The 144,179-nt window shown below is 43.7% G+C and overlaps 6 protein-coding genes and 1 long non-coding RNA gene across 10 annotated transcripts; 1 reads left to right on the forward strand and 6 right to left on the reverse strand.

Annotated features, from left to right (window-relative positions):
• Positions 1–8,007: 8,007 nt before the first annotated feature.
• CLCN1 (chloride voltage-gated channel 1) lies at positions 8,008–45,453 on the reverse strand. Of its 2 annotated transcripts, none has more exons than XM_053451343.1 (23): positions 45,382–45,453; positions 33,201–33,333; positions 32,873–33,004; positions 31,351–31,479; positions 29,805–29,938; positions 26,164–26,241; positions 21,066–21,144; positions 20,773–20,898; positions 19,883–19,967; positions 19,515–19,616; positions 19,219–19,303; positions 18,362–18,511; positions 17,762–17,831; positions 16,525–16,635; positions 16,009–16,222; positions 14,184–14,317; positions 13,388–13,587; positions 12,697–12,769; positions 12,105–12,187; positions 11,911–11,946; positions 11,542–11,646; positions 11,371–11,457; positions 8,008–8,669 (listed from the first exon to the last, which is right to left on the reverse strand). In XM_053451343.1, the coding sequence occupies exons 1-23, from the start codon at positions 45,424–45,426 to the stop codon at positions 8,382–8,384; spliced, it is 2,679 nt and encodes an 892-aa protein (XP_053307318.1). In that variant the 5' UTR covers positions 45,427–45,453; the 3' UTR covers positions 8,008–8,381. The 2 variants fall into 2 exon arrangements, with proteins under 2 accessions (XP_053307318.1, XP_053307317.1); XM_053451342.1 differs by lacking the exon at positions 45,382–45,453 and adding an exon at positions 38,384–39,001.
• Positions 18,850–19,208, reverse strand: LOC128469510 (uncharacterized). The gene is made up of 2 exons (XR_008345946.1): positions 18,989–19,208; positions 18,850–18,886 (listed from the first exon to the last, which is right to left on the reverse strand). It is a non-coding gene; the product is annotated as an uncharacterized LOC128469510 (long non-coding RNA).
• Positions 45,454–54,043: 8,590 nt separating the features above from the next.
• Positions 54,044–64,447, reverse strand: CASP2 (caspase 2). Of its 2 annotated transcripts, none has more exons than XM_053451345.1 (11): positions 64,183–64,447; positions 60,417–60,561; positions 59,829–59,999; positions 59,371–59,419; positions 58,505–58,632; positions 58,070–58,243; positions 57,689–57,817; positions 57,441–57,531; positions 56,515–56,661; positions 56,298–56,407; positions 54,044–55,668 (listed from the first exon to the last, which is right to left on the reverse strand). In XM_053451345.1, the coding sequence occupies exons 2-11, from the start codon at positions 60,558–60,560 to the stop codon at positions 55,540–55,542; spliced, it is 1,272 nt and encodes a 423-aa protein (XP_053307320.1). In that variant the 5' UTR covers position 60,561; positions 64,183–64,447; the 3' UTR covers positions 54,044–55,539. The 2 variants fall into 2 exon arrangements, with proteins under 2 accessions (XP_053307320.1, XP_053307319.1); XM_053451344.1 differs by having other exon boundaries at positions 59,371–59,422.
• Positions 64,448–67,214: 2,767 nt separating this feature from the next.
• Positions 67,215–72,694, reverse strand: NOBOX (NOBOX oogenesis homeobox). The gene is made up of 8 exons (XM_053450010.1): positions 72,640–72,694; positions 71,750–72,262; positions 71,485–71,591; positions 70,906–71,123; positions 70,605–70,696; positions 70,208–70,421; positions 69,470–69,750; positions 67,215–67,417 (listed from the first exon to the last, which is right to left on the reverse strand). Exons 1-8 carry the CDS (start codon positions 72,692–72,694, stop codon positions 67,215–67,217), a joined length of 1,683 nt encoding a protein of 560 aa, XP_053305985.1.
• Positions 72,695–77,863: 5,169 nt separating this feature from the next.
• LOC128468323 (microtubule-associated protein futsch-like) lies at positions 77,864–95,257 on the reverse strand. The gene is made up of 15 exons (XM_053450011.1): positions 95,000–95,257; positions 88,373–93,130; positions 87,934–87,991; positions 86,045–86,127; positions 84,801–85,045; positions 83,942–84,102; positions 83,559–83,711; positions 83,232–83,361; positions 82,880–82,954; positions 82,338–82,427; positions 81,617–81,771; positions 80,822–81,028; positions 79,173–79,243; positions 78,800–78,904; positions 77,864–78,259 (listed from the first exon to the last, which is right to left on the reverse strand). Exons 2-15 carry the CDS (start codon positions 93,117–93,119, stop codon positions 78,102–78,104), a joined length of 6,438 nt encoding a protein of 2,145 aa, XP_053305986.1. The 5' UTR covers positions 93,120–93,130; positions 95,000–95,257; the 3' UTR covers positions 77,864–78,101.
• Positions 95,258–105,735: 10,478 nt separating this feature from the next.
• On the reverse strand, positions 105,736–110,430 carry ITPRIP (inositol 1,4,5-trisphosphate receptor interacting protein). Of its 2 annotated transcripts, none has more exons than XM_053450290.1 (2): positions 110,329–110,430; positions 105,736–107,360 (listed from the first exon to the last, which is right to left on the reverse strand). In XM_053450290.1, exon 2 carries the CDS (start codon positions 107,351–107,353, stop codon positions 105,791–105,793), a length of 1,563 nt encoding a protein of 520 aa, XP_053306265.1. In that variant the 5' UTR covers positions 107,354–107,360; positions 110,329–110,430; the 3' UTR covers positions 105,736–105,790. The 2 variants fall into 2 exon arrangements, with proteins under 2 accessions (XP_053306265.1, XP_053306266.1); XM_053450291.1 differs by lacking the exon at positions 110,329–110,430 and adding an exon at positions 108,348–108,450.
• A 6,427-nt stretch (positions 110,431–116,857) lies between these two features.
• CFAP58 (cilia and flagella associated protein 58) lies at positions 116,858–140,592 on the forward strand. The gene is made up of 18 exons (XM_053450855.1): positions 116,858–116,912; positions 117,889–118,170; positions 118,670–118,818; positions 119,979–120,135; positions 120,553–120,747; positions 121,369–121,506; positions 123,011–123,170; positions 123,503–123,585; positions 125,916–126,107; positions 126,687–126,848; positions 127,174–127,320; positions 130,041–130,181; positions 130,891–131,114; positions 133,579–133,690; positions 134,257–134,361; positions 138,529–138,648; positions 139,143–139,276; positions 140,399–140,592. The coding sequence occupies exons 1-18, from the start codon at positions 116,904–116,906 to the stop codon at positions 140,514–140,516; spliced, it is 2,628 nt and encodes an 875-aa protein (XP_053306830.1). The 5' UTR covers positions 116,858–116,903; the 3' UTR covers positions 140,517–140,592.
• The last annotated feature ends 3,587 nt before the right edge of the window (positions 140,593–144,179 follow it).

The following is a 144,179-nucleotide window of genomic DNA, read 5'->3' on the forward strand; positions in this document are numbered from 1 at the left end:
ATAATAGTACTATATATATATCATTACTGTATAATATCAGCTCTGTATAATATCAGTAATGTATAATACTACTATATATATCATTACTGTATAATATCAGCTCTGTATAATATCAGTAATGTATAATACTACTATATATATCATTACTGTATAATATCAGCTCTGTATAATATCAGTAATGTATAATACTACTATATATATATCATTACTGTATAATATCAGCTCTGTATAATATCAGTAATGTATAATACTACTATATATATAATTACTGTATAATATCAGCTCTGTATAATATCAGTAATGTATAATACTGCTAAATATATCATTACTGTATAATATCAGATCTGTATAATATCAATAATGTATAATACTGCTAAATATATCATTACTGTATAATATCAGCTCTGTATAATATCAGTAATGTATAATACTGCTAAATATATCATTACTGTATAATATCAGATCTGTATAATATCAATAATGTATAATACTACTATATATATCATTACTGTATAGTATCAGCTCTGTATAATATCAGTAATGTATAAAACTGCTAAATATACCATTACTGTAAAATATCAGCTCTGTATATTAGTGTTGTGTTATATAACTATTGTATAATATCAGTAATATCAATAATGTATAATACTGCTAAATATATCATTACTGTATAGTATCAGCTCTGTATAATATCAGTAATGTATAATACTACTATAAATAACTGTATACCATCAGCTCTGTATCATATCAATAATCTATAATACTACTATATATATATATATATATATATATATCATTACTGTATAATATCAGCTCTGTATTATATCAGTAATGTATAATACTACTATATATATATCATTACTGTATACCATCAGCTCTGTATAGTATCAGCTCTGTATAGTATCAGTAACGTATAATACTACTATATATATATATATATATATATATATATATATATATATATATATATATATCATTACTGTATACCATCAGCTCTGTATAATATCAGTAATGTATAATACTGCCATATGTAATTACTGTATAATATCAGCTCTGTATAATATCAGCAATGTATCATAGTTCTATGGTGTATCTTTATAATATCAGTTCTGTATATCGGTAGTTTATAATAGTGCTATGTTATATCATTATTGCATTAGGTGTCAGTGCCTATAGTATCTGCTCTGTAATGTCAGTGATACGTAATATCAATGATATATAATAGTACTATGTAATATAATCTGCATATAATATTTGTGATGCATAAGAATGCTATTTAATTTTACTGAATAACACAAGCTGCATATAATATCAGCAACACTTATAGCTTATATCATTACTATATCATATTGGCGATATATAACAGTGCTATGCTATATTATTTGTGTATAATAACAGTGATTTAAAATAGTGCTATGTTATCTCAGCATTATATGATTTATAGTACAAGTGATTTATAACAGTGCTATGTAATAACAATACTGCTTTATATATATGTTTTAAATACTGCATATGTCAGTGCTGTATAATAGTGCTATGTAATCTCACTACTTTGTATAATATCAGTAATATCACATGGGGTGTACAAAATATTGGAAACCCGTAGCAGTGCAGTCTGGCATCATTGTCATATTATATCACTGTTGTATTACTGTATTATATAAGTGTGATATATAAACACTGCTGTATTCCAGTGCTTTATAATATCACTATAATATTATTATTTCTTGATTTATATAGCTCTATTATATTCTGCAATGCTGTACCATGCTGTAACACATCTGCTGTGTGATAGCCTTTATTGATTGCAATATTGTATCTGAGGTGTATCAGAGGTGTAGAATTGTGCATTATACATACAGTATTGTTAACCAGTACAGGGAAATATTATTAAAATGCCGTATCGGTGCTGTATTATATTTATAATGCATAATATATGTTGTAAAAGGCAATTATCTGATAGGGATTTATTTCAGTGATATATAATATCATTATTGTCTAATATCTGTGCTACGGTCAGCGCTATGTGTTAGTGCTGTATGTTTTCTGTCTAACATAATATAATTATTGTATAATATCTGCACAATATTGCTGTTATATCGCTGCGTGATATCAGCTCTGTATGGCTGTGCCGAGTATTATTATTATATAAATTCTATAATTATTTTTTCAAGAGGCGTTTTATATAAGTGCCAAGCTGTGTCATATGTGTATGTTACTGTATGAGTACAGTATATCACCGCTGTATCACAGTTCTTAATAGTCAGTACATTTGGTAAAGATAATACCAAAATGGCATTAGATTGCTAATATGCTCCAAAGAAGAGACCTAAGTCGTTTGAAAGGTTACAATCTAATGAGATTCAGATATTATCTTTTACCAAATTATCTTGTTTTCTTTCCACAGCTGGAACAACGTTTAACTAGAAATGTATGTATATATATATATATATATATATTAAATACTGTATAGCATAAGTACAGTATAATATTATTACTATATCTCACTATATATACTTTATAATATCGGAAGGGAATATTACCATACTATACCATCACTGCTATATGAATGCATGATATTTCCACGTGATATCATAACTATGTTATAAAAGCGCTATATATATTTATAAATACGTATACATATATATGTATATTCAGACATATATGTATATACAGTTCTTTTATTATATGTATATATATATAGAGAGAGAGAGAGAGAGTAGTGTTATACAGTACCAATGATCTTTAATAATAGTGCAGTATAATAAAATCTTTGTATTAACGCTAGTGCTATTTAATATTGTTTATATATTATGGTATATTATATGAATTAGCCATGCGGTATTTAAATAGTACTTTATAAAATCATTATTGTGTAATATGCATACATTATATACTATTCAGTATATAGCACTTGTGTTATACAAGATTTTTTCCCCAACCTGGACTGGCCATCGGCAGAGTCTGTGGCAGATTGGGTCTTTCAATGTTGTTGTAAAAATGGGCATTTTTTTTTATCATGCTGTATGCGGAAGCGCCCATCTTGCTGCCATATTACATTTTAAATTAGGATAATAGCTTAACAGAGGAACTATGTGGCTATAAACAATCTTTAGCGGTAGATGCTAATGGCCAGGCTGCTAAACAATGCAGGGAGAGAACAGGAAGTGGCTTATGTACAACTTCCTGTTAGGATTCTGATGTAATCTGCACTGAGGATAATGGGAAATGAGGGGAAATTTGAATGCAATGCCCTGGGTATGGTTTTCTTGCCCCCCCTTTATCCCCAAATTTTTACAAGAAGTATTTTCATAACTATCACACTGATTAAAAAGCACAAATCTGACCGACCGACCGACCGACCGACCTTGAATGGAGATTTTATTTTCCACACAAATGGTAGAATTCCAGAATTTTCATCTGCATTGGAATTATTTAATGAGAATTGGTTAACTTTATTTATTTTGGTGCAGCCGTGCGATTGGATCTTTTTATCTTTTTATTTTATCCATATTTGTAGGCCCAAATTTATATAATAATGTTATATCATATACAGAAGCCCTTCGGTGCAGTATATAGATTATGAGGTCATCAAGGCGTGCAGACTTCATAATTAAACACAATGAAATTGTTCGTTTGAATCTGAAAGGCTTCCATTTAGTGTAGCCTTGGATGTCGGCTCTACGGGGCGGCAGCGACCCCGCCACAAAACCAGGAAGATCAGGCTCCCCGGTGGGCCGGTTACAAGGGTGGTCTCCGATCTCCCTAACTGTCCCATTTAATGGAGTCTAAGACCTCCATATACTGCTTCAAACGATGGGGAGCCCATAGCTGCTGCTTTACACCTGATGCCACTGCTTCCATTTTGGTTTTAATCTCATAGATCCCACTTTAAAATGTCCAGATTAATCAAATTTTTTACAAATTCTATAATAAGTGATCATTAAAACACATTTGTTTGGAAATACATTGATATCAACAAAAATCCTTCATCGGCTTTTCCAAATCCCAGTCTTTCAGCTTCCGGCCCAGTTTACTGGCCCTTTTTACCCGGTCCTGGACTTTAAAGGCGTAATCTTCACCACACGATACATCGTAATTCAAAGTCGCCTCGGTTATGAAAGAGTTTTTTTTTAAAAAGCATTGTGAATAGCCAGAATTGTCACTTTAGCGATGCCCACTAGCTACAAAACACAGCATAAACCAGTGGAAAAAAACACCAATTTCACTTAGATAAGGAATCCCATTGAAAGCACTGGAGTTTTTCCTTTATTCACTGGTTTCACACTGTTTTAGAGTTAGATGACCAGTAAGTCTATTCTGGCTACTTCCCTCGACTTCGATCTTCGATCAGAGGTTTATGTGCAATGCTCTGCAGATGAGCGGCCGGTTGCAATGTTATCACTCCGTACCTTTGCGGGATTTGATGCAATAACGAATACTTTCTATTGCGAGACGAACTGCCAACGTTCTGCAGTTTTCTGCCCCCTCCCTGTTTCTGTAGTCGCAACAATCTGCAAATGTCTTCCTAGCTGCAATGCTCTGCGAGGTCCTTTGGCAGAGACAGGGTTAATGTGTATACTGTTTTATGTCTCTTTCTGTAATTTCCTTTTTTTTAATGTTTTTTATTCTATGTTTTTCTTTCTCTGCATCATGCTTCTTTGGATGCCCGATAAATAAATATATATATATGATATGTATGTATATACATATATAAATATATATATATATATGTACACACGCACGCAGGAGTTACTATATACTGGGTGAGTCTCAGTCAGACAGCATGCGGGACGATGCACGGAATAAAGACCGGAGAAGTGACAGACAAGGTGTCAGTGCCTTATTGCAACGTGTTCACTTGTGCAAAAGATACTATGTATTTAAGGGCACGATGGGGGGGGGCAGAGTTTTCCCTTAACGTGAACATCTGCTCTGCTTTGCAAATAACCGCGATGTGAGTTGTCGCTGAGTTGTCGTTGAGTCGTCAACTGCAGCTATTGGTCGGGTTAACAGTTGAGGTTATTGTGTTATTAGATACAAAACAAAAGGGAGAGACATCAACGGTGAGATGGGGTTAGACATGACGGGCAAGCGAAAGAGTAAGGCGAGCAAAGACAACCTAAAGCACTCTGGATTCCTTTTTTAACTGCATCTTTATCTCCTAAAAGGTGACCTCATCACCTTAAAATAACTTTGATGTCACACAACCCATAGTGTACATTTGAAGTTAATGTATATAAATTTTGGTGGACAGTGGTGGATTTATCTTGGTGCCACCTTCAACCTAACTCAGCTCCCAGCCACCCAATCTACACGGCTATCCTTACTGCTGAGCGTCAGGATATGATGTCATATCCCAACTCTCCACTTTCTAAGGACACATGGCATCCATGGAACTCTTCCTTGATCTGGGGGCATCTTGTACGGTGCGAGGCTTGATTAAACTGCATTATCCATTTCTATAGGGTAAAGGAGAAATCTGGTCCCATATATATATAACGTTTTATTAGCTTCTATGTTTCTCTGTATTCCGTTTTTAACAGGTTTGTGGCAGCGAATCAAGAGCCAATGGGGAGGAGAAAAACTTTTTTAAAGCCGTCTATACATAATTTATACATATTATGGGGCAGCCCTAGACTAAAGGGTACATTACCTAGTCCAGGCATGTGAAAAACTTCATAAAAAACAATAACTAATCCTACTCATTAACGGCAACCCTGGCACCGGCTGAAATTCTTGGCTTTTCATGGCTGCTATTACACAATCCGCTCTTGCAAAAAGTCATGGGATACATTAATAAAATATGTGTTTGAAAATAATAAAAAAAAATGGAGGCTTGAAATAAAGTTTTTGGTGCTCGGCTGGTCCTTCAAACAAAAATATATATATATATTTTTTTTTTAAACTGGATTTTATTTTAATTTTTAAAAAAATAATGGAAACTATTTTTTATTTTAATTAATTTTAAAAGATTTTTTTTTTGAGCTGGTGTATGTCCGTAGAAGAATGAGGTCATCGTTACATAAACAAAAATGGCTAATAATAATAATTATATAAATGCGGCTATGGTCAAATGGTCCATTATGAGTAATGGATAAGAAAGTTCTGTAATAAAACCCAAATTAATGGCCATTTAATAATATTATCAAACAGATTATGGTACCAACGCGTATGTCATCATGAGTATGGTCTATCCGTAATTTCTTTAGATGGCAGACTAATGGCGTTTAATCGGGTTTAGCGAGTATAATTATGGTCCTAAGTACATAGTATAATGCTAGGAATGGTTGTAACCCTTGAAACGCCATGTGACCGAGCATTTAAAGTAAGGAAGGATAAGAAATCCATAGGATGACAGAACAGCTCATTCATTCACTTCTAAACCCTATAGCACTCATTAAAAGCATTGAACACCCTTCCTTGCCAAAACAATTGAAAACAATCTTCTAAATATACAGTCTCCAAAATAAAAAAAAAAGATACCTTCAACCCCCTTCTTTAGATCATCTATTTAAATCAGCCAATCAGGACCATAGCTTTAAATTTACAAATAAAATATATTTCTTTTTTTTATCTTTCTGTTTAATAAAATCTCCCCGCCGCAGATATTTATTCACCAAATATGAACCGGCAAAAAAATGTAATTTACTTGGATCTCTGCTATGATTTTTTTTTTGTTTTGTTATATTGCGTATATGTTCAGCGATCCCGTTATTTGGAGATCTTGTTGTTCTTCCAATATACTGAAGACGCCAGGGACCTTCGAATAAATATATTACATTGTTACGCTGTCGCGTGAATTTACTGCCGGGAGAAAAACAGGAGCCAGCGACCGAGCCGCAGAAAACAAGATGACATGATTATTACGCCCCATGTGACATGATTATTACGCCCCATGTGATACACGAGTTTTAATAAAAGCAGCACAAATTAATTACTGTATTTATCATAAAGATAACACCTTTTATTCTACACCGGGTTGGAAATCTGTTTTTACGTACAGAAAGCTGGGAAAAAGGGTTGACCCTTATTTTGGTAAATATGATACCTATATTGTCTAACTGAAATCTAGTGTTCTTCTTCGGGTATAGTATACTGAAGAAGAGATCTAGATATTCCCAAAAGCTTGCAATCTATCATACTTCCGCTGCTATTGGTTACCAAAATATATGTGAACCGTTTCTCCTGCTGTAAAGACTCAAACCTTAATCAGTCGTTGGTCTCGTCTTAGATTCAGGAGCCGTATGTCTATCCCATGCATGTTTAATACCCTCACTGTATTACCCTCTACCACCTCTGCTGGGAGACTGTTCCACTTATCCACCCTCTCAGTAAACTACCCCTCTAGTTTAGACTTCTTGTTCTAAGAAAAGAAGGAAGAAGGATTTTCTTTTAGAAAAAAAAAAGATTGTTTCAGGCGTATAGACAGTAATAATTTATTACAAATTTTAATTAGCACAATTGGTGTTTAATCCACTTAATTATAAGAGGAATTATGTAATTTACCCAGTAATGTGATTACGCTCCCCAAATGTCCGCTGAGACCATCATGCCGTGTCCGTTTTAATTACTTTCTTGGAAAACACAGATTTCAGTATCTCTGGAGTGTCAGCGGCAGCATCTGTATCAAAGTAATTTTGGAGTAGTTTGAACTTCACTTTAAGTCAGTTGCTTCAGACCGGGCAGTGTTTCCAGGAATTATTCTCTATCGGTCTGACTGATGGACAAAACCTTATATTACACCCTACAGGGTAACCGAACAATTCTATAAATACAAAATACTGAATTATTACCCTGACCCAGGAATTTCTGCTTTGATTAAGCCTTCCTCCGAAAATAAGACACGCGGAAGAACGGTGACAAATGTCTGTAGGACGTCGTTACCAGAATGGTTACCGGTTGGACTTATTATTGATATGAAGATCACGTCTTGAATCATTAGACACAACGAGAGTCATTACAACGTGAGATTCTTGGGGGTTGCTCCATCTCGGTGCTTTGCTAAGATGAATGGTTGGAGATCATCGGTGATGTAAAAGCACCAGAGAATGGTGAGTAAAGCCTCAGCTTCTAGGTAGGTTGCTTGCACCGTGTGCTCTGGCATCATGGTAGACATATTGAAAGTGATACAAAGTAACAAGATTCTTCAAGCTTCTGAGTAGCAGGATACAGGGTAAGCATGTACTTAATGTAAGTATATGAATGGGCCAAAAACACCCTGTGTAGAAGCTTGTGGCATCCGCTGACATCTATTGACATCTGTCCAGTAAGTAGTGTCCAAAGCAGTGCTAGTACCAATAAATGAAATGTATCCTGACCATCTCTGACTGATACCAGGAATCACATTCTGTCGCACTGCAGCTGTCTCGCTCAACAGGTTACAGTGGAACATCATCGTCGCTTTGATCGGACGTCGCTCGGAAGTCTCTGAGGATCTGGGATACGTTCTCTGACCCCTGACCCGACAGGTCGTCCAGCTCAGAGTCTGGAGTTGCGAGGGTGGTGGGGTCATCAAGGAGCATGGAGGGGTCTGGGGATGGAGGAGCCCTTGCTGGTTGTCTCTGGGATTTCTTCAGAGATAAACTACGGCTGGCATCACGAAAACTGGCGAAGGGAGGGCGCAGGCGGACTCCAGATTGGGCCGTGCCTTCTATCGCTTTCTGAAGCTGCAAAAGACGATCAACAGCATAGCGGGGCATCAATATACAGAGTGCGTCTGACATGTCATTATTATTACACCATTTCAAAAAGAACGTAATCTGCGGAGGCTGTTTCTATGGAGAACACCGTGATGTAACCATTCATTCAGGTCCTTTGTTTCTGTCTCATTTCCCTTTTCATCATCTCTTCACTACCCCACTAACCCATCTGTAATAACCTTCCACGGTCATCTCTCGTCCCACTCTGAGGTCTAGTCACTAAAGCTTGAGTCACCAATGGAGTGGTAACTAAACCAGACAAGTGCCGCGTTGGGTTTCACTTTGCAGCTGTGGAGCTGAGTCCGTCAGTTGAGTTGACCACGTGAGTCGGTGGTTGAGAATGTCACGGGATTCTGTCCATCGAGTCTTGGTCATCAGGTCAATTAGTCTTACTGAGTTCCATAAAGGTATGAGTCCTCCTAAGATGGCAGTCATTTAACTTCGCCTGTCGTCAACTTATCAAGTAAAAGCCAACTCAACATTTTTCCTGTTGACGAACCTGGATAAGAGTTAGACATTTTGGTCCAACTTGCTTGAGTTCCCTATACAAAACCAACTCAGACTAACTCAACATTTAGTGACTAGACCCATCTGCCGGTCTGTTGACCCATTGGCTACCCAACTCTCATTCCGCCATGTCTTCACCGCACAGAACCTATTTTCTTGGTAACTAAACATGATCAGGCACACGTTATTTAGCGACTTGGAGTCATTTGCATCTGTAGAAGCGCCCCCCCCATGTAAGGACCACTTTCTTTTGAAATCGCCTTAAAACAAATTCTACAGATACAAAGAAACATTTCGATTCCTTATCAAACAGCCCTAAAATTATCTCTCACACCCCATTTACCTGCATGGAGATTCTCAGCGGGTTTATTATAGAGTTTCAGGCAAAAAAATGCAGATTTAAAGTGCTTTACTTTAGAAATAGCACCCGCTTTTTATACAAGAACAACAAGAACAGACTGACCCAGGCAGACTAAAGAATACATTTACTTCTGTTAGGACTTGTGACCAATCGCTGCTATTTTTATACTCGTTTTGTGCGGTCAAAAAGAACGATACGGAACATTTATTACCTAATTATTAAAAAAAAAATCCATTATTATAAATAATTAAACCAGCTGCAGTATGAATCAAGATCACCCTGTATTATCCGAACCAAAGTTCTTGTTGCACCTAAACCCTGTGTTACAGGTAATTAAAACTGTACCGCTTGTTTTTAGAAGGTACGCTACCGTTCAAATGTTTGGGGTCACTTATTAATATCCTCGCTTTTGAAAGAAAATAATTTTTTCTCCATTAAAATAACATGAAATGGATCAGAAATGAAGCACAGACGGGGTTAATGTTGTAAATGACTATTGTAGCTGGAAACAGCTGTTTTTTAATGGAATCTCTTCATAGGCGTACAGAGGCCTTTATCACTCCCATCACTCCTGTGTTCCAACGGCCCTTTATCACTCCCATCACTCCTGCGTTCCAATGGCCCTTTATCACTCCCATCACTCATGTGTTCCAACGGCCCTTTATCACTCCCGTGTACCAATGGCCATTTATCACTCCCATCACTCCCGTGTTCCAATGGCCCTTTATCACTCCCATCACTCCTGGGTTCCAATGGCACGTTGTGTTCGCTGGTCCAAGTTTAAAAGGCTAATTGATGGTTAGAAAACCCTTTTGTAATGATGTTACAGACAGAAATGTCCTTGTTGTCCATGAAAACAGCTGAGTAACCCCAAACTTTGTAATTGCCACATTCAGGGCGCTCCAGGCAGAGTAAGAAGCCATCAGGTTATGGGCATACAATAAAATGACTATTCTTACTTTTATTATTGTTATCTTCAGATTTGGGATGGTATTAGTGAATGTTCTATATGGTGGATACTCGATACGGCAGCCGCGCGTAGATCTGAGGCCTCCAACCTTTAATTAACCAGATTCTAGTTCTGATTAAGGAATGAGAAATTTTGAGAGCTGCCATGAAAATGTTTATTTTTTTAATCATATTTTCGTCTGAGGGTTTATAGAAACTTCCTAAACCTCTCGTTTCCTCCAGACGCTCAAGAGCTTCTTAATTATTGCGAGATAGATACCAGCAAGCTACATGTCGGAGGCTCATCATACAGAAACGCTTTCATCTCTTGCTGGGAAAATAGAAGCGTCTGGGGTTTTTTTTTCTATTTATGAGATGGGTTGTAAATTTTGTGTATTACAAACTTCCTGTGATCTGGGTTATTAGTTTTGTTGCGCAAGTTTATTCTTGTACCATAATTGTCTCAGGTGCACAGAACAACACACGTTGCTCTTTCATGATAAATATTTTACGGTCTTTTAGATTTAGTGCTCGTAAAACAGAGACCTGTTACCATAGGGCAACATATGTACTTAAAACTCCTTTATTCCATACGTTGGGGCTTAGCTGGAGTTCACTAAGTTAGAACCGGTTTACCGGCGGCCATTACCGATCCTTATGGTGAAATGTAATGGAGATAATGGCAGGTGATGGTGAGGTGGAGCGGTGATCTGCTACTACAAGAAGGTGGTTTGTGGCACTGACTGCCAAGAGGGGTAATTCAGATCCACCACAGATGGTGTCACCAAGTCATGTAACGTTTACTCGCTCACACTTGCCTCCTTCTACACGTTACCCTACATGTGCCCTCACCTCTTTCAGAGCAATGACGCCTTTGAGTTTTCCGCCGCTGGTGATGTACGCGTGACTGATGCCAAGCAGCGAGAAGAGAGTGTGCGTCTGCAGGAGGAGAAAGACAGCGTGAGACTCGTAACGTGAAGAAACTATGAGGAACACGGGCGGGTTACGCGGTCTTGACCTCACCTTATGCAAAGATGTCCTCTCCACCAACTGGAATGGTGATGGGTCAATCAGGCAGCTGTCAAACGAAGCTGGTTTCCCGAGTTCCTGCTGCTCCCACACGGCTATCTGTAAATATTAAAACTCCCCGTCAATGTTAAGGTTTATCCGGTCTTCACCCTGCCCTCACAGCCTGTGTCTGGTGGTATCTAAATGATCTTCTACAGCTACAAATTTTATCATTGAGTCTAGTCTGGGGAATGAGGCTACGTAGTTCCAAACATTCGATTCTTAAAGTGTTTAAACACGGTTGCCCATGTTTCCTTTGGATAACCATTCTGTCTTCCCAAACCCTTCTATTCTAGGTGGCTTCTATTGCTCTTCTGTCCTCACCTCCTCTGGTGTCATGGTGTCTTCAAGTTCAGGTTCCTGGGGAGAGATAAGAAGGCAGTCATCGTATATCGGAGCAATGCTTCCCCATTCCATGTGCTCTCCACAAAGCCTCTGAGATATATAGCCCACAAGTGACATAATCCTTCCCATGGAGACTCCTAAATGACCCAAACGCAACCTCCTTCCCCCCTAACCTGTGGCGGATCTTCTGGTATGGCCTCCTCGGAGTTGCAGAATATCCTCTGAATTGCTGAGCGAAACCTGATACAAAAGCTGGCTGAAAAAGAAAAAAGTTTAATGATAGAAACATCATCTCAGGAGGAGCCAAATGGAATCATAATCACATCAATACTTTATTAATACCTTAAACATTTGTATGCTGACCCCCCCCCAATAAAACAGAAAAGAATAATTACCGATTACCGTAATATCTCTTACAAACAAACTTAGAAAGTAATAAAAAAGCAACTTTTCTGGGCTCCTGGGATTTATCCAGTAATCTGAATGTGATATTGATACTTTAATCTGATACATACATTTGTATCAGACCAGTGTGTTGGGTTCTGATGTCAGCAGAGTTACAGAATGGCAGAGCAGTGGGGGGTATTACCTGGCAGTGGGGGGTATTACCTGGCAGTGGGGGTATTACCTGGCAGTGGGGGGTATTACCTGGCAGTGGGGGGTATTACTGGCAGTGGGGGTATTACCTGGCAGTGGGGGGGGTATTACCTGGCAGTGGGGGGTATTACCTGGCAGTGGGGGTATTACTGGCAGTGGGGGTATTACCTGGCTCCGGGGGGACGTTTGTGGTCTCAGCCGAACTCTTTGGGTTGATTGATCCATTACACTCTTCTACAAGCTGTTAAAATAAGAAGTATATCAGTGTGTAATAATGATAAACTAGACTTCTTAGATATATCTTAGATAGAAAGCCTTAGAAAAGATACGCAAATAACACTACCTCACAAAAGTTTGGGGTCACTTAGAAATGTATCACTCCCATCACTCCTGTGCTCCAATGGCCCTTTATCACTCCCATCACTCCTGTGTTCCAATGGCCCTTTATCACTCCCATCACTCCTGTGTTCCAATGGCCCTTTATCACTCCCATCATTACTGTGTTCCAATGGCACGTTGTGTTCGCTGATCCAAATTTACGTTTATAAGGGTAAATGATGGTTAGAAAACCCTTTTGCGATTATGTTATGTTACAGCCGGAAATGTCCTTGTTTTCCATGAAAACAGCTGACTGACCCCAAACCTTGTAACGTTAGTGCATGTGATATTATACACACTGTATATTTATAGTTGTGCCGCTAGCCAGGAACCCGGCAGCCGTGGCTGGTAACCCAACTAAAGGGATCTGCGGGTCAAACACTGTTTAGCCTCATTGATGCCTAGAAACATATATGGGGATAGCTGCCCCTTTAAATGTGACCGTAAGCCTCTGTTATTCCTCCTTTTGTATCATTGTCACCTCTTTCTTTACTTCCTCTTCTATCACCGTCTCTTCTTCATCCACATACCGGAAGGAGTCCCTCTTGCCCGATGGGTCCGTTGACCTCTGACCTTTGTAGGGGGGAGACGCAAGACGAAGCCTCCTCTCCCGGCTTAGGATTCTCTCCAGCAGATCGACTATTTCCGATCTCTCGATGGACCCCAGCAGCACCATGCACTCTGCGGGAGAGGATTTCATTAGTTAACGATGATCACATGACATCCAGAATAGATTCGTTAGTCTGCGGATGGACAACGAGGGATAGTAAGTCTTTATGAGACCTCGGCAGTCTGTATTCCTGCAGCTGTGCAAAGTGTAAAGCACATCTATGAACGCATCTGTCAGTCTACGTATTACCGGGGTTATCGAGGTAGCGCGACGGCGACACAATAATTTGTTTCTGCTCGATAAAATAACTATAATAGCAATATTATTATTAATTATAATAATAATTAGGAAAGGTATTTTAGTGCCTGCGGCTCCAAAAATGTGATTTACAGCCGATCTGCCGCTTCAAAAACCCTACGTTCTATAATTCTTTACAAATATAGAATCTGACGGCAGATAAGAACCAGCTTTATACATGTCGACATCAGAGGGACCGCCCACTGATGTCAGAGGACCGCCCACTGATGTCAGAAGACCGCCCACCTGCATCAGCAGGACCGCCTACCTGCACCCTGAAAAGCAGAATTAGTGGAGGGGATGGGAAAACACTTTTGGGGTCAAATGTCTCAAAATAAAGGCTTTTGAACAGAAATATGAGGAGCGTTACCTGCCGACTCCACTAGGGGCAGAGTTTTGTGCGCGCAGCTCTGCAGGAGGCTCAGTAGGTCTCCGTAGGTGCAGCGGGACGACACAAAGCGGATCTCCCTCACCATGATATCTTCTACAAAAATGTTATATTTACTGCGGAAGAAAAAAAAAGATGGGTTTTCAGCTTTCGATGCATAGGATACATCAGTTATAATATATATGATATTCCAGATAGAATGCACAGAATATAACAGTTATAATGTATATGAGATTCCAGATAGAATGCACAGAATATAACAGAATGTATATGATATTCCATATAGAATGCACAGAATATAACAGAATGTATATGATATTCCATATAGAATGCACAGGGCACATCAGTTAGAATGTATATGATATTCCATATAGAATGCGCAGGGCACATCACTTAGAATGTATATGATATCCCAACTAGGATTCAGAAGGTGCATCGGCTGAAATGTGTAAGTTGACCCGGTCAAAATATACAGGAACGAGATAAATGTTAGAATTTTCCGCATTGCTAATAAATACACGCGACAGACCAGGAAATGTTTATAAAACAGGGATATTTCATATAACTGGGTTACTGCAGACGATTCATTTATCTCGGGCCGGCACTTTACACACCTGGTGTCTAAGAAACCAATAAATAAAATCACAAGGAAACGGGAGAAGTAAGAATTACTCGGGAAACCATCTGCTCTAAAAGACATTTTTTATCCTCCTTTTAATAACTGAAATTATTTTGCTGCGTCTTAGAAAACCGATCTCTTCCTGTTACAGAAACGCAGGAACGCGGTTTATATGATGTTACACCGCTCCACCTGCCAGGTTCCTTTTCTCCGCGTCGCTCCTGTCCCGGGTTTATCTCTCTTTGGGAAGCGGTTCCCGCCAGCATTAAGGAAATTTCCCAATTTGCTGGATTATAAAAATCCAAACTTTGGATATTAATGAAAGAAAAAAACTGAATAAAATCAACTCACACACTTACACTCTGCCACTCACTCATGCGCACACTTACACTCTGCCACTCACTCATGCGCACACTTACACTCTGCCACTCACTCATACACACACTTACACTCTGCCACTCACTCATACCAACACTCTGCCACTCATTCATACGCACACTCACACTCTGCCACTCACTCATGCGCACACTTACACTCTGCCACTCACTCATATGTACACTTATACTCTGCCACTCACTCATCCGCACACTTACACTCTGCCACTCACTCATGCGCGCACTTACACTCTGCCACTCACTCATGCGCACACTTACACTCTGCCACTCACTCATACCCACACTCTGCCACTCACTCATACGCACACTCACACTCTGCCACTCACTCATATGCACACTTACACTCTGCCACTCACTCATATGCACACTTACACTCTGCCACTCACTCATATGCGCACGTACACTCTGCCAATCACTCATACGCCTGCTTACACTCTGCCACTCACTCATACACACACTTACACTCTGCCACTCACTCATACGTGCACTTACACTCTGCCACTCACTCATACGCACACTTACACTCTGCCACTCACTCATACGCACACTTACACTCTGCCACTCACTCATACGCACACTTACACTCTGCCACTCACTCATACGCACACTTACACTCAAGCGAAAATGGTACATGAGGTTTCAACAGTCAAACAAAAAGCAAAAACTCTTTGTTTTACTTAAAGAGTACTTATAGCAAACAGTAAGGAGGGCGTAAAAAAAGAGCAGTTTATCTGTAACCTGGAACCTGGATTAGCCAAATATATACCAAGACGTGCGGTTGGGGTGGTCTCACCTGACGTGACATGAAGACAGATCTGGGAGGTACGGCAGTCTTTTCACCTGAATGATGGAATCGTATAAACTTGGCTGGAGGTTCTGGGCAACGACGTTCGCCATGATGACCGAAATAAGCATAGGAAGGATATGGGAGATCTGCCCCGTCAGCTCGAAGCAGATAACGGCAGTGGAGACCGTGTGAGTGACGGCCCCCGTGAGGGCAGCGGCCCCTGAAAGATTGTAATTATATTTAGCGCAGTCCATGGTGCTGCTGCAGCAATGCCAGAGAATTTAACAATGAAATTAATTACTCAATATTAACAAATGTAAGGCATGCCGGTCCACGGGGAAAAGGCTGGTGAGCTTACAATCTATTGTTATCTCAGGGAGGTCTCTCTTCCCCCAAAAGGTCCCTTTTAAAGGGACACTTCAGCTATGACAATATAACTCACCAAATATAACCAACCCGACCAATTCACTATATATTGCTTTATATATGTAAGGCAGGTAGGGCTGAACTCAGCGCTCTCACCAATAACCGCGTAGCCGCCAGGTAAGATTTTGTAGACGATTTCGTCAAACTCAATCCCGCTGGGGAACAGAAACGCCATCAACTCTCCAACTATTCTTCCAAACGCAGCCCCTAGAAAATATCCAAAGAGCAAAAACATAATAAATCCCAACAGTGATCACCAACGACCCTCTACTACTCTGATGCAATTCTGTTACATGACCCGAATCTACGCATGACATCATGAAATTACTAATGAGCGCATTAACTGGACGTTCCAGCCAGCAGCGTCTCCATTAAATTTATTACATATCGTCAAAGAACTTTCTCAGGCTAAAGGGCTCAGAAAACTCTTAACGTCTATACCCAGGTGGACAACTGGCCTTTTGCACCGTCTGCGACAGCGACTTTTTATAGACAATGAAGAAACGTTTACACACTACCGTTTGGGGTCAAATGTTCTTGAAAGAATAGCACATTTTGTCCATTAAAATAACATGATGATGACATGATTTTTAATGAAATATCTTCATAGGCGTACAGAGGCCCTTTATCACCCCCCCCCCCCCGTGTTACAGGTTATTAAAACTGTACCCCATGTTTTTAGTAGGTACGCTACCGTTCAAAAGTTTGGGGTCACTTATTAATATCCTCGCTTTTGAAAGAAAATAATTTTTTCTCCATTAAAATAACATGAAATGGATCAGAAATGAAGCACAGACGGGGTTAATGTTGTAAATGATTATTGTAGCTGGAAACAGCTGATTTTTAATGGAATCTCTTCATAGGCGCACAGAGGCCCTTTATCACTCCCATCACTCCTGTGCTCCAATGGCCCTTTATCACTCCCATCACTCCTGTGTTCCAATGGCCCTTTATCACTCCCATCACTCCTGTGTTACAATGGCCCTTTATCACTCCCATCACTCCTGTGTTCCAATGGCCCTTTATCACTCCCATCACTCCTGTGTTCCAATAGCACGTTGTGTTCGCTGATCCAAGTTTAAAGAGCAGTTGATGGTTAGAAACCCCTTTTGTAATTATGTTACAGCCATAAATGTCCCTGTTTTCAATGAAAACATCTGAGTGACCCCAAACTTTTGAAATAAACTTATTATTGGAAATAAGGCTGGAGTAGAGCTTTAATGTGCGTAGGAGGTCAACAGTCTCACTGCAATACTCTTCCTTGAAGATCTTTGGGTCTGCCATTTCTTTCACTTTTTTTTTAGTATGCTTAAAGTTCCCCCTGTTCACTCACCAAGAACAAACACCGGCATGAAGGCTCCGCATGGTATCGGCATTGTGGTAGCGACCACAGACATCAGGAACTGGAAAACATTTCAAGTCAGTTTAGTATTCCACTGAATAATCTCTGCTTCTACACCAATGAGCCAACCAACAATACACTAAATGTGTGAGTGCAGACAGATCCAGACTGGCCATCTGGCACACACTCCAGATCAGGCGCTGTAGTGTGTGACCGCCGACTGGATATGCCCAGCCACGCACTGCATGAGCATAAAAATGTAGTGTTCAGCCGCGCATATCCACATGTCAGCCACGCTTATGCCATCAGGCGGCCACTGGCCTTAAAGAGGTAGGGCAACTTCTTCATCGCCTGTCTGGCACTGCATGCCGTTGTCTTATTTTTCAGAGGGTCTGAATGTATAGTATGTATAAGTATGTTAAAACATGTTAAGGGTCCTGAGAATCTTTTCTAATACAACTGTTAGTTTATTTCCTCCAATAACATGTAACAAAAATATTACAAAAATATCAAGGTTTGATGTTCCTTATCTACCAGCTTTAGAAAACATGTTAGAAAATCAAAGAGACAATCTTTATTAGAAATGTTTACCTTCATGATGAAAAAGAGGGGAAGAGTGACAAAGACACTGATGTTTGGGTGGATGAAGGCAGCGGAACGTCCAAGGACTGAGGTGTCCCCCGTATGCTTGGTCCACGTGTGGTTATCAAACAAAACACTGATACTTTCCCGAGGCATAAGCTGGAAAAACATCCATGTGTAGCACTCACTGACAGTGAGGAAAACGGAGAGACATACAAACGGAGCAAAAACAAATAGACAGTCCAGAGACGCCAAGAAAGCAACGAGCAACGCGTGCAGACAGGAAAGACGCACAGCAGACAAAAACAGAAACAAAAATAAAGCTAGCCAGATCATCAGGTAATCGGGACTAAGCCTTGTCTGAGGTTCTGCATCCTTCACCCTTTCTGAGATCCTTCCTATCCCCTTTCTTCACCCTGTCTGAGATCCTTCCTATCCCCTTTCTTCACTCTTTCTGAGATTCTTCCTAACTCCTTTCTTTACTCTGTCTGAAATTCCACCTGTCCACATTCTCCATCTTGTCTGAGATCCTTCCTATCCCCTTTCTTCACTCTTTCTGAGATCCTTCCTATCCCCTTTCTTCGCTCTTTCTGAGATTCTTCCTAACTCCTTTCTTCACTTTTTCTGAGATCCCACCTGTCCACATTCTCCATCTTGCCTGAGATACTTTGTGTCTACATTCTCCACCCTGTCTGAGGTCCTCCCCATCCACTTTCTCCACTCTTTCTGAGATTCTCCATGTCTACTTTCTCCACTATGAGATTCCACCTGTCCTCATTCTCCACCCTATCTGAGATCCTTCCTCTGCCACCCTTTCCTCTCTGATCTCTCCAGCTTAACATACAAAACTATGACTTTTCAGTTACCTCTCCTGCCATGAACTGTCCGAATCCTGGTGGGAAGGTTAGCGTCGCAATACAGAAGGTGATAACCGCTGGGTAAATGAGACGACTTTTGGAAAAAATCAGAAGGATAAGCGATCAGACACAAGGAAATGTATAGAATAAAGTCACATTGACAATCATGGCTTTTCCGGTGAAGAAGTTACGATAATTATGTTATGTTTATATTGTGCATTCATGCGCATGTTCTATTAGTAATACATCACGAGATTCTAAGCCTCTTTTCAGTTTGTAAGACTCCCAAGGTAGGTTTTACTTACTAACGGCTCAAAAAATTGCTCAGGGTTTTGTTCCGCCGGATTCCCAACACCACTTGGCGGTTCAGATAGACGAAAAAAGCTCCAAGAAATCCACAGCAAATGCTGCACAGAAATAACTTGTGTTACGACGAGCTTAATGCCTGACAAAAGGTCACATCAGTAACTTATTTCACTTTGGATTTCATCTATAATGATATTGTACACATAATGATATCATTGATGATGATGATAATGATGATGATGATGATATAAGTTAACTTATGGTCATTTGGAAACGTAGAAGCTGGGTTGAAGTTATACTAAATGTAAGTTCTTTTGCGTGAACACCAATAGTAATAAAAGTATAAATGTATTCTGTAGATTCATACCCAATCACTGCAAATGCAGGCAGCTCCTGGAGGTCAAAGGGAAACTCCATGCGGAAGTTGGTGCGAAAGAGCGCAGTGATGGTGACTGGGGGAAAAAACAAAGCTTTGAGGACTGTTTTTACCAAATAAACACTGAAACGTAAGCAGTTTTTTTCTTATGAGCTCTATGGGGAACACAAGCAAAATAGTCGAGAAGTTCGATAGAAACCATAAGGATTATCTCTCCGCTCTTCTCCCCAATATGTCCTCAAGACCCGCAGCATGAGGTCTCTGTCCTTAGCCCGGCCGGTGAAAGTTGGACTTAATATTTTCGTTGGGTTCAGAGCAAAAAGACGTAAACTCAACAAACCGCAATCAGGGCTGGTTTATGATAATGAAGGTAGTCTTTGCCATTTAAATGGAGGGTCTAGCCCCAACAGTTATTATTTTATTAATGCATGATGGGGCCAATTTTGGAGCCTTCTTTAGTTATTGAAGTCGCCTCTCCTGGAACCAAGACGTGTAAGCTGTAAGAACACCTCCTGCACATGCTCAGTAGCCAGCATATATGTGAATGACAACGGCTACTCCCATTCACTAAACTGGGGGTTCTAAAGAGCTTGAGCGAGAAGCATTCTCAGGTATGCTCCTTGCTTTCAGTGGAGGCAGCTGGGGGAGGAGCTTAATGAGAGAGGTTTCAATGACTTCACTGATTTGTAAGCAGTAAAGGTCCACCAAGATGGACTCTAATATACAATGAACATAGAAATAGAGCTGGAGAAAGCATACCAATCCATGCAATAAGGTACTCTTCTCTAGGTCCAAGCCAGATCTGCCCCCCTTTTAAAGTAAGTTGGCATATTATTTATATAAAGAGAACACGAAAGGTTAAAGAACAAACATCCACCAACCTGCATCTTTGTTCCATACAGCAAGGACTCGAAATATAAAAGCGCTGAAGGTTGCTGCAAAGAATCCACGCCAATAGTTCCTCACCGCAAAATATGAAGATGTGACCTCAATGCTGAACAACACACCTGTCCAACAAACAAGACAACAACAACACATTACCGCGTAATAAGTATAACATCGAAGGAGCGTTCAAAAACACATAAAGGGTCAAAGAATGGAAGTTGTGATTACTTGTTAGTTGTGTAATACAGGGAGTGAAGTGCATGACACACAATGGAATTGTCACACTTGCCTCCTAATGGGGTTCCAAAGCAACACCCGACACCAACCGCACATCCCACTGTCAGAACGTCGGTGTAATAATACGCCTGCTACTGAGAGACCGCGGGGGGCACAACAGCCAGGGGAGAGTAAGACCACCAGAATGACCAGGAGACCACCAACGAATAGCACAGGGATGATAAAACCAGCCAAAGAAAGAAGAAGAAGAAAATGAAAAATATTGAGATGGAGAGACATTGAGACAGTCAAGGAAATCAGCGAGGAAGGAGAGAGGCGATCAAAATGAGAAGACCAATTAGATGTCAAGCAGTAGATGGCGGAACCATCTGGTGAAGCAATGGGCCATATTCATAAAGATCTCGTGGGGCGATCACCGTAGAATCCAATGGAAGATGTGGCACTTTGCCCAAATATATATATATTTATGGCTCATTGAGACCAGATTGGGTGTAAATCAGGAAAGAAAAGAAATGGGTAACAGATGAGCAGCCAAAAAAACACCAGAGAAACCAGTCCAGGCGTTGAAGGTTCCAACGCATTTCCCTGATAGAATCTTGTCCCGGGCAACAGAAGAGATCCACGGGCATAAGAATGAGGACTCCAAGAAGAGTAAAGAGAGGGTTAATAGAGGGGAGAGACAAGCAGCATCTCGGAAACTGAAAGGTAAGTGCAGAAAACGGTCGAAATAAAGCAAATAAGATATAAAAGCAAAGAGATAAGTTGGGGGGGAGAGAACGGTTTAGACTGGGGGGGAGAGAAGGGTTTAGACTGGGGGGGAGAGAAGGGTTTAGACTGGGAGGAAGAGCGGTCCTGCTGGCCAGAGCCAGGGCTGCTACGTGTGATCTGTCTATCGTTAACGATCTTGTATCCTCTCCTAACCTCAATGTTTCGGAAGCATTAATCCTACCAGGAACACGGGGAACATGTATTAACCCTGTGTGTGCCATGCAATGGCAGGTTGTTTATGTGATATAAAACAAGAGCAATCGGCATGGCGACCGATCGGAGCGTCCCTGGCAATTGCCGCTTTTTACACGTCCGTGTTTGCTGTGTTAGAATTGGTCTAATGAAAGTCTATGGAGGAAGGGACTTCATTAGCATTGCCATAAAGCATCAGCTCAGCGTGGCTTCATGGGTCTGCCTAAGTCTGGGTCCCTGAGCTATAGGAGAATGCTTTGCTTTATGTTGTGGCCCCCGCATTGTCTATAGACCTACTACCCCCTTTAGCTGATCATTTAGCCATGACATTGTTCTGGCTCCCCATTTGGAACCCATGACATCGTTATAAGGGGGATCCTTTCCTCCTCCTTGTATGGAGGGCATTATGGATGGCAGCACCCTGCGTCTGGCTGGAAGGACAGAATGCGAAGGGTCAGTGAAGGGCTGAAGAGTCACAATAAGAGGTGCAAAAAGGGTTAACATTCAGAGCACTTGCCTCCAAGGGGTGCAGCAAAGCAGCATCCAACCCCCACAGCGCAGGCAGCGGCCAACAGATCCAGACTCCGGTGAGGGTCCTGAGCATACAGTATATATATATATGATAAACTATGGATTTACACGTATAGGACACAAGAGGAAGCGCTAAACACAACGGACAATAACAACGGCTGACAAATAAAACGCTCATTCATAGAAAGCACCAATCCCAGCTCCTCCTAAGCAGGCATTAATCCCGTCCATAACCGTAACATACGGTATTAACCCTGGCTGAGGATTGTGGGAGTATGCAAGAGTTGGAGCGCTACAATGTATGTATCCCTAACTTCGAGTTATCACCCCTGGCTGGGTAATGTAGGATCCGTATTACACAAAGGCTGGCCAATATATCATATCATGGCCAAGTTATCTCATACTTCCCAACAGTCCCAGCTTTCAAGGGGCAGTCCAGATTTTTGCACACCAGCAGTGGGTATCATGGGCCGTTTGGGGAGATCCTCTGATCCCTGGGCGGCTGTAAAATCAATGGAGCTCCGGACTGATGCAGCACAGACCCCTCTCACACACACTCGTACACTCTCACACACACTCTTACACCCGTACACACACACACTCGTACACTCACACACACTCTCACACACACTCTTACCTCCGTGCACTCACACACACTCGTACACACACTCTCTCACACACACTCTTACACCCGTACACTCACACACACTCGTACACTCACACACACTCTCACACACAGTCGTACACCAGTACACTCACACACACTCGTACACTCACACACTCTCACACACACTCTTACACTCATACACACTCTCACACTTATACACGCTCTCACACACACTCGTACACTCACACACACTCTCACACACACACACTCTCACACTCACTCACACACTCTCACACACACTCTTACTCATACACACTCTCACACACACACACGCTCTCACACACACTCGTACACCCGTACACTCACACACTTATACACGCTCTCACACACACTTGTACACTCTCACACACTCTCTCACACACTCGTACACCCGTACACTCACACACACTCGTGCTCACACTCTATATACATATGCTAAATAGACATCACATTTCCAAAAGACATTCAAAAGAAGAATGTGTTTAAATGTATTTTTTAGATTTTTTTTTTTTATTATTTTATGTTTAAGCCAATTCCCTGCAGTTTCTTTTATATACATTATCGGGGCTTTTAGGGCTGTAGAACCTGGTGATACCCTCCTACCCATCGAACGTTCTGAGCTCCTAGAAAAGAGGGGCATAGGGAGAGGAAAAAAAGGCCCAGGGATTTGGGGCCCCACCAACTGGTCGTGTCTTAGTCCTCCCCGAATCATATTATTATTTGTGGTTAAAGTTGGCATCATTAACTCTCGTAGCATTTCTGGAGGAAGGAGGGCCGCAGGGATCGAGAGATTGAGGTCACAAGCGTGTGAGGTGATGATGTCATAACCACGGGCTCTGAGTGACTTTTAGTAACACCCGGTGACGCAGTATTCATTATAACCTGGGCTTAATAGCCATTTTTTTGTAAGTAGGGGGTGAGAAACGGAATGAAAACAAATTTTTACACGATTTTGATAAACCTTCACGCGTAAATCACGTTAAGCCTTAGATACCAGCTGTGTCCGGCGAGATGGATGACATCGTGCAATAAAGGGATAAATAAAGGGATAAATATAGTCTCCGCGCGTCCCCGGATCGAGATATATTTAGTTTTGCTTAGAAAGCCGGTTCTGGCGTCCTTCGCACGCTTCTGTCGTTAGTTCTTGTCGCTGGGTACAGGGTGATAGTCGGTGGAGACGCCATGATGGATGTGAAAAGCTCTGCATGCCCCGGAATATTCATTTTGGGGAATATATACTCAGTTTTCCCCAGCCGAGGGCCGATGGGCCGATATGTTTTATATATATTTTTTCATTTGCTTCACGTAATGGGGACGGCGGGGACGTCATTCATTAACTGATCATATATTAACTGATATAAAAGGCTAAAACGCAGAATTTAAATCGCTACAAATTATTGCCTTCCCAAATAACCCGAGCAATTGTATATTACTTTATACGCAAATTATATGCAATTTATACTTTTCTTTTATACACATTATTGGGGCTTTAGGGGCTGAATTCCATTTTTAAAAAAGAATAGTACTATAAGTACATATAACAATACTCGTGATTAATAGATCGGGTCATTATTAATTATTAGTATTATTGACATTATTATGGAAGCAGAGCTTCTGTAGTTTATCTTTTATAGGTCTTGGAGTGATATTGTGGTCTGGCTCAACTGAGGCAAGCGAATGAATGGGCCACAGGCGCACATTCCACGTAACACTTCCATTGTTCCACTGTTGGCCCTCTAGTGGTTGCATTAAGTAATTCATTTTTTAATACATTTCTGCTCATTCCTCACCTCCTTTTGCTGCTTCTGTAGCCCAAAAAAAAGGTGGGGAAAAAGCAAGTCCCTAATTTCTAGCAAACCTTAAGGCTATTTGTTACTAGACTTTTGGGAGTTCAATGAAAGGACCCTCACAATTTCTACATCTGCTTGCTTTAATAATAATATTATATATATATATAAATATTATGTATTATATATTTATAAAAATAATAATAAAAATAATAATAATTATTCAGTGCTGCAGAACCTATTGGTGAATAATAATAATAATAATAACAATAATAATAATAATTATTATTATTCAGTGCTGCAGAACCTATTGGTTAATAATAATAACAATAATAATAATAATTATCATTATTATTATTATTATTATTCAGTGCTGCAGAACCTATTGGTTAATAATAATAACAATAATAATAATAATAATTATCATTAATATTATTATTATTATTATTCAGTGCTGCAGAACCTATTGGTTAATATTAATAACAATAATAATAATAATTATCATTAATATTATTATTCAGTGCTGCAGAACCTATTGGTTAATAATAATAACAATAATAATAATAATTATCATTATTATTATTCAGTGCTGCAGAACCTATTGGTGAATAATAATAATAATAATAATAAATACATGAAATGTTTGCTACAATTCTTTTACAGACAAAATGGCTAAAATATGGCAGTCCTGTAAATTTATCATAATGCACACAAAAATTCCTAAAAAAATAAAATAAAAAATACACAGAATGGCCGAGCCTGCGCAGATTCCTTCTCTTTTTAGTTACGTTTCTGATTGTAGCTTGAACATTTTTATACATAGCCCCCAAAATAACAAACGACAACAGGACTTAAAAATCGGTGGGGAGATGGTCGGTCGCTACTAGTTCATTCAAGTGGTCTTTTTGCAACATTGTTATCCAGCCTGTAAAAGAATTATTTATTAAAAGATATCTGACTTTTTGCTGGCCCTATTTTTTTCCCCAAAGCGGGGTCATTTTATGGTAATTTTATTTATAAACCCCCTAGAGGTCCTAAAATTGTCGTCACAAGAAGGAAAGCAGGCAGTGAGATGAAAAATGATGTCATAATAAATAATATCAGATCCTTCTCAAAGAACAAACAGAGCAAGCAGCCATCTCGCAGTAACAGCCGTAGCCAAAGTAGCCGTCCAGGGGCCGATCGCAAGAAGCAAAACACTGCACAACCAAAAGACAGCTCCTTACCTGGTACACCCCGCAGAACACGGACATAAACTTGCTAAGGACAACCGCGCAGATGCTGGCAATGTGTACGAACGGGCCCTGCGGAGAGGGAGCGAGAAGAGTTAAACGCCATGTCTTCTTAATAGTGCAAGAGAGAGGGAGAGAGGGAGAGAGGGAGAGGGAGAGAGAGAGGTGGGGGAAACACAAAAGAGACAGACAAGAAGAGAGAAGGAGAAAAAAGATAGACATAGTATGAATACACAGGCAAGCAACAGGTAGCTGCTATGTGACTACAATTCCCATGATGCACAGCCAGCCTACAGAACCAATGGCCAATCTGGTCATCATGAGGACAGCTGGAGAGCTTAAAACGTGCTACCAGAATTATAATGACTTCCTGCGCGAGTGCAGACAAGATACGTACGATGTACACACAGAATGTAAAGCGCTCTTCGCCCATCGGTGGGTGATGTCACCGAATTTCCGACGCCATTGTAAGGCCACGTTGGGTCACCACAAGATGTTTGACCCACAGTAAACACCCCGTCTTCTCCCATTTTGGACACTGGGCATCTACAGTCATCAGCGGTCATGAAAACGGGCACTGGCAGATACAGCTGGCAGCCAAGACCAAGTTGGGCGCCTGTTGGCAACCATGACAGTCTAGTACGTACCGAGACACGTCATGTTCTAGTCTGCCTTCATCAGGACGCCCAACAGCCATCAGAAATCATGAAAACTGGGACAATTGGGACTGTTGGCAGCCATGACAGCCTAGTACACACACAGAGACACACGTCATCTTCTAGGATGACTTCATCAGGACACCCAACAGCTTGTGATGTCATAGCACTGTCGACACCATCCTAAGACATCACAAGACGTTTTACCCACCGAACACCCTGTCTCCTCCCTTTTTTGCCCATATACAGTCATCAGCAATCCTGAGAACTGGGACGCTTGTAGGAAGACCAAATCGGGACTGTTGGCAGCTATGACAATCTAGTATAGATAGAGAGACAGATATACAACACTTAGCTCGAAGCCGGCTCCCATTTATATGCTCTTTGCCAAATGGGATTATAGTTAAAATATATTTTTAGCTGATTGGAGAATAGAATTTCACTGAGTGCGTCCTTTGGAAATAAATCCCTTATATGTTGATCTAATAAAAAATCTTACAGCCGATCGAGTAACCAAATTACCGAGCAATATATTATTTTTAGCAATAATTATCGATGCGATTAACTCTTGTCGTGTCTCGTTTTGCAGTTCCTCGGCGTATATATATAAATATATATATATATATATATATATATATGTGTGTTCTCCCCTGTAACAGACCCGCTGAGCATTAGCGATCTGCCCCCTGGTTTTATGGCACCCTCTCTTTTTGTATCAATTACCCATTCAGTCCCTTTTAGATTGTAAGCTCATGTGCGGGGCCCTCGGAAGCCCACCAGGAACTCTGTATGAAAGTGCCGGGTGGCAGCTCACGGCAGAGTTGTATCTGTATGTGTAAATGTTATCTTTGTTATGTATTTCTTAATCACCCCAGCTTTAAATTGTACATCGCTGCGGAATATGTTGGTGCTATAAATAAAGAATAATACCGGTAATAATAATAAGGCCGAGGTATACCCATCAGAGGATGAAAAATCACATTATGTGCTAAATTTTTAAGTTAAAACCATAAAAAATCCCTAATTGGACTTTTAAGAACGGGGAGAACCCCTCGGGCCTCTCGTGGACACGCGGGGATCACCCGGATTCTGATCGATAATCAGGGGACTCCCGAGGTACACCAAGTACGTGTTATTTTGGGATACCCTTCTCGTGATCTTGTGGCTGGGATTAGAGTCCGTATCACTAACGCCCTGGCAGGGGCTGCGAATGGGGTTGGTTTTTTTTCGCGCGAACATCTGGGAATATCTAGAATGAGCTTAAAAACAAGTGATAATTATAGACTGTCAATCAAACGAACAGCGTTAAGGATTCAGGGTGATTGGATACCTAAACGTTCTGTTCCACAAGAGGTTAATTGCACTCTGTAGTATGTCATTCTTTCCTCTGAAGGGTTAATCACACAAACATGCAGAAACTTTTCTGAATCCATTTCTACGGCAGTAGCCTATCAGTGGCCTGCTTTTATGTCACATGGCAATTAAGTCTTCCCGACAAAACCCCGGACAGTATAGCGTCCCTGACGGCGCCTCTGAAAAGGATGCCCGTTAAAGTACAAGATGAGATGGATGCCTTAAGTAAAAAAAAAGGCATTGATGTTCGGTAGAAACTGCAGCTTCAGAGCTGCAGCTCCCCTCCTCCACCTCCGTGGGGCAATGATTCTTAAAGGGAGGTTCTGCAGGGGGACACCACGGAAGTTTAAAGGGACTTCTCAGCTATTAAAGGGCAAATGATGGCTGGAGTGTCCCTTTAAGAAGATTTTTCCCCGTGTCTAGGGCATTAACCTATCGGCGGCCGCTCTTGGGTCACATGACAAATACGAACGAGGCAAAGTTTTATCGATTGAAGAATTATTTCCGGGAAGAGGTTTTGGGTTTTTAGTAACGGGGGCGATGCTGCGTTTAGGTTTTACATCCTTTACAGGAGGTGGAACGGAACCTTTAAAGTTCTGCACATATTTCACAGTAAAAGAAATTCTAGGAATTGTATTTTTTTTAGATCAAACAGCATAAGGTATCTCCTAATGTGATGATTTTTTTTTACTGAGAGGGTAGTAGATAAATGGAACAGCCTCCCAGCAGAAGTGGTAGAGGCCAGTACAGCGAGGGGATTGAAACATGCAATGACTGATTAAGGTCTGAGTCTTTACAGCAGGAGAAACGGGCGACTAGCAGGGGGCCGAATGGGGCCGATCTGCTAGATTTGTCTATCATGCGTTTGTATCTTTTTCTTCCAAACAATAGTCGTAGAGGTTTTAGCTGCCCTGAGGTTAGGGACTATATTACCCCGGCGGACCTGTCCTGAGCTCACCTCCCTCCTTGGTGCTTCCAGGACGTATCGGTTTCCATCGTGGAGGAGGGTGGAGGACAAATAAATGATTGGGAAGGAAAAATCCTGCAGGTCCAATAACGAGCGTTTATTTAGGGACCCGACAGATGCAGGTTACGGATGAGATTAATGGGAGCCGGATCAGTTACTACGCACAGATAGACAGCCTTTCCTGAACTAAATGTTGTTGGGTTTTTTTTTGGAAAAAAATAACTAAAAAACAGCGAAACCACATCGGGTGAATGCTGGTTGGGCCGGTGTCCAATTACTGATGTTGCCCCCCTAGTGGCAGACTGGCCACACACTGCTGGGGTATTAAAAACGCACCGCGCAGCCGCCGGTTAATAATGTAAGTCGTTTGGCAGCCAATGGCCTAAGAGCGCCAGGTTGGCTTAGTTATCCCACATCTCCCAACTGTCCCATTGGGGGCCGCAATCCCACGATCCCGGTGTCTGGGAGACCAGAAAAGCCATACTGAGCTTGTGCAGAACTGCAGTTTGAGTGACATGCTACCTCCCAAGCTCCGCCCCCAGCGTCCCGATTCGCCGAGGCTAGAGGTTGGGAGGCCTGTTCTGCCCAGTCCAGCCCCCGTCGCACGGCAGCCACATATATAATAAGGAGATTATCGTCATTTTTGGCCCTCGGCTCACCTCCTTGCCCAGGGGCATCCCGCTCCCCAACGATGCCGTTAAGCCAATCACTTTCGCCATAAAAGCTTTCAGAGTCAAGTATTCCTTCAGCACCACTCCCCGGAGAATGACCTTCAGCTCCGGGATTCCAGAACCTGAGGAAACGATGCGTTTTTAGGAGGAAAGGGAAAATGAACATTTTTAGCGACTGTTTCCGTTTTTAACGCTATTCAGGATTATATTTCGGCTACGGCATCCGCCAAAGGGACGGCCGCCGCATTCCAGCCAAACTTAATGTCCCATCATCCCCCAGTGCGGCCCAACAGCCAAAGCGTGAGTTATGGAAGTCGAATCACAGACTATAAGTCCTATCATCCTCTACCGAGTTTTGGCTTGTTAGTAATAATGGGAATTGTAGTCTAGGTCTGCAGGATACTCATTCCTAATGTAGACTCCAACCATTAGGTGCTTGATCCTCGTAGTGAAGGATGCCCCCCCCCCCCCCCGAGGCCCAAGGCTCGGGATACCTGGGTTAATAAACAGGAGCCCCCGTGGATGGTGTTTTCCCACCAGCTGGCGTACAGAGACCTGAGAAGTCCGCGTGCGTAGGCTTCCCTGCCGCGGGTAAAAATATCCCCGTACCCGAGCAGATTTATTAGTCATGTCACTGATTCTAATTATAGAATCTCAATCAAATGTCTCGCTTAATGTCAAGGAGTCTCGGAGTACGAGGACCCACAACAGACCGTGACAATCAAACATATACAACGTGCGCTATATACGGAGACGAGATACTGTGTATAGGGAACGGATGGCGCGGGGTGTCATTTCTTTCATTAATGGATAATTAATTACTTTGGAATTCTCTGCTATCCACACAAAGGTTGGATGCATGAATCTGAAGGGCTATTGTGGTCTGGCTCATCACATACAGGATCTATTACAGATTCCCTCTTTTGGACCTAAATCCACCTGCCCCTTCTTGCTTCTCTGATACCCCTGCCCTAAATGTTACAATTATGTGAATCGAAACAAGATATTTTCTATAAACTTCATTATTCCTATTAACAGCTGTCAACTATGCGGTAAGGAGCTCTGACAAAGCCCCGCCCCTAACCACACCTCTAACACAAACGTGCCCTCCTCTTCGACGTTTTTGAATGAGCGTGTGTATCAGAGTGAGTGGGTGTTAGAGTGAGCTTGCGTGTGTTTCAGTTAAGATGGGAGGCTGAAGAAATACTGCACCCGGGTGCCACTAACCCGACCCCTTTAGGGCAGTAGAACCCTGCGATACCCTCATACCCAGCAAACATTCCGAGCTCCTGAAAAGAGGGGCATCAGGGGGAGGAAAGGGGGGCATCAGGGGAGGAAAGAGGGACACAGAAGAGATATGGCCCCATCTACAGGTCATCTCTAGTTGGGGAGGACCAACTCCACCAGAGGTCCTCACTAACGAAAGGAGACACCAGGAGCAATTTGCATTATTATGTGCAGTTAAGGCTGGCGTTATTAATTCTGGTAGTAAATCTCTATCGTTTTATATCAGATAATAAATCAGTTCTTGTACCTATTGCCTGCGGAGAGACGAGGTGGCAGAAAGCAGCAGCAAACACTATGAGGATGACGGGAAACGACACCCAGGCGAGATACTGGAGCCAGACGTTGGGTCCCAGGGTCTTATACATCCACTTGTACCCTGGAAATATGTTCCTCTAATTAGCGGCCGAGTGATTGATTTACACACACAGATAATACTCACTCACGCTGTAAAGATATGGTCTACAAGGTCATAATTCTGCTAATAAAACTCTATCCAGCCCGACACATAAACAGATAAACCGTGACCAGAAAGACCTGCAAAAATGTAGCAAAATAAACAGTGTATTCACTAATATTACCAGCAGGTAACGGCAGATACACTTCAAAAGTTTGGGGTCTGTAACATAATTACAAAAGGATTTCTAACCATCATGGGACACTGGAGTGATGGGAGTGATAAAGGGTCATTGGGACACAGGAGTGATGGGAGTGATAAAGGGCCATTGGAACACAGGAGTGATGGGAGTGATAAAGGGCCATTGGAACACAGGAGTGATGGGAGTGATGAAGGGCTATTGGAACACAGGAGTGATGGGAGTGATAAAGGGTCATTGGAACACAGGAGTGATGGGAGTGATAAAGGGCCAATGAGACACAGGAGTGATGGGAGTGATAAAGGGCCATTGGAACACAGGAGTGATGGGAGTGATAAAGGGTCATTGGAACACAGGAGTGATGGGAGTGATAAAGGGCCAATGAGACACAGGAGTGATGGGAGTGATAAAGGGCCATTGGAACACAGGAGTGATGGGAGTGATAAAGGGCCATTGCAACACAGGAGTGATGGGAGTGATAAAGGGCCATTGGAACCCAGGAGTGATGGGAGTGATAAAGGGCCATTGGAACACAGGAGTGATGGGAGTGATAAAGGGCCATTGGAGCACAGGAGTGATGGGAGTGATAAAGGGCCATTGGAACACAGGAGTGATGGGAGTGATAAAGGGCCATTGGAGCACAGGAGTGATGGGAGTGATAAAGGGCCATTGGAGCACAGGAGTGATGGGAGTGATAAAGGGCCATTGGAACACAGGAGTGATGGGAGTGATAAAGGGCCATTGGAACACAGGAGTGATGGGAGTGATAAAGGGCCTCTGTACGCCTATGAAGAGATTCCATTAAAAATCAGCCGTTTCCAGCTACAATAGTCATTTACAACATTAACCCCGTCTGAGCTGGAGTTCTGATCCATTTCATGTCATTCACTTGTGAATGTACGTGGGGATTAAATAGCAATAAATACAAGAAATATAGATATACTTTTACGAAATATTTTACTTGTATTTTAACCACTACTATTTTAACATTTTAAAAAATGTAAAGATTAAATGTTTTTGCTTTTATACCAAGATCTAAACACCAGTAATATGTTTAATATTCATTCACAAAATTATAATTTCATTTAATCTGACTTTACTGAACTAAAAAATATTACATTCCGTGATGGAAAGTATGAAAGTGTCGTTTTAAAAGCGAGGGTGTCGTCGTGTTACCTTTTAGACTTTTGGCACTGGCGTAGTCCATACCCCAACTAACGAGCGCCATGACCAGACCCAGGAGAACCAAGAAGATCCAGTCCTCCCCGAGCTTCCGGATAATGTATCGCTTCACTGCCCGCAAAAAGACTGCAACACAACAACAAGGTGTATAAAGACTTCTCGGCAGGAAAGTGCATGCAGTTGGGGGCGCTAGAGAAACCCCAGGGCAGACCCGACCACACAATCCGGCAAAAAGTGGCCCAACCGAATTCCCACCGGACCCGCTGGGTAAAAGCTTAAAAATTGTTACCCAACATGCCACATGTACAAGCTCTTCACTCACCCTGACACTTGGAGTAACACTCTGTTTTAACGTCTGGTGGTTTGGTCACACTCCCACTCGGTTTTTCTCGCAATAATTTGGCTGCTTCTTTCCGGGCAAAATTGGAGAGTTCCTCGGTGTAATGGCCATAGGTCTGCAAGAGAAACACAGTGGCAAATCCAGTGTCGAGTCACAACGCCGAGCCTCTAGGGACAACACAAAACCCAACTCCATACCTCCAAGTGCCCCTCTTTCCTCTCCTGATGCCCCTCTTTCCTCCTGTGATGCCTCTCTTTCCTCCCCTGATCCCCCTTTTTATTTTGTTATATAGACCCAATGAAAGCCATCACCTTCTACTAAAGACCCATCCTTTCAAAATATAACTGGCAGAATGCTACAAAAAAGCCCTAGTCACCAAAAAAACACTAAAAATTTAAAGAAACTATTTCAACAAATATTTATATTAAAAAAAATCCGAAACAGATGAACATTAAGGCAGTGAATGAGTTAAAGGGGTATATTATATACATATACAATATATATTATTATTATTTATTGTTTTATATAGCGCCATCAAATTCCGTATCGCTGTACAATGGGTATATATATATATATATATATATATATACATCTTTATATGCAATATATTTTTATGAAATGTTATATTTAATATATATATTTTATGATATATCACCATAGCAACTAATGCGATATTATCAATGTTTGTACCAATCCATTGGTTGCTATGGTGACCATTTTCAGACTCACTGTCCATGGATAACTCCCAATACGCGAGTATCGCCGAGTGTGTCGCCGAGTGTCGCCGAGTTTGTGTCTTGGGATGGCAACCGCGTGAAGAAGGTATAAATTTGGGGATATGACACCAAACATAACCCATTTACTAAAGATTTTGTATGAATAAAAGTCAGTAATTTGTTTTGTGCTAAATATCCACAAAATGTTCTCATAAATAAGACACATAACTGTAATTATGGACTATTTTTATGATTATATTAATGCTAGAATGGAGTTTCTACGATTCCAGAAAAAAATGTGTTAGAAACATCAGTGCTAAAAATGAGCACTTTAATCACATTACAGATATTTTACTTTATATACAATATTCTCCTATAGCACCCAGATATCTGCCGTGAAAAACTGGGACTGTACCCTTTCCTGGTCTTCCTCTACCCTGCTAACCCCCAGTATGGTTTCTAAAGTCTGGGGAGGTACAACGCTTTTCAGATTGTTGAGAGGGTACCATGGTGACAGCCCCCTGCAGAAACCGGTCCTTATCACAGCCCTTCACAGAAATCATTATCATAGTCATCTTCATAGTCCTCCACACAACCCTATCCTTCTCCCAGAACCCTTTGCTTCTCACATCCATCCTAGAACTCATTCCTTATCACACTCTATCCTAGAACTTTATCCTTATCACACTCCATCCTAGAACTCATTCCTTCTCACACTCCATCCTAGAACTTTATCCTTATCACACTCCATCCTAGAACTCATTCCTTCTCACATCCATCCTAGAACTCTATCTTTCTCACACTCTATCCTAGAACTCTATCCTTCTCACACTCCATCCTAGAACTCATTCCTTCTCACATACATCCTAGAACTCTATCCTTCTCACACTCCATCCTAGAACTCTATCCTTCTCACACTCCATCCTAGAACTCTATCCTTCTCACACTCCATCCTAGAACTCTATCCTTCTCACACTCCATCCTAGAACTCTATCCTTCTCACACTCCATCCTAGAACTTTATCCTTATCACACTCCATCCTAGAACTATATCCTTCTCACACTCCATACTAGAACTCTATCCTTCTCACACTCCACCCTAGAACTCTATCCTTCTCACACGCTATCCTAGAACTCTATCCTTCTCGAACTCCATCCTAGAACTCTATCCTTCTCGAACTCCATCCTAGAACTCTGTCCTTCTCACACACTCCACCCTAGAACTCTATCCTTGTCACACTCCATCCTAGGACTCTATCCTTCTCACACACTCCACCCTAGAACTCTATCCTTCTCACAGTCCACCCTAGAACTCTATCCTTCTCACATCCATCCTAGAACTCTATCCTTCTCACACTCCATCCTAGAACTCTATCGTTCTCATGGTCATCTACAGAACTCTATCCTTCTCACAGTTCTCAATATAGAACATTGACAGAGCTTTCCTGCTATTCTTACAACACATTATTTCCCATTATGTATCTGAACCCCACCTCCTGATTGGCTACTTATCTTATACCTATTGAAATATATGTTTGAAATGAATGTTTAGCTGTTTGCCCCAAATATTCCTATCACCGTGAGCAACAGTTTAACGTCACACCATATTTAAGTATGTGAACAGAGCGATAGTCTATGTTTCATGCCCTATTGATTGCTGTATGTTTCAGGTGACAGGTCCACTTTAATCTTCTGTTCAAGAACGTCGGAATACGGATAGAGTTTCTATTTTAAACCTGATCAATAAGGTACAAGCCGCTCCTCGGAATCAAACGGCGCAAATCAGAAAAAATGGGTAAAAAGGCTCTAGTGACAGTGCAGATTATTAGATCGCTAGAAATTTTAGCGTTAAAAATAAAAAATAAAATTATGTGGAGCCGCGTCCATGCGCAGGTTGGACAGGATCAGGATGTAAAGTGGGACTGGAGTAACACAACTTCATAAAGACTCCATACAATGTTGGTGAAGTGCAATGTAACGTCCCACCACCATCCCAAAATGTGGATATGGCCTTACGTGACATATAAAGTCCCTCCAGTGATGTCATCACTCCAAGCAGAGTGGGACAAAACACCGGTCAATGGCCAGACCATGGAATTCTTCTTCAATAACCCAGCCGCAAAGTTTATTTCATAGTGACTTCCCAATGGTGATAAGAAAACCATGACTTGTCAAGGAGGTAATGATATTCCGAATAAAGTCACCTGTATTCAAGCAGGGATTCCAGCTGTGATATAACAGTAGAAAAAGCACCAGTTGGGATGCTCAGAAATCAGAGAAGAACACGAAGACCCTGAGAATCTGCCCATTCGCCCTGGAGAACACTATCTCTCGGGGGGCAAACACCGTCTATTCTCAGTTATGGTTGAAGTTCATTGTGAGAAAATGACTTTTTTAAAACATAAAAGAATACATTTTATTCTAAATCCATATATTTAGCTACGTAGCAGCACATTCAGGAAATATCTTAAAAACATGCAATATGATTATACACAATTAAACAATTCATTGGACGGCCAGTTGTTGAGTGATATGAGCAGAGATGAGCTCGGCATGGTTTGGCAAGCTGTCCACCAGCCGGCACGGATGTGTTGTAAACAGGGGGGGGGGGTTTGTTAAGAACACTCACAAGGACCCTGATCCCAAAGAGAAGAAGGACTTGAGCTGGTTCGGCTCTAGCTTGTCTTATTTACGAGCTGATCCAGATGTAGGATCCAAGCCAACGGTGTCTCACCGTAATCATATCAATTATCATAACGAAACACCAAAAAAGTTATAAGATCAGTAAAATTGGATGCCGCTGCGGCTTTTTGGCTGAGATCAAGTGAGTACATTGGAGAGGGTGTCCTCTGGTCTTAAGCCCGGGGTATGTTTTCTCGGGCCCTCTGGTTTGGTCCTCACGTGCGTTTGTGGACCTTCACTGCACTGATTTAAGTCGATAAAGACACCAGAATTCACTTGGACCCTTCTAAACCCACACTTTGTTTTTGTTGTCTCCATCACTTAAATCTGTCCAGGTCTATGGCTGGTGTTGGTTGGAAAAAAAATTATAATTCCAGCCATGGTCTGGGGCCGGATACCATTTTTTTTTATTGATACATTTTGGCCAAAATCCCTCCTTGAAGACATCAGTGGGTCTCCTTTTTGGGGGAGACCCTACAAGATCTGGCCCTCCCTTGCCCTCAACCTGTGGGGCATGGAGCTCCAGAAGACTGGGGATCTTCTCTGTGACCTTAAACCTTTCTTCACAATGACAGAGGGTAGAGCGGTTCGCCCCGGGCTTCAAGGAAAAAAGTTGTTTTTTTTTAAATCGAAAATGGGAGCGCTGCTACGGGCAAAAAAATGTTTTAATTCTCAGTATTTTTGCTAACCCCCTCTCACTGGCTCGCAAAATTGGCTGCAGAGAGCACTTAATTTTGAGAGTTTTGGTAAATTCGGCACATTTTCTACAGCGGCTGAGACATCAAGAGTCATACAAATCACGGCGCTAATAATAGCATTGAAAGGCAATTCAGGGACCAGAGGGAAAGTGATACTAGCTATCAAAATATGAGCGTGGAGAAGCGAGGACTCACATGTACTAAGGTGAGCAGATGTCCCTGTTCCCAGGGGACAGTCCCTTCATTCAGACTTCTACACCCGGTTTCTATCTGTACCCCAAAATACTTCCTGGACCCCTCTGTAAATTATAGTTCAGTTGCACCTTTTTAATTAGATTTAAATGTCTCTTAGCTAATGGTATAATAACAATCCACCGTAGCCAATGAGCTTATTGAATTTTGTCCTTAAAAATAGTATTGATCCAAAATATTCATTTTACATTAATATCTCAGGAATAAAATAAGATTATCTCTGACCCTGGTTCCTTCATTTTTATAATAATAATAATAATAATAATATATTATTATGATTATTATTAAATCCAATTAATTACAATAAAGAAACTGCAAACATATTGTTTCTTTGTTGTCCTGGACTAAGAAGCTTACAATCTGAGCTATCTGAGCTTTGCCCAAGGCTCCGTTAGCATATATTTCCTACTTTCATGTTTTTTTTTAATGGTTTCTCCTCTTTTCTGTGTCTCTAAAAATAACAGCTGTTTTTTTTTTTTTTTTTGCCCCTGTCTTCCAGATCCCTTGTGTGATGGAGGCTGCAGTCCAGAATTACCCCCAGACTCCTAATCAAACAATTATTTTATGTACACATAGAAATATTTATGCCGGCGTAGGCCCCTATCCTCGTCTTCCAATAATTCAAACGAAAAAAAACAACACACTTGAGCTAATGAATCCCAATTCTGCCTCAAGTTACCCAAAAATTAAGCTGTAAACGCCCCGGGCGGTTAAATGCTGCATTGCGTAAATTACGTAAGCCCCCAATTAATTCCACATCTATGTAAACACATTATAGAAACCCCAAGTCTTGCCCCGAGCCGACCCCTTGACTCTACCTTTGATTGTGCCGGGGCCTGGTCTCCTGGAGTCTCCTGAGGGCCAGATGTCTGGCAGGGGATCCCATAGCTGGAGGAGTCTCTGAGTTTTATATATTGATACTGAATATCATCTCCCCACCAGCCTGATTTACAGGCATTGTTTTTGGAGTCTTTCGAGGGTTCCTTGTACCGGTTCTCCATTTGTCCCTCGCCTTCCACCAGCTGAGTCTCACCTCCCAACTGTATCTTTTACTAAAGTTCTTCTGGCTACCAGTATTTGTCGCTCATCCCTTCTCCTTTCACCCGTTCTTCACATTCCGTCTCCTACTCAAACTCCCTTCTAAATATCTCAAAGTACAATTTTGTTCTCCTTGGGTCATCTAACCATTCGTTGGGTTGGGTCTCTTCGCTACGTCCAACGTTCCTCCAAGACAGGTTCTTCACTTTCTCTCCTTCGACTCGTTAGTCTCACCGCGTACACTCACTAACCCTCCAAATGCCACCTCGCTCTATCTTGGTAAGAAGTTCTTCTGCAAATCTCTCTCTCTCTCTGCCCAGAGAAGTCTCTCCCGCGCCTTAGAACTGTCTATTCCTTAGGGACCTCATGAGGAAGGAGCTTGGTTAAGGGTGCAAGCACAGGTATACAGATATTTAGATATATTTAGAGTGTCACATGACTGCTTGCAAAACCTGAGATATTAAATATCAGTAAGATAGCCAAAGAGCAAACGTGTCAGAGACAGAGGGGGTGTGGGTAGGTAGAGTAAGACGGACTCAGATCCAGAGTAAGGCACGTTGGGACGCAGACAGAAAGGAGAAAAGTAGAGTTAAAATGATACAATTTATTGGCTAACTGAGAGTTTGATTGCAAGCTTTCAAGACCAGATTGTTAGTTCCCTTCCTCAGGCATTAATCAACTGATCGAGTAAGACAGACAGGAGGACAGAGACAGACAGGAGGACAGAGGCAGACAGGAGGACAGAGACAGACAGGAGGACATGCAGAAATACAGAATGACAGAGAGATGAAATGTTATACAGGAGATAGGAATGATGTAGAGGAAGAGAGGTGACTCTAGGAATTAAGAGTATTGACTGTGAATTCCCAGAAACATGAAAAACTATTTTTAAAAAAACCCAAAAAACTGAGAATTCGGAATAAGTGTAACTTATATTTCCCCCTGGAAATTTTGAAATAAAGCTTTGACGGAAGCAGAGACTTAGAGAACCAGAGAAGTTGGAATGGAACCAGGAACGTGGCTAGCGATGAAGACAATTGAATTATAAATAAGCTTAGTATTTATTGCAGCATTAATTGCTTTATGAGTATTAATACAATGATAAGTAATGCCATCTGATGCCAAAACAGAATGAGAGAGACAGAGAGAGACATCTATATGGTGGGATCGAAACTGGGAGACTTGGAAACATAAAGGCAGATGACGAGAGAGCAAACGTACCCTGCCGCTCAAAAGTTTGGGGTCACTTTATTAAAATAATATGAAATTTATCAGAACGCCAGCACAGAATATTGTAAATGACTATTGTAGATGGAAATGGCTGATTTTTAATTGAATATCTTTTTTATCACTCCCATCACTCCTGTGTTCCAATGGCCCTTTATCACTCCCATCACTCCTGTGTTCCAATGGCCCTTTATCACTCCCATCACTCCTGTGCTCCAATGGCCCTTTATCACTCCCATCACTCCTGTGTTCCAATGGCCCTTTATCACTCCCATCACTCCTGTGTTCCAATGGCACGTTGTGTTCGCTGATCCAGGTTTAAGTTTAAAAGGCTAATTGATGGTTAGAAAACCCTTTTGCAATTATGTTACATCTGGATGGTTATAGTTACATTCTATGCAGCCAAAGGGTTAAATCTAAGCTATTACGTAACACTTCTGTATTCTTTGGTAGATCTGTCCGTCACACTGTACTCCCCTTCACCCTTATTCCCCCTCGTCTGTACTAGTGCAACATCAGCTCCAGAAGTCATGACTCCATCACCCCCGTAGTTCCCGTCCATATCCTTTTATTGATGCTCCAGCATCCCTTTATTCCTCCTCAATCCCAGTTACTCCCATCGCTTACAATCATTACTTTCATTCTTACCCCTGGACCAGAGAAATTCTAATTGCCCTGTCCTACCCCAGCCTTACACACAATCAGATAATCTCGTCTCCATAACCACCTCTTCTAAACATCGGCAGCTATTCTAGTGCAAAGTCACGAAAGCAGTGCAATCACCATAGCAACTAAAGAAAATACCCGCAACTTCTCCACTCTTATCACTTGGTACCAGAATTCATGCTGATATATATATATATATATATCGCCAAAGATTTGAAACTTTGTTTCAATGCATTTAACCCCCTATTGGGGAGTCTTCCTACCCCCGTCTCCTGCCTCCCGGGGCAATACATTTTGGTGGAGAAAAAAAAAAGAGAGCCTTACTTGGACCTGCGAGAGTTCCAGATACTTTGACATTTTGGTCCCTTTTTCCAGACTTGAGCTGCAGTCTCTGCTCAGGTTCTGGTTAATGCGAAGTCCTCTCTCTTCTCCTGTAGACTCCCCGACTTAAGATGCCTCTCATTGTTTGTCTCGGCTGAGCTTATAAATTACCCTCACCTGCCCCCCCATCTATAGATATGAAACCGCTCCCTCTCCGGGCGAGACCGTTCCCCTTTCTCCCAGGAATTGTAGCGTGCGACCTTTACTTGATTGATAACTTTATTCTACCTGTGTCCTTGTTGATGACGGTTGTCCCTTTACACCCCTGTGCCTCTGCCTGCCCCCAGCATGGCTGTTTGTCCTGTCCGTGTGTCAGAATTGACTCACATAACAAACTCTCAGCCTAGACACCCATCATCCAGAATAAACTTAATACGGATTTTATCTAGAATCACCGTCCGCACCGTGTCATCTCCTGCCCACCTTGACCCAATCGCTGGGGTCCCCTCCAGCCCCGTCATAACATGACCACTTGGCTCAGCCACCCATTTCAACCAAGGACTGTTGGCCACCGACAAGCAGGGCTTCAGCTGATAAATTGCTAAACAAACGTGAGAAACTTCTAATAGATATTTCCAAAAGGCTGATAAGATAAATCCAGTTCACAAGAGGGACCCAGAGCCAACTCCATCCATGATTATTATCTACCCAGAGAATGAAGTTGTAAAAAAGGCAAGGGGGGGGGTCTTTATTCTAGAAAGGGCATAATGTCAGAGAATCCGGATAGAAGGACGTGAGCAGAGAATGTAGAATGTGGAATGGAGAATGTACAGAATAATGAGAAGAACTAGGACCCTCTGACATCTTGTCTGAGTGTTGGGCTTTTTAGGTGTGTTTTACTTGCAATTCTACCTTTAGCCACCATGGCTACTAGAGGAACGAGGCGTTTAAGCCACAGTTCCATCACACCTGGATCCTTCCTGTGCTCGTTGTGTTTCTGGTAATGGGCATGGTGGTAAGAGTGCCCTATATATATTTATTTCTGGAGGGCTCTCCCCTTAAAGATGAGAGTTGCCAGCTCTAGAGGCACTCCTGAGACAATCTAGAGACACAAGATGGTGAGACCTCCTTAGGAGATCAGAGGAGGCTAGAAATGCAGGCTGTGAATGGAGAGAAACACCAGGATATCTAGAGAAATGAAGAATGGAAGAGCAACAATCCTTAACCCTTTAAATTCCCATGCTGTGCATCCTATATATACAGTACATTATATCCCAGCCACATTAACACGTATTGTTCTTTATTAGAAACAATGAAACCTGTCCACCATGTCTCATTCTCCCTTATTCTACCCCATCTGGACTAGTGTAACCGCAGCTCCAGAAAACAGCCTGCTGTCAATGGAGACAAACGAAGAACCATATAAATCCCCCAAAATTCCATCTGCGTCTGTTCATCAACTACAGATTATACAAGAGGGGTTCAGAGCCGGGCTGCCTCTGTAATTATTAAAATATTATTAATAAGGAATTTCACGCTGGATTAGGCCTGACATTCAATATACCGGCGTTTAGACTGGAGTTCTTAAATTAACTCTTTCTGGAATACAAAATGTATGTTAACGTTACCAGCTCATATAAAGAAACATTAAAGAGACATTAGTGCTCTGGAATATATATATATATATATATATATATATAGTCAGCAAATCAGCACACCGGGGGCGGAGCTTAGGAGGCAGCATGTCACTCAAACTTGCAGCAATTCTGCACATGCCCTGTATGCATTCTCCAGACAATTAAATCAGGACCGTGGGATTGAGGTCCCAGATCCCACAATGTCCTGCAGAGTGCTATCTCTGAAGCAATAAGCGGGACCGAGAACTTGGTGGGACAGCAAAATCAGGACTGTTCCACGCAAATTGGGACAGTTAGGAGATATATATATATATATATTACTATATAAATAGAGAGAGAGAGAGAGAGATGCAAACACATACATGATTTACAGGATAAATAATTATCATTGGGAAAGAACAGAAGATGTTTGGGGAGAGACAAAGGGTGAGGGCACCTGATCTAGAGACCCACTGAAATGTTGCTTCACCTGGAGACTGCGGCTCAAACCCAGAGAGATTCCAGGTATGGATATGAGAGGGGCAACAATAGGTAAGAGAGAGACACAGAACAATGGCTAGAAGACTTTCCCATATCTTACCAGCAGAAAAGTAGCAAGCCGGTGGGTTGTGATCTCTCCGTCCATGGCGAGAAAGACACAAAATGATAAAATCCCCAAATAAGGGTCAGAGATATGGAGATAGAAGGAGAAGCGGGAGATATCAGGGAGACGGGGCGGTGGATGACAAGGAGTGCTGGATACAGATGAGAAGGATGAAGGAATGGTATCTCTGTCATCACCTCTTAATCGGTGGATTAACTCGATCATCTTGTCATCTGTCCGATATCTCACAACACAACCGCCAAGCAAGGAAAGTAACACAAATGGGACAAAGCAACACATTCACCAGCCACAAACTGCCACGCACTGCCCCAGCGCCACGGATGGACCCAAAGACCCAAAAACAGAACTTCTTCTGTGTTACAGAACAGATACATTGGTATAATGGAGACCCCCTTGTGCACAGGTGTGCCCACAAGACATACTGCCCCCCAAAACCACTTGAGGTACGGGGGGTGCTTTGAATCTGTAGTAATAGCAGAAGTAATAATGACTCTTTCAATTATTTACTACCAGACATGTTTGACAGCAGATTTCTGCCGTAAATTATAGTAACAGTATACAATCTAGGCACAGAGAGGAAGGGGTTAAATGCCATAATCTAGGTAGATAATTTGTGTGTCTTCTCGTATTCCCACCTTTTTCCACCTCTAGCGCCCCTGCATTGAGGAGTGCAACTCCCATCACTCTCATAAGTGTTTTACGGCTGAGAGTGATGGGACGGCAACAGCAACCCGTCTGCCGATTTTGTTTGTTTTAAAAATAAATGTCTTTTTAATGAAATAACTTTTTTTATTGCAGTAAATGAGTTTGTGGAGAGAGGCTCGTTACTCGCGAGCGGCCGTATTTGGCTACCTACTCCATGCACCAATCCCTTCCTAAAGGCAGTAATCAGTGGCTGGTCCTGCTGACATTGGGTCACAGTATTAGCCTCTCCCTCCTCAGCCAGGAGGCTGTTCCCTTTAACTACTCTCTAAAGTAAAACTTTATTACGTTCTATGTAAGTCTGTGACCCTCTAGTGTTAGATTCTGACCTCTTGTTTTGTTTCTCCTCCTTTGAAATAAACTTCCGTCCGGTACTTTATTAAATCCCTTTATGTATTGAAATGTTTCTCTCCTACCCCCTCTCTCTTCTCTCTGATCCCTCTCTCTTCTCTCCGATCCCCTCTCTTCTCTCCGATCCCCTCTCTCTTCTCTCAGATCCCCTCTCTCTTCTCTCTGATCCCCTCTCTTCTCTCCGACCCCCTCTCTCTTCTCTCCGATCCCCTCTCTCTTCTCTCCGATCCCCTCCATTATATAACAGCATTATATAACCGTGACGTTTTCCAAAACAGGATACATACATGGAGAGGGGACTTCTTTGTCCCATGTAGGCTTAAATCCCCTTATTGCATTAACCTCTATCACTTCTGCTGGAAGGCCGTCCCATGTATCCATCACATTCCTAAAACTTCTGCCCAGGCTCTCAAAAGTCGAGACTCCTGAAGACATAACAAGACTTATCTTTTATATAAGATGGTGTCGCACAACCGACCACTAAGCTTCTAGGGGTTAAACTGGAGCAGATACTGAATATACATTAAAGAACCAAGATAATGACTGCACCAGAATTTCCAAAACTGCTCAGGAGACCCAATCAGACCCTGTACAGAGTTAACCCTCTGAATGCCAGAATAGTGAGCCATCAGTAGCTTGCTGAGGAATTACGATTGACGTTGGAAACAATGGATTCTAACTAAAACACCTGATATTATGAAAGGACGCTAGCTTGTGAGGTTTTGTTCAGCAGAACTCCTCAGGCATAGATAGGACTCGGCAGACATAGACAGAACTCAGCAGAGTCTTCCAGGAGCTGTTAGTCCCAGAGAGAGTCTGGCAGGGCTCCTCAGACTTAGACAGGACTTGGCAGAATACAGAAATATATTCCCTGGTAAAATAGGACTCAGCAGAGACTTCCAGGAGTTGTTGGTCACAGAGAGAACTCAGCAGCAGAGTCTGAAAAGACTCCTCAGACTTAGACAGAACTCAGCAAAGTCTGGCACAGAGTGAAACCAGGTTTAGCAGAATATAGAAATACTGTCCCCGCTAAAATCAGCCAGGTCTGATAGAACCCCCCAGGGTCAGAAAGCCCTCCGCAGGATCTAGTAGAACTCCCAAAGTTTACTCACCGTGGTCCAGTGGGACTTACCGGAGTCTGGTAGGACTCCTCGGTGTTAGTTTGGACTCCCCAGGGTTAGAAGGAACCTAGCAGAACCAGGCAGGACCCCCAGGGTAAGAAGGAACCTAGCAGAACCAGACAGGACCCCCAGGGTTAGACAGCACTCACCAGGGTATGATGGTACGTGAGAGTTTTCCTCTGTACATCACCCATAACCAAAGCAAAGCCGAATGCAGAGGTAGGCAGAGGGAGGTAATACTGGCCCCGGCAGCTCCGTCCCCTGCCTGTCTCTAGCAGGGCTCGGACCCCCCATCCAACTCTCCCACTATGTGCCTGTCAGCAGAGGCTAACATAGCCAGTGCACAGAAACATCCGGATGTCACACGAGACTTCACCTGCTGCTTGAGACATCACCCGTCACTTGAGACACCCGTCTTGTCACATGGACCTCCAAGAATAACCGAGCGTGTCACCGTATTTTACAGTGTTACAGTGGGATAAAGCGTGTGGCGTAGAGCTTTACTAAGGGTTCTACGGTTTTGTTCCGTTTCTCTCAACAATGTTGTGTGTTTGTTGTTGCAGAGGGTGCTAGATAAGTGGAACAGCCTCTCAGCAGAAGTGGTAGAGGCCAATACAGTGAGGAGATTTAAACATGCATGGGATAGACATACGGCTCCTGAATCTAAGACGAGACCAACGACTGATTAAGGTTTGAGTCTTTACAGCAGGAGAAACGGGCGACTAGACGGGGGCCGAATGGGGCCGATCTGCCGGCAGATACTATGTTTCCATGCTGTACCGTGTTAATATTATGTTGACGTGTTTTATTATTCACAGTGTGTTTTATTATTGCAGTATGTCACAATATGTTTTGTGTAACCTGGTGTTTTTGTCATGTAACAAGTTATTAGTGTGTGTAACTATATTAAAGTACGAAGAGCATGTAGGTGCACATAGTGGTCCACTGAATCACACCAACTCCACAAACAACGGTCCCTATATATGTATGTATGGAAATATATATTTATATATCGGTATATATACACCTCTCAGAGCATTCGTCAGTCATGCAATAGTTAAAACCTCCAGATGAAATGGTGTTCCTGACGGACTCTTTGGATCCACATGCGCAAAATGTTCTACAGCGTCTTTAGTGAAGATACCCTGGCAAGGATGAGAAAAGCACAATTTTAGACATTTGTCACCAATTTTAGGTATGAACAAGAGAGTTAATCGTGTGACAACTTCACAGGACCCCAGGTACTATATGTGATGTCCCTATAGTCCTATAATGAAGTCTCTAGGCTGGTCCTGCTCATTCTGGGGCCTCTTAGCTAGCTGACCCCCCCTAGAGTCTATTGGGTGACTCTGTCGTCTTCAAGGCTGGATATATAAGATTATCAAGTTACCCTGGATCCCCTAGTTTGGCCCTTGTTTTCTTTTTGGGGCTCGATCTGCTGCATCCTGCGTCCCTAAGCTGACTCTAATCGCTCTAATAGCTCTGCGCAAGGTCCCTACACTGGTTCTCCTCTCTCTCTCTCTCTCTCTAGGAGAAAGCTCGCCAAGGAACACAACCCTATTAACCGTTTGGTCGAAGGAGAAAGTCACTGTTGAATGAGGCTTGGTCCTAAACTAGGTGGCCAAATCATAAAAATACTCTTCAACCATGACATTAGGTGGCACACCGATGGGGCAACTCAGAGGTTAGGACCATTCACCCAGTTCATTCAGGTGATCCTCCATCACAATGCCCCACTTAATGTGGAAGGAGCAGGACATGACATCATAGCCCATCTCTTGAATGATGTCCCTGCCACCAAACTGGAACAGAATGTTCCACTGGACCAAGAGTTAGCTGATATAGTGAGCCACGGTGGCCGAAACACACAGGTATCTCAACAATTTTCAATTGGCGATCATATCTAAATTTTCTACGTAGGGATTGGAGCAGAAAGGTTCGTTTCACCGTCCATCCATGAACTCGGCTTTGGTCAAAGGCACAGCTTGGTGGCTGCTTCCTGGCATTGATCACCCAAGATCACCCTCTAAGGCGCCACAATCACCAGGACGGGGCTTGGCTTTGTTTTGGGGAAAGACAGAGAAGCCTTCAAAACCATCGAAGAATACAAAGAATATACTCGTTGCTGTACACTGTAGCTCCTTTTCCATTCTATAATAAATCAGGTATGGCTCTTGCCCGTACGCATGGTGACAATGTTGCCATTATCGCAGTTCCTTGGCTCGCTTTCGGTGTACTTGGCGTTACTTTCACAATTATCAGCGTGTCGTATTAAACAGGTTTCGTTTTTTTTTTTTTGGGGGGGGCTTTAACTATTACACAGTTAGAACAAGTTAGCCTTTTGTTAATAAGGGAACACGGTAAACAAATCATTTGTCAACCAAAGTCTGGGGTTTCGGACAGGTGACGCGCGGGCGCTGCAATGAGCGAGGGCTCACGCATTCACCGCAGGGGTCTGAAATATTTATCCAGTTTGTGATTGGTGGGAAGATTAAGGTACCGGTCCCAGAACAAAACACGAAGAGTCCAACGCAGACAAGGCTACATATTGTAGTCGTTTCCAGCACACCGTGTCACCTAAAGATGAAGTGTCACCATCGAGAACGTTTCATTAATCAACGGAACACACGGAACAATCCCCGGAGCTCATTCGCCAGCGTCTGGGTTGAGAGCCTGGTTGCTCCTTCGCTGACGTCACCTCGATCTGTGAGTTTGTCAGGCAGAACGTGGTTTCGCGAGCCACTTTCCACTGAAGAAAGTCACCTCTTCCATTACCCCCCGGCCATCGCGTGCACTTTACACAGTAACGTAGTAGTAACATAGTAATTCAGGTTGGAAAAAAAGTCCATCAAGTTCAACCCGTCTACCGATCCTTCCTGCTTTTCATTCAAAAGGCAAAAAAAACAAAAAAAACCCCAATTAATCTATTATTTTTTTAATCAAGAAGCTCTAAAATATTACTAATTATTCTTTCATTTATACCCCTGTATGTTCTGCTTTTCCCCTCTTTGGTGGCATCCGGCATATATATATCTGATAGAGCCCCCTCTCTCGGCGGTGGATTCCGTACCTTTACTGCCCTCACTGTAAAGAATCCTTTGTCGTATATGAGATCTTCGCTCTTCCCGTCTCATTGAAAAAAACCTGGTTATATCTCAGTCATGTGATATTTTGGGTGACTTTCCCGGCTCAAACACCACACTGAGCTGATGCTTTATGGCAATGCTAATGAAGTCCGTTCCTCCATTGACTTTCATTAGTGAGAGGGTCCAGCTTCATGATTAAGACTGAGCCATTCTATTGTTCCCCACAGGCAGTATGATAAGGAGTCGGGGTGTTTAGTAGATTGGGGATCAGAGAATCATACAAACGGCTGATATGCAGTTGCCTGAAAACTTTATATTATGGAGCAAAAACTACAACTGGGGTGAAAAAAAGAAAACAGGGCGGTATTTTTTAAAATGTATTTATATCTAATAGCAGAAATAAAAGGTTTGGAAGGAGATCTGCTTTAAGTACGAATCTCCTACATTTTGGAAAATGTTCAATTGTGGAAATTTGTATTTTTAAGCTTAGTACGGAGGGCAGGAACTCTCACAATACATACCCACATACCGTATCAGGAAAGGACTAGAGAGTGGTAACATTACACTACTTTCAGAACCTCAGAGGCCCCTTCTTTGATGGTTTGATTTCAGATTGGCCCCCATTTGGCCCCCCGTCTAGTCGCCCGTTTCTCCTGCTGTAAAGACTCAAACCTTAATCAGTCGTTGGTCTCGTCTTAGATTCAGGAGCCGTATGCATGTTTAATACCCTCACTGTATTACCCTCCACCACTTCTGCTGGGAGGCTGTTCCATTTATCTAGCACATTCTCTTCCTTACATCTAAGCTTCTGACCATCTTACAAACCACAGCCTCAGCTCAGCTGGCTAGATAAAAGTGACACACGTCCCATTTGTAATCATTCAGTAGCCGTGAGCATGATGTCAGAGGCCGGAGACAGTGAGAAGAGCTGCTGTTAATATTTTCCAGGCAGAATAGTATCAGTGAGTGGAGCGTAGCTGTGGGAAAAGGGTTAAGGTATGTCACAGAGGAATTTGTATGCGTCTCGTATGACATCACTCATGCTTTTCCCACAATAAGCAGCTCCGCGGGAAGAAATCTGGGATAAAACATTAACAAAACACTAAAACACGCCGGGGGGGCGGGGGTGAGAGACGCACCGGAGGAGGATCTATCATACAGACAGGTTAGACATCAACTCCAATGCTATAGCGGACCCCCTCAGACAATGTGGGGGTGACACATGTCTACAGCATGCCTTCAAACTGTCCTGCTTTGCGGGGCACAGTCCCAGTTTTGTAACTCCATCCTGAGGAGTTCCCACAGTGAGCAATGCCCCTCTCCCCGCCCCTGATGCCCCTCTTTTCTAGGAGGTCAGAATGTTTGCTGGGTATGAGGGGATCGCAGGGTTCTACAGCCCTAAAAGCCCCGATAATGTGTATAGAAACAGCAGGGAATGGTGGTGGCCGGTTGGTTGTGTTGTAGGAGTGGCGGCCCTTCGGGTGCAATCTGGGAACGCGGTTATGTATAGAAGTGATTTACTGTCTGTGTAAGCGCAGCAACTAATACAATAAATCATCCTCTTAAGAAAGTTAGATAACGACTGTGATAATAGCGAATATCCGGCCCCCATCACTCCCAACCGACCTCCGGAAAAAGGGGAACAGAGATGCCCGAGATTTACAGGCTGTCATTTTACTGTCCAGCCTCAAGAAAGCAGATAAAAACACATTGCGTTAGATAAAGGTGGGAAGCACATCAGCAATGGCTCAATAAACGATCAGAATATATATATATATATACATACACACACACATACACACACATACATACACACACATATACACACACATATATACAAACATAATACACACATATATGCTACCATTCAAAGGTTTGGGGTCACTCGGCTGTTTTCATGGAAAACGAGGACATTTCTGGCTGCAACATAATTACAAAAGGGTTTTCTAACCATCAATTAGACTTTTAATCAGCCAACACAACGTGGATCAGCGAACACAACGTGCCATTGGAACACAGGAGTGATGGGAGTGATAAAGGGCCAATGGAACACAGGAGTGATGGGAGTGATAAAGGGCCATTGGAACACAGGAGTGATGGGAGTGATACAGGCTTCTGTACCTATGAAGAGATTCCATTAAAAGTCAGCCGTTTCCAGCTACAATAGTCATTTACAACATTAGCCCCGTCTGCGCTGGATTTCTGATCCATTTCATGTTATTTTAAATGCTTTTCTTTCAAAGTGATCTCACTATCTTTGAAGGTAGTGGAAATGTATCAAAGTCTGCTCTTATTTAAAGGGACAGTTTAATGCCCTCGACACCCCCACTATAGAAGAATGCATATTAAAGTAGTCTGTGAGTATATTAATATGGGGGGTTATATTACTGTATACAGCCCTGGGGGTTATATTACCGTATACAGCGCTGGGGGTTATATTACCGTATACAGCGCTGGGGGTTATATTACTGTATACAGTGCTGGGGGGGTATATTACTGTATACAGCGCTGGGGGTTATTACTGTATACAGCGCTGGGGTTATATTACTGTATAGAGCGCTGGGGGTTATTACTGTATACAGCGCTGGGGGTTATATTACCGTATACAGCGCTGGGGGTTATATTACCGTATACAGCACTGGGGGGTTATATTACTGTATACAGCGCTGGGGGTTATATTACGGTATACAGCGCTGGGGGTTATATTACTGTATACAGTGCTGGGGGGGTATATTACTGTATACAGCGCTGGGTGTTTATATTACTTATACAGCGCTGGGGGTTATATTACTGTATACAGCGCTGGGGGTTATTACTGTATACAGCGCTGGGGGTTATTACTGTATAGAGCGCTGGGGGTTATTACTGTATACAGCGCTGGGGGTTATATTACCGTATACAGCACTGGGGGGTTATATTACTGTATACAGCGCTGGGGGTTATATTACTGTATACAGTGCTGGGGGGGTATATTACTGTATACAGTGCTGGGGGGTTATATTACTGTATACAGCACTGGGGGGTTATATTACTGTATACAGTGCTGGGGGTTATATTACTGTATACAGCGCTGGGGGTTATATTACTGTATACAGCGCTGGGGTTATATTACTGTATACAGCGCTGGGGGTTATATTACTGTATACAGCGCTGGGGGTTATATTACTGTATACAGCGCTGGGGGTTATATTACTGTATACAGGCTGGGGATTATATTACTGTATACAGCGCTGGGGGTTATATTACTGTATACAGCGATGGGGGGGTTATATTACTGTATACAGCGCTGGGGGGTTATATTACTGTATATAGTGCTGGGGGGTTATATTACTGTATACAGCGATGGGGGGGTTATATTACTGTATACAGCGCTGGGGGGTTATATTACTGTATATAGTGCTGGGGGGGTTATATTACTGTATACAGCGATGGGGGGGTTATATTACTGTATACAGCGCTGGGGGGGGTTATATTACTCCATACAGCACTTAAAGGTTCTGCATAGGATATTTGTTGGATATTTGGACGGGCTGCTCTTATCTTATCTCAGCATCTAAATAACAAACAATGCAATTCAAATAACACTAAAAGGACCAGAAGAAGAAATTGCGTAAAGGGCTGCGTCGGCCCCCGGGCCGTTACGTTCCTCACTCCTGCTTTAAATAGCTTCTCTTTTTTTAAGCCTCAAACTAATTATCCCCAAACCTGTAAACGCTGCCGGATGACGGGGGGCCAGAGGCGACGTATGAAATGATTCTGTAACCCTGTGATAATTCCAGGAACTAATTACTGTCACCGAGTCAGTCCATCAAACCGAGAGAAGAGCGAGAATTCAATAACCGCGAATATGAAGAAGCGCGCGGTGCCAGGCGTCCTCCTCGTAGGATTACTAGACGCGCTTCTGTCTCACGGATAGGACCCCGGCGTCATTATTATTATTATTATTTTAATTAGAATAAAACAAATGATAACAGGAGGATTTTATAAAATGACTAATTATCTATTATATTGAAAATGGAGTCTTTAGAAAAACTTTACCTTCGGGTCGTTTCAGCTCCTCGATTTGCTATACATGACGAAGGGCCAACCCCGCTGGGCTTCTGCTGCTGGAAGAGCTTGGCCGGCCTTGTAGGTTTCTTCATTCTTCTTTCATTTTAAAGTATACATTAAAACAACCACCCTCCTTTAAGTGAATAAATCCCAGAAGCTGTACCTTTTGGGGATCTCTAGCGTTTGTTCTCTGGGGTTCCAAATATCTTATGCGACTAGCCCAACAGTACCAGCCCAACCCTGGATTTAATATTATTATTGTTTCATATAGCGCCATCATATTCCGCAGCGCTGTACAATGGGTAAACAGGATATAAAAAGTTATTATATATATATATATATATTATAGAAACAGGCTATTGTGAATCTTTCCATAATGTAAATGGGATGGATGTAATAACCTTAAAAGCACAAATACCCTGTTTGTATTTATTTATACATACTTTTTTGGGAGGGGGGTGCAGGGACACTATATAATTTACCTTGGAATAAACCGCTTTGTTCCCTCTTCTGGCAGGCGAAGAGTTGAGATTTTTTTTAAATCCTAGATTTAGTCTTGAACGGTAACACTGCTTAGTAAATAAAGCCCTGCCAGATCCTTGGCTCTGCCTACACATGATTATTTCATGAGCTGCTTTCTTAACGCGTTCCGGACAGCGGCGGCGGACGGGGCTACAGGGACCCCTGCCGGGAGCAAGGAAAATAAAACAATGATTTTAATTGCCGATGGAAATGCAGGCAAACAAATTCACAGCCAATTAATAAAGGTTTTTCTCACGTTGTTACAAAGTAATTAGTCTTTAATCAATCACGCGGACAGAAAGCCGGAGGAGCCACGGGGAAGAGCGCCGCGCTATACGCTTGGATCTATAAACAGAGTCAGACCCATTCTCTCTCGTCTGCCCGCTTATTTTTATGGAAAAAAAAGGTTAATCAGTCCTTGGTCTCGTCTTTGATGTTCTAGACCTCTTCGTTTAACTTTTTTAGTAATTTTGGGTCGACGAGCAGCAACCATTAAAAAAAATATATTTACTTCCACCTGGTAATTTTTTTTATATATACATTTTTGTTTTCTTTAATTTTTTTTTTTGTCTGCCTCTCACCAGACTAAATAAAAATTATTTTATGACCCCGTATTTTGGGTGCCTATAAATATTTTATTTTTTATTTTTATTTAATATGGAGAAAGCTTATTGCTATTAAAAAAATAATAATAATACTAATGGTTGGTGTTGCAGTTCCAATTAACCAACTTTGTTATGAATTTTAAAAGGGAAATCCTTGGAAAAAGTTTAAGAAAAAAGGTCCAAGGTGACCCTGTAAAACTAAACGATGAGTTTAGCTAAAACATTTAACTTTTTTCTTCTACCAGGGATTGGTTAAACCATGTGCAGTAATTCTGAAAAACATTCATTAATTACTTTGCTAATGAGGGCATCCTGGATTCAGACTCTATGTTTTTGGTAATGTATTTTTTTTTTTCCAATTTTTTTAAATCTTGACCTTTTGTAAAATTAAAAAAGTTAGGAAGGCTTTTTTTTTTTGTTTAAATCATTGCAACCCAATTTAGAGAACAAAAAAAGTCAGAAAACATAAAAACTCCACTCCAAATGATGTTTTGTGCTTCGGCGGGAACCGTAACATACCGACATAACCGCACAGATTTTATCTCGTATGGTTTTACAATAAAATGTTTATTTACTGAATTTATATATAAAAAGAAGCCCATTTTATATATAATACACTTTGCAATTTTATAACGGAGCGACTGGCAGGGAAACCTTGGAACGTGGCAGTGACTCGGGACGCACACACACCTGAGATAGATTAATAGAATTGTTCAGAACAAAGGGAGACATGAAAAGATTTGAGACAATTAAACAAAATGGATAAAACGAGACAGACAATATTCAAAAAATTAAAAGTCTCACCCTTCTGGGACTACAGAAAATACACCGGGAATTTGGCATTTTTCATTAACGGACTCATTATCATATTTAAAAAAATACAATAATTGTAACCCAACGTACTTATTCTTACAAGCATGTTGGTTTTTTTTACACTTCATTAATTAGCATAAAATTCTCGTAGATGCTGTGCTAACCTCTGTATCAAAATATATGGAAATAGCAACATAATCCACAGTGCTGTACAGTTAAGGAATGTTACCAGCCGGACAAAATCCATCGTTCATTGTGCAGGATGACGCCTCCGGGAATAGGGGCTCCCGCAGACCAAGCTGCTGGACCATTAATATCCTCTGACTTTTCTGACCGTCTAATTTTAGATGATGGCCTCTTGTTCTAACATTTCTCCTCCTTTGAAATACTCTTTAACCCCATGTTAAATCCCTTTAAATATTTCATATAAATCCTTTGTTGGCGGGGCAGCATGGGGTACTCACGTGTCCCGTTAAGGAGATCCGTGGTGATGGACACTTGCCTGAACCTTTCCTCCGTCCCGTTCTCATCTTCCAACAGCCTGCCTCACCTTTATAACCCCAGCTAGCGCCATCTTAACCCTCTTTGCTCTCAACTAGTCTTCTTTTAATCTCCCATCTATCCTTTTTTACCACCATGACACTCAATCTCCCTTTCAAAGGGCCAACGGGGCATGGCTTCTTGATTAGTCCTTCAGTGCAACAAGCTGTGTCCTTTCCTCTTTCTATAACCCGTTTTTCAAGTTGTTTTCTGCCCTCTCCTCCATCTTTCTATCATTTATCTTTTTTCTAACGGATACCGCACCTCGGGGGATGTGCTCTTCACCAGCAACCCCAGCTGCTGGCACCAGCCATCCCTCATGGTGCTCGTTGATATCTCGTAACCTGACAGTCAGTCCACAGCAAATGAAGGTTATGGAGATCTGGGCTCATATAGTTATTGGTATCTGCCCCCCTCATCAATCCTACAAACCAGCCCCGGTCCACGAACCCCCCCCAGAGGTCGGTCATCAGCCACGCCGGGCTCAGACTCGCTCTCACGGAGCAACCCTTTGGGGTGGTGAACTGTTTGGATCAGTTCTTAGAATACTATACAAGTTTGTAGAAAAAAACATGAGGAAATAAGACAAACAAGTGGAAGACAAATAGACGTCTACAAAAATAAAGCACTCTTCATTTTCCAAAAAGCATTTAAGAGCCGGTTCGTCGCTTGGGCAGTATTAAGTGCTTCCCTAGGGCTGGAGGCCTGGGAACAGATAGAGCTTGCGACAGAGCGTGCTGCAATACTCGGACATCTCTTTACAGCGATGGTATTCGGTGCCAGGAGCGTGGCCCTCGCGTTCCTTAATCAGAGCGTTCACCTACGGAACAGACCAGACAGACAGACAGTCAACACGAGGGACGCAGCAAATCATTATCCTCCTAAAGACATTGTTACAAAGCAGCAGCTTCAGGTATATTTAACTAAAGGCAAAAGGCCACATCATAACACTAAATCAGACACTAAGAGGCAATTCTGGAAATAGACATTTATTTTTTTTTAATTATTATTTATGGGGAGGGGATTTTTTTAGCAGAGAAAGGTATCTAAAGATCACGTGGCTGCCGGCAACGACAACCTCCAGGTCCCCACGTAAAGGAGATCTTTTCCATTAGCACTAAATAAAACTCTCTCATTGATACACATCGCAATACCCAGTAAGGAATAATATTTGGACTCCTAGGTCAGGCGTTTATTCTCTGCCTTAAATTTTCATCAAGAAAGGTCTTTAAATCAGTCAGCTAACGTCTCAGAGCCGGCATATCGCACACATTTTCAAGAATCTAAATTAATTGTCCAACTACTTACTTTATAGCCAAATAGAATAATAAATCATAAAATACTATAATTATAAAATGAATGCCCATAAACACTTTTTAAAAGCCATCAGGAAAGATGGAGGAAAAATAAAATCCATTGTTACTAAAGAACGATCCCCAATACGCCTACCTTCACCAACATGTCAGCCACATGGGTGTCCTTAGCGTGCTGAGAGAAGACGGACATAAGCGCCTCTACAAACCACGATCCGCGTTTCGTATTCCGCATGGAAACTGTACCTGATTTACAAAGACACCGCAAATATACATTTAAAAAACAGGATGGAAACGTAACACATATTAAGAGACTGCATGGAGCCGGCAGGGACCGCTATAAATTCTCTCACCTCGGAGACAGGCGTAGGCGCAGATCATGTCCGACTGTGTCGGTAGTTTAACCTTCATGAGCTCCTTCCTAGCATCCATCTCCTCGCAGCCTGGAGAGGACGACTGCTCCCTGCCATCACGCTGATCAACTCCTCTGTCTGTCTCCTCTAAAGCAGATAACAAAAAAAAAGCATTCAGATGGCAGACACTACTGTCCAAAAGTTTGGGATCACTCACGGAAAACAAGGACATTTCTACCTGTAACATAATTGTAAAAGGGGTTTCCTAACCATCAATTAGACTTTTGAACTTAAACTTGGATCAGCGAACACAACATGCCATTGGAACACAGAAGTGATGGGAGTGATAAAGGGCCGTTGGAACACAGGAGTGATGGGAGTGATAAAGGGCTGTTGGAACACAGGAGTGATGGGAGTGATAAAGGGCCGTTGGAACACAGGAGTGATGGGAGTGATAAAGGGCCATTGGAACACAGGAATGATGGGAGTGATAAAGGGCCATTGGAACACAGGAGTGATGGGAGTGATAAAGAGCCTCTGTACACCTTCGAAGAGAATCCATTACAAATCAGTAAATAAGAATGTCTCCACCAATTTGCATGCAGTAAAACACAAAAATATATATTTTTGTTTAAATAATTTCCTAAGTTCATTGTTGGTTATATTTGTGCGTAACTGTAGCTGTTTTCTAAACTAAAATATAAAAGATGTGTGCGCAGCTCCCATACATATATTTTCTATGTTGTTTTGTCTATTATAATTCTTTTATCTGTATATTAAACCTAGTTGCTATTTTTACTACTCATTTTCCTTTACAGATTTATTACTAAACCTCTCGCACAGCAGCTGTCAGAGCAGTATATATATATGTGTATGTAGGTATGTATGTATGTATGTATGTATGTATTCGTATTTGCGGGACTCACCTCCTCGGCAGGCCTGAATAAAAAACATTTTAGGCTTGTTCTGTAATTGTGGGCAGTGAGCGTTGTCAAGCATGGAAAACACCTCCTTCAGCTATTGGGAAAGAAAATAAAGTGAATTAGTAAATTTCACAAAAAAAAAATAAGAAAAAGAAAAGGCCTGGAGGTCACACCCGCTGCCAGGTTTAATACCCTCCGTACAATAACACAATATCGCGCCTGCACCCAGCAGGTTTAAGAGACTGATTTACCTGAACGAGGTGGCCGTCAGCACCGTACACCGCTCCGTCAACCCCATGGGAGAGAATGGCCACTATGCAAGAGTCGAGTCTGGCATGCTCCGACCGTCTGGAGAACTTGGCCAGCTCGCAGCGCATGTCCTGCAGCGGAATACAGAGTACAGTTAGAGGAGATTACACTATACAGAGAGTCCGCTTCTACACACAGGAGGAGACGGAACACAACCTAGGGATTTAACATTGTTATAGAGATACGTGAAAGACTCTGCCATTAAAAATGTCGTATTCTGGGGATTCTGGGGCTATTCTGTTTCGATATCAAACTGACTCTTACTGCGGCGATCCTTTCATGCAGTTTGTGTTCTGATATAGTGAGGTTTTCGACCTGTTTACCTGAGCTTTAAGGTTTTGATGGACGCTGACTTCATAGCGCAGGAGTGTAAATAGCTGCTTCAAAGACGCAGTGTCCACTTCACCCCCTTTACGAGAATCCAGTTCCGGCGTGTAGAAATCAACATTATTGATGATAATGGCGAGACCACGCGGGCAGGAGGTAAGGTTGTACGCCTTAAAAGTAAGGAAACTTAGCATTACATATAGAAATACAGGGATTACGTTATTATTATTATTAATAATAAAATAACTCAACAAATTATATGCACTACGTAATGCTAAAAAGATACTTTATACCTAGACATTCCAATTTACTAACACTGCTTCGTGCATTACACAGACCTAATGATTAGTATATAGATGTCTGCAATTACTAAAGGAACATTAACCATCTCACGTCCATGAACGTCGTTGGAAAGGGATGGAATAACTTACCTCTTTGTAGTGGGACCTGTAAAACTCAACACTGCAATAAGGCACCATGACTGGGCCATCGCCATTGTCAATACTATCTTCTGAGGATTGGGCGGGGGCGGCTCTGTTAGACAACTGCATCGAAGATTCTGCGGGGGGACAAAGGCAAACTATGTTAATCGCCCAAACGTAGAGCACATATACGGTGGTTACGATAAAATAAGCGCACCCCACCTGGACAGGTAACTTTTTATTTTTTTATTTGTGATCCCTATTCAAAGTGACGGACGCAGAGCCGGCCTTAAGTGTTCTGGCGTCCCCTTCTCACTACCCCCCTCGCCCTTAACATGAAGGATATTAAATAAAGTTTATTTTTTTAAAAAAACAACATTTTACTTTAAGTCCCTGCAAGGCGCCCCTGCTACCGTGGCGCCCTGTGCGGCTGCACAGGTCGCACACCCCTAAGGCCGGCCCTGAACAGACGGCGGGCACCCCAGGACTCCTACAGCCAGCGCATTTTGCACTACGGCATTTAACTATGGGCAGCGATGGCATGCTTACTGGGGGCGAGCACTGGTTTATTATAGCGGAAGCAAGATGGAGTCCCAAATATCCCTAGAAAGCTGCAGCTTCCTCCTTCATATTGGCTTGACGGTTAGAAGCTACGAGAAATCGGCCCTTCGTGCGGCGCTACCTCGCCAAAGTTTTATATTAATAATTCATAGCTTAGGCATCAAATTTCTTATCTCAACCGATTAGCGAAAACCTCTACGTTTCAGAATTTCCTTAAGGCTGTGGCGCATCCCCTCGCTGATAAGCTCGGCCCGAAACGGCTGCCAGACGTGAAATATTTGAAATGGCATCGGTGACTATAGAAAGAATCTCACCATAAAGCATTCTTCTGGGGCCGGTCTCCTGCACAGGGGGTGGAAATGTCTTCTAGAAAAAGAAGAGCCAATAATATAAAAATATAATAATTTTTATCATGAGTACAGGTTCCTGCGCTTTTCAGTAATATCGCTAAATACTAACTGGCAGAAAACGGTAGGTCCCAGAGCGATCGTCATTCTTACTTTATGTTATGCTACAGAAAGGCTCCCCAGAGATCAATATAAGAAAGTACAAAATGTTAGGTACAAAAGGTACACTTTTAGGACCCTTGATTAGGATAACCCTGTGATTTGGCCACCCCTGACATAAAGCAGGTTACAGACAAAGTTGAACCAAAATGTTAGACACCAAGGCCATGTGCATCTTGGTGAGAAATTGACAAGCGGGTAACCGCAATCTATCGCATATAAGGTCCCGTTTTAACCCGACTAGTCCAAAGCGTACATAAACCCACCTGTGGTGTGGCAAACACATCAACGTCCACTACCTGCTCTTCTAACTGGTTGGCTAGGTGATCTTGCTCTGTTTCTCGCAGAGCTTTGCAAAACACTTGGAACGCCTGGGGACCTCTTTTGGGAAGCAGGTTAAGTAATGCGATGTTCTGATCGTACGGGACCGACTCAGCCTGGAATACACATAAAAATGACAGTAGACGGGGTTAATGTTGTAAATGACTATTGTAGCTGGAAATTGCTGATTTTTAATGGAATCTCTTCATAGGCGTACAGAGGCCCCTTATCACTCCCATTCACTCCTGTGTCCCAATGGCCCTTTATCACTCCCATCACTCCTGTGTTCCAATGGCCCTTTATCACTCCCATCACTCCTGTGTTCCAATGGCCCTTTATCACTCCCATCACTCCTGTGTTCCAATGACCCTTTATCACTCCTGTGTTCCAATGGCACATTGTGTTCACCGATCCAAGTTTAAGTTCAAAAGTCTAATTGATGGTTAGAAAACCCTTTTGCTAGAGGGAACCGACCCCAGGCAGCTGTTGCACCGCGGGGGACGAGTTACGTCGCCGGCGTCTGTCATACTCACGGCTATCTTGTCATACATGTAGTCTGTTAAAATCCCTTCTGACATCAGATGCTGCAGCAGCTCTTTGGGCACCATTTCTTTTAACAGAAGGAGCCTCTTCCTTTTCAGAGCCTTTCTATGGTAATCCTTCATGCCTCCCGCCATCCTGCAGAGGGAGAACAAATTATTAGAAACGAGTAAGCAGGCTTTATTTTACACCAATGGGAAAATAAGGTTAAAAAAAAAAATGTATATTGCTGTAACCAAAAATTATCGTTTAATTGTCATAAATTGGGTCTGCTATAGGGGATGACGCTATAGGGGTGACATTTAAAGGGACAGGCGACAAGCTGCCACTAACTTTTTTTTACGATTACAAACCTTTATCTATAAACCGGAACGGAGAACATAGAACTATAGAAGACATCCGGCTGCCAGACGAGTGCCAAGCACATCCACAACCATCTGCAGAGTCACAACACACTTAGCGGCGAGCACTTTGCACAAGAACAATAACACAATCTTTACACTAACACTTCATAATATATATATATGTCATACGTTACTGCGACGGACTTGTGTTTATAGTGTAAAGTGGCAAGCGTGGTCTAATCGCCGTAGCAACGAATGAAACATTCCAGCACATTAACATCCAAAAAACATAAATCTATGGTTTTTGCGAACAGCAGCAACGAAAAATGTAAACATAGAATTTGCCGGCAGGTCGGCCTCATCTGGCCCCATCCGGTATTTCCTACTGTAAAGACGCAAACCCCTTGATCGGATTCGGGATTCATACGCCTATCCCATGCATGTTTAAACATCTACCATTTCTGCTGGGAGCCTGCTCCACTTATCTACCACCCTATCAATAAAGTAAAACTTCCCTACATTCCATCTGAACATCCGACCCTCTAGTGTTAGGTTATAACCTCCTTGTTCTAACATTCCTCCTTCTTTGAAACAAACTTCCCTCCTGCCTTTACGTATTTAAATGTTTCTCTCTCATCCTCTCTCTCTCTCTTCGCTCCCCAAGCCGGACATAGCGCTCTCTTAGTCTTTCCTGATCATTTTTATCCTACAAACCATTTGGCCGCCTTCCTCTGAACTCTCTCCAACGTGCCAATATCCTTCTGGAGATAGGGGATCTCTCTCCCCCTTCCCGCTACTAATGGCCCTCGCTATACACCCCAGCACCCTGCGACTCCCGGTGGCCCTCAGCATCCGCAGTATACCTTAAAGAAGTTTAAATCAGGGCAAATTATATACGACTCTTATATATGAATCTTTTACACCAACGATGGTGGCAGCTACATGTAAACCGGACTTTAGGTTGTCAAGGAGGGAGTTAAATGAAATAGGGTGGTAAGGGTTAAATAGAAGTATTTTGCAGACACTGTATGAAGAAAATGTAAAAAAAAAAAAAAATTTATTTATATTTGTATACACACACACTGGTATATATATATATGCTCCAAAAACCCTAGATTTATAGTGGGGGAAATAGTTTTTGTTGTTGATCTGGTTAACAAATTCTTTTACAGGATATCAAAAGTTTCAGCCAAACAACAAAAGCAGATGTTTAATGCGGGGGGGGGGGTTGTGTTTTTTTTATGGACAAATAACAACCGCGAGTAAACGAGGAAGTGGTGAACACAATAAAAAGCATAGCTGCCCAGTAGAAGGAGGGAGGGAGAGAGAGAAGAGAGGGAGGGAGAGAGAAAGAAGGGAGAGAGATGAGAGGGAGGGAGATGAGAGGAGAGAACACAAGTGAAAGCAGATAACTTTATACAGATGCTTCCTCTCTCTACCGGCATCATAAAATTATTAACCGTTTGTGGACTTCCGCGGCAAAACCAGAAGCGTCTTGGTGACGTACCTGCGCTAACGGGCACTCCAGCTTCCACGCGCTCACTACTGTACACAACAAACGCATGTCCCCTTTAACTATTTCATTTTTTTCCCCTTAGGGTTCAGCAGAATCACACCTCGATAAACCCACCCGCAACAAATGACAGAAAAAGGCGAGACCTTTATCCTCTTCTACACACCTGCCTTTTTTCGTTTGTTTTACTTTCCTTTTCGCATTTTTATATCTAAATAAATGATTTATCTCCTTTTTTTCTCTCTCCCGCGCGGGATTTGGCAGCTCCTATAACTCGCTTTGCCCCTTTCTGCCTAATCTTACAGATCTTCCTCACTTTGGGTATTTTTGTATTTACTAAAGGCTAACTTCTTGTTTTTTCACGTTTTTGGCCACTTCTGAGGAGTACCACAGGTGCCGAGGAGCCCCGGCGTGTGCATGCGCAAAAAAAACCACTCCCATTCGATTTTGATGGGATTGCTTCCCTGCCGCTGACCGACGCTAAAAACCTGACTGTGGAGGGGCGGCACCGGTGCTTACAAAATACGCTAAACGCAAAAGAGGTTCTCGTTTCTCTGGATGACGGGGACTTGATGACAACTTCAGTTCCAGAAGAGGACGGAACAATGCTTTGCAATGAAAGAGTTAATCAGTCACCTCTTTGCTTACGGTCTATGTACAGAGGCATGGGGAGGAGGGTGTATGTGTGTGTGCGAGTAAGCGAGTGCGTGCGAGTGTGCGCGAGTGTGCGTGCTTGCATGTATGCGAGCATGGGTTCGGAGGAATTTTTCATTTTACTTTTGGTCCATTTGTTTGGTGACAACAAATTTTGTTTCCTACCCTCTTGGTTGGGGCAAAATCGGGGGGGGGGGCTTTTTCCATTCGGAAACAAAATTCGTCACAATTCACTTGCTCAAGAGCGCCTGCGTAATTCTGGCTTCTTAAAGGGGGCGGAGACAGCCTCTCCCCCGCTCCTCCAATCGAAGCGCGGAGAAGAGGGCGAAGAAAGAAGGCACGGGGAGAAGCGGACGACAAAAGCAGGCACGTCGATCGCCGACGATAGGAGGCAGGCATTGAGAGCGTAATTAAAAGCGACTGAAAAAGCGACAACATGCAAACAAAATTCGGACCCCTTTGCGTCGAAGGAATCCCTCCTCGTTTTTCGGACATTAGTACAAATTTCCAAAATTTGGTTACATTTAAAAAAATTTTGGGAACATGAAAATAAATCGCTTTGTACACATAACACAAGTAACGCGTTGGAACCATTTTAATGCCCCGACCAGGGTCGGCGTCATTTAAAGGGACACCCCGGCTGTCATACGCACTTTAACACGCGTGACAGCTGCGAATCCATGGGGCACATTTATGAACAAAATGCTACAACTGTCCCACAACCTGACGGTCCAGTTGCACATGATCATCACAGACCCCCCTCCCCCGTGCGTAGTAGTGCACATACAAGAACACGAATTGCACACGCAAACCACATACACATGAAAGGGGTTCGAACCAGGGGCTGCGAAGCTGCACACCGGGTAGCGGTAGCCAGCTCTTACACACAGGACAGTGTGATGTCACACGGGACTGTGTCACAACGCCAAATTCAGGAAGCTGTGCTGTCACACAGAGGTGAATGTGTTAAGACAAATGATGTGGTGTTTTGTGCCGTCATTGCACACAGTTCCTGATTTTGTGGCACACAGTGGTAGGTGTGGTATTGTCACAGAGGTTGTTGTGTTATCACACACAGGTGTATCCCATTACACACATAGAGCATCCATCCACACTGTGTCACCTGGGACGACCAGTACAAGGGCTCGCACTCACGTGACGTCATGCATTAACACATTTAATGCGGGAGACCTGTAGACCACGTGTGATGCAATTAGAAGCCCTCAGAGACCCCCTCACGTCACTCACCTGGCGATCCAGCCGCTGGCAATGAAACCTGAGGAAACCACGCCCCGAAGTCACGTGATGCAATAAAACAAAACAAAGCCGCCCGGGCTGGAACCCTGCGCAATCCAGCAGGGGGTCACATTGAAACGGAGGCTGGGTCGCAGGGGGCACCAGGTTAGCAGCCTGCAGCCTCCTCACACCCCGACACCTGGGGTCGCGAACACCTTGCGCTCCCTGGGAGCCTCGCCGTACTGAGAGCGCATGCGCACGAGGCCAGCGGCGTCCCTGCCCACCGACATCACGTGGACAGAGTTTCGCGGGCTTTGTGCTTATTGGCCAATGCATGTTGGCATCCTCTCGCTGAGGTGAAGGCGCACAGCATTGTGGGTTCTGCGTAGGTTTTGCGGCAGTAGCCTGGTTACCTGCAGCGCGATAACCCCACAGAAGAAAGTGACCGGTTGTAGCGACACAAAGCGGTATAAATCCCGACAATTAGCCTTAGGAACAGAACGTTATACCGTAACAATATAAATGATTAATGGGAACAGGTGTAATCGCTTTGAGGAATCTCAAAGCGTTTCGAATAATAATTCAGTTCATTAAAACGTATGGAATCCTCACAACGGAAGTGTACGAGACACAGCCCAGTAATCACAACGCTCGTATCACCGGGCAAAAAGGGCAGCTGTCCTGGACCCCAGCCTCTCCAGTGCCCCTTAAACGGTTGCCACTTCCTCCTCTAAATGTCTTTCGATGACTTTGCTGACTGGTGTACGCAAGGAAGCTTGCAGGAAGATACTCCCCTCCTCCCTATGTTAAGTGGTTTGCCCTATGGGCGCTTCCTGTGCTGGGGTGTAGCGTCACAAGGGGGGTGTGCGCGCCATTTGTAACGCACATTGTGTGTTCAGGTGAGGGCAGTATACGGTATTTAATATTATTGTGCTTCATACTTTCCTGAATTCGTGTTGCCATTTATGGTTATTGTTTAATATAGCGCTATCATATAACGCAGCGCTGTACACTGGGCAAATAGGACATAACATGGACTTAAGAAACAATAGATGAGGAGGGCCCTGATCCCAGGAGCTTACAATCGTGAAGGAGTTAGGGTGTATTATTAAGATATGTCATTTTTAGGCATGGACCAGCCACACTAGAATAAGTATCGCAGGAGAAGTACTAGGAAATGGGAGGAAGGGAGATAAGGCGTAAGTTCGTAGCGTCCTTAAAGAATTGGGGCTTGAGGGATTTGTTTTAAGGACCAAAGGCGGGAGGAAAGTCACAGGCCGGGGAGGGCATTCCAGAGGACAGGGAGAGACAGATCATTGGATGAGCAGAGACCGGGTAGGGAGGTATTTAGAGATGAGCGGAGACCTGGTAGGGGGGTATTTAGGGATGAGCAGAGACCGGGTAGGGGGGTATTTAGGGATGAGCGGAGACCGGGTAGGGGGGTATTTAGAGATGAGCAGAGACCGGGTAGGGGGGTATTTAGAGATGAGCGGAGACCTGGTAGGGGGGTATTTAGGGATGAGCGGAGACCTGGTAGGGGGGTATTTAGGGATGAGCGGAGACCGGGTAGGGGGTATTAAGAGATGAGCAGAGAGACCGGGTAGGGGGGTATTTAGCGTTTAGTGATGAGATGTAGGTGAGGGAAGGGTTTTTAAGAGAGTCAAGATTTTGATATGAATCCTGAAGCGCAGGCAGCCGGCGACGAGACTGACAGAAGGGAGAGGTGTTGCTTTCCTGACGGTGACATTAAACACAGGGGTGGTCGCAGACCTGGTGCTGCAGCTTCTCAAGCCCAGTCATTGTTTTAAACAGGTGGAATAATTCTTATTTAAGTATTTCCCGTCCCGTTTATTTTACGTCTTCGTTATAAAAGTAACGTTTTATAGTTTTGCTTTAATAAAACCCATCTACTAGATTCAAACTAAATATCTCATACAATGTGACACTGATCAAAAAGCAAAGATGTACACAAAGCACAAGCAACAGATACTTTTTCTTCAACCTTAGACTGTAAACTCACAACAGAAGGAGCCTCTTCCCCTACTGTATGTCTGTATGTAGTGTTCACTTATCTAATTGTATAATTCCATTCTTGAATTGTTTATTTTCGCTGTCCCCCCTCCCTCTATCGTGAAAGTGACCCTTAAAAATGTAGTACACAGATTATAATAAATGATCAAAACGACATCGCTCAACAAAATGTCTTTATTGAACAATATGTTGCTTATAAATGTCATCATCTGATGCCACCTGAAATGCCCCCCCCTAAACACAAATAACTCCTATTACAGTCACCCAACAGGGGTTACAACATAAATAAATTAACATTAAGGTCTGAACATTACAATTCACAGGAACTTCAGTTCCCGACGCTCACTTGTGATTTTCTTGTCTGGAGAAAATGACCCGTTCTCTGCAGAAATTGATCCGTTCTCTGGCTTTGTGATGTCACAGCGGCTGCTTGATATCTTGAGTGTCATCTTGGTAGAATGAGAAATGAAAGAAGACATGTGTGGTGACATTAGAGGGACAATTTACCATTTAACGGATCCATGCAATTAACGTGATGTGATGGCCCAACATTTTAAATGACTAAGGGGGGGGGATTTTTTTCTGAGATTGTGGTTAATAAGAAATTCACATTTCCGGTTTCTATACACATTATTGGGGCTTTTAGGGCTTTAGAACCCTGTGATCCCCTCATACCCAGCAAACATTCTGATCTCCCAGAAAAGAGGGGCATCAATTATATATATATATATATATATATATATATATATATATATATATATATATATATATATATATATATACATATATATATATATATATATATATACATATATATATATATATACACACATACACATACACCTACACATATACACACACACACACGTCAATATTCTGTTCCCAGGACATGCATGATTGTTTCTCACCTTTTAGTTATCGCTCCCCTAATGTAGCATTTGTCGTAGTTTAATTACCCCCCATTCAAATGCTCCCTATTAGAACATAAGAAATGTAGAAATTGGTAAATGGCGTCACTCACCCTCTGTGTTTTCTCTCTCACCGGTCACCTGTGCAGGAGGCGCGTTGCTCGCATGCTGCAGAATACGCGGCGCCGCTTGAGCAAAATGCATCTGGTCCGGGATGCTGCGGCTCGCCCCAAGCTGAGGTCGGCACTGGAAGGCGGCGCTCTGGATATACAGATCATTCCACGAAGGTGCATGAAACGCTAGGCCCCCTGCTGAGATTTAACAAGTACGTAACGCAAATCTTACTAAAGCCCCAAAAGCGAAAGCATTATTTATTATATCAGCAATTCAGACAAAGTACACATTTTTCTGTGTATTGACGACCAAGCGACAATAAAAAATAAAATAGCTTAATGGAGTGGGAATGTTTCCCTTAAATATACAAGACACGGGATCTGTAGCAACTACTATTATATATAAACTAGACATGGTACCATGCTTGTTTTGCTATACAGTATAAGGTGAATGTTGAAGCGATTTAAAACAATCTAATCTTTGAAATATAAAGTCTTTGAAAAGGTGCAGCTGTCAAAAAAAAGATAAGAAGTTAATGGCAATCTCCCTCTTTCCGAAGCCATTGAAGTACAAGCATTCATAAGATGCGTTGATTTTCTTCTCCCAAATACGCCGTCATTTTCTTGTCGTAACTTCCTGCCTTTTTTTCTACTCACAAAAGATTGTTTGCGTGAGCCGTTTGCCTCTGGCGCTCGCAGACAATTAGAGAGCAAGGTAAGCCTCGAAACACATTCAATACATCATTGTTAGCAAGCCAGAGAATTAGTCATACATTACAGCTGCGCAAACAGCGAGAAAAGCACAAGCTATGTTTAAAAGGGAAATTGTATCCTTCCCCGTGGACGTTGCTTATCTAGAACCCTGCTTTAATGAGGTTATCTTAAAGCATATTGCACAATAGAGCTGCCTTACATAGCCTGTCATTTCTGAAGACAATCCTTAAAGGAAGAGTTTGATTTTTTCCCCAGAAATATATTGATACAATACATTTTTAGGTCTTTCTAGCCTCCCTGTAGCACACAAAAAAGACTCTCTACGAGGCTGCTAACCTCCTCCACCCCTTACTGAATCTAGAACCCCAAGACGCCAATACCGGGTTCATAGCTAAACCAGGCTGCATGAGGCATTCCCATGACTAGGTGCCTGGCTTTCACCATGCTGTCATGTTAGGTGAAGTGGCCGTCGGTGATATGCCCGGACGAAAGGCAGCTTCGACTTTCCTCACGTTCTCTGGAGGTGAGACTTCAAACTGAAGCCCGTCTCCCAAAACCAACTGCTCGGGAGGTATTAATTGCATTGCATCACTTTAAATAACTCACTGAAGGACTTTGATGCAAATTGCTCATCTTCATGGTGAACATGATACGTTTTCACCATTCACCATTTGTGCAGGCTAAGTGAAAAAACAAAAGCTTCAACCATGCCACCCAAAACATCACCCATATTTATTTGGGTCACTATAGCCCCAGACCACTAGGTCCCCGCACCCTAGGGGACATTTTTAATGATTTACAAAGCATGTATGGGTAACAACTAAACCACTAGTAAACTGTGGCCAAGTAAACTTACCTGGCCACAGAATTTGGTGAGTTTGACCACCTTTCAGTCATTCACAATGTAAAAAAGAGAGGTTATATAATGGGAAATGAGTTAGGAAATTTGGGGTGGTAATACGAATAACTGGGTACTTCAAAGGACTGGTCCCGGGGAGTCTGATACCCCACTGATTAGGGGCAACCAAAAGGACAAACCGGTTATGGAGGCTGGTTTGGCTGTGCGAGGGGGTGGGGGTAAGGGTAGACCCCACCCCCCCCCATCGGCTGAAAATGGGTAGAATCAGAGTGGCTTTTGCCAAATACCCATTCCCCATCTGCCAAAAGATCAAACACTGCTCTGGAGGCACTTTAATTTTAATACCCACACTTCTGGTTTGGCGATAGGGATGAAAGAAAAGGGGCCACTGACCCCCAGTCCAACCTGAAGTCTTCAGCAGCTATTGTATGCTTTACAAACACTGATCTTATTTTAAAGCCTCTCTCTGCTAAAAAAAAATATTTTGTGCCACGTGTACACAGAGAAGTTTGGCTCACCCCCTGAAATAGAACAGGAGCAGTGATGTTTTATGGGGTCAAAATAATAAGAATGTGAAGACAACATGCAGGGGAGTCTATTTGGTTTGCAAAGAATCTAACGTATCAAGATACAATAAAAGTAATATTAACACCAATAAAGGTGAAAGTGGTTACCTGAGCCGGGCTGTAGGAGGATGTGTCCCCCGGCTCGCCCTTGGAGGAAAGTCCCAGAACTCCCATAGGCCAGCAACCCACCATTATTTCCAGGCAAAGTCAGGAAATGGGTGTCCTCAGGAGAAGTCGGGGTAAGACTGTGCACCGGGAGCCGCTGGTACTGGGTATACTGGGAGTACTGTGGGATCTGGAAATGCCCCAGCTGATTATTTTGGTAATACGAGCCGCCAAACCTCATCGATGTCCCAATTGCCTCCTGCATGGTCGGGGATCTAGAATCAAAAGACAATATTGGCCAAAAAAAAATAAATTATGCCAATTTGTATGAACTGTCAACATATTTTGCCAGAAATATGGGTTTTAGGCTATCCTCCAATAAGCACATGAGGGTGAGTGAAAGAACCCAGTGACTTGTACTGTAATGATTAACTTTGGCTCCAATAATGTGCAGCTTGACAAACCAAGTCCATCCTTTAGCCCGGTCCCAGCTTGGCTTGTGTCATGCCACAGATGTCTCGCCCACGTCTATTACGTACTATTGTATCGTGAAGCTTAGTTTAGGATAGAGTGACTGAGAACATTTAAATTTGATAATTATGGCTGAATTTCTGTTTTGGGCAGTGTCTATTATTACGTGAACATTAAAAAAAGTCCAATTCCAATGAAATCTTCCAGCATGTGAACTGCAGTAAGGAACATCATGAACTTGGCCTCGTTAGCCATACGAGGCAGGTAACTTACTCTTGAATGTTATAGGTGAACACGTCCCCGTCGGACGAAGGCGGCGTGCACGTGCTCTCGGGGGTATCCAGCATCAGCGGCACCATGTGGGTGCTGGGGTTACAGGCCAAAGACATTGGCAGGCCGGCACGGCGCAGAGGAGGGGGGCTGGGGAAAGCGGGGGGATATTCCTGGGAAGGCGGGAGGCACATTTCTGCTGGTGACCCCAAACCTGAGGATGAAGACAGCATCCAAAATCCAAAACATAAATAATGAAGATAAATAACCAATGACAATGTGTTCTACAACAGACCCCCAATTAAAAAAATCTGCCATCAAATACTATGTTTCTAGCTTCTCATCCCGAAAACAGATGACAGACTACATATATATTTAATTAAAACAAAACACAAACCTGAACCGGTGCTGTTTAAGCTACAGTTGTGCTGAGAAATAACGTCGCAGGGCTGAGGAGCCGGGTGAAAGGAGCCGGGGATGACAGAAAGTCTGTTAAAAAAGAAAATGAATGTGTAAAGATGAATAGAAGGATATTCCATAATGATCTACGCTCACAAATGCCCAAAACAAGCGAGAATAGCACCATCAGGAGAATGTCATGTTACATTGTTTTTCATAAAAACTGTCCCCTAGGGTGCGGAATCAGTGGTTATCCCTGGTTCCGTGGCCCTCGCGATTAACTTTGCTCTTTCTCTCACCCGTTGCGGATGGCTGGAATGGTGGCGTATGTAGGATGGGACGAAGTGACATTAAGTGCGACGGCTTCCGGGTGCGAAAGTGCAGATGCCGTGGAGACCGCGATCGCCGCACTCTCCGAATGAGGCGCCCCAGCGTTCGATGACATGGATGACTTTCCAGCCTTGACACAGTTTTTTTCTAATTTACGCCATTTGGCTCGACGGTTTTGGAACCAAACCTAGAAGAAGAAAAAAAAAATGTTTAAAAAAAAAAAAAAAAAAAAAAACCACATTTAGCAGAGGACTACATTTAGGCAACCAAAAAAGTTCTACATAATTGTCGTCGTATCTCCCGTTTTGCGAGCACGCCAACTATTAATTAAATAATCCCACCAGGGTTTGGGTTCTAGATCATGGAATGGAAGATGAAAGCGGTGGGGGCACTAGCAGTCTAATTAAGTGTTGACATGGTTGAATAGGGACATACATCCCTTCCATCACTTTCCATACTCTCCTGGTTTCATCTAGGAAAGGGGAATGAATGACTCTCGCTGCCACCAATTTCCATCGTAGAGGCCAACACTAGAATTGGAGAATTACCATTATCCTCTGCGGAGTGACACCGATGATGTCTGCGATCTCTCGCCTTTTCTCATTGTCTGGATAATGGTCTTCCATAAACAGGCGCTCCAGTTCCTGCAGCTGATCTTAAAGGACAGACAGGCAGGTTAGAGCACGTCAAGTACAAGGGCGATACATATTGGAGCAAAACAAGAGAGAGAGCCAAATAAATGACCTTGTGTCACATGAGAATAGATGGTAATGAGACAAAGACCATGTCCTCTGCAAGAATCCCACTGCTCACCTATGCTGTAGAGAGTCCGGCTCTTCTTCCTGCAGGGCGCTGAGGTCTCCTCGACATGGTCTGACGGGCACTTACCCCTCTGCCTTTCTCCTACGGGGCCAGTGTCATAGACAAAGGTTGGGATGCGATACGTGGCTGCGCAGCGAGCGGAACGACGTGGAGGAGGAGCCGTCGACGAAAAGTTTCTCTCAACCTTTAAATCTTCAGGCTGGAACTGGCCCCTGGTAGAAAAGTATCCCGGACCTTGTGAGACCTCCCCACCGTAGGTAGAGTAACATCCACCCGTAGACTCGGGCAATGGCCCGCAAACCGTCAGGAGACTCAGCTGACAGTGACCACCCTCGCCAGCTGTAGTTTCCGGGGCATTTATATGATAGTCCCCGGCGTCAGAAGTCTCCAAGTCATCTGCCCCTCCTTGGATAATAACCGTGTTAAATCCTTCGGTATCATCTTCTACCTCCCGCTCCGTGCACAGCAGCGAAGGTTCCTCATCCTCCTCCTCCTCGTTGGAACCTACAAGAGAGAAGACACCTCGTATTCCATGATATTCCTCCCAAATGCATAGAAATGTTGGGATTTTGAGATGTTTCAAACTCACAGTTAAGGGAATAAACTTCTGCTGCACCTGCGGACGCTCACAATAAGCCCTAGGATTCTTTGTACCCCTTTTATTTTGTACCCCCTTTTAATATCCATTTTTAAGACAATAGGCTTTATTTGACAAACGATGGACTTTAGCTGATGCTACCGCTTATCACCGGCTTTGTTAGGCATGAAGGGGCAGCCCCATAATCGTGAAAGGTTGAGTTAATGCTCAGTGGCCATCGGTGGCCCCCATACTGCTCCGGCAGCAGATCGGGTGCTGCAGTGCGTGGCTTATGGCTGGATACCCCCGGCCACCAGCTCTGGCACCGTTAAATCATTCACAGATTTCTCTGTGTTCATTTAGCAGATGAGGGCCATTTACCGTACTACCAGAAAGCGCGCGCCGCCTACAGTTATCATACTGGCCATTTTTTTCCCAGGACACATCTAATTTTTACATGCTTCGGACCATAACCGACAAGGACGTATGAACTTGATGAAGTCATTAATTCACTGTGGGTTCATGCATCGCACAGGGTAGCATTAAAGGCAGCGGCCAGCAACATGTATAAATTAGATACGGGCATCTATAGTACCACCCCAGTACTCAAACAGTTAACACGCAATAAAATATCCCATTGTGCTGGACTGCGTCAGAGCCATTGATAAAAGTATGCATTTTTAATAAGATTCTTGCATTAAACATTAGATCCAGTTGCCGGATGGGGGCCAGACTTTGAGAAATTAAAGTGCCCCAGCCCACCGCAAGGTCATACGTCTGCAAGAGCGGGACCCTTGTGTCCTCCTATACCAGCAAATCTTAAAGTGTGTCAAACTTATTGTCAACTTTAAATTGTCTTTGTTGTTTTTTTTTTTCCCCTCGATTGTAACAGTGCTACAGAATATAACATAATAATATGTCAGAGCAGCCCATAGGCACCTGCCTGATAGCGGCCAGTCCGCACCATCAGCAAAGAGTAATTTGGTATGTTAGCCCAATTTATTGCGTGTTATATATATATAGATATATTAACCTAATTAACAGTAATTAAGTACTTTATCATAAATTATTCTCCACTGTGTTAAAGAAAGTATTCCCATGCCAGCTGAATAAATCACCCCGATTAAACTCACAAGTCTCTGATCCCTGAAACAGTTTAAATAACTGAAGCTGCATTAATTACAATATCATTTGTGCCTTTAATTAAAAACCTCCATCCTAAACCCGGTTCCTTGAATCTATAAACTCCCATCCCAGAAAAATGCATTAAAATTTATCATTTGGGGGTTCTTTTTGCCCTGAGCCACATTAAGTAGAACTGGCTACCAAAAGAAAGCCCCCTCTCCATGTCTAAGCAAATACCCCCTCTCATTTCTCAATATACTTAATTTACAGGAAAAAAAATATTTAAATATTATTAATAACTAAATGCCAAAAAAGAGACACCTGGGAGCCATAACTATATTATTAATAATGCAAGCCGCAGACTCCCTGTCCCTGATTAACAGTCTTATTTGAAGCACTAGATGGATCAAGCTCTGGGGTAATATCCATGATTTATTGGAGCAGCTCTGGGGTAATATTCAGGATTATTGGAGCAGCTCGGGGGATAATATGGTGGTAATTAGATATATTAGCATGTTCCCTCATTGCAGTCCTGGTTGGCTATTATTATATGATCTTTAGCATTTCTATTAACAATCCCTGATCAGGGCTAATTTTCCCCATTGCTAATCATGATATAAATAGATAATTAGGGATTTGATATATTTCTTGTTACCAAGCTGATTGCCTCCTTCCTGCTCACAGCCTTCTTCTCCATCCATTCCTTGAGGCTTCTATCTCTTTGCTTCTGGCCTCCCTTTTTTGTAAAACTTTCTTTTTCTATTTTTTTTTCTCCAGCTTTCTGGGTTTTTTTGCTCAATTTCTTAACTCCTGTGTATGGGTCTCTCCCACTCTCCCTATGGGGGGGAGGGGCGGTTGATTAAATGGTTAATTGTTCCAGTGTGATTAAGTTAATGAAAGATGAGATACAATAAAGGAAGCTATTAATGAAGAGTCTTGTGGAATGGCTATGCCAATAGTGAAAGGGCTGAGGGTTTATTAGAATTGGTTATGATAGGGCCAAGGGTCACCCCTTTTGTAGATGTTGTTGGTTTGGTCCAGGAGTTGGGTTCTCATTAGGAGCAGGTGAGACAGAAGGTTCTCCACCCTTTTGGGTTTAGTATGGAGGTTTAGGGTGTATTTGGGATATACTTATTAAGAGGATTAATAGCTGACCTACTGGTTATTTAGTTTGGCAACATATTGTAGTGAAAACCCCTGCTTGAATGCAGGTAATGAGTTTCAGGACTCATATATTTAATATATTATACTTTTCCCCGGTGTTAAAGGAGGTGGAGGTCTTCCTGAGAAGGGTTCTTATTTTAGAGAGTGGGTTTTTTTTTATTATTATTTTTTTTTGCTGATGTAGGATGCAGCTCCCTTAGCTGTTTGCTGGCTAAGTGTGATGGGAGCTGTCTCATCCAGCAGCAAAAAAGCCAGGAATAGTCTACTATTATATATATATATATATATATATGTATGTTCTTGGCTGTTGATAAGTCTCTGCATTTTGTACTACTTTACTTGGTGGGTACCTGCTCGTCTCACAAGAGGTTCTGCAGTAGCTGTGGCTAACCAGTGACGTGCTGCAAAAAAGGGAAAGGGGTGAAGTCTTTGAACTTTTGTCAAATTGTATCCATTAGTACATAAGATCAGGAGCATCATGCTGCGGTAACGTGTGTCTCTGGTCCATCACCTGGCAGACAAGAAGTTAAACAAAAGTATAGGTGTCTGTGAAAGGGTTACATTCACTCTAACATTTAATATGTGGATTCAAACTTTCAATACTGGCCTGGCCATCTACATCCTGGCGCTGACATGATTACCCCCAGTTTGGAGGGGGTTGGTAATTTCATCGCCTGGGGTTACCCTGCACTTTGGTTAGTGTCTGGCATGGGGTTCCCCTGCACTCTGCCTACGTCACTCATGTGATATTTATTACAAGATACTCTAAACTGCATTCATTAAAGTTAAACGTAACTGACGCAGCGCTCACATGCGCTTTCTTACATACATCGCAAACAGCGCTCTCCTAATGTGGACCTTCATTAGGCCTATGTGTATATATATATATATATATATATATATATATATATATATATATAGCCATTCAAAAGTTTTGAGTGAGTGAGGAAAGCAGATTTTCTCCATTAAAATAACATGAAATGGCTCAGAAATCCAGCCCACAGGGGGTTAATGTTGTAAATGACTATTGTAGCTGGAAGCTGCTGATTTTTAATGGAATTTCTTCATAGGCGTACAGAGGCCCTTTATCACTCCCATCACTCCTGTGTTCCAATGGCCCTTTATCACTCCCATCACTCCTGTGTTCCGATGGCCCTTTATCACTCCCATCACTCCTGTGTTCCGATGGCCCTTTATCACTCCCATCACTCCTGTGTTCCGATGGCCCTTTATCACTCCCATCACTCCTGTGTTCCAATGGCCCTTTATCACTCCCATCACTCCTGTGTTCCGATGGCATGTTATATTTAAAGTATAAAAGGCTAATTGACCTCTTCTGCCATTTTACATAACCCCTCATTGTGATCGTCGCTCTAATGAAGTCATCATTCCAAGCAGGCAGAGAGAATAAACCTCTGGTGATTTAGTAAACATTATCATCTGATATTTTAGGCGACTTTCCCAAACACCACACTGAGCTGATGCTTTATGGGAATGTTAATGAAGTCTGTTCCTCTATAGACTTTTCTTAGCTGGATGATTAAGACCGAGCCGTTCTATTGTTCCCCACAGGCAGTATGATAAGGAGTCGGGGGGTTTAGTAGATCGGGTATCAGATAACTGAGCGAGAATCATACAAATAGCTGATATGCAGCTGCCTGAAAACATTATATTATGGGGCAAAAACTACAACTGGTTTAAAAAAAAATAACATATAAAACAGACAGTAATTGTCAAAAATAAAATCATTGCTACTCTACTTTTATACTTTTATATTTTTAGAATATTTTTCTATCTGTTTTAAGTTTCATTTTATGCTAGTGAGAATTATAAACAACGCAGAGTTAGACAGACGGGGATTTAGCGCCGTTCGGCCCTTTTAATTGTTCTTAATCAGCGAGCAGAAAAAAATGAGATCAAATATCCCAGGAATGCGGCGGCCAGGATTTGGCCCTCGGCTGGCCCACGCAGTTAGCGAGTATAATGAGCACAGACAGGAATCAAAGCATAAACGCAGAGGTTTCGCATCCTCACTACTTCCTGTTAATGTGCGCCTGTGAAAAGAGTCCCACCAAAGTGTTAAAAACCACAGGGTCTTCATTGAGGGCTAATAACCTGGGGTTTGGGGTTTTTTTTGCATTTTCACATTGTTTCTTTAACCGTGATTCTCTTTTTTAAATATTTTTGTGCACCTGCACAAGTTATATAGTTTTTTTTTTTAAAGACAGATTTCTTTTGATAGCGTTTTGGACATATAGTCCAACATTTAGTATAATTTTTTTATATATTTGACCAAAATAGCCCTGTCCTGTTTTGAGGGACACAGCGTGCCCTTTCTATTTTCCAAATGGGATTTTTTTTCTAAAACCTATGTCCTATTTGGGACTGTTTAGCAACCCGCAGGCTCAAAATACCCCCACAAAAATATATAGTTTTGGAGTGAAGACAACCCAGCGTTTCACCAGAAGCATCCATCGTGCAGCCATTCGGTCGCCAGTCTCTGGCAAAGGCAGCCGTGACGTTAATTTCCGTCGCTTTTTTCCACGTTTCTTAGGGTTGTTTGCACAGATTACACGTAACTGCGGAGAAACCCACCACGGTATATGGAGCTGCATCTCCGGATTACGGAAATACTCCGCATGCGTGGGCTTTTCATGGGTTTTGGAAGTTAGGGAGCACACCACGTGACACGCTCGCTTTACTGCGCAACAGCACACAAAATAAGGCAGAGTAGACATATGGTGAATAAAGGGTTAAAACACAGTACTTTACACTACACAAACATTTTAGATGAAACAGTACTTTTCACAACAATGACAGCCTTTCGGTTCTCCAGTGCACCTGCTTTTGTGGGCCACAACTCCCGCAAATCCTTATCAGCCTGGCTGAGGGTGATTGGAGTTGCTATCCACGAGAGTTATCAGCCCATTTCTAACAAAAAAAATGTTTATTAAGCGTGTAATGTTTGTTGTTGATTTTATTGATTTATTTGCAGGTTGGGGGGGGGCAGCTTGCTGTGGCATAATGTCCGATCCCCTACATGACAGCAGGGATCTGACAGCTTTCCGGTGTGTCCTTAAGGGGTTAAACTTTTCTAAAGCTGCTAATCAGTCTGTGAATGGAGCATTGCGCTCAGTAAACACAAGGTTTCGGTCAATTAAGGAAGTCTCGCACGGTCACATCTTCACGGAGAACCGTCGACTGGCGGTGTGCACAGCGCTACTTTAATGATGACACAATTGTCGAACATTGGGCATTTTATTAAAAATATAAATACAACTTTTTTTTTAAATTTATAGTTAAGATTAGGTTATTACATAACAGATGAGAAATTTACATCAGACACTCTGCAGAATATCTTTAGCAATTGTCACCTTGGAAATGACCCCAAGTGACGGGAAAAGAGGCGAAAGCAATGCACGGAGGAGGCAGGTGGGTCAGCCGAGGGTTGCGTTACTCCGGGGCCCGTGGCGTTTGTCACTTGGCGCTGTACGGTTGCAGTTTTGCTCTGGCCGTCTGCAGCCTCTGCTTTTCCTCCAGGTTTCGGAGACTGGCGATGGGGCCGATGGATTGTACGTGAGACTCCGGAAACCACCCCGACTGCATATCCGAGAGACGTACGCCGTGTAACCATCCTGCGGGAAAAAGACGCATCAGAACCAGGCTTGTCACCGAACAAAACAAACACCAGAACCGGTGGCGAGAAGAGACCCGGGTGCTGGGGTAATAACTAAAACTAGACGACGAAGAGGATGGAGGCAGATATAGTCCGGTAATAAGATGCATCATTCACCCTGCTCTCCAAGGGTTAAAGGAGACCCATTGAATTTGCCTCGAAAGTTTGAGGGCCCCCCCCATAGGTCTTTAGAGGTGATGGTGAATGTCACTGGGTAATAAGACGAAACTGAGTTAACCTCACAGGGCTAAAAACATTTTCCTGAGTGCAAGAGCACCGCCTTGTGGTGAAGTTGTGGCAGTGCATTGCTTCATATATTTGCAGATAAGCCCCTTCCCCCTGCAGCGGGGAATTGGGGTATTTTCTCCATTTTTTTCAAATTGCATTCACCCAAATTTTGCATGTCCTCGGAATTAGGAATGGAACAATTAAATTTAGCAGACGGTGTTTAAAGTGTAACTTTCAGACGTGATGATTGACAGTCACACGCAGTACTCACCGTCCTCGCTGCGTTGCGTCATCATGATGATATCAGCTTTGTCCAGTGACAGCTCGTCGTTTTCTCGTGATTTGTAAGACTTCAAACACTGCATCTGAGACAGGCCTAAAAAAATGTTTTATAGGCATGAATACATTTTTTCCACCCCACTTTAAACACCCATTGCCTTAACACAACTCATTTAAAAACAGCCAATTAATGCTTGCCACTACTCTTTACTTTTTGACCCCAAGTTGGAGAACCTGAATTGTATGTTTTTCTATGAAATTCACTGCAATGCCGTAATGTAGACTTTTTATTGCATGGCCTTATACGCCACCACTGCTGAACTTCCCATCAACGCCTGCGAAACTAAAAGAATCCCCTCTCTCACCATGATATTTCAGGAAATCCGTCTCCTCCTTGGGTGGTGAGAGAGCCAGGATCCACCTGAGCTTCTGGCTCCTAAGAGAGGAACACATAAAACTGTTAAAAGGTGACAGTGAAGCATAGCATGAAAAGCGAGAGATTACTGAGCAGGACCCTAAATCCATGCCAAAGTATACCAACAATCAAAGGTTTGGGGTCACTCGGCTGTTTTTATGCAAACAAGGAAATTTCTGGCTGTAACATAATTACAAAATGGTTTCTAACCATCAATTAGCCTTTTAAACTTGGATAAGCGAACACAACGTGCCATTGGAACCCAGGAGTGATGGGAGTGATAAAGGGCCATTGGAACCCAGGAGTGATGGGAGTGATAAAGGGCCATTGGAACCCAGGGGTGATGGGAGTGATAAAGGGCCATTGGAACCCAGGAGTGATGGGAGTGATAAAGGGCCATTGGAACACAGGAGTGATGGGAGTGATAAAGGGCCATTGGAACACAGGAGTGATAAAGAGAGATTCCATTCAAAATCAGCTGTTTACAGCTACAATAGTCATTTACAACATTAACCCCGTCTGCGCTGGATTTCAGGTCAATTTCTTGTTATTTTAAGTGACCCTTAAAGTTTTGGACGGTAGTGTAAGCCACGGCGGACCTGCACGCTACAATGGGGAGTGAATGCGAGACGCCGTGCGCAGCCAAGTACCCATATTATGAATAAATTCGATGTATTACTAAAGATAAAATTAGAGGCTCCTCCACCGTCACATTATTCTTACACATTTAGTTTTGGGACACGTTATGGGATAAATCTTCACTTGCTGGAACTGAACGGTAACATGAAACTGATTCTCATGTAACACAGATAGCAGGATAACTGTAACCGGAGCCTCCGAACAGACCCACAGCTTCAGTTCTACCCGTGTATAACACGCAGGACACAGCCAAGCACTCAGGGACCCCCCGATAGGACACATTTTCTAGCAAAACCACAAACAGATAAATGTGATATTAGCTGGTGCACAGAAGCTGGTGACGTGCCAAGATCTCTTTATAACCAGGGGAGGGCTTGCAACTTCTGGCCTAGAGGGCAGGTAAAGCCAGGTGGCCCCATCGGCCCCTTGCCCCTCCCGGTAGCTCACATATTTACACACACACTCATACATACCAACACAAACTAACACACATTCATGCTAACACACACACACACGAACACTGTCATACTATCAAGGAATTCATGTTCAAGATTGGATATGTCCATTGTGAACAATTCTGTATAAAGCATAGTTAACTCAGATACGGATGGCTGTAACATTAGCCATGTCACTAAGTTAAAGGAGCGAGACGACGTTCCAGAAATCAGCCCATGTTAACTAAACACGACCAGCTCAGCCCTACCTACAGGGGAAGCTTCCCGAGGTCCTCCCTATAGAGGTTTGAAGGTTCAGCTTCCTGGCAAACTTCTACTTTACAAATAAACCCATGTCACTACCCCCCCGGGTGTAATTGGGGCCCCCAAACATTTAGCAAGTCCAGAACTCTGCATGCGCTGAAAATGGCCTTCAGTATGAATAAATTATCCCCTTATTAAAGAAATACAGAACCATCTACTCCATGCAGTCTGATTCAGAGTGAAAATCCAAGGCTGGTCTTACTGTGTCTCCGTACGAAATATGTATTCGATCTCCCTGCCTTCCTGAGCGCTCTCGCGTCCCACGCCGGAAGTTTCCCGCGCTCCAGCAGCGCTGTCTCGTAGGAAGACACGGAAAACATTTTTCTGGTTCCCGTGCAGTTTCATCTCACACCTTTCTACGCGCACGTCAGATGCATGGGCGTAGTCAAAAACCACGAAGCGACCGCCCCTGCGGAGCAGAAACACAAAGTCAGCGCTATTCTATCTGAAGAAGGGACCTGTGAGCTCCTGAAAGTCTGCGTAACTCCTACATTGACACAATACAAAAAAAAGGTATCTTTGACCAAAAAACAAAAACATACAAGATCCAAGTATCCAGTTATAAGGAAGTAGTGTAGAAATTATGTATTAACCTTTTGAGTGCCAGAGGAGGCGGCAGACGCAACATACAAAAACAGCATTTGACGTTTAACTGCTTAAATATCACGTGGAATTGGATCTCATTAACACAAATCCTGGGGGTGAAAAACAAAACCAGCAGTAGCCAAATTGCAGCTCTCCAGCTTCTCTTCTCCTTCAAACCCTAGGATTAGGAAATGTTTGATTCTGCACATTATTACTGGGGATCATGGGAGTTGTAGTTCACAACAGTTAAGGAGATAAAGACCTAGCACACCTAAAGAATCACGTTTCTAAAAAAAAAGAAAAATCTTGACAATCGAGCGCTGTAGGGCACCGATAGATCGTCCGAGGAAAGACAGACCTATTGTTTGTCCTCGGGTCTCGGGCTATTGCCAAAAGATATGTTTAGACTCACTCTCTCAAACGAGACAGCAGGAGACAGTCATTGAAGAGATGCAAGTAAACAGGCCGAGTTGTGACCTTCCACTTGGAACTGAGAGAGTTGAATTCCAGCGATGAAACCTCTCCGTGTTTAACGAGCCGGCGAGACTGCGAGATCAGGGGAAATATCTGCGAACACAGAACAGCAGACAGTGTTAATATATTATGAGTAAGGAGACTAAATACGGCATTGGGAGCATCACTCCCATTACTCCCCACTATCCAAACAGCCAACAGAAATCATTCTTATTCCACATCAAATGTTGCCTCATTCACATTTTTTAGGGGGGAATCATATAATCTGCCTTGCTGTCATGTGACAAAGAAAGACCACTAACAGGGTGTTGCCATAGCAGCAGTTTAAGACTACAAATCCATGAATAACCATTTTTCATATTTTTATGTGAAAACAACATTATGGCACTAAACATCTTCTCTGTGTTAATGTTTTTAAAAGGTATAGAACTTTCTTTTCTAGATATCTTAAAACTCTAGAAATGCCCAGCCAATGTATCTAACTGGTGCAGGAATCGGATAATAAAGGGACATGTTTGTAAATGTATCAGGGTTTAGTATGAAAGCTGACATTTTACGAGCACAGATAGTACCTTATAAATTGTGAATATCTGTCATTTTTAAGATAGGGAGGTAGATGAAGCCCCCCGTCCTCCTAGTCTGCCGATCCGGATTCTCACCTTGCATTCAAACTGGATCTTCTGATTTAGGAGAATCAGGTCCTCCGTATTTTTCATCCTGTGTACACTTTCGTTGCAATCTCTTATGAGCTGCGGAGAGTCCGGACGCATTCACAAACGCAGCGCGTGGATGGAGAAGCAGAAAGAAATTCATTAGAATCTTTGTCTAATATTTGATGCGTCTGAGAAAAGTCCTAGACTGTCACATGTAACAACTGATGGAACGTTCTAATAACAGGCAATAATAATAATAATAATTAGAACCGGGGATGCCATCAGGAATTTTCGAGACAGGTCCCAGTTACCCCGCATTATAGAGGCTGGGACCCCTGCTTGTCCGGACCTCGTACACAACACTGTCCCAGACACTGGAGAATAAAAAGGGGGGCCGCTGGATTGTGGTCTTGAACCCCAGAGTATATATATATATTCAGAATGGTCTAACTCCTGCTAAGGCACGTGGACCCTCCCCAATAAAAAGTCACGTTATCATTTGGACCCCTATGGCTTTCAAAATGTAGCAGCAAGTCCTTCCTTCTCACCTTCTCAAGAGCGTTGTGGGCCTCTGTCGCTTGTAGCTCTTCATTAGACCCAGGGGCAGAGCGCTTTAATATATTCTGTTAAAACCAAAGGCGAGAGGATTTTTGGGAGGCAGGAGCACGAGAGAAGCAGCTAAAGCAGAATAGAGAAGAAGAAGAAACCCAACGGCTTTCCAAAGGTTTTTCGCTCCAATAAGGTTAAGGAGCCTCCAGGAAAGAACTCTGGAAAGTCCTTTATCTATTATCACAAGTAACAGATTAATATCATCAAATTCTATATAAACCCATAATAACGACATTAGACAGGGATATTCAGACTCTAGCTAATTGTACACCCCGGTTACCCTCTAACTACCTGGAGGAGAAGCCGAAGTCGTGTGATTCTTTGGAAGGGGAGGATGAGGAAGGATTTTAAGCTCAGCCTCTGGCACACGGGGTCACTTTCCAGCTTCGCCAAAACTTGCTGAAATCGTGGGTTGTCAGTCCTGGTACGTGAACAAAAAATAAATAAAATGTAATAAACATCAACGCCTCATACCCAGCACTAGGAACCATCCATTAAAACTCCTTCAATTCTCTACGTTCTGCTTGTAAACCAAATTCTGAAGGCAATATTCTAGAACACAGAAGTACTACTCCCAATAAACAAAGAAGACATTTCTGTCCCTCTGTGGCTTCTTACATCAGCTTTTGGTAGGTCCTCTCCTGGTAGGTCTGGTTGGTGACATACGGCAGGTAGACTCTGCGGAAATTCGGCTCATGACTGATCACCACGTTACACACCTGGAAGTTGTACATGTTGTTCTCAAACTCTTCCTCCAAATCAAATAGGAAACTGCAAGTGAAGAAACAGAGGCTAAAATGCATCTACAGTAATGGTTTTAGATCGCTGAATGAACTAAGAGAACATGAAGACCACTTAAATCTATGATGCATGATAACACACTAACGGGGTCCACGTATCCATCTGTTGCTGTATCTACTTCTCTTATCAGTAAGGAAGAGTTTGGAGGGTAATGTTAATTGAACCAAGAACTGGGCTATTCGGGGACATGCGGTACTCACTCCGAGCTGGCGTCCCTCACTTCAGACAGACGGGAGAAGAGCCATTGTCGCTCCTGGGTGCCAAGAACCTCCTGCATCTCTGTGCTGTGCAAGAAATGATCCACCGCAATGTTTAGGCTGCGCAGGTACAGCACCTCTGACATGATCAATTCAAACTTTGCCTGAAAAACAGAAGAGGAGAGACCAAGATCAGAAAGCAGAGAGAAGCAACAAAGGTGAAAAAGGGAAAAGTGGAAGAAAAAAAAAAAAAGGGTATCAGAAACGCTGTAAGGGAGAGGCAATAAACCAACATGGGGACTGGTTCCCGATCTTAAACAATGAAAATAAAATTTGCCCCTTCACATGGAGCAGTGGGGAAAAATTTCACACAGTCTCGTCAATGGTGGAGTAACCAAAATCTGAGGAGGCGATTAGCTATTCGCTGAGCGTGATAAAGTTACAAAGTGATTTTGCTTTGATCTAAAATCATTCAGCGGCAAAAATATGCAACAATACAGAAGATCGGAGAGGGAGTAATGCTTTTACAACTGCACATGTTAGTGAAAGCGTAACTCACTGTGCGATATTTGCTGAAGAGGTCACTCGGTATCACAGAGATGGAGGCTCAATGTTTGAAAGCTGTCTGGACACTTACAAACTACTGTCAATCGACAATTATATGGGCACGAGAATTCTGTAGTGTGCCCAGAGTGCCACCTACAGGCAACATTAAGTGATGACTCCAGTCATCACTAACCTTCCAAGTTATCAATAAAAAGGTTTCATAGAAAAGCCGCCCCATAAACCGCACGGGAAATTCTCTCTGGTCCAAGCAGAATAAGACATCTTCACGTTATGTTTTTCGGAGGGAGCGTCTCACCTCCTGAAGTTTCTGCTCGTCTCGTGTCATCGACAGAAATACCGAGCTGCCCCGTATCAGCGGGATGTCCTGCCACAGCGAATCAGCCGAAGAGACAGACAGACGCTGCAGGTACGACTCCTGGGAGGACAGAGCCCGGCGCCGGAGCCTTGGTGATCCCGGATCCCTTTCCTCCGAAGGCGAATCCTGTCGTTGGATCTCCTGGTTAAGAGCAACGTCGCTGTATTCCTGGTACAGAAGGCTGGCTGGGGATTCGAAACAAAAATGTATTATTATTTAACAAAATCACACTCTTAGTATATCTGAGCCCAAAAAATTAGAAGGTTCCGTATCTGCAAGCCAAGGATCTATGTTAGAACGTTATGCAGCCATATAGGAAACAAGCAAACCAGAAGATTGAAAGTAACATTTCCTGAATGCTTAAAGCTTGCCCTAACCAGAATTATTTATTAGCGATTATTACAAAACATCTGGAAAGGCAAGGTGCGTTGTTTCTCCGACTATACAAAAGGTCTTCATCAGGGTAAATATTCATGGTGGAAACATCCAAATGGCTAATAATGGATTAAATGAGGAGAATGACCCAGAGTGCAGCAAATGCAGTTCCATGTTGATAAATGTAAAATAACGCACTTGGCACGTAAAGACTCAAAAGCATATAATACGCCAACACGGGGTCTGGTGAAGATTAGTCATTCAACATCACACACCACAGACTTTTAATCAACGATCATGCGCAATGGCTATAATTAGCAGACAAATGTAATGCACAACATCATTTCAGGGAACTAACAAGGTACAATTATGACACATAAGCCACGGCCAGGGTGGAGTGACCTAGATACAGAATATAACTGCAGATAAATACCAACTGGTCCATCTGGTCTGCCCACACCATGTGCAAAAAGTCAAAACCATGTTAAGGAGGAAAAAAATGTTTTTTTTTTGTACAGGACAGCGGCATTTCTATATATATATATATATATATATATATATATATATATATATATATATATATATATATATATATATATATATATATATATATATATATCAGTTATCTACCACCCCCCTGCTGGAAACCATTCTGTACATCATCAACAATCAAAATATTAGCCATGCTTGCCCCCTTGCAACTTTTGGACACACGTCTACGCAAAGACTGTATCGACAAACACCCCATTTTGGGGTGTTTTTAGCCCAATGAATCTTGTAATTTTAATCTTTATCCCTACATCACTCACAGGAATTAATGAACTTGGAGCGTCGGCGGTGCATGCTCCGAAGGGCTTCCGACTCAGAAGGCGGACCGCCGGGACGCTTCACCCTGAGAAGGAAACCGAGAGAAATTAGCCGAAGGAAAACCAATACAAATTTTAGAATCGGCAATGAAATTAACAAATAATATGTGTATTGTGCTTAAGAATTGTGGTAGGCCTTTCTTAACTCCTTCAGTGCTGGACTTCTCAAATACTGCGCCAACGACGTGTGCCAGCATGAGTGCGGGAAGTGCCTCCAGGTATACAAAGTCTGTCCTTGGGACTTTTCCAAAACCTCTGAGTAACTGCGGCGTTTCTAACATGTCCTAGAAGCGGCATCCAGCCTCTGAGAGCTTAGCTGAACCCACGCGTAAAAACTATACGAAAGCGGCCATTAATAGTTTGCCCAAGCTGGCAGGGCTCAGAAAACGTAACAGATTTTAGGAAGGTGCAGGTTTTAGGACTTTTGAATACAAAATTAGGGAAGATCAGAAAAAGTTTCAGATCTGCTGTAAATATAACAGCAATCGGTTACCTTGTTTCTAGAAATACAGTACCAAAAGTTTGGGATCACCTAGCAATGTCCTTGTTTTTGAAAGAAAAGCTAAGTTTGGCCATTAAAATAACACAAAATAGATCAGAAACCCAGCGCAGACTGGGTTAAGGTTGTAAATGACTATTGTAGCCGGAAATGGCTGATTTCTTAATGGAATCTCTTCATAGGCATACAGAGGCCCTTTATCACTCCCATCACTCCTGTGTTCCAATGGCCCTTTATCACTCCCATCACTCCTGTGTTCCAACGGCCCTTTATCACTCCTGTGTTCCAACGGCCCTTTATCACTCCTGTGTTCCAACGGCCCTTTATCACTCCATTAAAACAGCTGAGTGACCCCAAACCTTTAAACAGTAGTGTGCGTTTGCATCTCCTGTGGCTCAAAGAACATAAACCGCCGGGACAATCAACTTAGAGTTTCATTCCATGTGATAATAGGTCCATCCTCTTGTCTATCAGCGTTTAAGCAGAAAACATAGTAATATAAGGGACTGGGGGTTTCTCCAAAACGACCATTGAGCTTTTGAGAATCTATCATTGGTTTAAGTCAGTTTTAAGATATGACCATATAAATAGAACTTTATTAAGGAATTTATGAGGACTAGGAACGATGGAAGCTCCAGGGGGAATTTATTCTGAAGAAGCATTCCTGCAGCGAGAATGTAATCAGACACCTTTGTTCACACTTGCACTATTCTGTGGAATAAGTGTATAAATCCAGCAGGTGAGTCACGTATGTGTCACAGTCAGACAGAAAGTTGGAATGTAATATCGGAGCGTTTTGTATCCAACATTAAATACAATGTACAAACACATACGGTTAAATGTCCTTTCAATAGGCCGATCTATTACTATTTAACGTGTACAAAAACAAAGTCATGCATTTGTGTTTACAAATGAAAATGATCTAAGCGTTACAAACCCACTTTATGAGTATATTATGGGGACAGCCATGTTTCGTTAAAATGATCCCCTTCTGTTAAGTTACAGCTTGCATTTTGAGGAATCTGAGTTTCACCCCCCGAGATTAGAAATACTATGAGGGGCAGCTCGTGTCAGAAGCATCCTCCGAAAGGATTTTGTGGATTTCTTATGTGGCCTAGAGGGGCCTGTGTGAGCGTGAATGGTATGAAATGAGTAATCTGGGGATCTCCAGGAATGGAGTAGATTCTATGAGAAATTCCAGTACATTCCACTGACACGTTTAGCATAAGAAAGTAATGGAAACGTACTCCCCAAGCCCTCCGTTAACCAAAAAATCTCTGATATACTAAATATGGCAGAACTTCCCCTTTAGACCCCAAACCAAAAAGCCTACCTTAAGACAATGGATTCTGAGCTCTTTGGACCCATTTGTTTGCCAATCAACTCTTCCTCTGCAGTGAAAAAAATATATTAATAATAATAATAATCTCTTTCTTGTTCCAAAGCACTTAATCTCTTACCCATGTTTACATGGTGGCTCATTGGCTCGGGTTAGCATAAGCCAAAGTCTCTCTAACGTTTTTTCTCAACCAGATTGCTGGAGAATGGACAGTATTATGTAGTTATTATAAGCATCAACTATTAGTATTAATAATAACTGCATAATACTGCAAATTATTGAATAATAATAAATATTAATAATCTCTTCATTTAGAGCTATTAACCACGACTGACTCCCGAGCCGAGCTATATAATACCTTTTCAAGTCATTTAGATCTTCTCCCCATGTGAGACGTTCCCCTTTTTACAGAAAAACATTTCCTTCGCCCTACCTGGCAGCTGCTCGAGGAAAGGTTTATTCCCGGTTTGTCCAAAGGCCGATTCTGATTCCTCGTTAATCTTTTCCTGCCGAGTCAACGTTCCGGATTGCGGTGAACCCGATGCAGGCGCTTTGGTGCCAGTCCTTGGTACGGGGCTGATTATTCTGATTCCCTTTGAATTACCTTGCGTAGCAGGAGGAAACGTAGAACCGTGTCGTTTGCTGTCTTGGCCGGAAAATGAGTAGCTGCCTTTTTTGTGTCTTATGGTAGCCCTTCTGATCAAATGATTATCTAGCGGCCTAGAGGCCTTAGAGTCCGTTGCCTTAGAATATGCACCAGTGTCACCAACATAACGGGAAGGACGGGGAGGCAGCCACAAAGGAGAGGCAGGTGGGCCACTAGGTTGCTTTGTGCTCCTGTTTTCATTGGAGTGGAGGAGCGAGCCAGATTTACGGATGTCAGCGCCTCTTGTCAGGCCATCTTCAGGATGCAAGCAATGGCTTTCTCCTTTTGTACTTCTGTCTGTGATTTTACCTTCGCTGTAAAACCCGCTTTCCTCAGGACTTTGACTCAGAAGTAGAATGGGGTTAAATATCTGTGTGGGGGAAAAGGTGAACTTTCCCTCGGATTGTGTCTTCCCAGCAGGTGTGTTGACATCAGGTTCTTTGTAGGTATCACCATCGTCATCTTCAAGAACTGTCTGGGGAGCGGAAGATCCTGCGGGTTCCCCAATTTCAGCGTCCAGTAAAGGTGGCTGTAGAGCTGCACTCAAGAGACTTGGGGACTGCTGCGCATAAACAGACGGAGTCTCCGTGCTTGGTATTCCATCACTATAACCATCAACTGGGAAACGACTGCTCCTTAACTCCTGTGAATCATCGATGACGGCATTACTCTGCTGTCGTACTGCATTAGGGGCCACACTGCCCTCATCCAAGACCTGATCTTCAGATAAGTCATCTTTTTTCTGCAACCTGTCGACTGTCTCTAATTGGATATCGTCCACAGTCATTTCCGGGAAACGTCCCGTTCTGACTCCGAAAAACATTCTTTCACCTTCTTGTGAGGCTGTTTGGTATCTGTCCGTCTCCTGCAAACTTTCTGAAGGATCCCGTTGAAGATTGTGAAGCTCACTTTCAGATGTCGCACTCAGATCTTTTCCAGCGGACTCTGTATCTCTTTGCATCGCTGCTTGTGGATCTGTTACTTCTCCTTCATAGCTAGAGAAAGGGGGGTCTATAAGAAGTCTTGGTGGGTCGGGGAACTGTGAATATTTGGCCAAATGCTCATCAGATAAACCTAATACAACATCCTCTTCTTCTTGTTTCTGGGATTGAAGTTCGTTTGAAAGTTCCACCATCTGACCATACAGTCCCGTCCATGCAGAGGTAGCGCTAGTTAAGACATTACTTAGTGATGGTCCTCTGTCCTCGCCATTATCTTCTTGTACCCACTCATTAGCGGACTTTTGTTTCTGGAAATCCGTCTCATCCACCTTTTGCCTCAGCAAGATTAAGTCGATTCCCTCCTTTTCTCCCTCAGAATGTAGTAGATCTTTGCCCTCCATAGACACTTGCCCCACGTTAATTGGGGTTTCTTTTCCATAAGTGTCCATTTTTTTCTCATTTGCAATTTGACTATCCTTTCTACATAAAGGCGGCATATCCTCTCCTTGACAGACAGATTCTGCTCCTTCTCCGTGGAGTGTTTCATGTTGGTCCTCTCTTTTGCTTTCCATTTCTGCAACCTTAACATGCTCTCTTTCCCCATCTGTTAAATCTGTCTGTATGTCAGCCTCCATTCCACTTGCTATATCTTGGTCAAGCCTTCCTTCTTGAAGACCGGTGGTTTCTAAGTTGCTTCTTAATGTATTGCCCACCTGATTGTCAAGCAGCAATAATTCCTCCTCATGATCAGTATCACGGCCTTTGTCTACAATTTCTGCTGTCGTATCCCATAATGTGAACTGTCCCTCTCTGTCATCCTTCTCTTCTTGGGAAACGCTCTGTTTGGCCAATTGATCTAAATGTTCAGAGTCTCCCTCTTTATCTCCAGTGATGTCTCTGTTGTATAAATACCTGCAACCATCTCCTAATTGACAGTCGTTTTTGCTATACAGAGTAGCTGTCTCTTCCTCTTCACAGACTTTCAGGGAGGTATTTTCACCCATCTCTGCTTTCTGAATTATTTCCTCCCCTGCCTCTATCTCTGCTGTCACTTTCTCTATGTGGCTGAGGATGTCTCTTGCATTTATGTCATCCTCAGAACCTGCGTCAGTTCTGTTTATTCCGTCACTGGCTGTTTCCAGGCTCTGGGTGACAGTCTCTCCACTGTCTATATTATCATATGCACTCTGATTTATTTCATAGCCTGAGCTCACTTCATTGGTCCAGATTCTACTGTCTTCCGTTGAGGTTTCTTTATACCCAGTAATTGTGATCTCCTGCTGTAACACTGTCTCTTCATCCTTGTTTGCCACCACTTTAGTATTGGTCTCTTTGGATTCAGCCTTCTCCCCAACTGTCTCTTTAACCTCAGTCTCTGTCTCCTCCTTGACCATCTCTTTAGCTTCTTCCTCCTCCACAATCATCTCTTTAGTCTCTCCTTCCTCCTTGACTGTCACTTTAGCCTCCACGTCCTCCCTGACCACCTCTTTAGGCTCCAAGTCCCCCCTAACAGTCTCTTCCCTGACCATCTCATTAGCTTCCGCCTCCCTCTTTTTCCTGACAGCCTTTTCAGCCTCATCTTCCTCCCTGACCATCTCTTTAACCCAGGCCTTCATCTCCTCCCAGACTGTCTCTGTAGCCTTGGTCTCCTCCCTGATTATATCTGCTTCCACCTTTTCACCGACAGTCTCTTTAGCCTCCTCGATGAGCATCTCTTCATCCTCAACCTCCTCTAAGACAGTCTCTTTAACCTCAACCTCCACCCTAACCTTCTCTTTAGCCTCATCCTCCTTCCTTCTAAACGTTTCTCTAGCCTCATCCCCTTGATTCTGATTCTCCTCTCCAACTGTCTTTTTATCCTCAGCCTCAATCCTTGCCTCCATGTCCAGTATTGTCATGTTTAGGGCAGTCTCTGTCTTCACCCCAAGTTCCATATTACTTTCACTCATGGACTCCACACAAAATGATTCTTTACTCTGAGCCTCACATCTGTCTGTCTTTTTAGCTTCAGCCTCATCTTCCCCTCTTAACTGATCTGTATAGGAGGCCTCAGCTTCGCCAATCACAGTTTCTTTACGGTTAGCCTCCATCTTTTCCCAAACGGTCACCTTGTCAGCCTCCATTTTCTCTCCAAACGTCACTTCACTTTTAGTCCCTTTTCCTAATTCTTTCCTGGATGTCTTTTTACTGTCGGACTCAATCTCTTCCTCCTCCTCCCTGACCGCCACTCCGCTGTCCACCTCCTCCCTGACCGCCACTCCGCTGTCCGTCTCCTCCCTGACCGCCTCCTCCCTGACCGCCACTCCGCTGTCCGCCTCCTCCCTGACCCCCACTCCGCTGTCCACCTCCTCCCTGACCCCCACTCCGCTGTCCACCTCCTCCCTGACCGCCACTCCGCTGTCCGCCTCCTCCCTGACCGCCACTCCGCTGTCCGCCTCCTCCCTGACCCCCACTCCGCTGTCCACCTCCTCCCTGACCGCCACTCCGCTGTCCGCCTCCTCCCTGACCGCCACTCCGCTGTCCGCCTCCTCCCTGACCGCCACTCCGCTGTCCGCCTCCTCCCTGACCGCCACTCCGCTGTCCGCCTCCTCCCTGACTGCCACCCCGCTGTCCGCCTCCTCCCTGACCCCCACTCCGCTGTCCGCCACCCCGCTGTCCGCCTCCTCCCTGACCGCCACTCCGCTGCGGGCCACTTCTCTGACCGTCACTCCGCTGTCCGCCTCCTCCCTGACCGCCTCTCCGCTCTCCACCACCTCCCTGACCTCTTCTCTTGAGTTGAGACTATATCTAGTTCCCTCACCCCCGCAGCCCGTCTCTGTAATGATACTTTCAGCCTCTCCACATGTCACCTCGGTATCTGTCTCCTTTTTGTCAGTGTCGCTCTCTTCAGAACACACATTTTTATTTTCAGTTTTGTCCTCTAAATGTCCACTCTGAGTCTCTTTAAGCTCGGACTGCGCTCTGTCTGTAAACGGCAAGTTGTCCGCCTCTGTCATCTCTGTATTTCTACCCACGGTCTCAATCATTTCTTCAAACATAGCGTTCTCCTCGCTGGCCGTCTCCCAATCCTCACTGTCTTCACTGGCCATCTCCTTAACCTTCTGCAGCCCCAAAAACACATTTTCTTTCTCCGGTCCACCTGCCTCTTCCTCCTCATTGCTAAAAGCTTCCGTGTTTATGTCGTCGGGTACGTCTTCCTCGCCGCTGCTTGTGTCAAACTCCTCTGTTATGGCGTTATCTAGTGACCCGTCTCTTACATCACTGGCTGTACACTGGTCATGTGACTCATCCCCGATATCACTGGTTGGTGTTGGGTCATGTGATCCTTGGCCTGTGTTTTCCTTGTCATAATGGGCTATACTGGCCTCCGTTCCAGTCTTTCCAGTTTCTGCGTGTAACAAGCTGTCCTCCAGACTCTGCCGTCTCTTATCCATGAAGTTATCCAAGGAGACCATAAACGTGTCCTTCCCCTCGTGTCTTCCAGCCGTCTCCTCCGGGCCTTTTACATTTCTTGCCCGCTTCCGATGCTTTTTATCCCTGTGGCGGCGAGCGCGGTCCTTCTGCGTCTTCTTATTGTCTCCTGCGCTTTCCATGTTCACTCCATCTTCGATTAAAAAAAAAAAAGACAAAAACTGAGTCAATATCAGAAAGTTACAAAACGTAAAAACAGAACCCGACGGCTGATCGGCCCCATTTGGCCCCTGTCTAGTCTCAAACCTTAATCAGTCGTTGGTCTCGTCTTAGATTCAGGAGCCGTATGTCTATCCCATGCATGTTTAAATCCATTCACTGTATTACCCTCTACCACTTCTGCTGGGAGGCTGTTCCACGAGACCTATATGCCATTAAAAAGTTGTCTTATGGACCTATGAAGAAGTTTGGTATTTCAGATTCCAAATTCCATTACCGTATGAACAGAACAGCCGGTCCTGAATTTGAAACTTCTAAGCAAATTATTACACAAAGGAAATTTTGTCTGAAATTCCCAAAACCCGGGCCGATAGCTACACACTAGAGCCTCTAAATCAAGAACGATCTACCTGCAGCATCTGATGGTTACCAATTATATATATTCATATATTTTAACGCATTTATATTTATACTCAAATTGGGTCAAAGTCCGCATTGAGAAATAAACTCACCCCGTGACGTCGTACGCATTTTCTCATTAAAAAAAAGCGAGATCGAGGGTCAGCCTACAAAATTCACCAACAGCTACTCAGCGTTTTTAATATTGGGACGGCAGCAGGTCAAATAATTCCTTTAGCCTCTGATCATATCACATGACCCCATTGTACAGCGCGGCGGAATATGATGGTGCTATATAATTCAATAAATCATCATTTTCGGATTTTTATATATTTTTTTATAATAAAGCTGGAATTTGTGGTTCAGGAAGGAAAGAGTCTTTGTTTGTAAACAGGAGCGGATACAAAGTTGGAACATTCCAATTTGGAACTGTATAGGGTTTGGTTAACCCTTGCATGACCCGTAACGAGATCACAACCCTAGCTCTCTCTCTGCCTTCGGCACAACGCGGGAGGAAACGTTTTTTTAGGAATATTATAAACAGCAGGGCGCTCAAAGATCACCCAGTCCGTGCTGAAGGAGGCCAGTTACACAGATTTAACCCTTTAGTTTCTAATGAAAAGGCTTTTCCAGACCCCTTTTGGGCCCTGGGACCACACCACGCAGCACACACGGGAATTGATACCTGCGAGACGTGGAGTAACGTGGCTGACTTAGCACTTTATACAGAACGGAGGACATTCCAACACAAAGGAATCTGGTAGTTTTAGCGGCTGACTGAGCATTATGGGAGTTGCATATCAGAACAGTAAACACCAAGGAATTGACCCATCCATGCCCAAGGATTTGTTTACTTCTTGTAACCCAGTAGGTTACACACCTTCCTCCATGAAGGGGTTAATTGTTGCATATCTCCTGGGTGCAGCTACCCATTTGCTCCGTGTATATAAACCGGAAACCACTTATGAAATTTACGGCAAAATAAAGGCTGTTTTGGGACGGAATAAGGCAAAAAAAATGGCAGAAACGTGAGCTCCTCCGGTGGAGTCTGGTTCAGTTACGACCAAAAATGACCCTTCACAGGACAGAGCGACATGGTGACAGCTTCTCACCTTTCACCAGATACTTTAACCCATTGCTGCTGTTCTGGATGTATGTGGCATAAGTGGCGAATTTAAAGGGCTGCGTGGCCAGGGGCACATTTTACAATCCAGCATTACCTCCGACACAGGACTAAAGCCCACAACGCTACATAGTTACACAAAGTTTCCACCGGAGGTGGCCAAACCATCATGGGGATCATATCAGCTCTGAACCCACGGAGTTAAGAAGAGTCGTGGCGGCTGATAGAGAGTAAAGGTTATTTTGCTGGAAGCGTCATGAGAATGAAGACAGAGGTGGGAAGAGAAAACAGGGAGACGGGAAACGTAAAGACTTTTTTTACCTGTCCACAGTAGCGATCCGGAGGGGGGTGAAATAAACTCGCATTCCTCTCCCCCTGGTCTGGGGTCAAAGTGCGGGGGTCAGATGGCGGGAGCAGGGTGGTCTTATAAAGATATTTCCTAAAATCGAATCTGTCCAGGTGAGACAACCACGGTACGTCAGGGACACAAGATCCCAGTAGGGAGGAAGAGACGCAGTGGGGGAGGGGAACAGGTAAGACACACCTTCCAGAAGCCCCAACGTCACTGGAAAGGCAGGCAGGGACAGGTAGCGAGACAGTCTGCCAGGGATGAGAGGACAACAGGCGCACGCCTGGACGTGGGGGATAGGGGAGGACACAATCACTAAAGTGCAACCTGTAGAAGACAGAGCCCAGGTAATGATTGTGTCTACAAATATAGCTCCAAACATGTATTACACAAAACAAAAATAAACGATTATTTTCTCCACTACATCGAAATACGCACAAAAAACAGAATTTCGTGAAAGAAATCTAAACACTGCGTTCTGGTTAAACAGGCGCAACGTCCTATACTCCGCAGACGGGCAATTATATGTCAGTGTGGAAAGCCTGCAGAGGCTGTTGGGCACTGAAGGGGTTAACAGTGGATTGTTGTCATTGTAATCAGTTTTAATGACTCTTTCACCTACTAGTGTTGCTGGATAAACGGGGCAGATTCCTGGCATGGGATGGGTAGCTCCGTGTCTGACTACTCCCTGCAGGGGGCGAGACTGGTCTGGGCAGATCTGCTGTCACCCAAACACATTGCTCCGCTGCCCCACAGCCGCAGACGCTCCAGGCTCGCTTTGGGTTATATATTTACTAAAAGGAGAGTCGTGGTTTTAACTCTCACGTCGCTGTTCATTATCAAGCGTCATCACAAATTTCTCCAGGGCTGGCCCTGTCTAATGCATAATGTATAAGGATACTTGAGAAATCTAGCTAATTTTCATATACACTGTACAGGGCCAGCAAAGCTCGTTGTGCACTTTGGCATACCTGGGAACGCTCAGGGTTTTTGCCCCAGTCTCGGGGTGAAGGGGTAGATTCTCCGGGTCACACAGTCTGGAGCCGACTTCTTCCTATCCCCCCCCCCCGCTGTGATCATATATAAGACTCCCAATTGGTGCTTTTGCTCCCAGTATGTTATGGTTGATATCCCTGCTTGAATGCAGGTGACTCAATTAAGTGTATCTTTAAATAATGACAAGTCAAGGTTTCCACGAGGGCCGGTATTGGAGCCATTTGGGTAGACAGTTTGGCGAGTCATTACATAGAATCTTCATGAAAGGGTATTAAAGGGTTAATATTTGAACAGTCTCAGGGTCCACTCATTTAGAAAGTTCCCAGGAACATGTATTAGTCAAGGAGCCGAAATAAAACTCTCTCTCTTTACATTACACTTATTTATAAAGCGCCGGCGATTCCACAGCGCTGAATAGACCCAGCCCGTCCTAAACCTTTCCGCGCAGGACACATGAAATGCTTTGTTTTGTTAAATGCATTGTCCGCTCTCGGCTTCAGAAAGGGTTAATACCCCCTCCCCGTTTCCTGCATACTAATAATACATCTGTACGGAAATGCCATAGGTGCCAACATAGGGGAATATTTAATGCTTATTTGGGGTCACCCCTTACTCTGTACAAAGAGGCATAACAGAGGGCAATTGTACCGGATACAGGGTTAATAATAATTATAACCCCCCCATGACTGTTTAGAGCGTGTGGGGTAAGTAAAGGGTGCGGGGGCATTGGGGGCTGTGTGTAGGGGGTACCTCTTTTTAGGCAGTACAGTCTCGGTGCAAATCTCCTCGTTGTCCCATCTGGTCTGATGTGCAGCCATTTAATATCCAACTGGAAGTAGCCTCAGCTCTTTCCTCCGAAGGACCGGCTTCCTCTTGGTCTGGAAACAAACAAGTCCCTTAATGGAGCCAAGTCTCCGCAAGGATGATCTGGACTTCCGGTTAACCCTTCCACCACCAAACTTTGACACATCACACGCAGACTCCCCTACACCTCCAAACCTTTCCCGTATCTATAAGCGGTAGCCTCTGCTAAAGGGTCCCCCGGCCAGTGTTCCCTCTGACGTGAGCAGACCAGCAGTGAAAAAGTTAAGGAATTTAGCTCTTACACTATTCTGCGGTTTGTGTGTCCGCAGCACTCACCTTAGAGGTAACACTGAGTTAACCCAGAGCGCCTCGTAGCAGGGTGACCATTGGTCTTTTTATTAACCTGCGTGGATTATAGATCATGTAGGGTACTAATTATTGTAATATTTTTATTTGCTGTTATTTGATAATAATCAGTGCATAATCGGTACATCCCTAGTGCCCCTGTTTAACAGGGGCAGTCCTTCTTTGGGCCCCAAATCCCTTTGATCCTTTTTTTCTCTCCAATGTCCCCCCTTTTCTAAAGTCATCGGCTGGTCTCCGATCCGACACTAAGTACGCTGAGCTACCACCAGTCCCAATAAACGGACATTTGTCAGAACAAACCCCTGATTATTATCTAGCAAACTCAGGACTGTTAGCAGCTATTGGTAAAAGCATGCACATTTTTCAGCAAATGTTACAAGCCTAACACTACAACCACCCCTGGGGCAAAGGGCGAGAAAATCAAAGTGAAAATTCTTTGGTGCATCACCCTTAAAAAATACTATGAACCGAGTGACAGACCTAGAACTCCCCAGTGGTCTGTGACCATAACTACCTCCCCTAAACCAAGTCCCGCTTTAGCAGGCAGTGGGGATCATGGGCCAGTAGGGGGCTCTTCCAATCTCCCTTGACCGGTCCAGGGAGCCATAGAATCAATGGACGTCTGCGCCGTCGCAGATCCCACGTGGCCACCTTGCAACAATCTGCAGCTGAGCACCGGAAGGTGCAGCAGGTGGGTGACTGCGCCCACTTCCAGGTCTGGCTCCACCCTCTCTATCTCTTGCCACACCCACAACACAGGTGTTCAAATTTTTTTGGAGGGTATGAAAAATTATTCTAGGACAAAGTTTGACTTTTCACCGTAGCAACCGATAGTGATCTTATCACCTTAGTAACCGTCTGACTGGGCCACTCTATTGGTTGCTATAGTTATAATACAGCATTTCAAACTCAGCACAAGAATCTCCTTCCAACCCCCTAACACACTACATGATCATCAGTTTCATTGTCTCGAGTATCTGCAACATAAATCAAAGCGAAGTCCAAGAAGAAATGTAACAACAACACAGGCTTCCAAATATAATTCCATCTGTGGATCATACCAACATAGAGAATGGGGGTGATTTACAAAGGGTAATCCTGATGTACAAATTTAAAAGGTGTCACATTTAAATATAGTATTCGTTCGTACATCTTGCCCAGCTCGCAACTAATAGATTAAGCACTAAATAACTAAGGTTATTATTACTCTAGCCCCTGTAAGTATGCGCCCCCCGCATTTCCCAGATGGCCACTGGCAAGCCCTCCCCGGCACACATCAGGTTGATCCGGATCATCACTGACCCATGTTAATAGCACAAGGTTAATATTTAGTGTCTCCTGTCCCTCGGTAATTTCATGAAATAATTCCTCCGTCTGGACATTAGATAAAACATTAAAGGGTTAATATATGTCGTAAACTAAAAACCAGCAACCTCAGAGTCAGCTCGGTCCAGGACAAAGTCCCAGTAACTAGTGAGCTTTAACCCCAGAACTTTTTGGAAATTAGTAACGCCCCGAAGGTCACCAAAGAGACTGCCGGGAGCTTTCAGAAAGTAGCAGAATCTTCCCACCTTCACAATGAAATAAAGTCCTGTGATTTTCCCCGGTCCCCAAATGGTCCCCACATGCTTGATACCCCATTTTCCACCCCAGATGCCCCCCTTTCCTCCCCTTATGCCCCATCTTCCCAACCCCTGATGCCCCTCTTCTCTAGGAGGTCAGAATGTTTGCTGGGTATGAGGGTATCTACAGCCCTAAAAGCCCCGATAATGTATAGAAACAGCCGGGAATGGATTCTTCTAAATGCCTCGCTCATTTGCATGATTGGTTATTAATAAGTGGCATTAAAAATCTTGATAAATCCCCGCAGCCACCCTCCAACTGCACCCCTTAAAACAAAAGTGCCCCTCGCACACTCTACGGGCTGTCGGCTGGCAGGAGGGCACGCAGCACAGCACCACCTCGTGGCCACAACTGGGAAAACCTAAATGTGCCATTTAAATATTATTTTTACAGAAAAGGGATCGCACGGCCATCCTATGCCTTGGAGTGCGACACGTGACAATTCCGTGTTCTCAGCAAAAATGATGGATGAGGCAAACTTTTACATGGTTGAATAATTATTTTTGGGAGGTGTTTGGCCATCGAGTGATGTTTCTGATGCTGCAATTAGTTACAGAAGTGTTAATTCAGCAGAGTAGGTGGAACAGCACCTTTAAGGTGTGGTATGTCGGCATATTTCAACACTTGTTCATGTAATATAAATTATGCAATATTTTTAGCAACATATTAGCTGTGTGGTTCTCAGCCCAATCTTGCGATATTTGTTAACATGGTAATGAGGCAATCTGTTTTTTTCTGATTAAGCAACAATTTTTAGCAGAAGTGTCCGTATCACATTATCTCTGCGAGTACATTAATGTCCATTCTTCCAAGACCAGAAGGAAGCTGCAGCTTCCCTTCTTCTCTGTGGTTTCACTATTGGTTAGTTGCTCGAAGTAGCCAATCAGTGGCAGGAAATCGCTCTCATTGAAATCAATGGAAGTGCTTTTCATGCATGTGCATAGGGGTCTGCACCCAGGGCACCAAGGGTGTGTAGGGAGCTAAACAGCCTCAGGGTGAGGGAAGGGGCAAATCTATATGGGGGGATTCTACATAATCCCCCCATGCATTTGCAAAAAGGGACAGCATGAAAATGTAAAGGGACCAAACAGCTGTTATATGCATTTGATGGCTGGAGCGTCCCTTTAATAGAATATTCCATTTATTACTCAATTCTCGAGGCAGAAAGGGCTGCAGGGACAATATTTAATCGTGACTTTCTTAAGAAGTGCCGGGGCCTTTCCTCTGCATCGGCTCATGGAGGAGAAGCCACGCTGCTGTCTTGTTTGACGTCACTTAGTAGATCTGGCTTCCTGACACGTTTCGTGAGGTATATATATATTTCAGGTGCAGAAAAAGGTCCTTTTCTTTCCTTAGTCGTGAAGAGATTACAGAGGGAGTTGACTCTTCGGCAATGATTTATAATCAGCCAGTGAAATTGAAACAAGTGAGTCATATACCATAGAGCGTTTAAACCTCTCTGTGCCGAAGTACAGAACTCTTTCTAACGCAACGCACTCCTTTCAGGATTAAAGGTGCTGTTCCACTTATTACAACAGTAAACAAAAAAAGTCCTATGGAAAAAATATATCTCCCTTTGAGCATAACCCGACTCTTTATACAGTAATATAACCCCCAGCGCTGTATACAGTAATATAACCCCCAGCACTGTATACAGTAATATAACCCCCCAGCGCTGTATACAGTAATAACCCCCAGCGCTGTATACAGTCATAACCCCCAGCACTGTATACAGCAATATAACCCCCAGCGCTGTATACAGTAATATAACCCCCAGCGCTGTATACAGTAATATAACCCCCCAGCGCTGTATACAGTAATATAACCCCCAGCACTGTACACAGTAATATAACCCCCAGCACTGTATACAGTAATATAACCCCCAGCGCTGTATACAGTAATATAACCCCCAGCGCTGTATACAGTAATATAACCCCCAGCGCTGTATACAGTAATATAACCCCCCAGCGCTGTATACAGTAATATAACCCCCAGCGCTGTATACAGTAATATAACCCCCAGCGCTGTATACAGTAATATAACCCCCAGCACTGTACACAGTAATATAACCCCCAGCACTGTATACAGTAATATAACCCCCCAGCGCTGTATACAGTAATATAACCCCCCGGCGCTGTATACAGTAATTACCCCCAGCGCTGTATACAGTAATATAACCCCCCAGCGCTGTATACAGTAATATAACCCCCAGCACTGTATACAGTAATATACCCCCCCCAGCGCTATATACAGTAATATAACCCCCAGCACTGTATACAGTAATATAACCCCCAGCACTGTATACAGTAATATAACCCCCAGCACTGTACACAGTAATATAACCCCCAGCACTCATACAAATATCACTTCACAGAAGCTGAAATCGGTGGCAGAGTCAGCATTATCTAATCAATGTCCTGTCCTTTAGTACTTACATTTTTACCTTCACTCCCCAAACCAGTCGACAACAATCAGCAACTTAACTGCAGGGTTGACATAAGTTGATGGGGAGGAATAATTGTGTAGATCCTGACATGGAAGGAAGTTAAGATGGCTGCTCCCATTGCATATGGATAAAGGTGAGGTTCTAGTACATATATAATTACATTTATTAATATATTTAATGTATAGAAAATGTAGAATTTTAGAAGTGGTACCACAAATAAACTCAAATAAAATATTAAACTTTTGTATACATTTATTGTGCTTTTTTTTCCTGTGTCTGTCAAAATATTTCTATTTTCTGTAAGAAGCACACAGTCCCTTCCTAAACTGATTGTTCTTATGAGTTTATCCGCCGACACGTTTTACAAGACTCTTCTCCGGCTGGACGACGCTGTCTGGCAAACAAAAGAACATATAGAATGTGGGCTATTGTTAGCATTCAGAAGTAAACAGGCGTCGGGGTGTTAAGAGCTGTTTGGGAAACATTACAGAACACAGCGGCTTAAAGTATCTGAACACACCCAGCGCAGGGAGCAGAGACTCAAAACTGCATACCTGCTAAGTGTTAACGTTTAGTTTACCCAGTCCCTCTTTCCTCCCTTGATGCCCCTCTTTTCTTTGGTCCTCCCCTGATGCCCCTCTTTCCTCCCCTGATGCCCCTCTTTTCTAGGAGGTCAGAGTGTTTGCTGGGTATGAGGGTATTGCAGGGTTCTACGGCCCTAAAAGCCCCGATAATGTGTATAGAAACAGTAGGAAACGGCTTTTAACATTTTGAAAGTAAAATGTATTCTTCATTTTCCGGATGCCTCACTCAGTTATATAGAAAGCTGTAATTTATTATTTAGCCATCACATTTTTGTATTTATTTCAATGTGTCCTCGATGGCCAAGAGCTGACCTTTTGGCCCCCATCTCCACTTAAAGACTTCAACGGTTCAATTTTGGAGGTACGGCCCTCCTGCTGGCCTTTTGGTAACACGGGGGAATGTAGGAGTCACATACCCCTCATGGAAGCGTGATTCCAGAATATGAAGGCCGGGGACACCGTCAACCGCTGTGGATCTTCTTCGGAGGCTGCCATGTTTATACAGGCAAGCTTATAGATACCGTAATGACCCTTCTAACTACCCCCATCCAAAACAGAAAGCGCCCCTCTGGCTATTTAAATGTCTGGCGGTGTCACTGTCTTCCAATGAGTACAGATCCTCATCAAAGCTTCACACACCCCTAGGACAGCTTCCAAAACCTCAACGGGCTCCAGAGACGACACACACCGCATGCAACACAGTTTCCAAAAACAATATCATCTTTAATATTTCTTTGGTACAAAATACCAATCGTTAAAAATATAGATACATAGAAATTCCAGTACAACTTTCCCGTTTGAGTCACATGACAAACCTTCGTCCTTGTGAGAGCTTTGATAACGTTTGGCACGCGTACTAATAAGGAGGCTTAGATATCAGAGGACTCCAGGCTGCGCGACCCGGAGAATCTGCCCCTTCACCCTGAGATTGGGGCAAAAACCCTGAGACTCGGAGTCAAACCCTGAGAGTTCCCAGCTGCTTTATTATTTTTCAGTAGACGGATGGTGATGTTTTTATGTTAATTTGGGACAAAGCGCTTCATTTCATAGCACAGACGCGAGGTCTGAACGGTGAATGCGTCACATGTAGAATGTAGGACTGTTTCAGTTTTCCTTTGCAAATAAGCAGGACTGATTTCCGACCAGGTGAGCAAACAGACCGCCTACCAAGTTTAATGTAATGTAAGGAAGTTTTACTTTACTGAGAGGGTGGTAGATAAGTGGAACAGCCTCCCAGCAGAAGTGGCTAATACAGTGTGGGGGGGATGCACGATTCTGTTTCTGAATGACGTCAGTATCTTTCGCTGCAGGAGATTCCTATGTGAACCTCAAACCTAAGCCTGCGCAACGACCCAAAGAATGTGACCCGCTGTTTGTGTTTCAGAAAATCAGTCCCTTTTCACAAATGTCAAGCATGTGTACATAACCGGTATTCCTCCTGCCCCTTCCTTCCTGCAATCCCATCCTTCCTCAGCCCCCAAAACCCAGCGCAATGTCTTAACGGCACTGAAACCGTTCCCTGAACTCCATGGTTCCTTCTAGATTGTCAGCTGCTTTCTGCTTGTCCTGTTTAATCATGTCTGCAGAATATGATGGCGCTGTATAAACCAATCAATAATAATAATTATTATTATTAACTGTATTCCGGAGATGTTGGTATACTTGTATTATCGCCAACATCTGTCCATAATTTTGTGAAATGAGCCTAGATTATCTGAAATCTGCTATAAAGAGGGGCAATGATTTAATACATTTAATAAACATAAAAAATCTTAAGAATTCTCGTCAACCCTTTCAGTGCCAGGAGGGTTTAAAATCAGTGAATGCCCTACCTGCGGGACCACCCTACACCCCCAGGGGCCGGCGTCCCAAATACAATAAAAGACGTTGCGCACCTTTAAGAAATGGCATGTCGGGATATGACACCATATCCGGGCGCGCGGTGTCTTAGTCGTGCAGCGCCTTCTAATGAAGTCTATGGAGGCTCTGCTGAGCCGGCACAGCCTCCAAATTAGCCGGTAGGGAAGATCTCTCTTGTAGCTGGCCCATTGTGCAACGGGATACCAGGGGGGGGATTGCCTAAGAGGACAATCTGCCCCCTGGGGTTTGTAGCGGGGGACTGCCGCCCCCCCTAGACCAGGATACATCACTGTATATAATACATTGCGGAGGACTAATAGGACATAAGACATGTAGACTGAGGCTACCCCACTCTCTGGATTCAGTAAGAAGTGCGTGACGTGAGGTCCTTAATCTCACAGTCTCTCTCTCTGCCCTTATAAAGTGTAACGTGGTACTCGGAGCAGCAGCCGCCGCGCCCTCCCCACAAAAATCACGTAGCATATAACCTCTCGTATTCTACAATGTGTCACAACGGTAATTATAGGAAGAAAGTAATTGGCAAACGTATGCCTCCTTTCACACTCTTTGTTATGTGTAATGCCACTTGGTAAAAGCCCCCCCAGGGCAGATGTTCACGGACGTGATGGAAAATTCCTGATGAATCACTCATTAAACCGCAAGGAAAATAAAAAAGGAAACCTTTGCATTAAAAACAATACATTCGATTGTTACTCCCAGTGTGATAAACATACATTCCGTTAAAAAGTTCAAGTAGTGGATTATTAGAATTTCTCACCCTTTTTGTATGAATTTTTGTTTGTAGTATTTAAGTGAATCATTTCCATTTAATAGCTATTTAAAAACAGGGTATACAGGGAGTACATGGAGAGGGTTGTAAACTTTGCTTGTGAGATATCACATTTTCCTTTAATACTACAGGGTAAGCAATTTTTTTTCTCATAGCCTTTGTTACCCCTGAGAGAGGGCAGGGGGTATAATTGTAATGGGCAACAGAGTCGAATGAAACTGTATGCAGGACGTGGAGCTTTGAAGCCTCTTAATGTACAGATTAAACATAATAGTAAAAATAAATAGTTATTTTATTAGACTGAGTCAAGTTATAGCTGGCCCACTAACCAGACTTTACTATTATTATATTAATATTATTTATTTAAAGGTTAAGGACTTACAAAGACACATATAGAGAGAGAGAGAGAGGCCATCATTATGGAGGATAGCGGCTTAGCGTAGACTAGAACAGCAAACAGCGCGACCTCTCAAGTAAAAGGCTGGGGTAGGTACTGCAGCCACAAGACGCTGTAACAACAATGCTGCCTCTCGGAGTATTTGGTTTCATCTCCTTACTGAGATACGCGCTTTCAAAAATCTTAATACTCAACAGGGTTCCACAAACTGGACACAATTACTGGACATCCCATGTTCAATACAAGCATCTCAATTAAAGACCCATTAAATAACTTGTTTTTAGGTAAGGATGCACAGAACTTGGCTTAGTTGCCCCCCCCCCCCACACACACACCTGATTCCGGGATTTGTACATCCCTCCTTTATACTTTCCTCCCCATGTGATAGTATCTCTGCGTCTGGTGCAGATCAAGGTTTATTCTGCGTGGGTCCCACTTGCAGACCCGCTTACTGTGATCGTGAGAAGCTATAATACATTGGGATGGGGAAAAGTATCCTTGAAACCCTTTTTAAATTATGGAATGTTGTTAAATTTACCAATAACTACGGTTCAAGATAGCCCTTTTCTTCATAATAAATGAACACGTTACACCTAGTGGGGAAGAGGCTTGAATCCCATACAGAGTGACATCTAAATATGTTATTCACCAAATATGTTATCACCACTCAGCACACTCTGTGACTCAATATTCATGTTTCCGTTTATATACCGCACAGTTCTTGCTATCATTATTTGCCCGGACCCGGCCCAACAGGACAACCGACAATCCCGGAAGGAGCTTGTCTAATGTGTGCGCCAATAATTCAATATCCTGAGAAGCCTTTCCATTGAATGCGAACATGAATTAAAAACTACTTTTATTGCTTAATCGAACTTTCCGCGGGTCCGGCCAACATCATTCCAAGCTAGTGTGCAACGTATACTCATTGACCAAAACGTTCACGTTCTTTAGCATCTCATAAAACGTGGCCAGCGTGTTCTGATAAAGGTCTCTGTTCAGAACGAAAGGACGGAAAAGGTTAAAAGGCTCCGCGAGACGAAAGACTTCTGGAAGTTTGACGGACTCGGGAAGGTCAGGATTCCCCACCATAAAATGGTTGAGTTTTTTCTCCAGCAGGCATTTCTCCAGGCTTCTGAGCATGTCTTTCAGCCGACTGTCTAAGTGAGACCTGTCCCACTCCGAAGAGGGCCTGACCAGCAAGAGGTGCAGGAGGACGGTTTTAAGGTGGTAAGTGGTCAGGCCGGTTTGTCCGGATATAGAACACTGCTTGGAATAAAGGAAGGTCATGATCTGCAAGCAGCTGAGGTGGCAAGAATTATCTGGGAGATGTTTGGCAACCTCCTTGAGGAACCTCTTTTCATAAACGGCGAAGGAGATGTCCCAATAAATGTTGTCCTGAGGTTCTGGTGCGCTGGGGAAATGTGACACGAGATACAGGTCAGAGTCTTCGTACTGTACCACGGGTGTGATATTAAAGCTGATCACCTTCCCAGATCTGAATTTCACTCTCAAGGCCCCTGGAATATTCAAATTTCTAAAATTCAGGTCAAATTCATACTTGTGGGAGATCTTGCTCCACGCCTTTGTTAGAGAAGTCTGGAACCACATCATAACTTGGTCCTTAGCGAGGTAGTTGGAGTTTTTGGAACATAGTAAATTCATATCCTCGTTGTCATTTTTCTTTATGTTTTGACTGTGAACAAGACATAACAAATCCTCGCCGAGTTTGGTCTTTCCACAGACACAGCCTGCTTCTTTGTCATCGGGTCTGCAAACCCGGATTGTTCCGTATCCTTGTTTATGGGGAGTAATCGACTGGTCAATGACCCAAGGTCGGCATTCAAACTGAAATGGTTCCGGTGGGGCGAACGGGACGATCAAATCGCATTCTAATGGCTTGTTCACCCTCCAGTTTTCGTATGTACTCCCAACGCACACGCTGTCCTCCACCTCCATGTCAGCATCTCGATTACATAGACTTCTCAAAGCCTCCAGTAAGTCGTCCACAAACCCTTCGACAAACTCTCGGGTCCTGGCGGCCTCGTGGGTGGTCACTTTGATGCATTGGTCATAAAACGCTGCCAAGATGGTCTTCTCGGGAATAGACACGCCTTTCAACATGTTTCCCGATAAGAATGTGTCCTCTTCTTTCCCGGGATCCTGCGAGTTCCTGTTCATAAAATCCTGCCTCAAAACTTCAATCAAAAGTAATAAGAACATTGACATGGCGCTCCAAATATCCCAGAATGCAAGTGCTTCCTGAGGGGTCTCCTGGTCACTCAGGAGCTTTTCCAGCTGTTCCTGTTGGGTTTTGTGGTTCTCCTCATACTCTCTGAGTTTCTGTATGAGGGCCTCATCGGTGGTCGGCAAAGTTGCATTGTTCCTTGGGAAGAGGAGTGGGTGGTTGACGATAGCCGTTACAACAATCATACACACCTTGAATATCCCGCTGGCCATGGCGGACCTGAAAAATAAAAGAACAGCTTAAAACAATGCCTGAGAAACTGGCCCCTAAAGAACATTTCATGGCAGATGTCACCAAACATGTCATAATTGTCATAAATATTCCACATTGTGGTAAAGCAAACATTATTCTGGATTTATTCTTAAAACATGATTTATTTATTTATTTAATGATAATTACCCGTACTTTATAATAAAACAAGACCTTGATATTTTACGCACGGCGTATGTATTTTAGAACAAGTTGATGCGTCCTGCGGCCCGGAGAGAGGCATGATATGTCAGATTCAGGAAACCCTGATACAGCGGCTACACCCTCTGCTTCCTGAGTATCACCAGACAAAAAACAACGGGTTCCGGATGAAGGTCCAGGAAAGTATGAAGTTTAGGATAACGTCGGGCTGGACCCGTGTGCGATAAGATGTCAGGCCATGATCTCTCCATTCTAGAAAGGGCCAGGAACTTCCCACCAGGGCAGACCTACTCTCGTCTCGGTAGCAGGACACTCGGCAATGAGTGACCATGTGTCGTCTTCTGCACACGAGCTTCGCTCCGTTTAGGCTTCATGTGCAGGTGCCAGCATTCCAAGGAATTGGTACAGTGAACAAGGCTACTTAGCAGAGGCAGCCTGCTGGCTGAATGTGATGGGAGTTGTCTAGGAGGTCTAGTTTAAAAACCCAAGTCTAGAGTGGATTTAGAAGAACCGAATCCTGGTGGATATCTGCGCAGACTGTGTGAGTTTATTGCCCTCCTGCCGGCCTTGCCAATTAACCCTTTCAGTCCCTGCCATGTAGTATGTTCTCTTTCGGTAGCCCCCTTGCAGCGGTCCCTGCATTCTCTCCAGAATATGGGGATCCATCAGTTTTATCATCCAGAAACGTCAGCAGCAAAAATAAAAATGAGATGAAAAAACCCTAAATGTTAATTTGCGCCCAGATAATACGAGAGTCCCGTATCAGGGCATTCGATATGAACGCAGGTATCTTACCTCCTCTTGTGAGCTAAACCCGTGAGTTTGAAGCGGGGTCTGCCATTCCTCGATACGGGATTAGACTCTCTGGACCCTCAGGACCCCGGCGGCACCCGGCAGCACCTCGGCTCGCGGTGAGACTCCGCACACAGGTTCTACTTTGTTCTCTGCTGCAATTATTAAGGTGAGGCTCTGCTACCTCCACCCAGATAAAAACGACATGTTTATCCTTTTGGAGCTGGAGGCGCCGGCTAGACACGGCAGAACCAGTGCAAATCTCAGCCTGCTTCCACCCCGATATTAACCCTCTAAACACCACGAGGCACAGGCCATGCAATGCCCCTCCTGCGTATTAACTACTGCACTGCCCCCAGATATGGAAAATGTAAATGCCCACCTATTAACACTTTCTCTCCCACTCTCAATGGAACTCGTTGATGCTCTCTGCCCCCAGCATTAACTCTTTCATCACCACTACAGATGCCAGTATCCTGTTTGTCAACTTATTGAGAACAGTGATTGCCGGTACAAGGGTTGGGTTTCTCCTGCCCCGTGTTTTGGTGTCTTGGACAGGAACCAGCAACATCACACTGTTTTGTGTAATTATGAAGCCATATTTTATTATCTGCTTCAAACTGTTCACACTTTCCTATCAGGACTATTCAGTCAAATTTGAGACTGATGCCAGCCATGGCCATGAGGCACAGAGACTCCCAGCTGCTACACATATGTTATGGTTGATATCCCTGCTTGAATGCAGGTGAGTTTATTTCCATGGGTTTTAGAGCCATTTGGTTTGCTACCGAAAATCCTCACAGCGTCAGCGGCCCCCGCTTTCCCACTTAACATTTTCTATGGCTTTGAAAAAGCATGATATGGCTGGGGGAGGGGGGTTAACCCTTTCGCCGCTGTATACACTGAGTTCCTTATTCCTGTCTCTCATAATTAGAACTCATTAACCAGCATGCAGTTAGCCTGTTTCAGTTTTGCTGGTGATCTAGTATCTTTTAGACTGTAAGCTCTTTTAGACTGTAAGCTCACGTGCCGAGCCCTCAGAAGCCCATAATTCTTGCCAGGAACTTTATATAAAAGTGCCATTCAGCTAGATGGCAGCTCACAGACGGGGTCCCCAACCCCTGTTGTATTCGTAATAATTTTTTTTGTTATGTATTTGTTACAATAATCTTTGTAAGATACAAAGTAACTCGTTAATATTCCTGACTTCTGCAGGGATCCGGACCCAGGAGGAGGTTTATAACCAAGTTAAATGCCTCTAAAACAACGAGTCAGGCAGGTGCAAAATGACTAGAATACCTGAAAACCTCCTCGGGAATCATAAAGGATTTTTTCACGTGTTTCCGATGCTCCGTTGATTAAGAGACTTTGTTTTGTTTCGAGTCTTTTTAAGATGAGTCATAAATACCCCCCCAGGGTGGATACGATGTGGACTTGGCATCGAACTCCCAAATATTATGGCTCTGCAGCGAAGGGTATATAAAAAAAACTTTATCAAATTAAATACCCCTCCTTATAAAAAGAGGGGGGGGATCGTATTAAAAGCAATTCTGGTGCTGGGGAAAAAATGTAATCACCATAACAACCGCTGGAATCTTTCTGCTGGCTGGAACATTCCATTGGTTACTATGGCACTAAGACCACTTTCCAAACTCTGCACCAGGAGCGCTCCCGTGTTGCCATGGCAACCAATGAAACCTTCCCGTTGATTGCTCCACTTTCTGTGCCATAGTTACTCGTATTAAATAGAGCTACCAATACACCGTTTTAAGTGTAATCCTTGCCCCCTGATAGCAAAGAGTTAACGTAGATTAAGAGCCAATTAAGCCAGTCAGCCCCCAAACTTCATACTTGGGGATTCCGGACACAGAAAACGAGTTCTGAAGCGGGAAAAAAGTGCATTCCTCGCTCCGTACGCCTTCCACTTTTCTTTTTCTTTAGCATTAAGTTTGTGAAAAGAGAAAAGAAGATAAACTCCACTTACTTATCGGAGGACAGAGACCTTCGTTAACCCTTCTGTCATATCGAGGCCAGGTGACTCCTCCGCTTTGGCGGCAGCTGCAGGAATGAAGCCTGAGAATGAAGCGAGGCTTCCCTGCGTCTCGTGTTGTGAACGAGGCTCTGCAGCTCCTGATTCAATGGAGATTTTCACCTGCCCCAGATATAACAGGGGCCACAATGTTCTCTAAGTGTCGCAGGGGCCACAATATTCTCCTTCTCTAAGTGTCGCAGGGGCCACAATATTCTCCTTCTCTAAGTGTCGCAGGGGCCACAATATTCTCCTTCTCCAAGTGATGCAGGGGCCACAATATTCTCCTTCTCTAAGTGTCGCAGGGGCCGTGATGTTCTCCTGCAGCTTGGGTTGGGGAGCCCGGGATGCGTTACGAGTTGCTCTGTAGAAGCCTTCCCTCTGAGCCGTCTCACTGGCTTCCTGTCATCACACAGCCCAACTTTCTGTGAGTGGGCCGGGGGGCCGAGGGCTGCTGTTAAGGCGGTCTGGAGGCGGCAGCAGAGTAGAGAACCAGGGCTGGGAACGACTGTCTAAATATAGCCGGTATTAACACCTTCCCTGCCTGGCTGGTCTGCTTTGCGTACTTCCTCTGTCTTCTCATGTCGAAAGAGTTACTTTAGACCGTCGGATATACCCTCATCATCGCTGCCTCAGACTAAGACTGCGCTATTCACTGCGCTCAAAATGTTTACAAAATAAACTTGTAATATTTTTTAAATGTGTAACATCTTATTTCATTTTCACAACCTCGGGGCTTCAAGAAAAAAAAATATTTATGTAACAGTTTTTGGTAGAAAATCTAAATTGCCTCCTTAACTAGGCGGACGGTAGTTACGACATCGCAGCGTGACGCGGTTTTGCCACAGAAAGGACTGCGATTAACCAATCAGCCGCGCTCCTCAAATAGCACATAAACTGACTTTAGTATTTCATGTTTCTGGGAACAAGTCGAACCGCTTTGGACATTCAGGGGTTAACAGACCTAGCATTGCCTGTGACCGAATGTTTAAAGACACAGGGACTTTCTGTTTAAGCCGCCGGGCACAGAGCGGCAGCCAGGGAGACGGACAACTTTTCTTCAATGAATCTCGTGTGTTCCAAAAGTCGCAGCTGGGGATGAAGAAGCCGAATGCTCGCTATTCATTTTCGCTTTTTAAAGGCTGTTTGTTCCGATTTCTAATAAGGGTTGAGACGTCTCCTTTTCCACAGCTCTGCTTACTCTCTTGGCTCTTCTTGTTCTTCTGTCTTCGTTGGCTTCTTCCACGTATCAGCTCCATGAACCAGGCCTCGCTTTCTGTGCGATTCCGTCTACATTATTGGGGCACAGGGCACCACGGGGACAGCCTTTGCTCCGTTCCTCCAGGAGGCCTAGTTCATGGAACAGATACTGGGGAGAAGCGGACGAAGATAGAAGAAAGAAGACAGTAGAACAAGAAGAAGCAAGAGAAGAAGCGGAGCTGCGGAAAAGGACATGGGGACATGAAAGCGATCCAAGGAGAAGGTAGGGAGAAACTGATAAAGGCAATTAGAGTGTGACAGAGTAAGAGTGAGAGTGTGTAAAAGAGTGAGTGAGAGTGTGAGAGAGCCTGAGTAAGAGTATGAGATAACATAGTGTTTTACCCTTCTACTAATGTGTATTTTCTTTAAATTCAATTTTCCTTGAAATAGCACCAAAGTAGAGCTGTTTGGCCTATAATCAGGACAATAGGGTATTAATCCTTTAATGGCCCATCATGCAGGTTCTATGTCATCGAACGTGTTAACCAAAAAATACCGGCCCTTATAGGAACAGTGACTTGTCATTATTTAAAGATACACTTAATTGCATCACCTGCATTCAAGCAAGTATATCAACCATAACCTACTGGCTCCCAACAGGGAGTCTTATATATGATCACAGCGGGGAGAATAGGAAGGAGTCAGCTACAGACCGTGTGACCTCGAGAATCTGCCCCTTCACCCCGAGACTGGGGCAAAAGCCAGAGAGTTCCCAAGTATGCCTATACATTATAAAGGGCTGCCAAAGTGAGCTTCTGCTGCAGCTTGGCTGGCCCTGAGAATCTGCCCCTTCACCCTGAGACCCTGAAATTGGGGTAAGAACGCTTTAGACTCATGTTCAATACATTAAATAATTACATTTTACTTTATATTTAATAAAATTAACATTACCTAAAAGGATATAAAAATACTCAGCGTTTATATATCTGAAAGCAGCGCAGACATATTTAAAATATTTCAATTTACCAACATTTTTTTTTCTTTTTAAATCAACAAATCAGTAATTAGATATGTGTAAAAAGGAGTAAATAAACATGATAATGTGTATAAAAAACTAAATATCAATTTGTATTTGTTGTGTATAGACTTCACTACAGTTCAAAAGTTTGGGGTCACTTAGAAATGTCCTTTAAAATAACATGAAATGGATCAGAAATCCAGCGCAGGCGGGGTTAATGTAGCAAATGACTATTGTAGCTGAAAACGGCTGATTTTTAATGGAATCTCTTCATAGGTGTACAGAGGCCCTTTATCACTCCCATCACTCCTGTGTTCCAATGGCCCTTTATCACTCCCATCACTCCTGTGCTCCAATGGCCCTTTATCACTCCCATCACTCCTGTGTTCCAATGGCCCTTTATCACTCCCATCACTCCTGTGTTCCAATGGCCCTTTATCACTCCCATCACTCCTGTGTTCCAATGGCACGTTGAGTTCGCTGACCCAAGTTTAAGTTTAAAAGGCTAATTGATGGTTAGAAAACCCTTTTTACAATTATGTTACAGCGTCAATAAAGGAACTTTTCAAGAGTGAATACAATTTTCTTTTGACGGAAACAAAGCTTTCTGTACAAAAAAGGGAATATTTCTGTCATTTGGTTTAGAAAGAGCTATTTTATTGTAATAAAATTTGCAGCGAGTCGTCGCTTTGTGTTGAAGGCTCCTCTGGATTAATCCTCGTTCTACGTTTGTCTGATTTCCCACGCCTGGTGGAACATACATGTGTCACGGAATGGCGTGTTATCACAAAGCTATCCCTGGAATGGCGCACAGACCGGCATTATACAGATACCGTCCGTGCGTATGGAATAACTTGTACACCAAGCGTGGAAATCATTTATCACGGGCCCCGGACTGGCCACTTGGGATGCCGGAGAAGTGCCAGAGGGCCAATAGCAGCCTGTATTTACCCCATAGGCCACTCCAGTAGCAGATCACGCTGCAACGTGTGGCCGCCGGCTGGGTACATGTGACCGACCCCGTGTGTGTACAAAAATATAACGTGCTGCTGCCTATGTATGGCATTTTTGACCCCTGTCCTTAAAGTCCCAGGGCCACTTAGTCCTCCCCTGTACAGCCCTGTTTATCAACTAAATTTCCTGTAAAGGCAGCTTTTCATCCTGTGCCTTAAAATATCTCTTTGCTGGCGGTTATTTCTGTTTGTGTCTCAGTGAGTGGATACATGTACCGGAGACCAGGAGTCGATATACAGAATGCAGGCTGCAGGGCGTATGGGGATTTATATCATCTCGGGGACAAAGTGCAATAACCACGTCAGCTTTTTTTAAATAGATGCTAAATCATAGTTTACGAGAGATGTTTCCCCGGTGAGCTGTTTTCACCGACTGCTGTGAAGGCCTCAGATCCCGTATACCTGCAGCGACTTGCAAGCCCCCCTCCAAAAAAATCCCCACCTTTCTCTGGCCTTGGTGAACTACAACTCCCATGATGCTCAGCATGCATATTAGAACAGGATTGAGGGACGCATAATGAAGACAATGGAGATGCAGCACCACCTACTGGGCATCCTGGCACTTACAGACGAACGTGCGACGCGTGTGAGCAGCTTTTAGTGCGTCCTTCGCTTTGTAATCATTCACCTGATAAAGACTCGAGGAGGCACTTCCACCCTGACTGCAACCGTTCTGGGTCTCTTATAGGTTTTCTATAAAGTCCTGTTTATTCTAAATTCTTTAATTGGTCACATAAATGCCATGAACCGGTCACATCCAAAGCTCTGTAAAGGTATGTACAGGGTCGGATTGGGGAGGACTAAGCAGCCGCCAAATTACATATCTACAGATGCACGTTATGTTTTTATATCAGATGGTACCGGCCATTTGTCTTGTGTGCCAGGCGGCCAGTCTGGGCCTGGTTCTGTCCATCCCTTGAATATATATGGCTTGCAGCGGAAGCGCCTGGAAATATAGGTAAAGATTTTGGTTGTTTGGTTAGCAGAGAATTCCTACCCCCCGGGCCGGGCATTGAGCCAACACTAACCAAACGCACATGGGATTCCCCACGCAGTGCGGCACCGATCGGCATAACAAACAATGCATTTAAAAGCAATCTGTAATAAGCACTTCCATATGCAGAGTTCAATGTTTTTTTTTAAAAAAATATTTATTTACAGAGAAACTGCAGCTGCAAAGCCACAGCTTCCTACTCCCTCTGTGGTTTAAGGATTCTCACTACTTGAAGCAGTCAATCATTATCAGGAAACGGCTCCAATTCAAATCAAACGGAGCATTTTCCACACATACTCACTGGGGTCTCAACTGACCTCAACTGACCTCCTCTGTCCGTTGATCCAGCGCTGCAGCTGACTAGAGCTAGTTCCGCTGCCTACGAGGAGAGCGGTTCAGCTAAACACATTATTTCCGGCACACAAAGTAGTTGGGGGGGCCGGTAAAAGCATATGAGGGGATTCTGCAGACCCCCCCCATGCATTTGCAGGTGAACCACCACCTAAATTTTAAGCATATGAGGGGCTATATCCGAATCCCCTCTATGGATTCCCCCCCCCCCGACAGAAGAGCTTGCGACGCATTAAAGCCGTATTATGCCCCATTGGGGGAGTACAGCGATGCCTCGCATGCATTCATTTGGCATGTTTTGGGGAAGTTTTGGGCCAAAACTATAAGATGCATAGGGGAAGGCTGGTACCTTCTGGCTCAGGGGGCAGGTAAAGCTAAGCAGCCCTTGCCACACACTCTGATATTTGTACAGACTTACATTCACACTAATACACATACATTCACGCTTACACAATCTCACTAACATACACTTAAGCCCTTATGTTAAAACATACCCCCCCTCTCATGCACACTTGCCTCTCATGCCCAGAGGCCCTGCCAACTTCACAAGAAACATGTCCCACAGTAACATCTTTTGCCCCAAAACAGCTTTTCAGTGCCATCTTTGCTTCCAAATCACTTGTTGGTGCCATCTTTGCCTCCAAACAGCCTGCCTGTGCCACCTTTTCCATTAAAAGGCTTGTCAGCATACCTGGGAACTTCTCGGGTTTGACGCCCCTGATATCAGCGCCGTCAGGTACACCCGCCGAAGTCAGTGGGCAGTCCAGGCCGTGTCCTGCAAGGGAAGGCTCCGGGTAGCCGGAGCTAAGAAGTTCCCAGGTTTGCCTCCAAACTGCCTGCTTGTGCCAAAAAAATCCAAAATTTTCTTACTGTGAGGTGATGATGAGCGCTGTGTCGCCCTCGCCAAGTATCACTGCCCAATGCTGCCCCCTGGGCCTCGGCAGACGTCACGCAGTATTAGGAAGCTCCCTGTCATCCGCCAGCATGCGACGTGCCGACACCGGCATCATAACAGCCAGGAATCGGGTCTCAGCAGGGGTATGCCGGGCGGGTGTCCCCCTGGAGTGACGAACCCGGTCAGAATTGCACCCCCGGTGACCTTGGTAGTTACGCTCCTGTTTCCTGAGCTCTCCTGAATTTGTGTTCCTGCCCCAATATTTCAAATTACTGTACAGCGCTAAGGATTTTGATGGCGCTATATAAAACAATAAATAATAATAATAATAATACTGATGTTGCACTCGGCATGTCCCGGAATGTATGCCTATAGGGTCTCGTTGTTGCTCATAAGACTCTCCGGGTGCTGAGTTTTCGGTCTCTCCTCATACTCTTTGGCGGACATGGTGAACCTAAAAGGAGACAGGAAAATATCAATAAAATAAAGCCTGGAAATCGGCCCCCAAAGATCCATGAGTGTCACAAATCAACGAATGGCCATAACCGTGTCACGCTGTCATGACCTAAACATTTTATTTACTTTCCACAGAGCTCAAAATCCAACTATTTTTTTTAACAATTAATGATAATATAAAATAGGTGACCTCTCATGAGGTGAAAAGACTCACCCCGTTTAGGAGAGGACACCTCAGGGGTAAAAACACCTGCGTCAGACCTTCCACACGCTATAGGGGGCATTTGCCAGGTACAAACATGGCTTCACTCACCTTCGTCTCCCACTCGGAATGTTCAATGTAGAATAGGAATACTGAGTAAAAATACGTGGGCTGCGACTCCACGTACACCCTACAGGGGTCGCATTCACGAAAAAAACGTTAAAAAACAAGGCTCTCCGCGTTCCTATAGCGCCTGCCGACGTCTTGCCAGCAGTAATGATGGCCGCTGGCTTTGTCGCTCTGCTAGATTAGGCTGCCATGGCGATGGATGGTTGCTAGGATACGGAGTAAACGCGTCTTTACCACTGATCGCAGGACTGTGCGCCCAACGGGGTGGAATCATGCTTGAGGTGAGCCCGGGGGCCACTCTGCAGGACACCCCTATTTTATATCTGGTGGGGTAGGGGACCCCACGGTGCATCTCGGGGGGATGTATATCCGCAGTTTGCTCGGGAACGGATCAGAAAAATGTGCGTCACATTAAGAAGGAACATGGGACGGATCACCCGGAAAGGAGGCCGGTGGGGTTCCCAGAATACTGCGTGGGAGATCCATCGTATTATTTGGGTCAAGACGATGTGGGGCCCCCCATATTACTGTTAGGGAAGCAATAAAAAGTATGGAGTACCCCTTTATATTATGAGGAGGTTAATACGATGTGGGGTGTCATGTATTATAATGATGGGGTAGTGAGATGTGGGGGTGTCTCGTGTATTATAATGATGGGAGAGTGAGATGTGGGGTGTCTCTTATATATTATAATGGCGGGGTGTCTCGTGTATTATAATGATGGGGTAATGAGATGTGGGGTGTCTCTTGTATTATAATGATGGGAGAGTGAGATGGGGGTGTCTCGTGTATCATAATGATGGGAGAGTGAGATGTGGGTGTCTCGTGTATCATAATGATGGGGTACATATATTTATAAAGAGAGAGAGAGAGAATAAAAATTACTTACCTGGTCCAGAAGCTGCAGACCTGCTGCTGCAGCTGTCCTCCTCCTTTGTGGTCCAATATTTCTTGCTATTGATTGGCTAAAAGAGCTCCCATTGAAACCAGCGCTGGAGCTGACTGGCGGTCGTTACACATCTCTTCCATGCAATATACCGGGGGGCAAAAGACGTGACATATTATCCCCCCCCCAGGTGCATTTGCACTAGCAGCACCACAAACATTTAAAGGGACCACGCATCTATCACATGCATCAGAGCACTAGTGATGGCTGGAGGGTCCCTTTAAGTTGGGGTTTCTTGCGTGTTGATCCCGTTTTCCAGGTGCTATCTGTCGCATGTTCACTCCGTGTCTGTGTTTTTTGTATTTTCAAAGGAAAAGGCAGATAAAAATATTAGTGAGGAAAATGCCTTTGACGCTCTGGAGAAGGACTTCCAGGAGGTTCTCAACGAACTGACCGGGGATAAAAGTCTGGAGAAGTTCCGGATAGAGTACGAGAAGCTCCACTCGGTCCTAAAAAAGTCTTCGGAAAACGAAAAACGTTTGATGACAAAATGCAGGGAACTGAATGCAGAGATTGTGGCTAATTCTGCCAAAGTGGCCACGGCCCTTAAATTATCCCAGGAGGACCAAGCAACCATCGCATCGCTAAAAAAGGTAGGAACGGTGAGCCAAAGGGAAGCCATGCTTGTGAGCCGTTGGGCAGCGGATGACATTTAGCGAAGGATCCCTGTGTGATCTACCCATGTGCTAGATCTTAGTCACACTCAGGGGTAGCCCCAGGCAGCCTGTGAGGAGTGGGGGGAAAGTGAGTGGGTATTAGGTGAGTGGCCTGGAGAAAGAAGAAGCTTACCTGGAGACTCTGGGAAGCAGGGCTTCTCCTAGAGACCCCGACTCAAACCCAGACAGTTCCCAGGTATGGTGACACAATTCAAGTATATAAAAGGGGAGGAATAAGTCTTTTATAAACAATATTGGAGGTTAACGTTAATGATACTCAAACCCCACACTGAGCTGACTCTTAGGGCATCACTAAAGTCCCTTCTTTCTTAGACTTGAGTCAGAGAGACATTCTATTAGTTGCAGATCTCGGTTGACGCATTGTTATAGATCAGTTTTGGGATCTGACTCTTTTCTGGGTTGTCCCCTTAATTAGGAGATCGAAAAGGCTTGGAAAATGGTGGACGCCGCGTATGAAAAAGAGCAGCATGCAAAAGACACCATTCATTCGCTGAAAGAAGAAATCAATAACTTGTCCAAGCTGGTCGAGCAGGGCTCTGGATTATCAGCCGGCCAAGAGCACAGGTATAGACCAATTTTTATTCCTTTCTTTCCCCAAATCCTGCATTTGACCGTTTAATATCCACCTTTATGTTATGATCCTTACTGATTTTATATATATATATATATATACGTTCACAAGTTTGAGGTCACTTAGAAATGTCCTTGTTTTTGAAAGAAAAGCAAATTTGTCCACAACGTAAAAAAAGGATCAGAAATCTAGTGCAGACGGGGTTAACGTTGTAAATGACTATTGCTGGAAACTGCTGATTTTTAATGGTATCTCTTTATGGGTGTACAGGGGCCCTTTATCACTCCCATCACTCCTGTGCTCCAATGGCCCTTTATCACTCCCATCACTCCTGTGCTCCAATGGCCCTTTATCACTCCCATCACTCCTGTGTTCCAATGGCCCTTTATCACTCCCATCACTCCTGGGTTCCAATGGCCCTTTATCACTCCCATCACTCATGTGTTCCAATGGCCCTTTATCACTCCCATCACTCCTGTGTTCCAATGGCCCTTTATCACTCCCATCACTCCTGTGTTCCAATGGCCCTTTATCACTCCCATCACTCCTGGGTTCCAATGGCCCTTTATCACTCCCATCACTCCTGGGTTCCAATGGCCCTTTATCACTCCCATCACTCCTGTGTTCCAATTGCACAGTGTGTTCGGTAATTGGCTAATTGATGGTTAGAAAAACCTTTTGTAATTATGTTGCAGCCAGAAGTTTCCTTGTTTTCCTTGAGAACAGCTGGCCCCAGAGTGGCCCCAAACTTTTGATTGTTAGTGTGAACTATATATGTATATATAATTATTAATTACTCCTTCCTGTTGAGTGGCATTGTGAGTGTTGGGGGCTGGCATCATACATGGTGTGGGGTTAGCCACATATGTGAGCAGGGGTAGCCCTAAACACATATGAATTTGGAGGGGAATAGGGCAGGGAGGGATCACGCTTAAACGTCACTCCCAGGAGATTTAAACCCCTGCGGCCCGGAGAAGCGATGATTCCACGGATGCTGACTGGTCAAAGCAGCTTTTTTTAAGGTTAGAATTCAGGACACAGAAATGGGCAGATGATGGCGTTTGTGACGGCTTCTGCCACAGATCTTATGGAGCTGATTAATGAATTCAGTGTTGGGTTGAAAGAGTCTTCTCTCTTTCTCTCTCTCTTTTAGTTACAACGAGTTACTGAGCTTCAAGGAGGATCTGACAAAGGAACGTGACCAGCTGCTGGCGGAGGTGGTGAAACTCCGCGAGAGCCTGATGGCCGCCATCAACCAACAGCAGGAAGCAGAGAAGGCCAAGGAGGACACCGAGCAGAACATAGCAGAGGTTTCTATGGCTTTCACACATTGGGGACACGTTGTGGATCCCCTTCCTAACCAGACAGGGCTCTTTCACCCTTATGACGTCTTCTTTACCTTATGAAACACATATAACATGCAACTTATTCTTCATCTGACACACGTAGACCTCCAGCACATATTTATTACATGTTGGACTCCGTTCTGCATGGACATCAGTTTATTCCACAGGAGCCTTCTGTCTCGATTTCTCTCTCCTCTAGATAGTGAACTCACATTTATTAACATGAACTAATGCCCACGCGTGTGCTGAAGCGCATGTCCGTTCCGCTACGAGGGATTGAAGCTGAACTCTCATTGATCTACAGAAGCTCATTTTTTTAAGGTTATAATGTCGTTCATAATGTGTTTTTTTTTTAAACATTTTTCTTCCATCTGCCTTCAGCTCCAGCAAGAAATCCAGATGCGGCAAAACGAAGCGTCTCGCGATTCGCGTAAAAAGGAGAAGCTGGAAAAGGATTTGAAACAAACCCAAAACGAGCTGGAGAGCAAGCAGACGGAAGTGAAAACGCTCCAGCAGTCGTTGCTCAAGAACAAGGATGAACTTCAGAAGCTGGAACAGCAGCTCAAAGAACACAAGGTAGGGAATCCCGGGTGACTCGGTCACAGTGACCACCCCACGGCCGCTCAGCGCAGGTGCCCTCAAGATCTATGAGAACTTATCTTAAGAAAAAGGCAACATGGCTGCGATCTGGACATAGTCCGCCAATATCGTTCATCGCTGCTCGTCTTCTCGCAGTGTGGTAGCGGATCTCAGGTTTGGAATGGGTTAATGGGACAAATAAACGATATGGTACTAATCATTGCCAACGTGTCACTAATTGCAGTTAAACTGTTTCTAGATGTTCGGAGAGGGAACGTCTTTCTTCCCCGCAGCTGGTAAAACCCAGCGCACTTTCACACTCGTTTCCGATGATTGCAGTGACATGCGCGCCCGGCTTCGCAGAACGCACATTAAATATTTATCCGCCAGCTGCTCCGAAGCTCAAACTTTACATTTTAAGTTAAATGGACTTTCATTTCACCCAGAATCTGCTTGCTTTTTGATCGTTGAAGTCCTGTCTCCTAAATGATCGGCCGTTATGTGAAAGTTTATTTCCGGACGTCAGCTGCTTACTCTAGAAACGGGTCGGTTCCGTACCTCCTGCTAATATTAAGATCTTTTTTTGTCTCCTTGTGTCTATTTGATAATATAATAAAGATCCTCAACGAAAGAGTCTCCAAAGAGCTGGAACAGTTCCAGGTGAGGAACGCAAAGCTCCAGCAGGAGAACGAACAACACAACATCTTCAATGAGCAGATCACTCAGGAGAACCAGCAGAAAGTCCTGGAGATCAAGGTAAAGTTTCTGCTGCCGCGGTCCCATACGGTGTGCGATCTGCCGACCCCACTGACCTCCACTTCCATAATGAGAGGTATAAGCGGGGCTGGCCATCACGAGGTGGCCCTGGCACTTTAAGGCCAGCGGCTGCCTGATGATGTAATGCGTCCGACGTCTTGTTATGCATGGCCGACACACTAGGTTTTTGTGCTCGCATAGCATGAGACCAGGATGCATATCCAGCCGGTGGCCCCAGACTACAGAGCGTGCGCCGCTGTCGGCCAATGACCAGATGGCCGGGCCGGGGTGCCAACCTCCGATTCGTTCTGCTTCCTTGGGCATGGGTGGCTTTATGTTAGAGCAGTGGAAAATGCGGGACGCTAAATATACCCTTATCATGAGATTTACACATATGTGTATTATAAACCCATGTCACGTGTGAACCCTGAGAGCAGCCATGTTGACTTCCTGTTCTCGGGAGCTCCACTATTATTCCTCCCCTATTGTTCAGTTGCTGTTCATCCTCCATAAAGCTGATTGGTTCCTGTAATGGTGGGGCAAGGAGATGATACAGAACAGAGCAGTGATACTCTACTTTTGCCACATTTTTCTCAGCTTCCGGGGTAAACCAGACCTTTTCTTTGAAAGTATCTAGAAAACAGCTACACTCATCGAAAAATCCAAAAGCACAAGATTTATGTCGTTTTCATTAATTAACTCGGTTATGGTTAAAGATTTGCCCTTTTCAGGTAGACAAAATGTTTTCTCTAGCTTAAGCTCACCTGCAAACTCGCAGTTTAGTGAATAAACCCCTCTGAGTGCCGAAAGTAAGAAGCACCATAAACATAGCCGGCGATATAGCTTCATATGGCACTAGAGGGAGTCCGTGCTCTATATTTATATATACTATATGCAGTATTTCTCCGCACCTTCATCTAGCCCATTCATCAAAGACTAGCCGGCGATTTATTGCAATAGCTCAGACATACAAATCATCGGAGTCTATTCACTAAAGGGAGAGCTGGCAGGAGAGTTGTGGTTTGACCATTCATTATGACGGGCCGACACCAGAAGGTTCTTCCAGCATGAAGGGCTAAAGTGACCCTGTACGATGCATATTCCAACGGGAGACTTTGGACATCTTCGCCCCAATGTCTTACTGATTTAACTATACATTATGCAGGGCCGGCCAAGCTGTTCCTGCAGCAGAAGCTCACATGGACAGGCCTTCATAATGTATAGGAGCTGAAACACAACTCTCCTGTCAACGCACCCTTTAGTGAATAGACCCCTTTTTTCTCATCAAATCCATCATGGTTTTAGGCAGATTATTTTGGGAGAAATGTATTTTTTCAGACACTAAAGAGAAATCTTTTTACCAGAGTTTATTGTGACTTTTTAATACCCTTCGCTCAGAGCAATAAATCCGTGATTAGCATCAATGCCCAAATGTTGGAAATATTTACTTATGAGGACGGATCATAAGCAACGAACTTCACGCACTACTTTTTTATTTGCCCAGGCGAAGGAGGACGAGGTGAACCAGATGCGCCAGGAGATATCCAAACTGACAAAGGCCAGAGAGGCCATCCAGAGAAAGTATCGGCAGATGGAAGAGCAAAAGACGGAAGTGGAACAGCAGCGCGAAACGCTGAAGAACCAAATCGCTGGATTAGAGAAAGGTACGGGGTTAACGAGCGGGGCAGATCTCGCAGCTGGCTGGGGGTCCTGATCGGTCCTTAACCCCTTTTGCTAAGAAATGCATTGCTGATTATTTTCAACATTGAAGGAGTTAAACAGCATATGCATTCTTTGCTGCAATGTTTTAACCCCAGCATTGCCAGAAGACTGGATTCAGCAGCACCGGTAGAATCTTTGCACTAGATCGGCGATCTCATGTCTGTGATCATGCCGCCAAAGATGAATCCAGAAGGTGACATCGAAGGGTTAAAATCATTTTTCTGGGATCGGGGGTTTTTAATCTGCCGCATACGGTGCGTTTCTATCGCTTCAGAGATGGAGATGGCAAAGAAGCAAGCAGAACTCGATAAGAAGGCGATGGACGATCTGGTACGGGAGAGGGACTTACTGAACAAGGTGAGACGGCGTTCATTCACTCGACGGTCTCCATGGAAACCCGACTCATTCTGTAACTCAGACAGAAGATGTCTAGATGTCAGATTAAAGTGGGGGAAATGATAACTGCTGTAATATACATTGTGAATGGAAATCACCAACCTCTGTGATAAACGGAGTAAGAAACTCGGAGGCTGAAATTAGGAAGAGCAGTTCGATGTAATCGGGGAGATCTTTCCTGCCGGCGGCAGCACCGGGGAGGCGAGTGTAACGGAATAACTTGCCGTTAACGTTCGTATTAGCCGTGACAGGCTGCGATCCGCAGGGCTCCCTCTGGCATTCCCCTGCCAACGGAGCTTGTGGAAGCTTGTACTGGTAGAAGCATTCAGTTTGACAGCAGATCGGCCCCATTCGGCCCCCGTCTAGTCGCCCGTTTTTCCTGTTGTAGAGACTCAAACCTTACTCAGTCGTTGGTCTCGTCTTAGATTCAGGAGCCGTATGTCTATCCCATGCATGTTTAATTCCCTCACTGTATTACCCTCTACCACTTCTGCTGGGAGACTATTCCGCTTATCTCCAACCCTCTTGGTAAATGAAAACTTCCTGGCATTACAAATAAGGTTTTAACAGTTTTCCTTTTCAATTAATACTCTCCCTGTTCATGAAAGCTGCCTCCTTAATGCTGCATCACATTTTAAATCACCCCCAGTCCTGACGTATCTGTGATAATAGCGTTACGGAGGGACCTGCGCGGCTGGAAGCAATCCGTAGCGCTAGAGGCTCACGCGCCGTCCGCTAAAACAACGCGGGGAGTCCGGGAAGCGGCTTCCCACAAATTATCTGCATTTTTCACTAATCTCACCTGTGGGTCTTGCACCGGTTAGGAGGAAAAAGGGGTTATAATTACTAAATGACTAAAACGAGCACACAGGAGACCCGGCCAGACGGGGTGATGACAAGGAAGCCCTGGCACTTTAAGGCCGGCGGCCGCCTGATGGAGCGAGTGTAAGCCAAAGTGCGTGTAGCCAAAGTGCGTGTAGCCAAAGTGCTATAACATAACTCGGCACCAGATCACATTTCCACCCTCTTTTACATATAATTTGAGCTTGTGACTCCATTAAAAAAAAATGTTGCCCATTGACTCTATGTTATCCTCTATCACCTTTTCTGGATGGCTGTTCTGCATATCAACTACTACCAGGAGGTGTTTCACTTGCTAAATATTTCACCTAGGAATTTAAGAACTGGCATAATCCATACCAGAGAGTGTACATTATATATATATAGATATATAGATATATATTATTAATAATAATTATATGTACTAAGGCATTTTAGCCAGTATGTTAAAAATGTGGTATTTTTTTGTGCTAAAACCCGTTTTTATTGTACTGCAAAAAGTGCGATCTCCAGCCAGCTGCCTCCTGGCGACGCGTTGGATGCTCGGAGGGTAACGGATAGCTTTGCCGCGATCATTTCGGCTGTAGTCGGGGTAATGGCGTTTTATACAGATGGTAAATTGCTCGCTGACAGGTATGGCGGGGGGGGGGCTTTCACACCTGCCATCATTATCAGCAGGCACATTGGGGCGAAGAGCCTGTTACGGGGGGCTTCTCGGTGCCGAGAGCAAGCCGCGCACGTCCTGTTTGACGGCCGACATAATAGGGAAGGCTCTGGATCTGCCACCCGGGGTCTGAAAAACATTAATAGAGACGCCGACTGTCAGAGAGACGACATAACGAGGATAGATTAAAGAGCCAAGCGCTCGTCTTCGTGACAGCAAAATGCATCTGGACGAGAGAAAAGGTCAACCGTCAGCCAAGTGCTCTTCTTCTTGGCTCCTATGTTCTCTGTCTCCTTAATCTCAGCCTTTTTTCTCCCCAGCGACTCCTAAATTGTATCTGCCCCTTCATGTGACCCCAGTGTTTTAGGGGTTTTCTGCTATTTCTCCCCCTTTGTCCGCCTTAAAAACCTTATTTGATCCTTGGGGGTTCTTTTTAAGCCATATGCCCACTCCATGCGTGTTTAAGTCACTGTATTAACCTCTACCATTTCTACTGGGAGACTGCTCCACTTATCCACCATCCTCCCAGTACAGAAACTTTGTAGCTAATTATCCTTTATTGAAACATATAATTCCATCGAGGATAAGAGCCATGTGCAGGATCTCAGGCGTTACTTGGACCTTCGCCTTGAGTTATGTTCTGGAAGCCCTTATCACGCATGCTCAGTAAAGACAGACTTTCTTGCATTGTATCCAAGCCCCTGGCCCTCTTGTTTTAGACCGAGATGTCTTGTCCTAACGCTCCTCTGATATACACTTTTTCCTTGCACGCTTGAATACGTTACAGAACCTCCTGAAAGCGACCGGCGCGACCGACAAGCAGGTGAACCTCGTTAAGCTCCACGAGCAGTCAAAGAAAAACCTGGAAGAAGAAATCCATAACTACAAAGAGGAGGCGCAGAAACAACGGAAGATCATTTACCAACTGGAGAAAGAAAGGGACCGTTACATCAACGAGGCCAGTGACCTCACGCAGAAGGTGGGTACCGGTCTGCCATGCCGTGCCCGGACCACACAACCTCCGAGTCCGGCGTGACGGCCACAAACAAAGGGTCCGCGGAAGAGAAGCCGGAGAACATCCGGCAAATCATAGAAAACAGACTTTAAGCCTGTTGGCAGCTATTGCACAGTTTAGTATGTGGGACAGATATACCACTCCGCAGGTTTTAGAGATGCCGTTCTACTTACTCTTCTGAAACAACGTTCCTCCTACTGCTGGGTGCCCAAAGCGTTCCAAAAATGATGGGTTTTATCACGTAAAATGTTCCCCGTTTGTTATGTTAGCCTGGAACGCTTAATGGTCGTGATTTAGATCAAAAAGGCTTCTTAAATGTTTCTTTTTTTCTTTATATGGAGAAATATAATGATAGATCTGCAAAAGTTTCTTTGTTTAGAGAGAGCAGAGCCTTGTTAGAACCAGTGAATAAGATAGGGCCTTGTTGGCGGTGGGACGCAGTGATACGATCCAATGGTGGGACCCCAATCAGCGGTAGAACCGGGCGATAGTTTATGGAGCCAGTATTACGGATCTGTGACTATTTACAACTCCTCGTTGCAGGTCCTTCAGCACATGGAGGACATTAAAGTGCGAGAGATGCAGATCTTCGACTACAAGAAGAAGATTGCCGAGGCCGAGACCAAACTGAAGCAACAGCAGAATCTGTACGAGGCTGTGAGATCCGACAGGAACCTGTACAGCAAGAACCTCATAGAAGCGCAGGTAAAGATGAAATCCCTCAAACCTCTTGGTCGTCACGTCTTTATTATCGTGGATTCTCAAAGTAGCGGACCAAAGAATGGCAGGTGTCTACGCTGGTGCCACCGTTCCCTGCTCTGGTGTCTCTATTATCTATTGACGTCCGAGGACCTGAGTGACATGTGGAACTCATCCTTCCAATGATGGCGTAGGTCATGATATCACTGGAGCCCAGTTGCATCTCTACCATTGATGTCCCTTGTAGTTCTTGTGGGTTCATTGGCAAGAAGAACCCGATCGCTATTGTTTTCATGTTGACTTTTGTGGTTCTTTTTTCTCCCCCTGATAGGATGAAATAACAGAAATGAAAAGGAAGCTTAAAATCATGAACCACCAGGTGGACCAGCTGAAGGAGGAGATCACATCCAAAGAAGCCGCTCTGGTGAAGGTGCACCTTGACTACCAGCGCGTCGAGAAAGAGAAGGAATCCCTAAAGGTACGTTGGGGATGTAGCCGCACTCCACCACAGACCTACACAGCGCACAAGACATGTGCCGCGGCCCCCGCGCGTTCCTCGCGAGATTGTAAACCATTCCTCGCTCTTGCCTTCACCCTTTTTTACTTGTCAGAGATAGATTGCATTTATGACAGATCGCGAAACGACCCACAGGAGAAAGAAGCTATTGACGGCTTAAACACATCTCCCTTCGCGTCCCCCGCTCGTCATATGCAGCGAGAATCTAATTTCCAGCGTGGGACTTCATTCTCCTACAAGCTTCTCATTTTGTCTACCAGCCTAGAGATCTTCGGCTATCGGTCTGACGCGAGTTCTTTAGCTGCTCAATTATTCATCAGGGAACGTGTCCAAAACTCACCAGCGTATTAGTATCAGGCCCTAGGCAGCGCAGCCCATCGCCCTCATTATTATGTTGCTGAGCACGGCATGTCAGAGCCAGTGACCGGGAGGTGATAAACCTTCAGCACCGAAGTAACCGAGCTGCGGAATATTTATCTTGTGGGGCACGGCGGTATACATTGGATTACGTTATTAACGTAGCCGGGGTTTCTAGCCGTCGGAGCAGCAACTGCCGTGTCCGTGCGTCTTGTGTTTAGAAGCTGTAAGCCGCGATCCTATATGTTATGTTATTTAACTCTTTAAAGCCTGCCAGGAGTTTTAATGGTTAAAAGGGAACCTAGTATAAATCAGAATAACTTTGTTGTGTACGTTTAGCTGCGGATGGGCTAGTAGCTTTTCCTGAATGCATGGTAGCCTTTTTGCCTATGTCTATAGTATTTTTCAGTCCTGCCGTTACCCTTCCATATAACTCGTTATATCCCTGTATATTCCTCATATTATATATTATATACTCTCCGGCCCGTATAACTAATCCCTCTTTATAACCCGTTATATCCTGTATATTCCTCATATTATATATTATATACTCTCCGGCCGTATAACTAATCCCGTCCTTATAACCCGTTATATCCCTGTATATTCCTCATATTATATATTATATACTCTCCGGCCGTATAACTAATCCGTCCTTATAACCCGTTATATCCCTGTATATTCCTCATATTATATATTATATACTCTCCGGCCGTATGACTAATCCCGTCCTTATAACCCGTTATATCCTGTATATTCCTCATATTATATATTATATACTCTCCCCCCGTATAACTAATCCCATGCTTATAACCCGTTATATCCTGTATATTCCTCATATTATATATTATATACTCTCCCCCCCCGTATAACTAATCCCGTCCTTATAACCCGTTATATCCTGTATATTCCTCATATTATATATTATATACTCTCCGGCCGTATAACTAATCCCGTCCTTATAACCCGTTATATCCCTGTATGTTCCTCATATTATATATTATATACTCTCCCCCCCGTATAAATAATCCCCTCCATATAACCCGTTATATCTCTGTATATTCCTCATATTATATTTTATATACTCTCCGGCCGTATAACTAATCCCTCCTTATAACCCGTTATATCCCTGTATATTCCTCATATTATATATTATATACTCTCCCCCTGTATAACTAATCCCGTCCTTATAACCCGTTATATCCCTGTATATTCCTCATATTATATATTATATACTCTCCGGCCGTATAACTAATCCCGTCCTTATAACCCGTTATACCCTGTATATTCCTCATATTATATAATATATACTCCCCCCCCCGTATAACTAATCCCGTCCTTATAACCCGTTATATCCCTGTATATTCCTCATATTATATATTATATACTCTCCCCGTATAACTAATCCCGTCCTTATAACCCGTTATATCCTGTATATTCCTCATATTATATATTATATACTCTCTGGCCGTATAACTAATCCCGTCCTTATAACCCGTTATATCCTGTATATTCCTCATATTATATATTATATACTCTCCGGCCGTATAACTAATCCCGTCCTTATAACCCGTTATATCCTGTATATTCCTCATATTATATATTATATACTCTCCCCCGTATAACTAATCCCGTCCTTATAACCCGTTATATCCTGTATATTCCTCATATTATATATTATATACTCTCTGGCCCGTATAACTAATCCCGTCCTTATAACCCGTTATATCCCTGTATATACCTCATATTATATATTATATACTCTCCGGCCGTATAACTAATCCCGTCCTTATAACCCGTTATATCCTGTATATTCCTCATATTATATATTATATACTCTCCGGCCGTATAACTAATCCCGTCCTTATAACCCGTTATATCCTGTATATTCCTCATATTATATATTATATACTCTCCGGCCGTATAACTAATCCCGTCCTTATAACCCGTTATATCCTGTATATTCCTCATATTATATATTATATACTCTCCCCCGTATAACTAATCCCGTCCTTATAACCCGTTATATCCTGTATATTCCTCATATTATATATTATATACTCTCTGGCCCGTATAACTAATACCGTCCTTCTGCACTTTTTCAAGCTCCATAATGTCCTTTCTTAAGAACAGGTGTCTCACCTTTGACTTATACAGAGGGAAAGTTCTATTATCCTCATACGGGTCAATGCCCTTTTTTATACAGGACAATATCTTCCAGAATACTTTAATAATTATTTTTGATAAATATACGTATCGTGGGGGTTTCCATTACACCTTCCGGCTGGATATCAGGTGGGATTCTTACTGTGCTTCCCCCCCTCCAGGCTGAGCTGCAGAAGATGACACAGCAGAGTATTGAGACCAAGCAATTCATTGAAAATCAGGAAGCGGAAGAGAGGAAGCTCCTGAAGATAATCTCCGAAGCCGACGCGGAGCGGCTGAGACAAAAGAAAGAGCTAGACCAGGCACGGCTATTATTTCTCTCACGTTTCGGTAACCCCGCGGGACCATGCGCGCTCCGAGGTCTATAAGACACGAGCGTGGCCCCTGCGTTCCCATCCTAAGCAGCGTCTGATGACCGTGGCCCTCTCAATATACTGCAAGCCAGTTAATTGCTCTCCTTTGTGGCATTTGCAGGGTTAACGCCGTTAATACCCAAATCTCTTTTAAACACATCCCTGCATTTTGTGTTACCCCCAAGTATTATTATTATTTATTGATTTATATAGCGCCATCATATTCTGCAGCGCTGTACAATGCTAAAAAGAGCTTACAATCTAGAAACATGGAATTTAATGGCAGATGAGAACCATCCAGCTCTATCTTTTAATCAGTCGTTGGTCTCGTCTTAGATTCAGGAGCCGTATGTCTATCCCATGCATGTTTAATCCCCTCACTGTATTACCTGCTACCACCTCTGCTGGGAGGCTGTTCCACTTATCTACCACCCTTTCAGAAAAGTAAAACTTCCTTACATTACCAAAACGCTGAAAGCAGCATTCAGTTTAAAAATCAGAGCTCTGGGAATTTTGTGGCAAAATGTGGCAGAACTCACATTATTTTTAATCAGTTTCTTGGCTCCTTTCTAAATAAATTGGGAATAATTTGCCGTGTTTTGTTTTCCAAGTGAAATTGTCTGTTTTTAAACAATTTAACTCTTCCTCGCCCGGGCAGGTTATTAGCGAGAGGGATATCCTGGGAACGCAGCTGGTCCGGAGAAACGATGAACTGGCCTTACTGTACGAGAAGATCAAGATCCAGCAATCCGTCCTAAACAAGGGGGAAGCTCAGTACACGGAGAGGCTGGAGGACATCCGGGTTCTCAAACTGGAGATCAAGAAACTGAGGCGGCAGAAGGGGATCCTCAACAAAAATCTGGCTAACGTGGAAGATTTACGGTAAGAAAAATAAAATGTTTACTGCCTTTCAGGAAACGGCAAATCAGATTTATATTATTATTATTATTATTATTATCTAATATAATTAAATATTACTAATTATATAATATATTATATAATAATATTATATTTTACATTAGATGATATATTATTATCATTATTGTTATATTATTATTATCATCATTATTACATATATCATAACTTTCAGATTTCTGCACATATGCTGGTCACACGTGTAGAAACGAACAATAAAATAATATCCGTGTAGCCCATATAAAAAAAATATATTGTGTAGAATCGTAGGGTTAGATTTATCCATCTTTAGTAAAAGTAATTTTTTTTACAATTATGTAAAAACTGAGGAACACAATATTTAAATTCCTAATTCCTTCCCAGAAATATTCCATTAATATAATAAAATATGATTCATTCACAGTTTTTTCAGGGCTTCATCATGTGGCTCAAAAGCAGGCACTGATAGGTTGTTGCCATAGAAACTGATAAAGCTTCTTAAAGGGACAGTGTCCCTAACACCCTTACTATAGGAGACTGGAAGTAACCCTAAGCCTCTGTGAGTACTTCTACATAAGTCCCCCCCCAAATAAAAGTAAAGCTCTTATCCCACACTGAAACTGCAGTCTTGTTGCTGCAGCTGCCTTCCTCCACCATGGTCTGACATTTGTTGCCACCAATTAATGGGTGGTAGGAAAGTGCCGAATATACCTCTTACATGATATTTAGCTACAGGGTGGGGAAAGGGGTAAATTCTACAGAACCCCCCCCCCCTCCCAAGCATTTGCAAAACAGACAACAGACATTTAAGGAGGCCCCGCAGCTATTATATGCATTACGGTAGATACGGTGGCTGGACCGTCCCTTTAAAAGCTCATTTGCTTAACATGTTAGTGCATTTAACAATTTCCACCTTAAAGATTCACTGTCGCCGTGGCGTTTCCAAGTGCACAGCGTCAGTAAGGAGCTCGCGAGTCATTTCAGTAGATACCGACTCGAAGCGCTCCTATATCTTCATCGTTATACGGAGACGGGTAGCTCCATGTCCGTACCGTTTGGTTTTATAAAAACCAGGAGGTGAAGCTTTGCACAGCAGAGTTTTAATGAGCGGCGAGGAAAGCTTGAGAGAGAGTGTCGCCGTCTTAGCGCTCGTCCTTTTAAATCATTCATCTGGGTAACAAAGAGACGCTTGGACTTTGCAAAGTCAACTATTTCCCGGCTGGATAATTGGCCTCACCTTGGAATTAAAATTCACATCTCCGTCTCTCATTATGCCGTCTCCCCTCACCCATCGGACTCGGCTCTTAATACCGCCAGCCAACCGCCAATGAGGGATTACACACCCGCTCCCGAGATCTGCATACATGCCCTCTGTCCTGTGTCGCGGCATCAGCCTCATTACAACCGCGGCTAAGGAATGGGAGCAGCATTCTGCTTTCCATACGTTTAAATGTCGTGTTGCCGCTTGGTCGCTGGGTTAGGGGCACGGGGCTGGATTCGCTTAGCGTGCCGGCTCTGCTGTCGCGAAGTGCCGGGGACCTCGGAATCTCCCAGAGACCCGGCTCGTTATAATAAAATTAATTGCACTCGCGTTATTAGTTATTAGTAATATTAGTTATTTTTGTTTTGCGGTTGCTGGTTCACTGCAGGCAGAGAGCCGAGCCGTGCGGATACACACGCTAACACCGATCTGCATACTAAACAGCGGAGGCCGCTTCGCTTCCATCCTGAGATTTTTGTCTCGGCGTTCGCCGTACGGGGGGTTGAGGCAGAAGCTGAAGCCTTTCTATGTCATGGGATATAGCGGGTCTTATGCAACCACTACACCGACAAACAGAATAGAGGAGTCTGGAACTCCCATTAGCCTCATCCACCCTGAATTATACATAGTTATCGTACCTGGGGACTATCAGGGTTTGCTCCCGAGTCTCCGGGCTTTAACGCAGTCCCAGGGTCTCACTGCTATATCACAGCCAAATCCCCGACTTAGAATGGAAGCTCTTTGGGGCAGGGACCCCATATAGTAACCTATCGTACCCCTGTCTGTAGGACTACTGTACTTACTATAGGGCCGCATTTATTGCGCCCCCCTTTGTTATTCTGTAAACTCTGAGTATGTCCGTTAAATAAGAAAATACATCGTTACGTATTTTGAGAATATTGGTTTTCTTTAGGACTTTTATTAGATGGAATCTTTGTGATGGAATATTAAAGGGTTAATGTTTGGAGAACATCAGGGTGGGCTCAGGAAGATCCCTGGTATGTACGCGGATCAATGGGGTGGGGGATAGACATTTATCATGTAGCAAATCGATCACCTGTGTTTAAAATTGGCCCCTTAAAGCCAAGGATTGGCCCCTGCTGTGGTTTAAGGTGGCATCGGTTGGGTATGTGGGCTGCTCCCGGGTCTTTTGGTTTATTTCTAAAGGAAAACGGTTCGTTTATCACGCAGGCGCGAGTTGTATCGCACGCAGAGGGAGTTGTTGAAGGAGCGGACCAGGTGCCGAGCGCTGGAAGAGGAGCTGGAGAAGCCGCTGAATGTCCACAGGTGGAGGAGGCTGGAGGTAACGACACGAGAAGCTTCGCGCTATGCGTGCCGGAGAGCATCCGGGCGGGTAGGCGATGACAGCGTTACGACGGTCCCGGTGACGTAGTTGGACGGTCTCCCGATGTCGGCACGTGGTCCGCTAACGTTAAATGCCCCACACGTTGCTCGTTTGCTGAGGGGTACGAGTGGGGCATGTCGTTCCTCCACGAGTTCCTCCCTGGTGACCCGGAGACCCAGAGAAGCCACGCTTTACCCGGAGCCTCCTAAACCTAGCAACACTAGTGCAAAAAATCCCAGCGCGACGGGATAATCCACTGGCTTCCTAAAACATATCTCTGTAGCCGTGACCTCGCGTTACTGGACCCAGGAGAATGAGGGTCCCACGTCGCTAAATACATCCGAGTATCTATTACTAAAAATATAAGGGGGACGTGTTTATTATTTTATATTTATTAGTTGTAGGGAAATAACTGACTTTGATTAATAGACACCAGGGGGTTCCAGCAAATACTGAGTTAAGTGTTTAACCCATTCAGCTCCAGAGGGCTGCGTTGACCCACCGTGTTGCATGTTACTTTGCAGGCCAGCGACCCGAGCGCCTACGAACTGATCCAGAAGATCCAGACGCTGCAAAAACGCCTGATCAGCAAGACGGAGCAACTGGTGGAGAAGGAGCTGCTCCTGCGGGTAACGATTACTCACGTTCCATTCTCATTACTCTGGCTTTATGCCGGTTACTTCCCCAGTTACTGTGGTTTTATACTGGGTTACTGCCCCAGTTACTGTCGTTTTATACTGGGTTACTGCCCCAGTTACTGTGGTTTTATACTGGGTTACTGCCCCAGTTACTGTGGTTTTATACTGGGTTACTGCCCCAGTTACTGTGGCTTTATACTGGGTTACTGCCCCAGTTACTGTGGCTTTATACTGGGTTACTGCCCCAGTTACTGTGGTTTTATACTGGGTTACTGCCCCAGTTACTGTGGCTTTATACTGGGTTATTGCCCCAGTTACTGTGGCTTTATACTGGGTTACTGCCCCAGTTACTGTGGTTTTATACTGGGTTACTTCCCCAGTTACTGTCGTTTTATACTGGGTTACTGCCCCAGTTACTGTGGTTTTATACTGGTTACTGCCCCAGTTACTGTAGCTGTGTGCCAGTAACTACCCCATTTACCATGGCTATATGCAAGCTACTACCCCAGTTACCATGGCTTTATGATGGCTGCTACCCCGGTTACTGTGGTTTTATACTGGTTATTTTGCTGCTCTCATACCCCCGGCGAGGGCCTGATAGATCCACGTTACTCATTGCATCGTGGCTTGTGCTCTGCTTCCGGTACAGAATCAGGTTGCAGTGAAGTCTCCAGGGTTAAAAACAAGGTTAAAATAAAAGGTTTAAACGAGAAAGACAGTTGAAAGGCAGGAGCGGCAGATCCATACGTCGCTTGCCGGGTAATTGCTGCTCGGAGTCTCAGCGATTCCTTTTGAAGCTGAGCTTTATGGCATCCGCAGCGCTGTACATCCTGAGCCCGGCACTAGGTGGCGATAGAGCTTAACGGGTGACCAAGCGGCTCCGTATGGAACGACCTCGACATCTCAGAAGGAAGAAAGCGCTCCATAAATCAAGGCTTTCCAGACCATTCTGCTGCTGCAACCAACTGGCCCCTGGTCAGGAGCGACCGCTTTGATTTTTAGAACATTCTACATGAACAGGTCCCTTTAATAAAACCTCCTATCACCCACCAGAGTGCCTAAAGAGTTAAAACCTAGCCTTTATCGACGGTTTTACAGCCAGCAGGTTCGGGGTTAAAAATTGTACCGTAAGAACCTGCAATCATCTAAAGGCCGCTCAGAGAACTGAGAAGCGTCTTTCGCTCCGTTCTAAATCCGGAATGGTGACCCATAACTAAGAACCGATCGTGTTCCTCGCTCCGGACCGATGGTCTCGACTTTTATTTTAAAAATTCCGAATTCTTCTTTCCGCAGCATTTTCATTCTAATTTCACTGTGAGAATTATTCCCCCCCGAGCAGTGCATGCCCGCGTCTTCATCAGTTCCAGAAACAATTTCCGATCAAAATTACTTTTTTTCCCCCCAAGATTAGAGCGTTTATTCTTTTTTTTTGTGTGTATCGTAACCCATGTGTACAACAGCATAGCATAAGCAGGGCGTCCGTTGACATTCATGATTTTTGGGGGGAGAAAACCACTGTTAAAAAAAAAAAGAATGCCTTTTAAAAAAAAAAATCTATAAGAAGGCAAGTAAAACTATAAAACAGTAAATAATAATAATAAATAATATAAAACAATAATAATAAATAATAATAAATATAAAATAATAAATAATATAAAATAATAATATAAAACAAAAAATAATATTAAATAATAATAATAAAACAATAAATAATAATAAATAATATAAAACAATAAATAATAATATAAAACAATAAATAATATAAAACAATAATAAAATAAAACAATAAATAATAATTAATATAAAACAATAAATAATAAATAATATAAAACAATAATAATAATAAATAATAATAATATAAAATAATATAAAACAAAAAATAATATTAAATAATAATAATATAAAACAAATGATCATCAAATCATAATAATCTATCTGGCGCCCCCCCTTGCATGGGAGTTTCTGCCGAATACCCCCCAGCGTGCATTTGCCTCTTTTGCCCAACGCAGGGATGTGTCCGGCGGGCACGGGCTGTATCTACGGTTCCTCGTTACCTTTTGTATCTTTCTGCAGGTCCCCGCCGGACCAAACCGTACCAAACTCAAGCCAAACAATATTATATGAAAATAATTTAATGAAAAGCCCTCCGTGGCGCATTGAGTGGTTATCAGCTGAACATGCGCCGGAGCAGCAGACAGAGAAACAGCTTGAATCCGTTTGGCGAATTACCGTCCGGGGGGCCGTAGGCACGGCTCATTTCTTCTTTGTAACCCGTTTTTGTGTTTGTTTGAGTGGCACGGAGTCCGGGCGAGGACGTACGCCGGGGGCTCGCCGTCTAAACATGTAGCATTGTATGCCGCTGTCCCTATTCACGCTCCGCACAGCAGGCTGTGAATGAAACAACTTGGCACCGGCCTCGTGGCCTTTAAAAAAAAAAAACCCTCCGACTGCCAGCGGTGTGTATTATTCTTTGTCTGCGCGAGAATGGATGCGGCCGCGGGAATCGCTGCTCTAGCTGTCGGCCGTTATTATTACGTTAGAAACATTCTGCGCGCGTCCAGATAAAGGCCTTTTGTTTTCGGGGGTATTTAGTGGCGTCGGATCTGCTGTTAGTCCGCGAACCTGCCAAACGCTTCCCCGTCAGATGCCGACAACCTGCACAGAGAGCTGATATTACTATTATTATTTACGGAAAGATTATGTTTAACGCTATTCTGCGTATTATTCATACGGGGCTTATTCACTAAACCAGGAGTTGAGCTCATAATAGGCTGCAAGAGGGGCTGAACCCCTAAAGAAAACTGAGCGCAAAAGACGATCCAGAAACAAGGAATGTAAATTAAAGTTCTTCAAAAAGCAAAACAGATATATATATATATCTCATGTATTATCAGAAGCTGAAGCTCCAGAGCTGCAGCCCAACACCTCCCCCATGGCCCGATGTTTTGCACCTTGTACCACTCCCGTTGCACATGCGCACAGCGGGTCTCGTTTCCTTGTTGGGTGATCAGGCTGCCCAATGGGTCGTGATCACTCATCACCCGACCACGTGTCTCCCAACTGTCCCGCTGTCCGCAGGACAGTCCTGATTTTACCTCTGTCCTGCTTTTCGGCAGGGTAGTGGGATTCTGTATACCGATCACTATATCTCCCATCATGCAGCTGGCCTCCCTCCCGATTGGCTGTCCAACATATCCATCGATCCGATTTTTTATTTACATTTTTGTAACATATTCAGTAGCTTCGGGCGACTCCAGTCATTTATTATCCTAAAAACCACAAATACGACGCGTTAAAAAAAATTATTAACACAACACGCGGGCGGATTTTATTCCCTCCTGATTTATGCTGCGTTTAACTTCGGCGGCAGCGCCCATTACATGGAGTCATAAGGCTGAAAATGTGATTTTTAATAAAAAAAATTAAATTATTGATATCATCATTTTAATTGAACGCAGAGTAAATATTTTTATTATTTGCCCTGAAAGGGGACATCGCTAAGCACCCGCCGTATTTTTAGCAACCAGGTTTATTACTGAGAACGTTGGCAGCCATTCAGGGGAGTAAAACACGATAACCGGCAAAGTCTGCCCACCCGATATTTAAGTTCTATAATTCGACAGATTTTTTTTTAACAAAATAGAGACGTCTCGCAAATAAGCCTAATGGGTCTGTACAGCGGCTACACAGAAGAATCGTATTTTCTCCTTAAGATCGCTTATTAAGACTTCAGCCGGCCGGAGGAATTCTCTGTTTATCCATTAGTTCGCTTTCACCGACGGTAAACTCAACCCGTCCCTTCTCGTTTCGTTTTTTTGTGTCCTTTTCTTGGCATTTAATGAACTTTTCCAAATGCGCAGGTTATATCCAGAGTAAATCGCTTCGAAAATAAACCTTAAAGGTGCTTCAGACATTTAGCAAGCGGTAAAATGTTAGAGAACTCGAGCGTTTCTGCTTGACATACCTAGAACCCGCCGGTTGCCTTCGCAGTGAACGGAACGCGCGTTCCTTAAAACGACCGTGAAATCCAAATATCAAGAGTTTAATATTGCCGACAGAAAAAATAGCAGGGAAATAAAGAAGCGCGAGGGATGTTTCTTTGTTTCCCGGTTCCGTGTTCTCTGCTGCCTCCTGATCCGTGTGCCTCCCGCTTTGCAGGAGAAGGAAAAGCTTTACGTGGAACTGAAGCACATCCTCGCCCGTCAGCCGGGTCCCGAGGCGGCCGAGCAGCTGCAGATATACCAGCAGACCCTACGCGAAAAGACCAAGCAACTTAAGGTGAGTCGGGGCCGCGGAGGGCCAGAACTCCTCGTTCATTGATAAACTGGAAGCGTTCTTACCCAGGACGATGTGTAAACGGAAACAGTTATTAATACGCAGCGCAGCGGACGTGAACGGGGAAGGCACGCGAATCGATGGGACCCGTGTTACTTGCCACCGTTCATTAACTCCCGAAGCTGTATCTTCCGGCTGCAGCGTTGGTGGCAAAGGGTTTATCTACTAAATAGTGACCTGCAGGCGGTTTGATGGGACATTTCATCCCAAACATGGTGTTTACCGGTTAGTTAAGTGATATAAATGTATTAGGAAGACACCTTGCGTTTGTCCCATGGGGGCAGCTATCTTAACGTCCTGTTCTCAAGATTTGCAAGATTATTCCTCCCCATCAGGGCAGGACTGGGGACAACGAGATGGCCCTGGAATTCCGGAGAACGTCCAATCGCTGTCGCCGTTATCACCCTCGTCACGTTTCACACGTTCTGTTATTGCAGGTTCTGTCGGCAGAACTCAACATGTTCGAGACCCAAAGCCAGGAATATAAATATGAGATCGAGAGGCTGGCCAGCGAGCTGCAGAACATCAAAAAGAAATATCTGGCCCAGAAACGAAAGCATCATCAGACCAGGTATGTCACGCGCCGCACACGTTACACGCGATACACGCGATACACTGCACCCGCTCCCGGAGCGATTCTCTTTCCTCTATGACATCACGTTTTAGTTACAGACATCTAGTATATATATATATATGAGCAAAGAATCATTTCAGTGAAGAGTTTGGGACAGTAAGGCGTCTAATTCTGCATTTCGTTACAAAGGGCTGTAGGTGGAACAGGACCTTTAATGAACGTTGAGGTTTGTGTAATACGAGGATCTGCGGGAACACGCGGTGACGAGCCGTTGGACACGCGAACAGCACCGTGTCCGGTTCTTTCAGTCCCGCCGGCAACAGAGAGTTTAACTAAAACCTGAAATAATGATTAAGCAGTGAAATTTTTAGCGGATAAAGCAATATAACATCTGCTTACAATAAGCTTCCGAGGCGTAATTAGCAGAGATTAATGGTCCTTGCGGAACACGCAGAGAGCTAGACGAGAGCGCTCTCGGAGCCGAGAACATTCCGGTAACAGGAATCGCAAAATGAAGCCGTTTATCAGGAAAGCAGCGTCGCCTCTGCCCGCTAATAGTCATTTCGCTCTTCGGATCTGCCCTGTTTTGGATTCCGAGTATTTTTACCGTTTAAGTGCCAGGTGGTCGCCGTCTCCGGCCCTTCGATCGGCTCCAGATGGCAACTATAGCCCTTAACCTGGTGAAGCCTCGTAACGAGTTAGTCCTTCAGCAAATACTCTCTAAATAGGGGGAATGTTGGGGTTTAGACGCGTTCTAAATGTTCTTTTTAAAGGAACAGTCATTTAAAAAAAAAGGAACGCTTGCTACGCCCCGGAGTCCGTCGAGCCGGCTGGCAATATCACGACGGGTCTGAAGCGGGTCAATAGAGGGATACATTCTGGGTGAACAGGCATGGCGGGCTGAGACAATCTGTAGACGTATGAACTGGTTTGGACCTCACAGGGATCCTTAGTCCGTGACTTCGCTTCCCCTGTCCCGTGGTACGAGTTAGAGATCTTAGAGAGATGATGGAAGTGTCGGGCTTGGTTGTCTAGTTGCTATTTATCGCTCTGTAGTCCCCCCCCCCCACACACTTGGAGCCAATATCATTAATTACAATGTCCCCGTTTCTTGTTTAGGGCAAAGGAGTCGGCCGTGGACTCGGACGTTCTTTACCAGGAAGCCCAGAAAATGGAAGGGCCGCGTTTCACCGGAGGAGGATTTCCTCTCACCCACTTGCCGAAGGTTACAGCGTGACCCTCGCGCATCGTCTAGCTGTCTTATCTTTCTGTCATTCTGCTGCGGATTTAATAAAAAGTACGATAAAAAAAAATGTTTTATTTATTTATTTTTTTAATCACAAAATATACATAAAATACAAAATACTTTGTTTTTTTAAATGTATAAATCAAAAGATATTTAGGTTTTTTTTTTCTTCACGATGATCAAATTGCACGTTATATCTTAGGCAGCGACCAGAACTTTTCTCTACTACTATTCTCTGAATCGAAAACTAGATTTAAGCTAAAATAACCTGCTATAAATATATTTTGATCGATGTATTTGGCGTCCAGCTATCACCAAATTGCCACCTCGGGCCATGCAGGTCCGCGAACCTATAACCCACAGCAAGAGCCTATTTCCGATTCAAAATATCATTGCCTTCTTTTGAAGAAACCAAAGTAATTTTTTTACAATGCCCCCCCCCCAAGAATTTAGACAAAACCAGGGTTCCGAGGCGATATGTCAGAGACACCGGCGACCTCCGCAGGCAGGGATCCGTTGTCAGCAGTCAATGGGATTTTGATCTAGAACAGAGGAGCTTTGACCTAGATCTCTACTGATCTGGAACTAAATTGAGAGTGAAGATCACTCTGTCAGCTCTCAATCTCAGCATCTAGAGCCGGTAATTTATCCGACAGAAAACGCGATGTTTCAGCGTTCGCAGATACACGGTGTTTGGTGAAAATTCTAATGAAATAATAATAATAAAAAAAAAAGAAATATTACCGGTAATCTTTAATGCTTCAAAATACTTGTTCTCCTGGAGCGATAAAAAAAAAGGTTTCCGTCAAACATCTGTTTCCGTCCCTACGTTGGGTAACAATTGTTACAAATCGCGCAGGACGCGAGATATCGGGAAGTTGTGTCGGCTCGATGCGTCCGAAATCGTTTCCGCTCGAAGGAGCCGCGGCTCCAGATGAGTCCATTAAGTTAATTGTGATTCAGGGGCTGCTGGCGTTCCAGACAGATAAACATGGAGCGGCGGGAGCGATCGTACTGTAGAAGTATAGTGTCAGCGTCCAATTACGTGAAAAAGAGAAGCCCATTTCCCGAGATGAATGCGGCTCGACTCTGTCATTTGCCTGGGATCTCTCCGTGAGCGCGGCAATCGCTTCTCCGCTTACGAAAGGCGTGATATTCCAGACCATTGTTCTGCTTTGTCTTACGGCGTGAATGGCCATCGCTTATACGCAGCTTAAAAAAGAGATCAAACCTCAAAAATTCCTTTGAAAGAAGCCCACGTTCTTTATTCACCTGCAGTCAGAATTTCAGAAAACGTGTATGTGCCGAAAATAAAATCGCCTGTGATACTGGAAGCTGCAGCGGTAAAGCTGAGGATACCTGATTGACTCGAGTGGGGTGGTTGTACCCTCTTGGTGGGTCATTATGGCCACGTCTGAGCTGGCATGCCTCATCAGCCACGCATAGAGACCTGTATGTGAAGACGGAGTTCACCCAACTCATCCTTGGTCCTACACTTGGCCACCAAGTGTCCCACCATGTGACATCGCATCCCCTGACCCTAAATAAAGCTGCCACTCCGGCTGTAGACCTGAGAACTTGCCCTGAAGGCTCCTGGGGATGCCACCTCAATGCCAGACCCCCCAGGGCAGTTCTTTTATTTCCATGCCGGGGTTGTCCAGCTCCGTCCCCACTGGGTTCCACCAAATTAGTACCCTACCTATGACTACCTGCTTTGTTGCCACTGCTCATCCACCCCTATAGGGGGCAGCGTTTCTGTTTGATCCCCCCAAAAAATACGGGGTATAGGTTGTCTTCTGATGGCATAAAAACACTCCATTTTTTGTTTATCAGCATAGTGCTTCAGAATAACGTATGGTTACAAAATGTCATTATTTTTACCCTTAAATGACCGTCGGAGTAAATCCGTGAATTCGTTGCCCGGGACACCATACGCCCCAAAAAACTAATAATAATAATACGATAAAAATAATTCATCGCCAGAGAAACCTCGCGTGGCCGTATAACTTGTTAAAAAAAAAGACCTTAGAAGTTATTGTAAAACCGGAGTAAATACAGGAAGACTCGGCCGGGTAATTGAATTTGTCATTAAAACCTGATTTATGGGGAATTATGATAAAGCTCTCCGCAGTCTCTCGTTTCTCCGCGCGGTTTTAAATCTCCGGCGCGGCTCCCGTTTGTATCGCGCCATCACTCAGACCAATAATAAAAGCGCGCCTCTTATAATTGTTCCTCCTCTCTTCGATTTCATTTGATTAGGGGAAGGTTCACATATAGTTCAGCGCCTTGATTTGCAGTTTTGATGCCGTAATGTTTCGGGGGGGGGGGGGGGACGGTAAAATCTTCTGATTGATTTCCGCTTTACAGAAGGACTTTAGTATTAAGGGTTTTTTTTGATTGATTAAAAAAAAAAGTCAAAAGCAGAACCCCGGAATCTGCATTTTTTTCTTTCATATAATTTGTGGTCTGAAATGTCTGGGAGATATCGGAGTCGTTTGGAGGACGCTGTTGGTACCTAACCGTGTATGATGGGTACCTCCCAGCTTCTACGTCCCGGCGAATCAGAATGCTGGGGGGTGGTGGAGCTTGGGAGGTAGCGTGTCACTCAAACTAGCATCGCTGGCGTTCATGCGCAGTGTGTATGCGAGTGAATGCAAACTGGCTTTCCCAAGTCCCGATGTCCCGTGGGACAGTTGGCTTGTATGATGATGGGGTTGGGGTGTCTGTGCTCAGTCAGGCAAAAAGTGTTCCCAGCATACCTGGGAACTTTATGGCTCCAGCTAGCCGGAGCCCGCCTTTTTGGGGGGTGGACAGGAAGTCCCCCTGATGGCATGGGCGGTCCTGGTGATGTTGGTGGGCTGTCCCTGTTTATGTCAGTGGGTGGTCCCACTGACGTTGTGGGACAAGCCACTGTTTAAGGGGGAAATGGGCGGAGATTGGGGCGACCCGGAGTTTTCAGGTGGCGACCCGGAGAAGCAGCTCTTCTCCCATGGAGTCTCCGGGTGAAACCCAAAGTGTTCTTAGTTTTGACTAAGAGGTGTAAGCATTCCTCTCATTGGTCGTCCTGTTAACCAAAGGGAGTGTGCATGCACAGCAGGGGATAATAACCTGTTAGGGGAATAGAGCCCACCTATACACCCACCCACACCCACCAGCCTGTGCACATGCTAAACTTATGGGAGCCATATTGCCCCTTATGCAATGCATTGACACCCTTGGGGGGCATAAAACCCACCTATGTCACCCACCGCCATCCCCTGTTAATAAGGATGGGGGGGATTACAGCAAAGTTAACCTTTTCCATCACATAGTGTGTGGGATGGAGAGGGTTAATAGTATTTAAACCCTGACCCGCCTACCTACCACCCTCGGGGGTAAAAAAAATCCCTATCCACCTCCTTGGCACCCAACAACGTGCAGCATTTAAAAAATATATACTTCAACGTAATGTTTGAGGCCATTAAAAGAACCCCTGTGTCCTGATTTCATTATTTTTAATGAAGTGTAATTTAATTCAATTTATTTCAACCTTTTGTATAGTTTTGCTCAATTTGGATGAAAATTACTATTAATTATTTATATAATTAAATTACATTAATAATAATTATTTATAATATAATCTTAATTCATAAAAAAAATGTATTATTTATTATT

Source organism: Spea bombifrons, chromosome 11 (genome assembly GCF_027358695.1).
Source record: "Spea bombifrons isolate aSpeBom1 chromosome 11, aSpeBom1.2.pri, whole genome shotgun sequence".
NCBI lineage: Eukaryota > Metazoa > Chordata > Amphibia > Anura > Pelobatidae > Spea > Spea bombifrons.

What these genes read in the sequence shown, in the direction of transcription:
- CLCN1 (XM_053451342.1), bottom strand. Translation starts at nt 38,566, where the DNA reads ATGGAGAACCGGTACAAGGAACCCTCGAAAGACTCCAAAAACAATGCC. An exon ending in TGTATGGAACAAAGATGCAG is followed by an intron (nt 19,968 to 20,772) that starts GTTGGTGGATGT and finishes TTTTTCCCCCAG; the next exon opens with TCACCATCACTGCGCTCTTT. An exon ending in AGAGGACATCTTTGCATAAG is followed by an intron (nt 11,458 to 11,541) that starts GTGAGGTCAAGA and finishes CTCCTCCTGCAG; the next exon opens with ACGCACACTCTCTTCTCGCT.
- CASP2 (XM_053451344.1), bottom strand. Translation starts at nt 60,560, where the DNA reads ATGGCGGGAGGCATGAAGGATTACCATAGAAAGGCTCTGAAAAGGAAG. An exon ending in ATCAAAACCTTAAAGCTCAG is followed by an intron (nt 57,818 to 58,069) that starts GTAAACAGGTCG and finishes ATTCCGCTGCAG; the next exon opens with GACATGCGCTGCGAGCTGGC. An exon ending in TATTCAGGCCTGCCGAGGAG is followed by an intron (nt 56,662 to 57,440) that starts GTGAGTCCCGCA and finishes TATCTGCTTTAG; the next exon opens with AGGAGACAGACAGAGGAGTT.
- NOBOX (XM_053450010.1), bottom strand. Translation starts at nt 72,694, where the DNA reads ATGAACACAGAGAAATCTGTGAATGATTTAACGGTGCCAGAGCTGGTG. An exon ending in TCACTCCGCAGAGGATAATG is followed by an intron (nt 71,124 to 71,484) that starts GTAATTCTCCAA and finishes TTCTTCTTCTAG; the next exon opens with GTTTGGTTCCAAAACCGTCG. An exon ending in CTTAAACAGCACCGGTTCAG is followed by an intron (nt 70,422 to 70,604) that starts GTTTGTGTTTTG and finishes CTTCATCCTCAG; the next exon opens with GTTTGGGGTCACCAGCAGAA.
- LOC128468323 (XM_053450011.1), bottom strand. Translation starts at nt 93,119, where the DNA reads ATGGAAAGCGCAGGAGACAATAAGAAGACGCAGAAGGACCGCGCTCGC. An exon ending in GGATTTCCTGAAATATCATG is followed by an intron (nt 78,905 to 79,172) that starts GTGAGAGAGGGG and finishes ACATTTTTTTAG; the next exon opens with GCCTGTCTCAGATGCAGTGT. An exon ending in GACGCAACGCAGCGAGGACG is followed by an intron (nt 78,260 to 78,799) that starts GTGAGTACTGCG and finishes TTTTTCCCGCAG; the next exon opens with GATGGTTACACGGCGTACGT.
- ITPRIP (XM_053450290.1), bottom strand. Translation starts at nt 107,353, where the DNA reads ATGGCCAGCGGGATATTCAAGGTGTGTATGATTGTTGTAACGGCTATC.
- CFAP58 (XM_053450855.1), top strand. An exon ending in AGAACCTCATAGAAGCGCAG is followed by an intron (nt 126,849 to 127,173) that starts GTAAAGATGAAA and finishes TCCCCCTGATAG; the next exon opens with GATGAAATAACAGAAATGAA. An exon ending in AAAAGACCAAGCAACTTAAG is followed by an intron (nt 138,649 to 139,142) that starts GTGAGTCGGGGC and finishes CTGTTATTGCAG; the next exon opens with GTTCTGTCGGCAGAACTCAA.